General features: G+C 36.4%; 4 protein-coding genes, 2 long non-coding RNA genes and 1 pseudogene across 9 annotated transcripts; 5 read left to right on the forward strand and 2 right to left on the reverse strand.

The window, feature by feature from the left end:
- The first annotated feature begins 5,188 nt into the window (after positions 1-5,188).
- LOC114286714 (putative serine/threonine-protein kinase PIX13) lies at positions 5,189-12,135 on the forward strand. 4 transcript variants are annotated; one of them, XM_082873348.1, is made up of 6 exons: positions 5,189-5,399; positions 5,565-5,920; positions 9,873-10,008; positions 10,155-10,291; positions 10,481-10,604; positions 11,378-12,135. In XM_082873348.1, exons 1-6 carry the CDS (start codon positions 5,330-5,332, stop codon positions 11,878-11,880), a joined length of 1,326 nt encoding a protein of 441 aa, XP_082729474.1. In that variant the 5' UTR covers positions 5,189-5,329; the 3' UTR covers positions 11,881-12,135. The 4 variants fall into 4 exon arrangements, with proteins under 4 accessions (XP_082729474.1, XP_082729475.1, XP_082729476.1 ...); XM_082873349.1 differs by having other exon boundaries at positions 5,568-5,920; XM_082873350.1 differs by having other exon boundaries at positions 5,192-5,399; positions 11,331-12,135.
- Positions 12,136-14,954: 2,819 nt separating this feature from the next.
- LOC145789137 (putative serine/threonine-protein kinase PIX13) lies at positions 14,955-96,102 on the forward strand (annotated as a pseudogene).
- On the forward strand, positions 24,768-35,433 carry LOC145792576 (uncharacterized). Its single transcript, XM_082873352.1, has 8 exons — positions 24,768-25,260; positions 25,475-25,725; positions 25,806-26,012; positions 26,092-26,801; positions 26,899-26,982; positions 28,999-29,053; positions 34,704-35,013; positions 35,163-35,433. The coding sequence occupies exons 4-7, from the start codon at positions 26,442-26,444 to the stop codon at positions 34,826-34,828; spliced, it is 624 nt and encodes a 207-aa protein (XP_082729478.1). The 5' UTR covers positions 24,768-25,260; positions 25,475-25,725; positions 25,806-26,012; positions 26,092-26,441; the 3' UTR covers positions 34,829-35,013; positions 35,163-35,433.
- On the reverse strand, positions 44,674-50,256 carry LOC114286754 (putative serine/threonine-protein kinase PIX13). The gene is made up of 5 exons (XM_082873190.1): positions 50,191-50,256; positions 46,368-46,503; positions 46,082-46,218; positions 45,768-45,892; positions 44,674-45,004 (listed from the first exon to the last, which is right to left on the reverse strand). Exons 1-5 carry the CDS (start codon positions 50,254-50,256, stop codon positions 44,674-44,676), a joined length of 795 nt encoding a protein of 264 aa, XP_082729316.1.
- Positions 50,511-61,179, reverse strand: LOC114286716 (uncharacterized). Its single transcript, XM_082873191.1, has 14 exons — positions 60,970-61,179; positions 60,559-60,675; positions 60,275-60,472; positions 59,922-60,038; positions 57,713-57,936; positions 57,461-57,610; positions 57,035-57,274; positions 56,482-56,614; positions 56,092-56,130; positions 55,833-55,941; positions 54,572-54,690; positions 54,290-54,406; positions 51,079-51,184; positions 50,511-50,860 (listed from the first exon to the last, which is right to left on the reverse strand). Exons 1-14 carry the CDS (start codon positions 61,024-61,026, stop codon positions 50,739-50,741), a joined length of 1,848 nt encoding a protein of 615 aa, XP_082729317.1. The 5' UTR covers positions 61,027-61,179; the 3' UTR covers positions 50,511-50,738.
- A 4,308-nt stretch (positions 96,103-100,410) lies between the features above and the next one.
- Positions 100,411-103,070, forward strand: LOC145792577 (uncharacterized). Its single transcript, XR_014331986.1, has 4 exons — positions 100,411-100,501; positions 100,645-100,698; positions 102,444-102,575; positions 102,728-103,070. It is a non-coding gene; the product is annotated as an uncharacterized LOC145792577 (long non-coding RNA).
- Positions 103,071-104,356: 1,286 nt separating this feature from the next.
- Positions 104,357-106,451, forward strand: LOC114321260 (uncharacterized). The gene is made up of 3 exons (XR_014331985.1): positions 104,357-104,455; positions 105,189-105,345; positions 106,251-106,451. It is a non-coding gene; the product is annotated as an uncharacterized LOC114321260 (long non-coding RNA).
- The last annotated feature ends 17,329 nt before the right edge of the window (positions 106,452-123,780 follow it).

The raw sequence follows: 123,780 nt of genomic DNA on the forward strand, positions 1-123,780 counted from the left end.
GTGAAGAAGGTCAACAAGGGTAACAATCTTACCCCTTTTTACCCCACTATTGCATACTATTTTTGCCTATCTTAGAACTATTTTTAAGCTTAGTGTATAATATAAAAACGTTCTGTTTTTGGGCCCTCTAAATAGTTTGTTTAGAGTGTTTTGTGGTTTGGAGGTGTTTGACCCCTCTTAAGCCTTGAGGGGCTCCATTTTGTGCTATTTTGAGTGAGCTCCGGGACTTTGGTATTTGGGCCTCTTCACCACTGAAATCTTGAGGGATTTCAGTGGTAAGGATGGTGCCTTGAAGTCCCAAGAAGGAGAGGGCCACCCCCTCTCCTTGTTGTTCTTGAAAAAGACCATTTTTTGCCTCTTGAGGGAGCACCTAGCTTAGGCTCTTATCGACCATGCCTTAGCTGATTTTTGTGCTTATTATGTCATAATATACTTCTGTTTTTAGTTGGTTTTGGTACACCATGCATGCTTAGCATACCTACCTTGTAATGCCATGTTTAGGCCTTAACATGCCTTAGGTTGTAAGCCATTGTTCTAGCATGTTTTAGGCCTAGCTTTGTGAAGCTTTTATGCTTATTTTGCCATGTTTGAGGTCTGTCCTTAGTCATTTTGGTCGGCCATGACATGTTTAGTATAGCCCCTTTGCATTTTTGGCTTGTTGGCCTTAAGTATGTGAGGGTATAGCATGCATTACTTGCTTTATTTTAATGGTTTGGCACCATTTATAGCATCATTTCAGTCGCCTTAGCATGCTTGTATGCTTGCCTTGGATGCCTCTTTGATGCCTTATGAGCTTGTGTGGTATGCTCCTTGAAAGTGGATTTGTGCATGCTTTTGAATTCAAGCCATTTAGATGCCATCTAAGTGGTCTTTTGGGCTTTATTTTATGTGTTAAAACTCTGTTTTTGGTCATTTAGGTCTTACCATGTGTGGTCATATCAAGTGTAGTTCAATACTTCATTAGCTTGCCTTGAATGCTTGGGCCATTTGTTGCATGTTTAGCCTATCTTGTTTGCTTGGTTTGGCACCATGTTCTTGCATGATTTTCAGAGCTTAATGCATGCCCCATGTCTATGATTATTCCCTTTTAAGTGTGCTTAAAAGATGCCCTTTGATGCTTAGGTGTTTAGGCCTTAACGTGTGTATGTGTATATGTGTGTTTGGTCCCATCTTCTTAAGCTTTGGCCACTGTTTTGGACCTAACTTAGAGCTGTCCAATTAGTGTTAGTCCATCCCTTGCATGCCATTCAAGTGTTGTTACATTATCCCATGTTTGCATGCTTTGGTTGCATGTGTTGCATGTTTGAAATCACTCGCATTTGGCATGCATTCCCTTGGTCAAGTTACTAGCATGTTGCATGATTAGATTGCATCTTGCATACTTTAGTAGTTTGCATAGTTATGGCATGCTTGTTTGCTTGTTTTCTTAGTTTGTGTACCTAGTGTACATCACTTGCTTGTATATTCATGTTGCATGCTAGCTCACATGATTAGGATTGCATTGCATTGGCATGCATGCTCTACCTCTTGACCAAGTCATGATGGAGGTAGAAGCCCCTTGGTTTGATTGTGTGCATCGCATTTCATTTGACATGAAAATGCATAACTTGGTCTCTTGGCCCATCACGCATTGAAATGCGCGATTGATGGTCCGAGAACCAAGGACCATATCCCTTTGAGTCGTATACATGATAAGGGATAGGATTGGTGCATACATTGCTTGAATTGCATTGCCATGCTATGCCTTGCCCTCTGCTGCTGTCAATTGCAGATTCTGCAGGAACTTTCTGCCGACCGGCAGTGTTTAGTGCTAACCGGCAATCTTTCCTGGGCCGATAGCTTCATCAACAGCTGATGATTACACACCACAGCCGGTGATGATTCTACTCAGCCGGTGGTGTCTCCCAATGTCCAGGGAAGCAATTCTGAGACTTTGGCAGTCTTCCAAGAGGCAGTGCAGGGAAAACAGAGGCAGCTTATGCATGACAGTGCACTTCCGAGCAAGACCCGAGCACGCGCGCATCGAACCCTCTTCTCGAGGCCCCTTTTATTGCTTTTCTTATGCTTAGTTTAATTTGTTAATTAATTAGGTGATTTGTAATAATTAATTAGCTTGCGAGTTAGTTAATTCGTATTATTCTTTCGTTCGTTGTATTATTCTTTTGGTCCCTCCGAGCGAGGGTGAATTTGTAATAAGTGTGGGTGAGTGTGTGCATGTCTTCCAAACCCCACTTCTTTCTCCCTTTTACTTACCTGCTTTGATGGTTAGTAATAGGTCATGTTTAATTTAGCATACCTTATGCTATGCATGCGTGCATCATTCATCAGTATTGCATACACCGGGCTCGGCACATCATGCTAACTGCATTAGTATTTCAAATCTAACTTGAATACATGCTACTTGTGCATTTTCACATGTCATTCATAGAATAGCCGAGCCTACTCTAGTGACATTCCGTATGCGTTGCATTAGACATTTAAACATGGACTTGGATCATGCATTGATTGCTAACCAGTTTATTGTTTTGGCACGGAGTACGATGTAAGTATTTATGCTTTAGCATACCACATGCGTGTGAGTGTTGCCATAACAGCATGATTACCATGAGGCTAGCTGCTTATGTGATATAAACTGCTTGAATGCCTGTGGATGAAGGTCAGATTGCCTGAGTTGGAACGGTTCATTGAAATCTGTATTTTAGCCTACTTGCGAGTAGCAAATTTCAAAACATTTCTTCAAAACAAACGGATATACAATGTTTTGTCCCAAATTAGGCGATTTGGTCTATAACTTGTTTGTTGTACGCATAACATAGTAATTCTAGGCTAATAATTGAAATAAGAACACATAATGTTTTCAAAACAAGATATCACGGTTAGTAGAGGCCGATCTTCGGATCGGGCAGGAGGGGGTGCTCATAGCTGACCTTCCTCAATCGTACCCATGTTCCTGAGTCGAGGCAACTTTGGTGATGACGGACACGTGGCCTTTGGCACCGAGTCAGGGTTTCCTAAATTCCCCAAAATAAAATATTTAGGTGGCGACTCTGTATCTGGCAAAGCAGTCCATGTTTGGCACTTCTTTTCAAAAATCTGTTTCTCAAAACGATTTACCAGATTTGGACTCTTTGGTTCAGATTAAGAACCGTGACACAAATCGAGTCCGAACTGTAGTGAGGCCCATGGGCGCGTGCTACAGTAACCAGCTAGAGAGCACCGACAGAATAGATGGCATCTGGCTGACCTGCAACAGAAAAAGAAGATTCCGGCGGTGGTTCGTCCACCCGGGGGCAATTTGACGATCAAGTCAGTATATCTTTCAAAGATAAATCAAGTGCTAAACTCACAAGCTTGAGTATCAAAAGCATACCTTAGACCCATGGGGGTACCTTTCTTTTATAGCCAACATAAACCTAGTCCCAATAGAAGCCTAACTTTTATGGACTCAGGATTACTGCTAATCTTGGACTCCCAATAAGATTAGGATAAACTCTCTAAGAGTCTTATCTTAATACAAACTGATGTCTTCTCTCATTCTAGGACTCTTGCCCCTTATCCGCTTATCTTGGATTCCGATATCTTCGGAGGTAACCTCGGCCTATCCGAGATGACCTCGGCATAACAACCAGGACATGCACATGGCACCTCGGCTGACATGTCGGCGTTACCTTGGCCACGTGTTGGTACTCAGAAAATATATCTCCACAATTGGCTAGGAGGGTATGATGGGGGCTTTTATTGTGTTGCTTACCTGATAAAGTGTATTGGGAAGCAGAGGGCAGTTTATCTGTTGTGTTTGTTGTTCTATTAGGTGTTAATTATTTAGTACATGTTGGTGTATTGATTATAAGTCCTAGAGGAGTTTGCTGGGGGTGGACTTGGCAGATGTGGTAGCTTGTTCCTATTGTGTGGTTTGTCTAATCAAGGATCTGGTGCAATGTTTGATGCTGGGGTTAGGGCCTGATCTGCTGTATACTGCTGATGTCTGCTACTGTGTGCTACTGGTGTATGTTGTCTTAGTGTGTATGCTGCTGGTGTTTGCTGTATTATGGCGTACGCTGCTAATCTGCAACAGTATGCTTCTTTAGTGCTGCTGTAGGCTGTTTGTGGTCTGATGCTGTGTTGGTCTGTGTAGCTGCTTTGTTATTTTTTTCTGTTTTTTTGGTTCCTCTTGATTGGCTTCTCACCAATCTTTGGGTTAGTGCTCGCATATGATTGTGCTTCCTTAGTGGTGCCAACCTAGTTGGGATTATTAAGGTTAGCGTTGATGTTTTTTGCACTTTCCCTCTTTATTGATGGAAGTTTTAGCATGTTTTGCTTTCTTCATTAATAAAGTTTCATTTTGCTGATCAAAAAAAAAAAAAATGTAGGGAATGTCTATGGTGTGAACTTCTTTAGGGGTGCATACCATATACACCCTATCACAAATTGACGTAATTTTATTACAAAATTTCATAATTTTAATTATAAAATGCGTAATTCATCACAAATTAGCGTAACAAAATATCTAAAAAAATTTGGTTGATATTATAAAAGTTTGTGACTTAGTTACAATATTTTTGTTATGTTAATTTATAGTAAGATTATGCATTTTGTGATTGATATTACGAAATTTTGTGATAAAATTAATTCAATTTGTAACATGGTGCATATGGTATAGATTTTCCCATTTAATAATAGTTATACAAATTTCTTACATTTGAATGAAATAATTGGATGAGAAATAGAGAATGTTTGATTTATAGGTTAAATAAATAATAATAATGAAAAATACAACGCTCCTATTTTATAAATTTCATTTTTCATCAAAAAAAAAATAAAAATAATGAGGTTTAATGATAAAAACATGAATTAATTGTGCATATTTCATAATATCCAGATTGTCCACTAAATACAAAGACCGAAAAATGAATACCACATAACTTATTTGCTTATTTATTTGAACATACTAATAAAAAAAACACAATAATTGGAGTATTGTTATTTAAAATTAAAATTATACCCAATTTAATGATGTGATAATCAATTAGGATATTAGAGGCAACACTCTCTCTCATATCTTTTCTAATCATTAACTAATCATATCACTTATACATTATTAAATTTAAAAAATAAATCTAAAAAGTGAACTGATATATTATTTTCCATAATTTTATGTTTTTATTTTCTCACCTCTTTCTTTGTCTCACAATCCAAACCTAGGCTTAATTTTCTTGAGCTCTTCTGTTTCCTCTCTCCTTCTTATCTCTTGGAGAAAACCATATCATCAGCTTTATCAAAGAAAACTTCTTCTTTCTTTCTAGAGAGAGAGAGAGAGAGAGAGAGAGAGATGGGAAACTGTTGGGGATCTCCAGTAGGTAATCATAGCAGCCCAAGCGCCACCAAACCATCCACCCCAGGTATATGTATATATATAGCTGATCTCTTTGTGTTTCTTTGGTGACTTTTTTTAGATGTTTTTGAATAATTTCCCATAAACCCAAATCACTTTACCAATCATTTCTTTATTATTATCATTTATTTTTCTCAGATGATCAAAACTCATTTATTTTTGTCACTACTAGTAGACGACGACGACAACAACAACAATACTGCTGCGGCGGCGGCGGAGGTGGTGGTCGGAGGAGGAAGTGCGGCGGCTTCGGAGGAGAAAGAGAAAGAGAAAGTGGAAGTGGAAGTGGGTGGGAGTAGAAAAGCAGTAAATGTAACTCCGAATTTGAAAGTGTTTACGTATTCGGAGTTGAAGAGAGCGACCAGGAATTTCAGACCAGACACAGTGTTGGGAGAGGGAGGATTTGGAAGAGTGTTTAAAGGATGGGTGGATGAGAAGACCTACGCACCCTCCAGGATCGGCGTCGGATTGGCCATCGCCGTCAAGAAATCTAATCCCGATATCCCTCAAGGTCTCCAACAATGGCAGGTATATCCGCGTCTCCACTACTCATCATCAAATTTCACATTCCATTTTTTTTTTTTTAAAGTCAATTTTAAGTCAATTTCTATTTTGTTTTTTTTTCCACCATAGTGTTTCCCCATTCCTATAGGCGATCATGATTCAGAGATTGGTGGAGACAAAGAGGACTTTGTTGCTTACAAAAAAGTAGCTTGCAAACTAGTTATTTTGAAAGAATAATTAATTTTTGACTTTCTAATTACTTTATGCTATTTTAATAATCCTTACTTTTGTGTTATTATTATACCTAACAAAATGACTTCTAATTTTATAGAAATCCCAAAGTGTAAGGGATGGAAACTTTTTTTATTAAAACTTTAAAAAGTTTGAACTCAACTCAATGAATAAAAACTTAATAAATTGAACTTAAATTTAGTTGGCTTAGATTTCACTCGAATTCGAACCTGCTCACAAAACTTAACAAGGTAAACAAATTATAAATTCATACTTGTGTATAAGATTAAAATTACAACTAAAATTTTTGATTATATAATTATATATAATATATATATATATAAATAAATATACTACAAAAAAACGTCAATATCGTACTAAAATAATAATATCTACCACATTTACAATATTTAAATATATAAATAACATATTTATCTTTTTTTTTATACATATCTTTATATTACTTAAGTAAATGTTAAACGAATCGAGCTTTATTATGTTTGTGCTTAGGATTGCAAATGAATCGAACTGTTCACAAATATGTTCGGCTCGGCTCGTTAAAGGTTCTACTCGACTCAGCTCATTTACTATATGTGTCGAGCTCGAATTCGAATATTAAGCTCGCTTACCTTTATTTAAATTATATAATAAATATATTGTATATATATATATATATATAATATTTTTATTTAAACTCGAGTTTCATTAATATTAATGAGCCGAGCCGAGCCGAGCCGAGCCGAGTTCAAACTCAATTACTCATCAAGCCAAACTCGAACTCAAAAAACGAAGGAAAATGCTATAGGCCTCAAATTTTCTACCAAATGAATGACCAAATGTGTCACATGAGTGTGGGGTTCACAAAAGTATGGACCTACACCCATATAAAACATTTGATTATTCATTTGGCAAAAAATTTTGTATCCCTAACATTACCCATACATGAACTCAATAAGCAAAAGAGCCGAGCTCGAGTTCGAGCTCAGCAAATCTCGACTTGACTCGACTCATTTCATTTGCGACCTTATTTGTACTTATTTATTAAGTTTTTAACGAGTTCAAACAAAATAAAAATTTAACAAACCGAGTGCAAATGAGCTTTTATTGAGCCCAGTTCGAACCTATTTATGTTCATTTGTAGTCCTACTTGCATCCCCTACTCTATTCCAAAAAAGTGGGATAGGACAAGTTTTACTTTCTTGTTCCATTCTATCTGCCCTACTCTCAATTTTATTTTAATATAATGAATAAAACATTAAAATATTACAATTAATATTTATTTTTACTGATTTTTTTATCATCTTATATATTTTTACTCTCATTATTTATAACATATTATATTATCTTTAATTTTTATTTTTTTATTTTTTAAAATTACAAAATGAACATATTCCCATTGCATGGTTAAAAGTTAAAAAATCAAAAAAAAAAAAAAAATCTAAAATAGGCCATAGTCTCCTTGTCCTTTGATATACGGGAACGGAAAGACAAAGTCGCCCCATTTGCCATCCCATCCCTTGGTCAAGTAGGAGCAGCTGAATTAAAATAGAAAGACAGGAGTAGTTGGTAAATGGACTGGACCTAGTCAAACGTTTCGGTTTTGGTTGAAAATTCATACAGCTTGCTTTTTGCTAATTGCTAAATGCCACTTTGTGCTTTGTAATTTTGTGAAAGAATTTTGATACATAACTTTAAAATAATAGTTTTAATGAGAGTTTTAATGATGTGGAAAAGAGAGAGATAAAGAGAAGAGTATAGACCTCATATCACATAGGTAGTTTTTACATCATTAGAGCTCCATTAAAACTCTCGAATTCGAATTTTCAAACATTATTATTTTGTGAAAATTCGTAATTTGCCTCCATAAAATAAAAAGTTACATATTGCACCTCTAGTTTGTAAAAATTACACTATAATATAGTTTTGTAAAATGAATTAGGACAATTGGCCTAGTGATTATGTAATACCGTTGGTAGTGTGAGATTGCGAGTTTAACTTCTATGGAGAGAAGTTTGATACCGTTTGTGATAATTTATTTCTTTCCCATTATGAGGTTGCATATAATTAGCAGTGGTTATTGAATTTGAGTTGATTTATTGGTTGTCAGGTTTTTTTAACTTTCTAATTATTATGAGCTACTGGTTTGTCTAATGATATAAATATTTTTTATATTTGTCATTACTCTTCTATCTATTGAAAAACAAAAAAAAACAAAAACAAAAAAAGGTAGTTTTGCTTTTAGTTTTCACTATATGTTTTATTAAGTTTTAAAAATAAATTGTGCAAAGTGTAAATTTTATAAATTATAAGAAACAAAGTACAATTTTCACATAACTAAGGATAAAAAAGTATAATTTTTAATTTTACAAGTATCAAAGTGCAACTTTAATAAAACTAGGGGCAAAGTAATCATTAATTCTTATAAAAATCTATAAACGTGACTAAAATAGCACATGAACAAACATTTTGAGTGATGGCAAACCAAAACAAAAAGAAGAATATATAATTAAGACCTATCATTGATTTTTAAACTAAGAATAAATCAAATTAGTTTAGAATTTTAGAACTGAATAAATTTATAAAGTTGATCAGATTATATATAGATATTCAACAAATGGTTTCCTCCAATACCCTTAATTTCATGTCCAATTTAAAGGGATGATGATTGCATCGAACACATAGAACATCTTCATTGCCAAAGCTACTTTCTATATATATATATGTGTGTGTGTGTGTGTGTGTGTGCAAGGTTTTAAAAAGCAGTCACAACCGTTACGTAACGCCATTATGTAACACCGTTACGTAACGGTTTTGGTGGTTACCGCCACCCGTTACGGCCACTTTTGCAGTGTGATTGAGATTCACAGGTGTGTCGGCCATAACGATGCCGTAACAGTCATAACGGCCTGTTACGTACCGTTACGTAATGATTCCAAACCGTTTTTTTTTTATAAAAAAAACACAACAAAAAAAAAGCTGAAAATGGGGGGAAGAGGGATAGAGAGAAGTGGGAAGATAAAGAGAGAAGATGGAGGAGCAAGAGATAGAGAGACAAAAGAAGGAAGATGAAGAACATGTTATTGATTTGTTGAAACTGTAAGACCTATGCTATTCTATTCAGCTGCTATCACTCAACTATTTTATTTGTGTGCGTCTATCTATATATTGTTTGAAAATAATAATAATAATAATAATAATAATAATAATAATAATAATAATAATTGTGGTCATTATCTATTTAGTTTAGTTAAAATATGTATATATATAAATTTAGGCTCTCAGGTATTCTCTTATGTTTGTCATTGTTTATCTTATATATAATAGTTAGTGATTGATTTTTTGTATAATATAAAGTCATTAATTATTAAAATAAATGTAAAAAACTCAGTTTATAGTGATTTAAAAATATGAAATATATTGAATCATACTTAAAAATTTACAAAAATTGATCAATATTTATTTTAAACCCAATAAATATGACCATGGAAAAAAAATATCAATATCGGTAAGGTTTTTTCAAATTGTGCGAAAAATAAAAAAAATTCACGGTTCAGGTTACCTCAACCGTTATGCTACGACATTTACTCCCCACACTTGCAACCACAACCGCGCCACCGCCACTGTTACGGCGACCGCAATCACTTTTCAAAACCTTGTGTGTGTGTGAGAATAATCAAATGTATCCAATATGCATTTTCTCAATCATTATATTAATCTTGATTATTTTAAATTTTTGCGAGTGCAGTCAGAGGTGAAGTTCTTGGGAAAATTTAGTCATCCAAATCTAGTAAAGCTGTTGGGTTACTGTTGGGAAGATGATCAATTGCTCCTAATTTATGAATACATGCAAAAAGGAAGCTTAGAAAGCCACCTTTTCAAGAGTAAGCAACACTTTTACTTCAACCAAAACCCTTCATTTCACATGCATTAATTCATGGAAATGTGTTCATCTAAAAAAACAACAAAATTGTTTTCAAAAAATAACAAAGTGTTGTGTATATATGTTGCAATGTTGTAAATGGTGCAGGGGGTTTAGAACCACTTCCATGGGAGGCAAGGCTTAATATAGCTATAGGAGCAGCTCAAGGCCTCGCTTTCTTGCACACGACAGAGAAGCAAGTCATCTACCGCGATTTTAAGGCTTCCAATATATTGCTTGACGGGGTAATTTAAGTTAAATTAAATTCATTAATTGACCTCTTTGTGCATTACTGTATATATAGATTAATTTGCCATGAATTTGTTTAAAAAGCTCAAGTCGTCTCAACTTCATATTTAAACTTGAGAAAAGCTAAGCCCAACCCTTTTTATATCTCCAATGCTAATTTCCATCAATCTCGTTGATTTTTGTAGGACTTCAATGCAAAGCTTTCAGATTTTGGGTTGGCAAAGTTAGGTCCCATAAATGGCAATTCACATGTGACAACGCGCATCATTGGCACGTATGGCTATGCTGCTCCTGAGTACGTCGCAACTGGTATGACTCCCCCATATCTTTCTCTTATACGAGTAGTAGCCAAAGTCCAAGAATGAATATACATTTTTTTGTGCAAAATCAATTTATACAAAAATATTTTCAAGTGTAAAATATTTTAGGCAGAAAGAAACGAAGTTTTAATCATGTCTTGTTTAAATGATATCAAAAGTTTAATTTAAAAAAGTAAAATTTGTTTGACTTTTCTGTCATTTTTGTTTTACTTGGTCTATTTTTTTAATTAAACTTTTTGATCTAGAAAGACTTAAAAAATGATTGACTATTTTTTTTTTTTTAAAGAAAATTTTCTTTTAGCATTTATCAACCCTCACCTAAGTGGTTTGGAAAAATGATTTACACATAACATTTCTAGAACTCATCCAAAAGATGTTGCATTAATATTTTTTGAATTAGAAGCTACAAGGTTGGTATTTTGGTTTGAAATGAAAGAATCACTAAAAACACATATCATTCTATGCGACAATTTTTGACTCTTTTTTTTTTTTTTTTTTTTTGGGGGTCATTGACAAATACTCAATTTTCAACCCCTTCCTTCATATTGGTTTGGAGTTTGGAGTCTCATAATTCAATAACTTCAAGTATTTTGAAGCAATATCACAATTTAATTTAGGGATGGATGATCCTAAGCCATTTTCATCTTACTAGCTTTTAACACCCAAAGACTGATTATGAGTTTATGACAATTATAAATTTTATTTGTTTGTACAGTGGTGCAAATATGAATTCGACAACAATGATCAATAATGAATTTTCAGGTCATTTGTACGTGAAGAGCGATGTATACGGTTTTGGAGTGGTGTTGCTTGAATTATTGACAGGTTTAAGGGTGCTCGACATGAATCGACCCAAGGGTGAGCACAATTTGATAGAGTGGGCTAGGCCCTTCCTACCCGACAAGAGGAAATTGAACAAAATCATGGACCCAGGGCTTAAAAATCGCTACCCTTTAAAAGCTGCATTCCAAGCAGCTGAACTTATACTTCAATGTCTTGAATCCGATCCAAAAAGCCGACCCTCAATGGAAGAAGTTTTGGAGACTCTCCAACAAGTCAATGCCATCAAGATGAAGCCTAAGGGCTCCAAAGCCGGTGCAAAACATACCGCCACAGCCACCCAGCGCCACCAACAAGATCGTCATCCTCCGGTGAGTTCTCATCGTTACGGTCATGATCGATCTCTGCTTCACCACCAAAGGTACGGTAGAAATGGTGGAGGTCAAGGTGGAGCTCACTCGCCCTTGACTAGACCTCGCGGCTAATTATTTACATGACAAGTTTTATGGACACATATGTGAATGGAAAAAGATGTGCATCAAAAATCACTGGTGATTTTTGTAAAAGAGATTTTATGTGATTGCATCAGTGTTGTATGTGAATTGCAATTATTGTTTCTTATGGGCTCTACACTTCCATAGGAAACCCACAAAAATGTACACTAGCTATTGCATATGTTATAGGTAAATGTTAATTAATACTCCTGAAGTAATGTTTAATATCATGATTGTTGTGAAAAATGTAAAAGAGTTTTGTGTTCTTTGAAATATATTTTTTGATGTATTTTTCACCTACACCTACAAGTACAGCTCGATTTGGGCATCCGTGGTAAACACAAAATACCATACACTGTTTACGCTGCTTGTATTGTCTTTGTCGTAGTTCCAAACACTCTCTCCAACCCAGTATTTGTTGATTTCACGTTAAAAGTTAATTATTTTAACATATTGTGCAGAGAAAATAGGGACGAAAGATTCCATTCTACAAGAGAGTTTCTTTGCCAATATGGTGCATAGCATGTTGTTTGGCTCTAAAAGAAAAGTTTTACTTATTGAGAAGCGGGGTTTCAGCTCGAATTGTTGTTTATGTAATGTTAATTTTCTCATACTCTTAATAAACTATAATTCTATTTGATTTTTCAGATTGAGGCCTCGTTTGGTAATAGGCTATTTTAGTAACTTTTGACTTTTTACGAAAAGATATGCAGAAAAGTAGAGAGGGTGATGTGACAATTTATAGTAACTTTTTGACTTTTTAATTAAAATAGATTATATATAATACTTAAAGATATAAGATGATACACATTAAACTTATGATATGAAATAAATTATACATGCTATAAGCTGTAAATGAGTTGAGTTGAGCTTTTGAGTATTCGAGCTCAAGCCGAGTTCAAGTCGAGCTTAAATAATCGAGTTTGAGTTCGGCTCATCAAATGTTTAATAAACTCGAGTTCGGCTTGAGCTTGAAAAAAAAAAAACTTAAATTAATTTACTTATTAAGATAAAATAAAAAAAAATAGAAAATATGAGCAAAATATAGAATAATACTTATATTAATAATAAATTTCATTAGTCAAATATATAAATTTACACAAACACCAAATACACAAAAAAAATAAAAATAAAATAGATATATTACTAAAAATTTATTTGATATATTATTAAAAGTAAATATTAATTTATTTTCTTTTTGTTCATTAACCTTATCAAGCTTAGCTTGAAACTATTTGAGCTCAGCTTAATTAATAAATGAGTCTAAAAATCAAACTTGAGCTCATTTATTTAATAAATAAATCAAATTTAAACGAGTCGAGTTCGAACCGTTCATGAATAGCGCTATTCGTTTAAAGTTTTAACTATAACTGACCGGTGAATAAATTATATGTAGGATGAGATGCAAGAATCCGGAACAACACGTGATTGTGTGCCTAACTTATGAACTTTTTCAACTTATTTTTATTTTTTTGGTGCCATGTAAATACATGTACGGCCAACCTAAAAAATAATGTCCAATGATGGGGTCTTTATAGATTGCATAAGCATCCAAAGCTCTCTGGACCTTGAAGGTCCAGCTGAAGAAGCCTGCCTTACATGGGCCGACCAATCACAAATTCAGACCACTTTCAAAACTCATAATGGGCCTACTCTGTACCCAAGGTCCTAAGCCTTGCAGTGGGCTAGCTCAAAATGGAACTCAGGAATGGCCCAATATCATAATGTTTATTGAACCTATGCTATGAATTAAACTAGTAAGTCCAGTCATGACAAATCAAAATGTATGTTCACTATCAAATATATTATGTAGTAGCATATATAAATAAAAGAGTACAAATATATTTATTTTATACACTTACATAATTTAATGTGGTCGGCCACGGCCATTTTTGTAGATTAAATTTTTTAAAATCTTTGTTATTTGCTATTGTATTTTGGTAATGTTAGCCTTTTGGTAATTAATTTATTTTTCCCAAAACAAAAAATTTAAAATAAGCTCAGAATTGACCTTTTCTTAATCTAGTTTTTTTTTTTTTTTTTTTTTTTTTTAGAAAGTAAAAAAATAAAGAGAGAGCGAGCTAACTTTAACGCTTACCAAACAAGGGGAGATTTTATTTGCACTTAAAAAATATTAAGTACGCTTAATTTCAGTACACATTATTAAATTATTTAATGTTATAATTTATTCGTAATACACTCTATGTTTTTTCACAAATTACCCTTCAAAGTACATCTAAATAATAAACAAATCAAAAATTCCAAATTACACCACTTTGAAAAACTCATTCATAAACCCATAAACAAATTTCTCATCACAACTATCCATTTTATTCACATACAAAGAACAATTGGTGTGAGTTATTCTTTATGGCATCATATTTACTTTTATGTATACCTATTATATTAATGATAATCCCATGATAATTCTATGGAGATTGAAAAACACTTTTGTTGTTGAACTTCCATGGCATCTCTGAATGATCATCTAACAATTCCCAAGAACTAAAGCTTCCCAAGATAATACTACTTGATGTTTAATTAATTGAACTAGACATTACCTATTTTTTGATTTGACTAATTGAACAAGATGCTATTTATTTATTTTTATTTGATTAATTGAATAAAAAAATTATTGTGTTCTTGACAATTTTCAGATTTTTTTATGTTTTACTGTGGCACATATTATTTGAATATAGTAATAAAAAATAAAAATAAAAATAAAAAAACACACAATAGTTAGAGTATTGTTATTTAAGATTAAAAATTATACTCAGTCCAATGATATGATAATCAATTAGGATGTTAAATGCAATATTATCTCTTATATTTTCTTTAATAATTAACCAATTATATCGCTTACACATTATTGAATCTAAAAAATAAATCTAAAAAATAAACTTGTATAATTATATTTTTTATTTTCACACCTCTTTCTTTCTCACAATCCAAACCTAGCCTTAATTTTCTTGAGCTCCTCTGTTTCCTCTCTCCTTCTCTCTTGGAGAAAACCATATCATCAGCTTTATCAAAGAAAACTTCTTTCTTTCTTTCTAGAGAGAGAGATGGGAAACTGTTGGGGATCTCCAGTAGGTAATCATAGCAGCCCAAGCGCCACCAAACCATCCACCCCAGGTATATGTATATATATATAGCTGATCTCTTTGTGTTTCTTTGGTGACTTTTTTTAGATGTTTTTGAATAATTTCCCATAAACCCAAATCACTTCATCAATCATTTCTTTATTATCATCATTTATTTTTCTCAGATGATCAAAACTCATTTATTTTTGTCACTACTAATAGACGACGACGACAACAACAATACTGCGGCGGCGGCGGCGGAGGTGGTGGTCGGAGGAGAAAGAGAAAGAGAAAGTGGAAGTGAAAGTGGGTGGGAGTAGAAAAGCAGTAAATGTAACTCCGAATTTGAAAGTGTTTACGTATTCGGAGTTGAAGAGAGCGACCAGGAATTTCAGACCAGACACCGTGTTGGGAGAGGGAGGATTTGGAAGAGTGTTTAAAGGATGGGTGGATGAGAAGACCTACGCACCCTCCAGGATCGGCGTCGGATTGGCCATCGTCGTCAAGAAATCTAATCCCGATATCCCTCTAGGTCTCCAGCAGTGGCAAGTATATCCCCGTCTCCACTACTTATCACCAAATTTCACATTCACTTTTTTTGTTTATTTTTTAAAATCAATTTTTAGTCAATTTCTATTTTTATTTTCCCACCATAGTGTTTCCCTATTCCTATAATATAAGCGATCATGATTCAGAGATTGGTGGAGACAAAGAGGACTTTGTTGCTTACAAAAAAGTAGCTTGCAACTAGTTATTTTGAAAGAATAATTAATTTTTTAATAATAACTTTTTACTTTTTAATTATTTTATTTTTTAATAATAATTTTTGACTTTTAATAACCCTTATTTTGTGTTATTATTATACGAACAAAATGACTTTTAATTTTATAGAAATCCAATAGTGTCAGGTATGGAAACTTTTCTTTTGCCTACCCCTACATTGAGGATTGTAAACGAGTTGAGCTGGACCGAATTTTAATATGTTTGAACTCAAGCACAATAAATAAAAATTTAAGAAACTGAACTCGAACCTAATTGACTTAGGTTTAACTCGATCGAGCTCGAGCCTTTTTATGAAACTTAACAAGCCAAACAAATTATAAATTTATACTTGTGTATGAGACTAAAGTTACAACTAAATTTTTTGATTATATAATGATATATACAATATATATATATATATATAAACATATTATAAAAAAAGTCACTATCTTACTAAAATAATAATATCTACCACATTTACAGTATTTAAATATGTAAATAACATATTTATCTTATTTTTTATACATATCTTTATATTATTTAAGTAAATGTTAAACGAACTGAGCTTTATTATATTTGCACTTAGGACTGCAAATGAATCGAACTGTTCACAAATATTCTCGGCCCGGCTCGTTAAAAGCTTAGCTCGATTCGACTCGACTCGTTTAACAAACGAGTCGACCTCGAACTCGAATATTAGGCTCGTTTATCTTTATTTAAATTATATAATAAATATATTATTTATATATTAAATAATATATAAATATATATAAATAATATTTTAAAAAGTCATATCAAGCTGAGTTGAACTTGAATTTTATTAATATTAACGAGCCGAACCGAATTTGAACCCAGTTACTTATTGAGCCAAACTCGAACTCAATAAACAAAGGAAAATGCTATAGGCCCCAAATTTTCTACCAAATGAATGACCAAATGTCTCACATGCCCATGTGAGACATTTGGTCCATGTGAGACATTTGGTCATTCGTTTGGTAGAAGATTTTGTATCTCTAATATTACTCATAAACAAATTCAATAAGCAAAAGAGCCGAGTTCGAGCTCAAGTTTAGCAAACCTCGACTCGTTTACAGTCTTATTTGTACTTGTTTATTAAGTTTTTAACGAGTTCAACCATAATAAAAATTTAACGAACCGAGTTCAAATGAGCCTTTATCGAGCCGAACTCGAACCTATTCATGAACGGCTCGTTTTATTTGTAGCCCTACCTACATCCTCTACTTTGTTCCAATAAAGTTGGACAGGGATAAGTTTTAGGGGTTGTTTGGGGTGTCCTAAATAAGTGCACTTTTTATCTTTTTAGACTAAAAAATTGAGGAAAAAAATATGAATGTTTGGGTTAACTTTTTGACTTTTTATGAAAAAATGTGTATTAAAAAATTGTATAAATTAGTGTGTAGGGAAAAATTAGGATTGAGAGTTGTGCAGCCGTAATTTTTGACTTTTGGTGAATAGTGATAACTTCTTAACTTTTTGAGTAACTTTTTGATTTTTTGGCTTTTTGACAACTTGCCAAACTTGGCCTAAAAAGTTGAGGAAAAAAATATGGTTATTTGGGTTAACTTTTTGACTTTTTACGAAAAAATATGTATTAAAAAATTATATAAATTAGTGTGTAGGGAAAAATTAAGATTGGGAGTTGTGCAGCCGTACTTTCTGACTTTTGGTGAATAATGATAATTTTTTAACTTTTTTGAGTGACTTTTTGACTTTTTAACTTTTTGAACACATGCCAAACTTGGCCTTACTTTCTTGTTCCATTCTATCTACCCTACTCTTTAATATAATGAATAAAACGTTTAAATATTACAATTAATATTTATTTTTACTAATTTATTTATCATCTTATATATTTTTACTCTCATTATTTATAACATATTATATTATCTTTAATTTTTATTTTTATTTTTTATTTTTAAAATTACAAAATTAACATATTCCCATTGTATGGTTAAAAGTCAAATTTTTGACTTTTTAATGTTTTTTAGATCACATCAATTTTTTTATTCTTTTATATATTTTTAAAAAAAATAAAAAAATTAATTTTTAACTTAGGCCTCGTTTGGGAACATGCTATTTTAGTAACTTTTTGGCTTTTTACGAAAAGATGTGCAGAAAAGTAGAGAGGTGATGTGACTAGTTTTAGTTGGCTTTTTGGCTAAAATAGTCAGTCCCCAAACGAGGCCTTAATTTCTAAAATAGCCATTGTCTCCTTCATATACGGGAACTGAAAGACAAAGTCGCCCCATTGCCATCCCATCCCTTGGTCAAGTGGTTTGTTTGGCAAAGATTTTTTTAGTTAATTTTTTGGTTTTTTTAGCTTGTGATTTTTTTGTTTATTTGGTTTTCTTGTTTGAGTTTTTTGACTTTTTTGCATTAGAAATGATGTTCCCAAAGTGAAATGACAAAATTATCCTCCACTTGGAAATGGTGCTTTTTTAACTTTTTGTTTGTATATGTATTAGTTTGATAATTTTGCATCCCAACTCAAGTATTTTGACATTTTATGATTTTATAATTTTTTTTTTATCCATATGTGATTATTTAACCCATAACAAATGTCAAACCAGGGCTAAAATAGAACGTCATGAGTGGTTGGGAAATGGACTAGACCAAGTCATACGTTTCGATTTTGGTGGAAAATACATACACTACAAGAAAAGTGACTTTAAAACACGGAATTTTTTGCGACGGCGTGTATACCATCGCAAAAAGTGGTCTTTTGCGACGGCATTCGAAGCCGTCTCAAATAAATGTCTTCTGCGACGGTAATCACCCCGCTGCTAATAAGCACCCAAGAAAAAGTGCCTTAAACACGGAAGTATTCGTGACGCATTGTGTGTCGTCGCAAAAATAAATTCTTTTGAGACGGGTGAAATTTACCGTCGCAAACAGTGGGCATTTGTGACGGCAATTGACTGTCGCAAAAAAAACTCTTATTAAAACAGCGTCGTTTTAATAATTGGATTTTATCAGTTGTGATCGTTTATCTATACCATCGCAAAACGTACTGAAATATTCAACTCCCTCCATTCGCCCAAATAGGTGCTCGATCAAAACCCTAAAAATTTCATCCACAAATCCCTAACACCATTCTCACTCACAATCACAGAGACTTCGACTTCCCAATCTCAGAGACGATTTCGAGTTCGTGTTCACCAACGATCACAGAGATTTCGAGTTCCCAATCACAGAGATTTCGATTGTTCACCGACGATCTCTCTGTCAACGAGTGACGACGGCTAGCGGTGGTGCAGTGACGGTGTATTACGAACTCTCTCTCTCGCGCGAGCTCAGTCAATATGCTCTCTCTCTCTCTCACACACACACACATACACAGAGACACACACACACACTGATATATATATATATATATATACATATTATTCATGCTTGTTTCAGTGATTTATTTAGTGCTAAGATTATTTGCTACATTGTTCAACATTTATTCAAAATTCATTTTGATTGCCTGACAGGTATCGAACTGTCAATATATGCGAATTAGTTTGAATTTTTCATATTGACCTGCTGAGATTAGGTTGATTTTTATTTCTAATTTTTTAATTTAAGTTTGCTGTTATTTTATTCACTTCGGTATCAAATTTTTATTTTATTCACTTTCTATAGCCTCTAGAGAAGCTTAGTCAACTAGATTATATTGTAGCTAGTGATTTATTCTAAATGTGAATGGAAGAATGGAAGTATTAAGGATATAGGAAGATTATTAGAGAGCATAATTTCTGGAAGATTGTTAGAGAGCATAAATTCTGTTGAATTTATCTAAAGCTAATGAAAGGAAAGTAGTCATAGGATCTTTGAAAATTTATAGTTCAAAGGAAGATTGGTTGCAGTCTTCCTCTAATTATAGAGCTTTTCTAACAAATTTTGATCAGCTCCCAAGCAAGAATATTTGTGCTATCTTATTCTGAAAAGATACCATTTTATTAACTTATTTGGTACATTTGGGGAGCGGCTACAATTTTGTCAAATTCTATGAATTTCACAGCTACTATCTTGTCAACTTCTAAGCATTTACATAATAAATGAAATTGTGTTGAATCACTTGACCCTTATAGCTTAGCTACTTGATAGGGACCTAGCCAACACTCGAGTGTTTAGTGATGTGTCATGTTCACTGCACTTCTTATTTGCTTCATACTAAAGTTGGAGTTGAAAGTCTATGCTGGAGAAAACTGGTGTAAAATATATTTCAAATAAGAAGGGAAATTTGACTGTGACATAGGAAATAGAATATTATGGGTACTTAGTAAATGCCTTTGTTGTTTTTCCAGGCGATTGAGTCTTTCCTCAATTGCGTGAATTTTACAATTGGCAATAAGAGTTGGGCAGGGTTTAAAGCTTTATTACCAAACTATTATTAATTTTTGATTTTGCTTCTACTGAAAGCTATTATTAATTGTTGTCTCATTCATGCCATGGTCTATATATATCTATTGAACTACTTTCATATATAATTCATCTAGAAGGATGATCTAATTTGCTCACGTTAGCTTTACAATTAGTCTATTAACTAAATTAATTTGGTCAATTGTTTATTTTATCATTATTTTGTTGTTTGTTATTACAAGTTGTATGTAGTGTTGGTAAATGAAGATGTGGAGATGTGGGTGTGGTGGGTCAACCTAAGAGATGGTAAGGAACTAGGAAGATTCATAGTTAGAGAGAGAGAGAGAGAGAGAGAGAGAGGGAGTAAATATTGGGGAAGGGGCTATGGGTGTGGGTATGGGTGTGGAGTAGGATTAACTAGTGTGTATGTGTTGTATCATGTATGAGTTGTGGGCTATGTATGTGAGGTGGGGGGCCACAAGTAAGCAAGTTGATGGAGTTTACATGAGTGTAGACTGTATTTTAGAAAGTTCATCCGTCCTTGGGCTTTAGCTACTTCTGCTGTCCACCAACATGGCCTCTCTCTGTCTCTCTCTCTCTCTCTCTCTTTGAGCCCAAAATAACACTTTTGGGCATATTTGTTGTTTAAAACTTTTGTCAGCTAATGAGTAATTTGTTGTAATTATATTTTTGTCTAGGGCATATTTGTTGTAAATATGACTAATTTTGCCATTCTTTCTCTATTTGCCTCCCTCATAATCCTACATCATTATGACCCTCACATTTGTTGTAATTATATTTTTTCCTAGGGCATTTTTGTTTTGCATGTGAGATGTATATCTCCCAGGAAGTTTGCCTGAAGCAAATTAATGGTGGGAAACACATATGCACGTGGAAAATGACTGGCATTTAAATATATTTATATATATTATTGAGAAGATTACAAAAGAAGTGAAGTGTGCATCTGAGGGAAGTACAGATGATGGATAAGAGTTGGATTCATTTGCCAAATAGGATGTCAAGGGAATATATTAATGGAATTGATCAATTCCTTGTGTTTGCCTACACCAATAGGGTTGAAGGTTCGATGATTAGTTGTTCGTGTAGGAAATGTGAGAATCGATACAATCTTAGACGAGAAGGTGTACGGGAGCATCTAATTTTGAATGGTTTTTAAAAAAAGTACAAACATTGGATTAATCATGGGGAATCTTACGTATCTCTGCATGGTAATCGAGAGAATGAAACATTGGCTAATTTAGACATTGGAGATGATATCGTTGGAATGATACAAGGGGCTATGAGAAATCCACATGCCGGTACAAGTGTTGAGGGTAATGAACCACAGGGGCCTAATCCCCATGCATCTAAACCCCAGCTCGGTCCAAATGTAAAGACTACAAAGTATTTCAAACTTCTTCAAGATGCACAAAGTGAATTATATCCGGGTTATCAGAAGTTCACATCTTTGTCATTCATTGTTCGACTTCTACATCTGAAGGTGCTTAATTAGTGGACAGACAAGTCTGTTGACATGTTGCTTGAGTTATTGAATGAGGCGTTCCCCGTTGGGTGTGAAACTCCCAGACTCATATTATATAGCTCAAAAGGTCACAACAGATTTGGGCTTCACGTATGAGACGTGGGATACATGTCCCAACAGTTGCATGTTGTTTTGAAACAAGGACGCCAATCTTGATAAATGTGTCATATGCAACAGTTCAAGATGGAAATCAAATGGTAATGGTGGTTCAAATGGTCTTAACAACGGTGACAAACGAATAGCTGCAAATCAAATGAGGTATTTCCCGTTAAAGCCAAGGTTGTAAACGTTGTTTATGTCATCCAAGACGACTAAGTTAATGAGATGGCATGCAGAGGAACGAACTGATAACGGTGTCTTTAGGCATCCTGCAGACTCCCTTGCATGGAAAGATTTTGACAGTCAGAATATTGACTTTAGTAATGATTGCCGAAGTGTAAGGCTAGGCTTAGCATCTGATGGTTTTAACCCATTCAAGACGATGAACATAGTTCATAGCACTTGGCCTGTTGTACTCATTCCATATAACTTGCCGCTATGGATGTGTATGACGCAACCATTTCTAATTTTATCTGTGCTTATTGACGGCCCGAAAAAACCTGGTGACAAGATTGATGTGTATATGCATCCGTTGATTGAGGAGTTGAAAGAACTATGGAATGACGGTGTCTCCACATTTGATGCATCAACAAATCAAATGTTTCAAATGCATGCAGCTTTACTATGGATGATAAGTGATTTTCCTGCATATGCAAACTTGTCAGGATGGAGCGCTAAAGGCGAATATGCATGTCCTTGTTGTAATAGGGAAACTACATCGTGTTGGTTGAAGCATAGTAGGAAACAATCATACTTGGGTCATCGCAAATTTTTACCTAGTGGCCATAAATTCCACAAGGATAAAGTATCATTTAATGGTAGTCGGGAAGTCAGATTCAAACCAAAATTGTTGTCTGGAACTGAGATGCTGCTACAATTAGAATCTGAGGGTATTTTAACCCAATACAAGAGGGATGACCTTAAGGAGAGGCATAGGAGACAAGTAGAGAGGAGAAAGCTGAACATCGCACCTATAGTTGGAAGAAAAAGAGTATCTTCTATGAACTGCCATATTGGGAGCACAATCTAATAAGACACAACCTTGATGTGATGCATATAGAGAAGAATGTTTGTGACAATGTGTTGTGGACAATATTAGGGGTTGCAGAAAAATCGAAGGATGGTGTTAATGCTCGGCGTGATTTACAAGAAATGAATATTAGAAAACCCCTACATTTGCAGTTAAGAGGGTCGAATAAAGCTTATTTACCACTGGCACAATTCACGATGACCAAGAATGAGAAAGATTTGTTCTTGAAAGTATTGAAGGAAGTTAGAGTTCCCGACGGGTATTCATCCAATATATTGCGTCACGTGCGCTTACATGATAGAAGTATTGGGGGTATTAAGAGCCACGATAGTCATATTCTGATACAACAACTAATTCCATTGGCTATTTGAAGATTGTTACCGAAGAATGTAATTGAACCTTTGGTTGAATTGAGCAATTTCTATAGACAATTGTGTTCCAAAGTGAATCGTGCGACGGATTTGGAATATATTCAAGATCGTATCACCGTAACACTTTGTCATCTAGAGAAAATATTTCTTCATACTTTTTTTGATAAAATGGAACATTTTCCTATACATCTAGCTGACGAAGCATTACTGGGTGGAGCGATTCAGTTTCAATGGATGTATCCAATTGAGAGGTATCTTCTTACTTTGAAGCAATATATGCGTAATAGAGCTCATCCAGCAGGTTCAATTGCTAAAGGATATCTTATGGAAATGCATGAATTTTTGTGCACAATATCTCAATGATGTGGAAACCAAATCTAATCGACCCGTGAGGAACTACAGTGGTGATGATAATCTGGGTCGTGTTGTTGGTGAAAGCACAAGTTTTTATCTTGATAATACTTCTTGGGTACAAACTCATCAGTATGTCTTATTTAATACAAGCGCGGTTCAACCATTCATAAAGTAAGTTATGTCACTCACTCAATATTTTATTAAGTTTCATTGAATTTTGAACCAATTTTTTTTTTTTTTTTTGATAAAATCTCAATCTACACAGCAAACACCTTGAAGAACTTAAGGTCAAAATGCCTCGTGTTGACGATCATCAGCTTCGGCATGAACATTTTGAAACTTTTCACATTTGGTTCAAGGAACATGTATGTATTTAAATCTACAGATTCTATTTACCTAAGTCGAACTACATTTTAAATTTTATAATATATTTTTTTAAATAGGTTCAAACTTTGCGAACGACTAATGATGTCGCATTTTTTGAAGAGATTATTGTATTGGCAAATGGTCCTCATAACCTGGCAAGGAGGTTCAACGGGTATATAATGAATGGGTTTCGGTATCGAGTAAAGGCCATGGATGACCATCGAGCCACACAAAATTGTGGTATAGTTTTGAAGGCAGATACCACAAGTTATGCTAGTCGGAAAGACAAGAATCCTCGTGTGGGGTCTGTGTACTATTATGGACAATTGATAGATATTGTTGAGATTCGATATTCCATTGAGAAAAAGCATGTGTTGTTTAAGTGTAATTAGATTGACAACATTCATGGGAAGTTACAAGATGTCTTCAATTTCACGTTGGTCAACTTCAATCATTTGTTGTACGAAGATGATCGAATTACCAATGAACCTTTCATCTTGGCATCCCAAGAAGAGCAAGTTTGGTATGTTGCAGACCCGTTAGAACCAGAGTAGCAAGTAGTGGTGAAGATGTCTCAAAGAGGTTTATTTGATATGAATTCGACTGATCTAGAAATCGAGCCATCTATGAGCCAACAATTAGAAGAAAACATAATACTCCGTGATGAAAAAGTTGGTTGGGTGAGGGAAGCCGCAGGAGGAGAAACACTTGATGTGGAAATAGACTGATATTTAATAAACATCAATAATTGAATTCAGGCAAAGGTTGTAGTTAATGTTCAGTTTCTTAATTTACTTTGTCTTTGTAATTGTATTAGTTCAATTAATGTCATATTATAGTTGATTCAAAACCATTCTCTACATTTCTAATGTCAATTAATGCCACGACACTTGCAGATTATTATGGCAAGGAAGAGGAAGCCTGATCATCCCCTACGCATGATGTTCGATGTGGTGCGTAAGAGGACATCACCGGCACCACCAACAGAGGAGGCATCACATCGACCACCATCAGAGGGGCCATTAGTGCCACCACTATCTGACCAGCCACCGCAGTGACCACTATTAGTGGCACCACCATTAGAGGAGGCATCACAGCGAGCACCATTAGTGCCACCGCATCGACCACCATCAGTGGCACCACAACAGCTATCATCTACTCAGCCTCCACGCCTACCCTTGGTGCGTCCACCATCAGTGGCACCACCATTAGAGAAGGCATCATAGCGAGCACCATCAGAGGGGCCATTAGTGCCACCGCATCGACCACCATCAGTGGCACCACAACAGTTATCATCTACTCAGCCTCCACGCCTACCATCGATGCGTCCACCATCAATGGCACCACAGCAGCTATCATCCAAACTAGAGTCATCGGCTTATGAGCCATCCACAGGTATATAAATTTGCTTTGATTTGTATGAAAATTATTTAAGTATATATTTATTTGTTCTCATTACATATAACTTGTTTATTCTCATTTGTATATTTCAAACTTCGACTTCTTCACAGCCCTCCTCAGTTATAAGAATTCGATTTGTATTGACATTATTTAAATTTGGATTTGTTTATTATCATTGCATATTGTTTATTCTTATTGTATCTCGCAGGTCATGTTAGTTCTTCATCAACCTCGAGTAGGCATGGTAGAGGATGTGCCAAGGGCATTAGGGAGTGGGGTACTGGTACAAAGTTGGACATACAATTTTATGAAAATTACTGTCCAATAGGGGATAACGTGTCTAAGTTAACTACTCAACTTGGCATTATTGTGCGGAGTGATAACATTGTTCCTCTTACTTTTCTTGACTGGAACACTGTGCCTGATGATATTCTTGATGCTATCTGGAAGGATGTGAAGGTAAAAGTATATTTTTGTCCAAAAATTTAAATTCCAAAATTGTGTTATTATTATTTAAACTTTGAAATTGTGTTTTATAGGACAATTTAAATATATGTCCAGAGAAGTAAAAGCTAATCTGCATGAAAAACTGCAACAGCATATGGAAGGATCACAAGAATAAGATTAAGGCTAAGTATTTCAAGCCTAGAAGTTCTGATCCTAATCTGAAGGATGATGTTCCTTTGCACATTGTGCCAAGCCAGTGGGAAGAACTTGTGGAGTATTGGCGTACTTTTGATGCTGAAGTATACAAATAAGTTATATGTATGATATGTAAACATACAAATCATATTTATATACTTACATTTGTTGAACCTGTTATAGAAAATTGCAACTAGGAATGCTAAAAATCGGCGAGCTCACGGCATAGCTCATACCACAGGGTGTACTACTTTCGCTCAGATACGGCATGAGGTTTATATGTTATTGTTTTATTTTTGTATATAAATAAACATTGTACATTTGCAAATTATTTGGATTCTAATTTTCATATTTCTAAAAAAATGTAGATGACCAATAAAAGGGAGTCTGCTGATAAGATGAATGTTTGGCTTATGACACGTAGAGCAGATGACCCAGAGGTTATCCAGACCTTGGTAGTTTCCAAACACCTTTAATTGTATTTAAAGTTTATTTTTTATTTTTTGTGTGTCAACCATCTTAATTTGGCATATATGTCTTATTCAATACAGGATGAGTTTAATCGTCAACTCTTTATGCTTCCTGAGGATTGTCGGACTTTGGAGGCTAAGAATGCCATTTTCTATGAGTTGATAGGTCATGACAGAAATGGATATTGTCGCACATACGGGAGAACTGTGCCTCGGAAAGCGGTGTATAAAGATGGTGCTGGGCCATCACAGTCAACACCCCAGTCATCGATTATTGTTCAGATCACCCAGCAGGTTCGTGCGGAGCTAAGGGATGAGTTGAGGGAGGAGCTGCGAGCAGAGTTCTCTACACATTTACAACAGACGAGAGCTGAGATAATGGCCTTTGTGTCACAGGAGGTAAGTATGGATCCCAACAGACAGGTTCGATATAAATTAAATTGTTTGATAGTTAAATTTTCACACAACATTATGTATAAAATTCGAATATGATTAACAAATTATGCATTGACTATCATAGGTTCCTGATGCATCGAGTGGCCACCGAGCATTTAGGGAATCTGCAGAAGACGAGAATCCATATACACCACCACCAGAAGATCAGGTATAAAATGTATCTTTGCATTCTTTACATTCTAAGCTAAGAGACTTGTGGGAGAATACAGGACTCAAATCGGGTTCTCGAATTGGGAGTTAGAGCCGAATTTAGCACGAAACTTGGCACACACGACTGCCTAGGCACGAGAGACTTGTGGGAGAAAACGGGGCTCGAATCGGGTTCCCGGTTTGGTCGGGAGTTAGAGTCGGATATCACTCTAGGCAAACTAGTTCCTTAAGAAACTTAAATTCGAGGTGTTGATGCCCCAAAATCACCAAACGACGTCGGTTTAACACGAAACTTGGCAAACATGACCGTCTAGGCACGAGAGACTTGTGGGAGAAGACGGGGCTCGAATCGGATTCCTGGTTTGGGAGTTAGAGTCGGATATTACTCTGGGCAAACTAATTCCTTAAGAAACTTGAATTCGAGGTGTTGACGCCCCAAAATTACCAAACGGTGTCGGTTTAGCACGAAACATGGCACACACGACCGCCTAGGCACGAGAGACTTGTGGGAGAGGACGGGACTCGAATCGGGTTTTCGAATTGGGAGTTAGAGTCGGATTTCACTTTAAGCAAACTAGTTCCTTAAGAAACTTGAATTCGAGGTGTTGACGCCCCAAAATCACCAAACGACGTCGGTTTAGCACGAAACTTGGCACACACTACTGCCTAGGCACCAAAGACTTGTAGGAGAAGAAGGGGCTCGAATCGGGTTCCTGGTTTGGGAGTTAGAGTCGGATATCACTCTAGGCAAACTAGTTCCTTAAGAAACTTGAACTCGAGGTGTTGACGCCCCAAAATCACCAAACGGCGTCGGTTTAGCACGAAACTTGGCACACACGACCACCTAGGCACAAGAGACTTGTGGGAGAAGACGGGACTCGAATCGGGTTCCTGGATTGGGAGTTAGAGCTAGATTTCACTTTAGGCAAACTAGTTCCTCACTACAAGAAATTGCACTTTTGGCGACTACTTTTGGCGACGACGTCAATTTTTCATCGCCAAAAGTATATTTTTGGCGACACAGTGATCAATTTCGTTGGTAAAAGTATACCTTTACCGACGCAATTTGTTGCCGTCGCTAAAAAGGCATAACATTATTTTAGCGCCAAATTTTTTGGTTGGCGCCAAAATTTCAAAACTTTTACCTACGAGGCTTATGTTTTAGCAACACAATGAGCGTTGCTATTAGTGTACTTACTTTTGGCGACGACAAGTTGGCGTGGGCAAAGAGTTAACCATTTAGCGACGATGACACTATTCGTCTGTAAAAGTTTTACTAGTGGAATGATGTGATTTAGTGATTTGTGTTTTTGATTTTAATTTTTGAAAGAGTTTTAAATATTTTAGTTACTGAATTGTAAAATTAAAATATCATTGAATTAGATCACAAAATGAACCCATTGAGTCCAAACACACTCTTAAGTTGATATGACTAATTTGAGATAATTTAAACTTTTTCAAAGAATATGGTTAGATTATCAATTTCAATATGTTTGTTTTTATTTTCAGAAACTAGTTTCAAATTTTTTTTCCCTAAAAAACTAAAAAAAAAATTTGGGTGAAAAAAAAAACTTATTATTTTTGTATATTTTTATCTTTTAGGTCATAAATACTTTTTAAAATTTTAAAAATATAATTTTGATTTTTATTGCTTTCAAATTATTTTTAATTTTTTCAAAAAAAACAAATCTAAATTTTTTTTTTTTTAATTTTTTAGGTCATAAATACTTTTTAAAATTTTAAATATATAATTTTGATTTTTATTGCTCTAAAATTATTTTTAATTTTTTTTTAAAAAAACAAATCTAAAAATTGTTTTGAATATTTTATTTCATTTATTTTTTTGGGGTAGAGCAGGTAAAGATCAGCGATGACATTTCCCTCTTAAAATTCCCTCCTCTTTTTTTTTCCCTCATCAAATCTCCCCAAATCAATCTCCACGATTTCACTATTGCACATCCTTATCTCAGAATTCATAGTTCTCTCTCCCTCACGATTTCACTCTTGATCGTAGGGTTTGTGCCGTTTGCTGCTGCCGTGCGAGATCGGTGCTTCAGTCTCCCATACAGGTTTGTTCCCTTTTGCTTTGTATCTCAATGCCCCTGCTTCTCTCTCTCAATTTCTTAAATGAATCTATGTTTGTCTATTTTCACTTCTTCTATTATTTAGTTTTTGGGGTTCTCTGAAGGATGCTTTTTCCAAACAAATTCCATGCTTGAGTTGGAGAAGATGGGGCCTTTACGGGTTGTCCAGTACAATATCATTTTGAAATGCAAAACTAAAAGGATATGAAATTTTAATGAACACCTAACCTGAATCCACATCAAACGTTTAGGTTAGAACATGGATTTGCCTCTGTATGAGAGGATGTTGTGCCCATTCACCAGGAATTTATTCATCTTCTCAGTGGGCCTCTTACTTCAAATATTAATAAGAACCCACAGTGACTATTTATGTAAGGTAATAAAATAAGAACACTTCTACTGGTGCATATGAATAAGAGAGGCTTTAAAATTTGTTCCATCTTAAACCCAATACAAGTCACCAATTCTAAGCCTGTTAGTGCCCCCACTATGAGTGTTGACATTTCATCCTTGCCCCCAGGGCATAGAGGTGGCTTATTTTTCATACCTTAAGTAACCCACTTCTATGCTGAAGCTTACTGGGATTCTCTTTCATGTAGCCTTGCTCACTGAAGCACCTATTCAGGAGTTGAAATTCTGTCTCACAAAGGAAATGGTCTATTGCATCCAGTATAAGAACACTCTGGAGACAATGTAATGTTAGAAATAGAGGATGCAGTAAGATATTATACCATAAATCTTAAGCGCCAACTTATGATTTTTTACGTGTTTGAATGTGAATATAAAAGCATAAATACAATATAGTAATTGAAAGCACATGCTTTAGTAGTTAAAATTTGCAACTAACTTAATTTAAAATTTGAGAACACATGCTTTAGTAATTGTATATAAAAAGGCTATTTGGTTTCCACTTATTTGCAACTATTTTGTTTAAATTTTGAAAACACATGCGTTAGTAGTTGTACCTAAAATGGTAGGGTGTTTGGTTCCACTTATTTTGTTTTTAGCTTATTTTCCTTTTTAGCTCAAAAAAAGTTTAAATAGCTTAGTTTTTTAAGTTGGGTTTTAGATGGTTTTTTAAGCTAAGAGAGTGTTTGGGGTGTACTACAAAAGTGCACCTTTTTTTTTGATCTTTTTATCTTGGCCGAATTATACTAACGGTCCCTATAGTTTGAGGTTTGTGTCACTTTGGTTCCCGACTTTTCAATTGGTTCATTAATAGAAAATTTAGAGGCAGTGGTTGGATGTAATTTGTGCTAGGGCTTTTTAGGAGAGCTGAAAATCCCTTTTAGATAAACATAGAACTTTCATCAAAGAGGGGGTATTGATTGGTGTAGTAGTAAATGCTTGAGTTCCCGTGTACGAAAATATGGGTTGGAATTGAAAAATGTAGTCCCTTCCCACAAATATTACAGAGGTTAGGCCTGTAGCCACCCTTAGTCCTTCCCTATGCCCTTAATTTGTAGGAGCCCATTAGGTAATGTCCTTTAAGAAAGATATTGGAATGAATTGGAATGGTACATTGCCATGCCAACTGCCTTTTACCATTTAACAGACATTAAAAATATATATATTTTCTTGTTTTTTTGTTGATAAATGTAAAAAACACTTAACTTAATACATAATATATGCAGATATAATAGAACCTTAAAGGATTTGTTGGTTGCAACCTTGATACAAAATTAAAAAAGCCTATAGGTAGATGCACCTTTATTGACGATGATGTGTCACTCTACACTTATATTAACTACTTTGTCTTCATGTTTAAAGAATAAAAAAATAAAAAATAAAAAGTAAAAAATAAAAGGTTGTGTCCTATTGATATTAACTACTATCTTATGATCAGACATGGACAGGAGTTGGATGTTAATTTCTGATAGATTCAGTCAGCCATATGTAGATGGGGTGAACTCATTTATTGAATTTGCAAAGGTTCATTTGGGTGAGGCTAGGGAGATTAAGTGCCCATGCATCAGTTGTTGTAACTTTTATAAGCAGGAGTATGATAGTGTGAAGGCTCATTTGCTCATAAGTGGGATGATAGTATCATACACCACTTGGTTAGAACACGGTGAACTTTCAGAACATAATAGCCTTGATGAAAGCAATGGTGAGAATGATGAGGATGAAGATGAATATGATGAACTGATAGAGGACTATCAGAGGGGGAATTTTATGGAGGGTGATACTCTAGAAAGAGAGGATGTACGACATTTTGATAAATTGTTAGATGCTTCCCAATGTTGCTTGTACCCAGGTTGCAAAAACTCGGATACTTTGTTATCATTCGTTATTCAGATGCTACATGTGAAGGTAGAAAATAGGTGGAGCAATAAGTCTTTTGACAAGGTTTTGGAGATACAAAGGCGATTCCTACCAGAAGGCCACGTGGTGCCAGGGTCAATTTACGAGTGCAAGAAGTTGCTATGTGACTTGGGCTTGGGGTACGAGCTCATTGATGCATGTAAGCATGATTGTGTACTATTCTAGAAGGAGAATGCTCACTTGGAAAAATGTCCCACATGTCAAGCATCTAGGTACAAAGTAAATGATAGCAAGGGTAAGAAGATCCCTCACAAGATATTGCGTTACTTCCCATTGACACCTAGGTTGAGAAGATTGTACATGCCTAGGAAGACGGCAAAAGACATGAGATGGCACAGTGATAAGTGTGTGGATGATGGTGTAGGGAGGCATCCGGCTGATTGTAAAGAGTGGAAGGAATTTGATTTGCATTATCCAAAGTTTGCCCAGGAGACTCGCAATGTTAGGTTGGGCCTAGCCACCGATGGGTTCAACCCTTTTGGGAACATGAGCACTTCCTATAACATGTGGCCTGTCATACTCATGCCTTATAACCTCCCACCTTGGAGATGTATGAAGGCCCCATTTTTCATGATGTCCTTACTTATTCCTGGACGTAATCAACCAGGGACTGATATTGATGTCTACCTAAGGCCATTGATTGATGAGTTGAAGGAGTTATGGGAGAATGGCGTGATGACTTACGATGCCTCCACTGAACAGACCTTCCGGATGCATGCAGCTGTAATGTGGACCATAAATGACTTCCCTACATATGGTGACTTATCTGGATGGAGAACTAAAGGTTATTTGTCTTGCCCTCCTTGTAATGATAATCCATTGTCACGCGGGTTGATCAGTAAGATTGGGTGGGTGGGTCATCGAGCTTACTTGCCTGATAACCACCTTTGGAGGAAAGACAAGAAGTTTGATGGTTTAACTGAGCTTAGAAAGAAATCCTTGGATTTACCGGTGGAAAAAGTAATGGCTCAATTGGATCAATTGCGGGAACTCAAGTTTGGAAAGGATCCTACCAACAAGAAAAGACCACGAGAGTTTGAAGAATTGAATTGGACAAAGAAAAGCATAATGTGGGAGCTACCGTATTGGAAAAAATTAAACCTCCAATCTTGATGTCATGCACATTGAGAAAAATATTTGTGAAAACTTTTACGGGACGATGTTGGCCATAGATGGGAAAAACAAGGACACGTACAAAGCACGTGATGATTTGCAAGAAATGGGCATAAGGCAAGAATTGCATCTACAGAGGAAAGATAACGGATCCGTTGTAAAGCCTCGGGCAGCCTACACATTGGATTCTCGACAAATAGATGGTTTTTGTGAATTCTTGAAGTCGATTAGTTATCCAGAAGGCTATGCAGCAAACATCTCAAGATGTGTGACTTCTAAAAATGGAAGATTATCGGGCATGAAAAGCCATGATTGCCATGTCCTGCTTCAACGACTTCTACCAATTGGCATGCGTGGTTTTGTGAACAAGGAGATCTGTACAACACTATTTGAGTTGGGCAACTTCTTCCAAGAACTGTGCTCAAAAACATTAAGGCAGACTGATTTGGAAAAAATGGAAGAACGAATTGTGCTCATACTTTGCAAGTTGGAGAAAATTTTTCCTCCAGCTTTCTTTGATGTGATGGTCCATTTGGCTGTTCACTTGCCCCGTGAGGCCATGTTCGCTGGACCGGTGCAATATTGATGGATGTATCCGATCGAAAGGTAATCATTATGAACATATGGCTGTTTATTAATTTGTTATAACTAAACTATTATGCAAAAATCCACCCATAAAAGACAAATGTTTAAGAAGTAATTTTCTTGCATCAAGAAGCATAATTTTCATTGTCAATTTTTGTTGAAGGTTTCTCGGGACTTTGAAAGGGTATGTCGGTAATAGAGCACGTCCAGAAGGTTCTATCGCTGAGGCTTACATTGTCAAAGAGTGTCTTACTTTTTGTTCAATGTACTTAAAAGGGATTGATAAACCTGAACGAAATGACGATGGTGGTGAACGTGGTTCCGGGATGGAGGTCTTCACCCAAAATGCTCGTCTATTCTCACCTATCACAAGGGCTCTTGACCCTTCGCAAAATCAACGAGAAATGACTCACTGGTTTGTGTTGTACAATAGCTTTGAGGTGGAGCCATATATTGAGTATGTATTTAAGTTTAATAGCGTTATGCATAATCGTTCCATTTTGTTTCGAACTCTCATAGTTAATTACGTATATCACATTTCCTTGGGTAGGGAGCAGAAGAATATTTTACATAATCTACAAGGACGTGACATAACTCGGGTACAACGAGAAGAATTTCCAAAATTGTTCAAAAATCGTGTAAGATATACTAAAGAAAATAACTGAATACAATTGTTGAAACTTTCAATTCACATTAACTTAGTACACTTGTTATATGGTGTTTTATGTAGATGAATGATTTGCGAACGAAAGGGTCACCTGAAGCAACTGACGAATTGTGGTCATTAGCAAATGGTCCTGGATCGATAATTGACATTTATTCTGGGTGCATCTACAATGGAATTCGATTCCATACTAGAAACCGTGAAAATCGTCGTACTTACCAAAATAGTGGGTTGGTCGTAGAAGGGGACCATAATGGGAACCGAATTAATTTTTACGGCTACTTGTGCAAAATATGGGAATTGAAATACTTGCATGAGGGTACAATGGTTTTGTTCCAATGTGAATGGTATGACACCGGTCACAAGAATAGAATATACTCTGATGAACATGTCACAAGTATTGATGTTACAAGACTTTGGTATAAAGATGACCAATTTGTTCTACCTAGTCAAGTAAGACAAGTATTCTACGTCAATGATACCAACAAAGGCAAAAATTGGAGAGTCGTTGAACGTGTTAAGCATCGGGGAGTATGGGATATACCAGAGCGGGATGATGTCTCTAATGATGCTTTTCAACAGGATGAAACCACTGATGGTGTTGGGGTAGTGATCCAAGATAATGATGTTCAATACAGCAGGGATGATATGGATCCTGAGATCATTTTCAATGATCAACTAATGGCAGAGAATTTAGTTCACAATGATGACGAGGACGACACAATCATAGAGTATAATGATGATGAAGATGATGAACTGCATAGACAACCTGATGTTGATGCAGATCCTGATATAGATTATGATATGTAGTGTTTAATTTTTAATTATATGGACAAGTGTTATAATTTAATAATAAATTGCTTGGTTTACATTGCATGGCATTGTTTTTCAAATTTCATAGCATTGTTTCTCTATTTCATTTCATTTAATTATATGCCATATGTACAGTTACAAAGATGTCCAGAAACGGTAAATCATTTCTGAAGCCTGGTGGCTTAGTCCAGAAGATGACGAAATATGAGAAGGATAGGGAAAAAAAATCCAGAAAAATAAAATCAGATTTGATGCTCTAGGGATAAAGTCCCTCAAGAATTCAATGTTTGGTTCTATTGAAAAGGACAATAGTGAAAGTTGTAGGTTGGGAAAGAGAAAGGTGGGTGAAACTGATAATGACGAGGACTATCAACCACTTGATGATGATGAAGGACTGAGTTCTTCAAGTGATAATGGCGAGCCTTTTGATTCTCAAGTGATTGAGGTAATAAATGTGTGTTTAAAAAGTAATTTCTCTATTTTTTTCACTTGTTATATTACTTGTGGTATGTTTAGTTATTTCAAATTTATTTTTTATTAAGCAACCTTAAATTATTGAAAATGTACTAACAATTCTTTTTTATATTATGTCAGGATATTCATATGGGTCCCGGTAGGAAAACAAATAGGTGTGCAGCTCGCCTAATAGCTTCACAAACACCTAGGGAAAAAAGAAGTACTGTTGATGAAGATACACTTACTCTTCCGAGACGACCTGTAACTGCACAAGTTAATCATTCAGAGAGCACACCTGAGGTCTCGACCCAACCTATCCATCTTCCCGCCTTACATACTAGGCCCGATCAGCTCTCTACCTCCGCCACTCAACCTAACCACCTTTCAAGTCCATGTACTGTGACTAACAGTGGAGGTGAGAAATAAATGACCACTTAAATGAAATGATAATTTCTTATCTCAATGTTTATTTAGTGCATTCATGTTTTATGTCGACTAAATTGAATAAAATTTTGGTCATAATAGCATCAATTCTAGTTTTGGGCAAGAAACGTGTACGAGGACTGACCCGAGGAAAGAATGTGAAGAAGATTAGAAAGGAACGTGGTGATCGAATACCCGTTACACTTAACCATTTGACCAAAGCAACAGACGGGGATTACGCCACACCGCTAGCAGCTGCTCTTGGTCAACAAATTCGAGTTCATGCCCCAGTTCGAAATGATGGATGGCTAGAAATTGCCTTTGGGTTAAGAGAGTCCATTGTTACAAGAGTTGGGGTAATTTGAAATATATGTGTTATATATTTAACATGTTATTTATGTTAATCGCAATGATATATAAAATATATTGAATTTTATTATTTCCAATTGCAGCAAACTTTTGACTTTGGGGACTACAATAATGATGTGGATGTGAGATGTATTATTGATCATAAGTGCCAAACTTTGTACAGTGAATGGAAAAGTAGATTACACACACACTACAAATCCCTTAAAGAAGACAATGTATCTGACCTCAAAAGTCAGATACTATATCCTTGTACAAAGGATGATTGGGAATGGATGATTGACAATTTGTGGGAAACTGATGATTGGAAGGTATTTATAAAAATATTTACTAAAGTAACATCCTCCTATATATTAATACCTATTTTTTTTTTAATTTGTAGGTAAAGTCAGAGAATGTGATGAAAGCGAGAGGTTGTGTGAAGTATAATCATACGAGCGGCTCGAGATCATTTGCATCGCGAGCATCTATCATTGTAAGTGTAGATTTACAAATTTGAACATACTAAATTATAAATACAGAATTTTTTGATTGACTAGAAAATCTAATGAAATGAAAGGTACAAGGAAGCAAACCGACTATTACGAAACTATTCGAGGACACCCACAAACGTCACCGACATGGGGGAGTGTGGATAAATAACACAGCGGAGGAACATCATGTAACCATAACTATTTCAATTTCAATAATAAATGTTTGCATTTTGATATTATGTTTTAAGCTTATTTATGTTTCATTCATAGGTCACTATGGTTTCAAAGATCGCTGAGCAATCTCAACCTAGTGTCACACATCCATTGTCTGAGGACCAGATTTCCAGAGAAGTACTTGGGAAGAGGTCGGTCTACTTGAAGGGATACGGGATCCGCAAGGACAGTACTTCATCTTCTACACATTTTGAGGCTCCTAACTTCGAGGTGATTGTTCTTCAACAGCAGTTAGTTGACCAGCGACAACAATTAGCTGACCAAGGAAAGCAGTTAGTTGACCAGGCTCAAAACATGAGTACAATGCAAACTATCATTCAAATGTTGGTAGCAAAAAATGGGATAGATCTAGCAAACATTCCGGGGTTAGTTCCAAGCAACAATGTCGGGGAGGATGCATCGGATGTAAGGGAGGATGAAACTTCTCTCGGTTGAAATAGAGGTAAATTTGACACCTCATTAAATTGATTTACTTTATTTAACCAATCCTAACATGTGTCAACAATATAAAATTAGATAAACTTTGTATTACAATCCTAGCATTACAACCTTTGTATGCAATAGCTTGATAAAACAATAGCTTCACAATAATTTTCTGATTAATTTTAACTATATTTGTATATTATTGTTGAAGTTAATGCATTAATAAAATACTCATGTTTTTATCCTTTGTTCACAGGTTGGTGATGGATGTTCGTGGCTCAGTAGTGATATATATCATTTTGCACGTTGGCATTCATTTAATTTTTCTTTGTTTCGTTTTATAGGTTTTTCTGTTGAATGTTTATATACTTTTTGGAATTATTATGTTTGGGATTGTTGGATATAGTTAGACGCATTTTAGGATTCTTATGTTTAGTACAGTTGGATATTTGAATAAAATTTGGGATATTGAAATGCATTTGATATTAATTTGGTTACATTACTAATTGTTATGATGTGTTCAGTTTAACATGATGTGTATGAATCATGCAAGTGTTTATTTGAAATCCAATGCTCTACAATATGTCCAAATGCAAGATTAAACTCCAATTCATGATGAACTCATGGACTATAACTTGAATATGGCCTTGCATGCAAAGAATTCTCATGAAAACACTTCCAAATGCTATGTTATGAACATGCATGCATGAATCTCTACCCAAATCAACATTATAAACCAATTTCTAGCTCCAGTCACCAATCTATCATGGACCAAGTATGAAGTGACTTAAATTCATAACTAAAAAGATGAATTCCCTTGCCTTAAGCCTTGAATGCAAGATGTACAAGTTCAAATATGTATGGCTCCTTTAATCCTCCTAAATTCCAAGCAATTCTTTGAAGACCACACGATTTCTCCTATTCCTCTCTCTCTAGTCGGTTAGGACAACAAAAACGAGCTGAGGAAATGTGTTTGAATGGGGTGTGCTAAGGCTTCAACATGTTTAGACAAGGTGGCCCACTATCTTGGCAAAATTGTAATTAAGACCAACTATGTAATTTTAGCTCATTTGATCTAATTTAATCATACCCAAACACATCTCAATTAAACATGCCATAAAATCATATAAATTCCGACGATCATAAAACATTAATCAATTTCTAGTTCGGCCGCCGATAAGGCCTTCAATCCTCAATTTAAAACATGAAACGCAAACAGATAATTTAACACTGAACAGATAAAAACACAAAAATGATGCAATACATATGCAAATTAAATTCCAGATTTCTTCTAAATCACTATTAGGCATACTTAATCATGACCTAACGTTTATTAGGGGTCGGGGTTATTACAATGCTACACTTGATACATGTATTCAAATAGGAATTGAAATACAATGTAGTTTGAATGATGCGCCGAGCCCGGTGCATGCAATACGAATGAATGATGCACGCATGCGAGTCATAAGGTATGCTAAATAAAATATGCCCTAGACTAACCATCGAAAATAGTTAAGTAAAAGGGAAAAAGAAATGCGGGTTGGAAGACATGCATACACACACGCACACTTATTACAACATTTGCCCTCTCGACGGAGGGTCTGAATAATAAGCTAACTAGCTACGCTAATTAAACTAATTATTACAAACCAAAGCTAATTAACTATTCCTAGTTAATTAATTATTACAAAACAAATCGATTAATTAAGCACATTAACTAATTAAGTACAAAACCGACGAATTAGCTAATTAAGTAAAGCAGCTAAAGCAGTTAAAAGAGGTCCTCGGGGGGGAGGGGTGCATGCATGCTCGATCGCCTCGCTCGGAAATCCATTGCTATGCCCAGAATTGCCTCTGTTTGTATTTGATTTGATCTCTGAAAAGTGTACTAACTATTGCTTTTGCTTCAACATGGGGACCTCTTGGTGGGTTGCCGACTAGAAAAGGGGGCTGTAGACCAGAAAAATTGGTTGTAGACTAGAAAAAGTGGTCGGTTGACCACCCTTACTAGTCGGCCGGCCAGAAAATTTGCCAAACTCCAGTTTTGCTGCAACAGAGAACAACAAGGGGCATAGTAGTGTATTTGCAAGATATGTGTGCATAACCACCCTCCTTATCATTTCTCAAGCTGAAGGGAGCGCGGTACTCGACTCTTGAGCCACCAACCGAGCATCGCAATGCACGATGGCCGAGAAACCAAGTTTGCACAAGTCAATGTCAATGAATGCACAAATAACACATAAGGGCCTCCACCTCTATCATGCTTGATCAAGAGGGTCAGCGACTAAGAAATGCTACACGTTTATCACTTTGAGTATGAAACGTGCGACATTCCTTGTGTTTGGATTAACGTCCAATCCAAACACATGCGACACAAACAAAATGATTAACCTTCAAAGTTAAAGTGAGATGCGCAAGACACTATCATGTAAGCAATGCATGCATGGCATGTTTAAAAGCTAAGGCATCAAAGCTAATGAAACATATTACACATGAGGCATGCACTATCAATCTCAAATGGTCAAACCAACCCCGGACAATGGTTGAATATGCCAAAACAATGGCTGAAATATGTCAAGATCAAGGCATACAACACAAGGAGAGCATGCTCATTTGATGGCTCATTAACAATGCACAAAGACACAACTCTCAAAAGCTCTCAAGGAATGAAAGAAGTGAGAACATGACACACGTACATGCTGTGAAATAACATGTTAAACGATGTCCAAACATGCAACCATCACAAATATAGCATAGTAGGGTGCTCAAAACTCAAGACTAACTACAGTACTTGCACCATAGCCGTATCAAGCAAGCCCCAAAGGGCCAAGATGACTCAAAATAGTCCCAAGGCAGATCAAAACAATGCCAAAACATACATGGAGTAGTGCTAACACATGTTAGAATGGGAGGCATAAAGCATGACGCATGCAAGGCCAATGAGTGGGATTACACTACACATACCAAAACCAAACATGAGATGACTTCACCAACAAAAATTAGAGTTGCAACATGGTAAAATAACACCAAAAACATGCTAAGATGGTAACCCAAAAGCTTAGGCAAGCATGCATACATATTGGCTCATAAGTGAAGCATAAGGCACAACTCTCCAAACACAACAAATAGATGATAAATGCGAGAATATGGTGGAGGTATATGGTCTGAAATAACACGCCAAATGATGCCATGCCATGAAAGAAGCTCAAATATGACATGCTAGAGGTCTCAAAGCTTAAGGCTAGCAAAGCCAAATGCACTATAGCTATGCAAAGCCAAGCATGCATGACCAAGACCACTCAAATCAGACCTAAATCATGTTAAATCAAAGCCAAAAATGTACTGGAGTAAAGCATACACATGCTAGATCAATAGTCCAAAAGACCAAACAAGCTAGGCTAGTGAACAAATTTGCACTACAAGTGCATAAACCATGCAAGAGGTGACTTTGTCGACCAAAATTAGAGCTAAGGCATGCCAAAATATGAGTAAAAGCCTGCTGGAGTGGAGCCAAAAACATGCTAAAATGGTGGTCCAAAGCATAGAGCATGTTAGGCTAATTAAGAGGATTGCACTACAAGTACATGAAGCATGTAAGAAGCAACCAAACTAACCCCAAACAGAGTTATATCATGTTAGAATAAGGCCTAAAACATGTTAAGATAGAGCCTTATGAAGGTAGAAAAGCATGCCAAAGTGTTAAGCTAACAACACATGCAAACAAAACACAAGAGGGGGGGGACCACCCCCATCCATTTTGGGTCTCAAAACCCATGTTCCATCCTTGAAATTTCTCTGGAATTCAGTGGTTAAAAGGCCAAAACAAGGTGGTTCCAATAGCTTTAAAAGATAGTAAGAAGTTAAGCAAATAAGGCACAAGAGAGTGAGAGACACCCCTAACTCAAACAAGGCCTCAAACAACCTTTTAAAACACTTTAAACTAGAGGCTTTTGCAGTTGAAGGTTAAGCCAAAAGAAGCATGCAAAGGTGGCTAAGTATGCAATCAAAATAAAGCTTTAAAAGGGAGAATAGGACTCACCCTTGAAGAACAACAAGAACAGCCACTTCTGAGGCAAAACCAAGCCAAAATCACTCAAATGCAACCTCCAAGAACCTCAGCTCAAGAGTGAAGGTGTTTCACTAGGTGTTTAGTGCAAAAGTGTGAACAAAACTCACTTTAAGGCACAAAATAGCATAAATATAGAGAGAAAGAGAGGGAGAAATCAAGAGAGAGAGAGAGATATGTTTTTCCCTAATCCAAATTTATGAACCTTGAACAAGACGGAGGAAGTGCCCTTATATAGAATTCATGCCTCAAGCTTGTTAGACAAGCTAGAGGCTTGGTGCAATGCCTTCTGTGCCCAACAGCTGGCACAACTGGCAAGGAAAATATCTGCAAAAAGTGCAGAAAGGCCGCCGACCAGTTAAAGTGGTCGACCGACCACTCTCACTAGTCGACCGACCACAAAAAGTGGTCTATAGGGAATAAGACTGGTCAGCAAGGGAGGAAGAGGGTCTACAAAGAGAGTAGAAGGTGGTGACAGGCTGCCGGCCACCTCCGACCACCAAAAGTGGCTGGTAGGGAAGAAAAGTGGTCTACAGGGGGGAAGACTGGTCTACACCCCTGTTCCACCCTCCAGGAAAAGGGTAACAAGGTTTGGTTCAAAAACAAACCAAAAAGAAGAAAGACAAGAGTCCGCAAGGTAAGGCACTCAGCTAGAAGCCCCGAAAACTAGTCTACGGGCCACTACAAGTGGCCTACAAGAGAGAAAGGTAGCTTATGGCTACAAAAAGTGCCCTACAGGCCTTCGTCTCCCTCTAGGAAAAGGCAGCAAGGCATGGTCCAAAAACCAGGCCAAGAGGAGAAAGTTAAGAGGTCCCGAGACAAGGCGCTCAGCCGAAGGCTCCGGAAACTCAAAACGAGCACAAACATGCACAATCACCGAGTGCACAGACGATGACGTCTGAGTCTTAAGGTCGGTCAAAAATGGGGTGTCTACAGGGTGTCTTTGTTGTGGAAGGATATTCTGCTTTTAGCTTCATCTAATCCCTCTTTGAGGGATTTCTTCATTTCTAATTTTAAGATTGTCATTGGGGATGGTGTTAGGTCCAAATTCTGGGTGGATGTTTGGTGCAATAATCAGAGTTTATCTATTGTTTTCCTAGACTTTATTCTTTATCAGTTCATAAAGATGGCTCTGTGTATGATTTTTTCCAAAGGAAAACTGGAGGTGATGACTGGAACCTTTTGTTTGGAAGACAACTCTTTGCTTGGGAAGAGGTGAAGCTTTCTAATTTGTATGAATATCTTCAAGTTGCACCCAGTTTAAGAAATCATTATGAGGATAAGTGCACTTGGTTGGCCCATCCATCTGGAGTATTTTCTATAGCTTCTTTGTGGAATTGGTTGGATATGAGTAAAGGGTCTAAACTCAAGTTTGTCATGGATATTTGGAATAATAGTGCGCCCCCAAAGGTTCAGTTTTTGTCATGGTTAGCATGGAGAAGTAGGATGAAGTCTGCTATATTTATGCAAAGGATTGGGGTGTTAAAACCAAATGCCAACATGCTCCATATATTTTGTAAGTCAGAGGTGGAGACACAGAATCATCTTCTGATGCATTGTAGTTGTATTTGGAAAGTATGGTTTGGGATTGTGGGCTGGTGGGGTTTGTCTTGGGCTAGTCCTGGTTCAGTGCAGTCTTTGATGAGTTAGTGGGCTGGTTTTAAGGTCAGAAAGAATGTGAGTATGATTTGGAGAATAGTTCCTCTGGCAATGTTATGGTCAGTGCGGAAATTACGTAATGACTGTTTGTTTAATAATGCTAAACCTGATTTTGTGAGTTTGGAAGAATTGGTTAAAATCAGAGTGGCACTCTAGATGAAGTCTAGTCTGAAGGATTTGCAATATTTAGTGCATGATATTGTTTTAAATGTACGGCAGATTTGTTATTCAGGGTAATGGGGCTGTTGTTGGTGTATTGGCTGCTTAATTCTGTGAAGTTTGTGTTGGTTGTCTGCACAATTCTGGGGTGTATCAGTTGGCCAATTCTGTTTGGCATTGTATGTGCTGTTAATTTGAATCCTAATCTTAAATCTATGCTCTTGGTTGCAGCATCACCAAATAAATCCTATGCGAAAATTTGAATTTTAGAGCCATAGTTTATTTCAATAGATGCTTTATATTTATAAGGTGGATGGCTGGCTGAGAATTGGGTTGAGAAGTTGAATTGGGTAGAAGGTATTCGGTCTTTTCAGGTACAGTAGTTGTACTAATCTAGAGACAGATATTGTTTATAAGGTTAGTGTGCTGCCGGTATGTGCTGTTATGAAGCTGCTCCTGGTGGTATAGAGGTTGGTTGCAGTGATGTTGCTGCTGGTTTATGTAGAGCTGGGATTGCTACTGGTTTATATGGGTAGTGCATTATGGGTGCTGCTTTATTGTGATGATATGTTTGGGTTGTTGCTGGTTGTTTGTATTGGGTTGTGATTGTATATTAGGTGTGGCTATATTATATTTGGGTGTGGTTGGGTTTTTTTGTTTTTTGTTTTATGGTTGGTTCCTCACCATCCTTTGATGTTATGCTAGCATATGATTGAGTGATCTTTTTGGTGCCAACCTAGTTGGGATTGATTTGGTTCACTATTATGCTTGTTGCACTCATCCCTCTTTTTTCCCTTTATTGATGTAATAATCTTCTTCTTCATCAATAAAGTTCTCTTTTCTTTTGCTAATAAAAAACAAAATGTATAAAAAAATAAGATAAATATGTTATTTATATATTTAAATACTATAAATATGGTAGATATTATTATTTCTTTTTTTTATAGTATGTTTATATATATATATATATATTGTATATATAATTATATAATAAAAAATTTTAGTTATAACTTTAATCTCATATACAAGTATAGTTTATAATTTGTTTATCTCATAAAATTTCGCGAATAAGCTCGCTAAATTTTGTTTAGCCTGTTACCAAACGAGGCCTCAATTTGAACAATCAAATAGAATTATAGTTTATTAAGAGTATGAGAAAATTAACATTACATAAACAACAATTCGAGTTGAAACCCAGCTTCTCAAAAAGTAAAACTTTTCTTTTAGAGCCAAACAACATGCTATGCACCATACTGGCAAAGAAACTCTCTTGTAGAATGGGATCTTTTGTCCCTATTTTCTCTGCACAATATCAACAAATACTCAGTTAGAGAGAGTGTTTGGAACTACAACAAAGAAAATACGAGCAGCGTATACGGTGTATGGTATTTTATGTTTACCATGGATGCCCTAATCAAGTTGTAGCTGTAGGTGCAGGTGAAAAATACATCAAAAAATATATTTTAAAGAACATGAAACCCTTTTACATTTTTCACAAATATTAAACATTACTTCAGGAGTATTAATTAACATTTACCTATAACATATGCAATAGCTAGTGTACATTTTTTTGGGGGTTCCTATGGAAGTGTAGAGCCCATAAGAAACAATAATCGCAATTCACATACAACACTGATACGATCACCTAAAATCTCGTTTACAAAAATCACCAGTGATTTTTGATGCACATCTTTTTCCATTCACATATGTGTCCATAAAACTTGCCATGTAAATAATCAGTCGCGAGGTCTAGGCAAGGGCGAGCGAGCTCCACCTTGACCTCCACCATTTCCACTGTACCTTTGGTGGTGAAGCAGAGATCGATCATGACCATAACGATGAGAATTCATTGGAGGATGATGATCTTCATCTTGATGGCATTGACTTGTTGGAGAGTCTCCAAAACTTCTTCCATTGAGGGCCGGTTTTTTGGATCAGATTCAAGACATTGAAGTATAAGTTCAACTGCTTGGAATGAATCTTTTGAAGGGTAGTGATTTTCAAGCCCTGGGTCCATGATTTTGTTCAATTTCCTCTTGTCGGGTAGGAAGGGTCTAGCCCACTCTATCAAATTGTGCTCACCCTTGGGTCGATTCATGTCGAGCACCCTTAAACCTGTCAATAATTCAAGCAACACCACTCCAAAACTGTACATCTCTTCACGTACAAATGACTTGAAAATTCATTATTGATCATTGTTGTCGAATTGATATTTGAACCATTATACAAACAAATAAAATTTATAATTGTCATAAATTCATGACGAGTCTTTGAGTGTTAAAAGCTAGTAAGATGAAAATGGCTTAGGATCATCCATCCCTAAATTAAATTGTGACATTGCTTCAAAATACTTGCAGTTATTGAATTATGAGACTCCAAACTCCAAACTAATATGAAGGAAGGGGTTCAAAATTGAGTATTTGTCAATGACCCCAAAAAAAAAAAAAATGTCAAAAATTGTCGCATAGAATGATATGTGGTTTTTAGTGATTCTTTCATTTCAAACCAAAATACCAACATTATGGCTTCTAATTCAAAAAATATTAGTGCAACATCTTTTGGATGAGTTCTACAAATGTTATGTGTAAATCATTTTTCCAAACCACTTAGATGAGGCTTGACAAATGCTATAAGAAACAATTTCTTAAAAAAAAAAAAAAGTAGTCAATTATTTTTTAAGTCTTTCTAGATCAAAAAATTTAATTAAAAAAATAGACCAAGTAAAACAAAAATGACAGAAAAACCAAACAAATTTTACTTTTTTAAATTAAACTTCTTATATCAATTAAACAAGACATGATTAAGGCTCCATTTCTTTCAGCCTAAAATATTTTACACTTGAAAATATTTTCATATAAATTGATTTTGCACAAAAAAATGTATATTCATTCTTGGACTTTGGCTACTATTCGTATAAGAGAAGGATAGGGGGAGGTCATACCAATTGCGACATACTCAGGAGCAGCATAGCCATACGTGCCAATGATGCGCGTTGTCACTTGTGAATTGCCATATATGGGACCTAACTTTGCCAACCCAAAATCTGAAACCTTTGCATTGAAGTCCTACAAAAATCAACGAGATTGATGGAAATTAGCACTGGAGATATAAAAAGGGTTGGGCTTAGCTTTTCTCATGTTTAAATATGAAGTTGAGACGACTTGAGCCTTTTAAACAAATTAATGGCAAATCAATCTATCTATACGGTAATGCACAAAGAGGTCAATTAATAAGTTTAATTTAACTTCATTTACCCCGTCAAGCAATATATTGGAAGCCTTAAAATTGCGGTATATGACTTGCTTCTCTGTCGTGTGCAAGAATGCGAGGCCTTGAGTTGCTCCAATAGCTATATTAAGCCTTGTCTTCCATGAAAGTGGTTCTAAACCCCCTGCACCATTCACAACATTGCAACATATATACACAACACTTTGTTATTTTTTAAAAACAATTTTGTTTTTTTTAGATCAACACATTTTAATGAATTAATGCATGTGAAATGAAGGGTTTTGGTTTGGTTGAAGTAAAAGTGTTGCTTACTCTTGAAAAGGTGGCTTTCTAAGCTTCCTTTTTGCATGTATTCATAAATTAGGAGCAATTGATCATCTTCCCAACAATAACCCAACAGCTTTACTAGATTTGGATGACTAAATTTTCCCAAGCACTTCACCTTTGACTACACTCGCAAAAATTTAAAATAATCAAAATTAATTTAGTGATTGAGAAATTGCATATGGGATAGATTTGATTATTCTCATATATATAGAAAATAACTTTGGCAACGAAGGTGTTCTATGTGTCGATGCAATCATCATCCCTTTAAATTGGACCTAAAATTAAGGATAATTGAGGAAACCATTTGTTGGATATCTATATATAATCTGATCAACTTTATAAATTTATTCAGTTCTAAAATTCTAAACTAATTTGATTTATTCTTAGTTTAAAAACAAATGATAGGTCTTAGTTATATACTCTTCCTTTTGTTTTGGTTTGCCATCACTCAAAATGTTTTTTCATGTACTATTTTAGTCATGTTTATAGATTTTTATAAGAATTAATGATTACTTTGCCCCTAGTTCTATTAAAGTTGCACTTTGATACTTTGTAAAATTAAAAATTATACTTTTTTATCCTTAGTTTTGTGAAAATTGTACTTTGTTTCTTATAATTTTTAAAATTTACACTTTGCACAATATATAGTGAAAACTAAGAGCAAAACTACTTTTTTTTTCTTTCAATAAACAGAACAGTAATGACAAATATAAAAAATATTTATATTATCAGATAAACCAGTAGCCCATAATAACTAGAAAGGAAAAAAACACTTGACAACTAATAAACCAACTCATGTTCAACAACCACTACTAATTACATGCAACCCTATAAAAAAGGAAAAATAAACTACTATAAAAAGTATCAAACTTCTTTCCATAGAATTTAAACTCGCAATCTCACACCACCAATGGTGTTACATAATCACTAGGCCAAATGTCCTACTTTATTTTACAAAACTATATTATAGTGTAATTTTTACAAACTAGAGGTGCAATATGTAACTTTTTATTTTATGGAGGCAAAGTAGGAATTTTCACAAAATTACAAGTACAGAGTGGCATTTAGCAATTAGCAAAAAACAAGTTGTATCACTACAAAAAAATTGCTTTTTTACGACGGCAAAATGCCGTCGCAAATACACAAAACGCCGTCTCAAAAGATTTTTTGCGACGGCAACTGGCTTTTTGCGATGGCAAGTGGGGGGTTGCAACAAAAGGGGTTGCAAAAGGCTTTTAGCGACGGTATAACGCCGTCGCCTTTTTTTTTGCGACGGAAAAATGCTGTCGGTATTAACGCGTGAAAATCTGAGTTTTTTTGAGACGACACTGTGTTGCCGTCGCTAAAAGGGTTATTTGCGACGACAAAAATACCGTCGCTAAAGGGTTATTTGAGTCAGCACCTAATGCCGTCGCTAAAGTACTATTGGCGACGGCAAATAACACGGTCGCTAAAGGTCTTCCTTTTCAACCAATTCCCCTATCTTTTGCAACAGCATTTCTACCATCGCAAAAAACCCTGATTCTATTTTTCTTTTTGAGACGGTGTGTATGGTGCCGTCTCAAAAAAAAAAAAAAAACTATAATAAAATTATTAAAAATATGAAAATGACTTGTATTAAATGAAAAATAACTAAAAAAAAAAACCGATAATTACATAATAATATAAAAAGTCCAGTATATAAATAAAAATTCATCCATAATTAAAATATTCTTCCATTCATAGCAACACCTCAGCAAAATTATCCCACTACATAATGTTGCATAATACATACATAATGTTGTTCACAAATCTAAATAACGTAAATCAAAAACAAAAGTTTTCGTCATGATTCTTCCGTGGGTTACAAAAACAAAAGTTAGTCATAATCTTTACACGCCTGCATTCCATAAGAAGCAAACTGCTACTTAGGAAATATCTGAAAATAACAAAATAAAAATAATTAATGACAATATAATTGTGTTAATAGTTTAATTACAGAAAAACATAAAAAAATTAACTACTATATAATTACAAAGATAGTTTAGTAAATAATTTTGGCTAGACAGAAATCCGACCATAACTCTCAAACTGGAAACCTGATTGGAGTCCCGTCTTCTCCCACAAGTCTCTCGTGCCTAGGCGGTCGTGTGTGCCAAGTTTCGTGCTAAACCGACGTCGTTTGGTGATTTTGGGCCGTCAACACCTCGAATTCAAGTTTCTTAAGGAACTACTTTGCCTAATCCGAAATCTGGCTCTAACTCCCAAACCGGGAACCCGATTGGAGTCCCGTCTTCTCTAACAATTCTATCGTGTCTAGGCGGTCGTGTGTGCCAAGTTTCGTGCTAAACCGATGCCGTTTGGTGATTTTGAGGCGTCAACACCTCGAATTCAAGTTTCTTAAGGAACTAGTTTGCCTAGAGTGATATCCGACTCTAACTCCTAAACTGGGAACTCGATTCGAGCCCCGTCTTCTCCCACAAGTCTCTTGTGCCTAGACGGTCGTGTGTGCCAAATTTCGTGCTAAACTGACGTCGTTTGGTGATTTTGGGCCGTCGACACCTTGAATTCAAGTTTCTTAAGGAACAAGTTTGCCTAAAGTGAAATCCGGCTCTAACTCCCAATCCGGGAACCTAATTCGAGTCCCGTCTTCTCCCACAAGTCTCTCATGCCTAGGCGGTCGTATGTGCCAAGTTTCATGCTAAACCGACGCTGTTTGGTGATTTTGAGGCATCAACACCTCGAATTCAAGTTTCTTAAGGAACTAGTTTGCCTAGAGTGATATCCGACTCTAACTCCCAAACCGGTAACCCGGTTCAAGCCCCGTCTTCTCCCACAAGTCTCTCGTGCCAAGGCGGTCGTGTGTGTCAAGTTTCGTGCTAAACCGACATCGTTTGGTGATTTTGGGGTGTTAACACCTTGAATTCAAGTTTCTTAAGGCACTACAAGAAATTGCATTTTTCGCAACACAACAAAATATGTTGCTAAAAGGAAAAATTTGTTGGCAAAGAGTTTTGCCGACACACAAAGCTACGTTGGCAACCCGTAGGCAAAAGTGAGTTGGCAAAAGTTTTTGCCGACGAAATTATCATTGCATTGGTAAAAGTAATACCTTTAGCGACGAACATAGTCGTCACTAAAGCCTCCATCCATCGTCGGCAATTTACCTTGCGTTGGTAAAAGTCATTCAAATATGATGATTGTGTGGCACTTTTCGCGACACAAATTTGCATGGGCAAAAAATATACTTTTAGCAACAACTATGCGTCGGCAAAAGTAAACATTTGGTGACACATTTACGTGGGTAAATGTTGCCATTTGCCGACGATTTGTTTGTCGCTAAAGCTTTACTTTTGGCAACGACAAATTGGCATTGGCAAAAAATACACTTCTACTAACACAATATGAGTGGGGAAAAGTAACTTTTAGCGGCACATTTACGTCGGTAAATGTTGCCATTTGCCAACGATTTGGTTGTCGATAAAGCTTTAGTTTTGGCAACGACAAATTGGCATTGGCAAAAAATACACTTTTAGTAACACAATATGAGTGGGCAAAAATAAATCTTTGGCTACACATTTACCGACAAGTTATTTGTCGAGAAAGCTTTACTTTTTAACGAAAAATTTGTAGCGGCAAAAATAATTGAAACTCATTTATAATTTTTTAAAAGATTTATAGTTTTACAAGAGGCATCCCTCAAGCACCACTATAACAAACTAATAACATTGATATGAAATCACACAAAATACCCCCTCCATACCCTTCCATCCAAAACACCAGCAGTTGCCCGAACTTACACCTAATGACAACCCCCATTAATGAAAACCTGATCTATTACAGATTGGACAAAAAGTCCTGCACCCTTCCAAACATCAACAACACCAGCAAACATCCAACAACACCGCAGCACCTCATCGTAACAAATACCATCACAGCAGCATCACCACAGCATCTCAGCAACAGCAACAACATCACAGCAGCACCAGAAGAGTAGCAGATTAGTATAGCAGATCAGCAAACTGATTCAACACAGATCATCACCAGTTCAGAAAACCATTTCAACTCAGCAACCCAAACAAAATCATATAACCAAATCAGAATTGACGCAGCAGTTTACCTCATTTACCAGAACAGTCAGAAAACAAATCAAACAAAACCAGCAACAAAACTATACAAAATGCTCAGAAATCAGTTTACCATGTTTGTCATCCATCAATTGTTCAAACAGCCCTCAAAACTATACAATTCTTAGTAACTTTTAAGCCATCAGGTTAACAGAAGTTAAGTAAAAATTCAAACTAATTCACTGGCTGTCATGTTTACACTAGGAGAGTGAGTTATATAAAAACACTCAATTCAAGTACACCACAATGTTTACCAAGCTAACCTTATACCAATGCACTGGAAACAATAAAAGTAACTAAGCATTGAGATTGTCCATATACCACAATGTTCACTGATGGCTCTCTTCACTGCTTTAGAATGTGACTGGTGCACTGAAATATGAAACAAAGTTGAATCATTTCACTCAGAACCATTAGTGGCAAATTTATTACACTCAAATCATTAAATTAGTCATGAGAAAGTCAACAAAATGCTTCTATAATGAAGGTACCAGTAAACAAGATCAGAAACATTGACCTCCTTCCCCCACCATCTGCTAGTGGGGAAAGAAAAGAAAAAAATATATACATCCATCCCTACAATAAAATACCCGAGTAATGCACAATTAAAATCTTGAGATTGTTAACAACTCTCTCCTTGTATTCCTTGCCGCTTATTCTAGCTTCTGTAGGAAGTAGGTCTTGCTTCAATGGAGTCTGCAATCAATCGGAAGATGGTCACACGAGGGTGAGGAAGATAAGAGGAAATTTATGCACCCAACAGACTGATCTATAAAACCAAATAGACAATAAACCAGCTAGCAAGTTTGATGGCATTAGTATTACAACAAATGCTAATAAATGCATTCAGGTCATAAAATATGCTTAGTATCTCACACATAGAACAATACGGTACGTGCATTATGTTGCAATATGTGATTTGTTATGTCCACGTTCTCATGAGATTTGGTTGTTTCTCTAGGCTTTAGTCTTGAATAAATTCTACACTAGCAAGTATCAAAAGTTAAAACAAGGAAAGAGAATCAATATAGAACTCCACAATTGTAACAACCCTCATACTGTTTACCGATTAATGACTGACTGATTACCGATAAACATTGATTATCGTTAAACTGAACTGACTATGACTGATAATTGGACCGGTTAAAGTACTGAACTGACTGACTGAAAACTGGAACTGAATTGACTGAGTGTGTATATTAAATTGTATTCTATCTGTTTGATTGATTATTTGCTCTGTTTGTGTTTTATGTTTAAACTGCTAATTGAAGGCCTTATCGGCGGCCGAATCCGGAATTGATTGAAGTTTTATGATCATCATAAATTGTGTGATTTTATGGTGTAATTATCTGAAAACTGATTAGGTATGATTAAATTAGATTAAACATTGATCAATTGCAAACTTTGACTTATTTACCAAACTTGCCACTAAGTGGGCCACTATCTCACACATTGAGCCTTACACTTGATCATAACATAATTCCCTCAACTCTTTTCTTGAGCCTTGCCGACCTAGAGAGTGGAGAGGGAGAGAAATTGGTTTTTCACCTTGAATTGCTTGGAAACTTGAAGAATTTCTTGGTAATTGAAGTGTAGATTGCTAAATTGAACCTCTAGACTTGCATTCAAGGAACCTAGGTAAGGATTTCATCTTCTCATTCTTGTGTTTGAGCTAAGTCTTGCATGGTCCATGATAAATTGTAGAGCTAAGCCATGTTTTGGTTCATACATGTTGACATAGAGCATAATTCATGCATGCATGTTTGAATTGTTGGATTTTGAGTTGAGTTCATGGCAAATTGTTGCATGCATGTCCATGTTTTGAGTGTAGGCCATGATTTCATCATGTTTTGGAAATAATTGGCTCTTTAGAGCATCAAATTGAAGCTTTAAATTGGTTTGAATTCATGCTTGTTTGCATGTTCATCTTGTTCTTGAAATTGATTTGAAATTGAGTTTGAACTAAACACCCTTGGGCTTTGATTCCTCAAATTGAGCTTTGAACCATGTTATTCTATGTGTTTATAAAGGTTTTCCAGAAAAATGGGCCCAAGAGGATTGGTTTTGATGCATTTGAACTTGGTTTTGAGCTTGGAGGTGCAATCTGGAATTTCCAGATTCTGCACTTCCGCTCGAGCGGGGGAAGTGACGCTCGAGCGTGGAATCCGAGCATCCAGTATCTCTGCACTGTTTTACAGTCCACTCGAGCGTAGGATTGGGCGCTCGAGCGGAATCATGTGTCTCAAGCTCGAGCAGGCGTCGAGCGTCCGTCGAGCGGAGATTCCACCCATCCAGCACTTTTGACTGTTTTTGCAGAACGCTCGAGCGGGTACCTTTGTCTGCATGTCCGCTCGAGCGGAGTGACCTACGCTCGAGCGTGACCCCTGTTTTCTGAAAAATTCGAAAATGCTTTTAAAAGTACATCTTTGCATCCTCATCCCATTCTAGGCATTCTTAGGCCTAGTTTAAGGCATATTGTTGAGGAGATAGATGTAGAACACACCGAGGCATTAGGGATTAAATTATGATATTTCCCAACTGTGTAGCTTAGTGTGTGTTCAACCTGTGAACTGTGTAGGGTTGGCAACTGGGGAGACACGCTCTAGCACATTGTAGCCCGAACACTATGAGTAACAATTGTGTAAAGATATGTTCAACTGAGAATGTTTTCTGACTGTTTAACGAAACTGCTTTCTGAAGTACTTATTGTTAATTGTTGAATGTATGTCCTATATTCTGAAATATATTGTGGCATCCTTAGCAACTGTTGTATACTGTTACTGCTACTGTTACAGAGATCTCTGTCGGTTCCCTCGCGGAACCACTACTGTTTACTGACTGATGGCCATCATTACTGTTCGGTCTTTAAGACCTACTGTTTACTGCTATGCTAATGGATGTACCACATATGACTGAATAACTGTTCTGATTGAAAGACTGAAGTATTGTTTAATGAACTATTTTCATTACTGTAAGGACATTTCATTCTTAACCTCTTTACGCATTATGTTATTCACTGGGCTTTAGCTCACTGTTTATATATATATGTAGGTGCTCAGCCACCAGATCGGAGCTAGGAGCGCGGGTTAGACTCCAGTTTTGTCAAGCCAGCCTATGTGCCTCACTGCGAGGTTCCGAGCCTATCATGTTAAGGCTTAGGGGTGTTTTAGAATTTCCCCTTCTGTACCGTCTTACTGTTCTGTATAGACTGTCAGCTGCTAACTGTACTGTTACCAAGGGATTAGGTCCCTGTACTGTGTGACTGTAAATTTTGTATAGACTGCACTGTTTGTATGTGTGAATGCACGAAAAATCTTTTTGGCATACAGACTGTCACAGCTCAATGGACATTATTTATTTACTGTATTGGCTTCCGTCAGGCCCTGTACTCTGTTTTACTATATTACTGTTCTGCAGGCCTTCGGTAATCTCATATTACTGGCCGGTTACGGTGCTAAACCCATAGGGCCGGGTTTGGGTCGTGACAACAATGAAATACGGATCCCTGGGTTTATAAAAGAAGCACTTCAGAAAGATTGAGAGAGACTTGGGCTTATAAATTGTAAATTCCATTTTGATATTTAGAGTGTATGACAACTTGGGTAACACACAAGAGATGAATTTTATCTTAAGCCAGTTCAATAGTTCACAGACAAAAATCTTCGTATCTATTTATGAAACAAGAAGTTGTGGTAGAGGAAAACATAAAAAATTTCACTTTTTAAGACCAAATAAATCTCAAGCAAGCTAATCAAAACACAATGTGCAGCCTAAAATGGAAATAAAAGAACATAAACATACCATGGACAGGGGAGATTGTGTGAATTTCTCATAGTCAAACTCTTGAAATTGCTTTTCGGTGAATGTCGCATTTTCTCCACAAACTTCACATTGTGATGACCTCCCTCTGATCTTGACCTAAGCAAAATCATGGTACAAGGCTAATTGAAAAAAAGGGGGAATTGACTGGGCATGTCCACTAAGTTCAACAAATATAGAGGATGTTTATGCTGGAAGAAAAATAAAAAATAAATATAGAGTAGAGAATTTATCAATAGAAAACTGAAAGTTTTTAAAACATACGATACGAATCTGTGCAGTCAATGCATCAAAAAGAAGCATCCTTCTTGAGAGTGGTTCACCAACATCACTTGCAATCTTTATAGCTTCAAGGGCTTGGTGGCAGCCAATAATACCAGGAACTGTAAAATTATATAAAAGTAGAGCAAATAAATAAAAGAAATACATCACTTGCAAGCCAGGTGAATTTGCAAGGAAATAAGGGCTGGACTGGAGACTCCAAATTTGTACACAATAGCTTGCACATTAAAGCATCTTTCTTAGTGTCATCCTATGCCTTCCCATAGCAAGTTCAAGGTCCACCACATAAAGACAAAGTACCGTGTTAGGCAACTAAAGCTACTAGCTGAGAAAAAAGAACACAAATCATGACACGACCACAATATGCAATGTTGTCAGCAAATCCTGCAAGGCACTGAGAATCTGCAGATCATCTTCTCAGTTATTCACTGTGCTCTGAGGTTTTCTGAGATCTTGTCCCAATCTCTAAAGGAACCCCGCAATCCTTTGCTATGCCTTCACCTTTCAGTGAACTGTCATAAATTTTGGCTCATCCAGGTTGTGGTAGTCAACATTGGTAATGTATTAAAGTGATTACATCCATGATTATGGAATGAAACCAAAAAAAATATAAAAAAAAATTATGACTTCATTTTTCAAAACTTAAAGCAATTGAGATTATGGCTTTGAAAGTAGAGTCGAATTAGAGTTCTTTTTTTTGATGAATAATAAATTTAATTGAGAAAGCATCAAGATGATGCAACTAAAACAAAATAACCAATAGAAGGAAACAAAACTCGCCTAACGAATTACATCATCCAAAAAATCGAGTCGAATTAGAGTTCTTGACCATCACTCTTACTTACATTCCCTTTTGTGATACCCATTTATAATATATCAAAAAATTCACAATGAGATAAATTAGAAATATGGCCAGGAATACAACAACAAAAAACTTTAAACTTCACCTTTCAAAACTTATGCAATTGGGACAAAGCCTTCAAATGTAGAGTTGGGTGTTATTGACCATCAGGTCCATCACTCGTACATTCCCCTTTTGTGAATACCCATTCTTCTTGCTAATATATCAAAATTCTAGTAACGAGATAAACTAGAAATATGCAAGGGACTCGAGAAATGCAAACAAGGACAGACAGCTAAAGGACAACTCCCAGGCAAACTCAGATTTTTCTCTCTTTAAATTCAAGATTGTAGGCAATATTTCTAATTGAATGGACTAAGACACAACATATTAATGGCTTACCGATTCCCAGAACACCACTATCAGAGCATCTTTGACATGCTGTCATAGGAGGTGGAGTTGGAAATAGGCACCGATAACATGGACCTCCATTGTAATTGTAAACTGTAAGCTACACAAATGATTTGAGGATGCAGTTGCAGTAAGAATTTGAACAATATAAAAAAGAGTTAATTACATTCTGTAGTCCCAAATCCATATAAAGAGTTTTCCACATGTTCATATAGGAATTAGTGAGAAAATTGCTAATACTGTTTTTTACCTGCCCTTCCAATCCTATAGTGGCACCTGATACAAGAGGCTGCATGCATAAACATTGAGGTTAATAATCAGAAGATTAACATATGAAGACTAAACTATTTCATTGGATAATACATACAAGCTTGATCAAATCTGTCCTCAAATCTACGATTCTAATAAATAAATGAACATATATGACAATGGAGCTAAAAGAGAATTCAGTGAATAACTAGGAGTAGAAGAACTGAAGGTCTGCCACCTTAATCATTTTAAGCAGATTCAGATACAAGTCAACATTTATAAGTCGAGGAAAAAACAAGAAGAAATTCCACAAAGCTAACTTTGAAAAGGACGAGCAGCATACTTACAAAAGCACTGTGTCTTAAATTAAGCAACAACGGAATGAACTCACCTGCTTTGGCCACAATGATGTCAATGAATTCTGCAGCTCCATCCGTTTGGCAGACAAGTCCTTCAACCCCTCCTTTAACTTCACTTGGTGGTGTTTCTTTTCCTCTAGTGTAGTCACTAGTCTATCGAGAAATCTGAAAATTAGATGCACACTACAGTCAATACTTGATATTGTCACAACTCATTAGGAATAATAAGCATGACATCATGAAACCAAAATACTAGTAATGTGCACAACTGGAGGGAGAGGGATAATCAAGCAAACTGCAGTTACTGGGCAAAAACCATCAAGATCAGGACAGAAAACTTTTGAATCGGTCATAACAATAGACAGTTGATTCCTAACAACAACCAAAAATGCAAAGACTTATTGGGATCGCACAAAATATGCATCAATCAAATACCAAAAGAAAAGTCATGTAAATATAATATAATTGTCATTTGTGAATTCTCAATACAGATTGGTGTCGTAAACAATAAGTGGGGGAGAAGAAATTTGACGGTGAAGGAAATGGACAAGGTATAAAGCTTGTTGAAAAACAAGAATGCTGCACCTTTTTGAGTTGAGAATCATGATCTGATCCCTGGTTTTTCTATTTGTCAGTGAGGAGATGGCCAAAGAAACATCAAGCAACATCTTCTGAATTGTATCAGAAGAGTACTGCTGCAACACTAAAGGAGCAACTGCCTGGACTTGATGTTGCAAGGACAGAGTTTCGTTATTTGTCAACTTCGTCAACCACTGATTCAAGAATGCTTTAATCTGGCACGAAATATCAATTGATGTCAAAATGCTTTGATATCATAACCAAAAGTCAAACAAAAATATTAAGTTCACAAAGGATTGTGTTTTTACATTGTCGTGCCCTTTTACACGTGAATACAACCGAATGTATTAACCAACAATGAATGTTTGGAAGGAAAAAAAAAACACATTTCCATCAGTACCTAATTAATCAAAATGACAAATAAGCACATACCTCAAATAGGTCATCAAGAATCTTATTCCTATACTCCATCTCCAAAAGTTGGCTCCTCTGTTGGGCAATTTCTTGGGTTTCAGTTCAATGCCCCCACACAATTGACAACCCATACACAATGATGGTCCATTTTTAGCACACACCTCCCACCTGAAAATAATATACAGAAAAAAAAAGAGTAATATATCTGATTTATTTTCTCTGAAACAATTGGAAAAGAAAACAGTCTCAAGAAGAATTGGGTATACGAACTCACAAACAGAACAATGATGGCACTGAGGTGGTTTCGGCTGGTTGCACTTTCGACAATAACGGATCCTTGGATTCACTAGGTTTGCTGACATACCACCAAATTCTGCCTCAGTCAATGGATCGGTCTCACCTCTCTCCTCATCCGACACAGGCCTCCAATTAGGTGGCACACTACCCGGATCGGTAAAGACAACAGCGAAGTTACTCCACAATAGCATTACTAACTGCACAATTATTATGATTACATGCCTCTTTAGCTACCGTTTGCATATAAATATATCAGCTGCCACTTTTTGGTTATTGGAAATAAAAGTCAAAACTGCATAACCCTGTTCTTGTCCGAGTCTCAATCAATTCAAGAAAAATACAGAAATCAGTATATCCCAAACTCCTAATGACATTATAGAGCTAAAATATTACTAAAATTGTCAAAGACCTTCGATCAAGTAATTAATACATAATGAAAGACAGTGATATTTTCATATGACTGATGATGAGTGAAAATTGAGAGATAAGTTCCTTCAATCAATCCAATTGTAATTAATAATTTCTAAACATAAAAGAATAATAAAACAAACCCATTTCCCTATCCCCATTCCCTGTCACAAAAATCTCTATAGCCCTCTTTGTTTTGTGCTTCTTAATTCTTTCTTTTCTCCACTTTCCGATGAACACAACAGGCTAACAAAATCTCTTTTGTCTCCCATTATTCCTTTGCTTCCTTTATTCTCTCTGTTAATTTGTTGCACAGATCAAAACCATTCATAAACAAACAAATATCTTTTTTTTTTATCGAGATAAACAAAAAAAATAAACAGACAAATAATGACAGAATATGAATTATATAACCAAATTCAACAGAAAATATGATTTAATTTGGGTATTTTCTGAATTTGGCTCGACTATTTTTATTTTTAATTTTTTTTCCCCTGAATCTACATGAGGTTGAGCCATCTAGTTTTAATCTGGGTCTTTACTGAAGACAAATGATGCACAGCTCTGTTTTGTTCTTTTTGGTAATCCAAAACTCAGAGAAATGCCAATTGCCTCTGAATGCATAGTGCCTCTTATATCACTGATTCAATCTAATATGGGTACGGCAGTGGAATCTGGTGTTTGTGCTTTTCAGAAATTACAGCAGTGGAACAGCAAGTGGAGCTTGTAGCAGCTAATGATGTTGTCAATCTTCTTGTCGGTTTGGTTTCTGGATCAAATAATCGGAATCTGATCGCAAGAACAAACTGATTAAAGTGGAATTGAATCAGTTTCTGCAAATCAATTTCTACAATCTGATCCCATTTAATCTGTTCTACAATCTGTTCTTGATCATTCAAAAAATACAACAGAGAGAGGGAGGAGGACAGGAATACCTTGTGATGAAGAGGAGCGTCGGTTACAATAATAAATGATCAGATTGCGAGTGGTGATGAAGAGGAGCGTCACAAGAACAAACTGACGAGAACAGAGAAGGGAGAGGGATAAAGATAGAAGGCATGAAAGACGTGCGCAAGCGGGAAGGTGAGAAGAGAGAGATAAAGATAGAATAGAGGGGAGACGTGGGGAAGGAGGAGGCTAACTCTTTGGGCGGGAAGATATATATTTAGGATTGATATAAAATTAAGGGGGTTATCTGAGCCATCCATGTGAATATACAAATGAATCATGACCCTTGAAATGTCCTAGTAGGACAATTGTGTCTAACATATTTTCAAAATCCGTTCTTCTTTATTATATAGATAGTAGTTATTTATGTGCAATAGTAGATTCTTCCAAGCGATTTTGGGTAAAGATGAAGAAGCATTATTCTTTGGGAAGAGACTCAAATTAATTAAATGTGGAAATCTATATAATTTTCAAGTGTGCCTTATGAGAGCATAGTAGTTATTTATGTGTAACAGTAGATTCTTCCAAGCGATTTTGGGTAGCAACACTTTCAAGTAAATAACTTGTCCCAAATTCATGGTTTATTTACTTTGTAATTCATTTTCACCATATCAGAGAGTGTGGTTGAAGAATGATGTGACAAATATCAGTTACAGGAGTGACAATGCCTCCGATCAATTCCAGAAATAATGGTACTCCTAGTTTATGTGTAGTTTATAAAATGATAAATAAAAATAATATCTTTAGTATCCATATTTTGAACATGTGAAATTAAAATAAAACATATGAAATTATTTGAATGATTGTAATTGCATAAGCATGTCACCTGCTTTGAGTATATGAGAATTTTGTCAAACTCCCTCTTCTCAGCAAACGCAGTAACAACTTTTGGAGTCACTCTTGCTTTAATGTAAATTTTCAGTGCAAGGTCATTATCCACTATCTGCAATAGAAACAGGATTCATTACATCAGAAATTCCAATAGAACAGATCTGATAAATAATATAGAACAAGCGACTTTGGGAAATTATTTTCATTTTAGGTAAATTTTTGTAAGTATAGTTTAAACAATGAGTAAATTTGAAACAGACAGATTAAAAACAAAGGATTACAGAAAAGTTTTGTATAAGAACTATAGCACAATAAACATCATGAAAAGTTCAATCTTCCAAATCAAACCTTCACAAGATCTCCAAGCTCCTCGCTACATTCAAGTTTGTCCTCTGCCAACCAATTCTCCAAAAGATTTTTTTTGTTCTGATTTACAACAAGACGAGATAGTTCCAATGACTCAAAAGCATTGAGCTTTCCCCTAGTTAAAAGAGTTCCAAAGTACTGCAGCAAATGAGGTGTTTGCCCAGCTTGCACTGGAACACTCTACAAAGCATAAAGAGTAAATGAGGGCCTTGACATTTACACATTCTGAAGACAAATGGTTAGGGCTGATATCATGTTAATAAAACCTGAAATTTAGCAACAGTGTCAGAAGTGCGGAGAATTCCCTGCGGTGACTCTGCAGCAAGTTCTGCAGCCTCCTTATACTTTGTCTTAGCAAACAATTCTTGGAACCGCTCAACAACCTGAGAAAGGAAAAAAAATAAAATCAAAAACAAAAAATCAAATTCAACCACCATTATGGAAGTGAATAGGCACCTGTCAGCAGACATCAACCAAAGCATCAGTCACTTAAATTTTTGCCACCCTCTCTATTTGACTTAAATAATGTCCCAACATATACTTTTTTTCATAAGGGAAGCTTAATACAAAAAAATAGACATTGACAGGTGTCCGGAGCTTCTGAGAATGTATTTTTTGCAGTGTTACATGGACTCTTCTACAGTCTAGTCTAAAAATAAGAGTATACTAGTTGTTACCTTCCCTTCAATATGCATGTCCGACAGGTGCAACTTCACCCACATTCCGAAAACCATTCACTTCCTTAGTTGTATACACAGCACACCACACCACATGTTGCAGAAGTTTCACATATCACAACTGCTGACTCAGCTAGTTCTTCATTAGATGGATTGGCAGTATGCACGCCTCACAACAACATTGCAGCAACAGTAGCAGCAGCAGCAGCCACAGCAAGCAGCAGCCACCACGGCAGCAGCAGCAGCAGCAGCCAGCAGAATTAAAGATGAAGCCATTTTTTCTTTCTTTTGGGAACAAAAAAGAATTTGAAAACAAGTTACTGCAAATGAATATAAAAAATGCAAGATAAAATAAGACACATTGACACCTTATACTTTTTTCCTGATGATTAAAATATTGTCAGCCTAGCCATCTAAAACAAATTCAATCTTAGCTTCCCATGACCTATTATTACTTAGCAATTCATACTACACCTAAACCCTAATTGATCCACTTCCTGAACGCGTATTTCTAAGTAACCCGTATTTCTCTATAAAACATTCCAAAAAAACCTTTACATAACATTGCGTAAAAACTACTTTAAAGTATTGTTGAAATTATATTTAATTGAACTATCTTTGGACTTTGATTTCTCAAATTGATCTTCAAAACATGTTATTCTATGAGTTTAAAAGGGTTTTCCAGAAAATTAGCCCAAAAGGATCGAATTTGGTACATTTAAACTTGATTTTGAACTTGGGGTTCAAGTCTGGAAATTCCAGATTTTGAACTCACGCTCGAGCGGGGGATGAGCCGCTCGAGCGGAAAATTCGTGCATCCAGTACTTTCATGTGTTTTACAGTCTGCTCGAGCGGGGGAAATGGATGCTCGAGCGGGTATCTGAGTCAGAGGCTCGAGCGGGTATCGAGCGCCTATCGAGCGTATTTTTCATGCATCCAGTACTTTTGGCATGTTTCACATTACGCTCGAGCGTGGTATATTACGCTCGAGCGGAGTATTTTGTTTACTTGTACGCTCGAGCGAGTAAACCTACGCTCGAGCGAGACCCCGGTTCTCTGAAAAATTTTGAAAAGAGTTCTAAAGGCATTCTTGCATCCTCATTCCATCCTAGGCATTCCTAGGCCATGTTTAAGACTCCTTAATGGAAATTAAAGGGTAGAAACACACCAAGGGCAAACGAAACAAGTTGTGTGGAATTCGAAAGGATGTTCAAGTGTGTGTGTTGTTTGTGTGTTCATGTAGGTCACACATCTCGAAACAAGTGGAGTGCCGCCTTACAATCTAGTTAGAGTTATCAATCATCTGTGAGTAGTAACTTTGTAAAGTTATGTTCAATGCTATGTATTTTCGGAATACTATGATACAAAATGATTGGTTCTTTGAAATGCTATGATATGTTGGAAACGAATGAATGATTGTCCAAGATTCTGAAAATTAACCGTGGCATCGTTAGCATTACATGATATGCATCCCTTTATGGGTCATCAGGTCCCTTTATGGTTCATCAGAACGTCTTTGTGCACATGAGTCATCAGAAAGCCTTCAAGGCAGTCCCTTTATGGATCATCAGGTCCCTTTATGGGTCATCAAGTCCTTTTATGGGTCATCAGAACGTCTCTGTGCACATGAGTCATCAGAAAGCCTTCAAGGAGTCCCTTTATAGGTCATCAGGTCCCTTTATGGGTCATTAGATTTGTGAACGCTATTGGATGTACCACGTACGATTATGTTACAAACCTAAATATGGAAATGATTATGAACAAGTATATGAATCTGTTTTGATAAGAACCTGATTTTTAACTCTGTGATGGACATCATTCGTTAAACCCTTTACTCTGTTATTATTCACTGAGCTTTAGCTCATTGTTTATATTATGTATGTAGGTGAGCAAGTTGGTGACCAGGCCTAGAGTTGACGGCCTATGCCATGGTTTTTGTCAGCCAACCCTCGCGCCTCCCGAAGAGGTTCCACTCGAAGTCAAGTCCTATGGCTGTTTTGTGTTCATGCCAGTCTTGTAAATGTTTTGTAAAGTCAGATCTTGGGATGTACACTTTGTAAATATTGGTATGTTTTGACTAACATGTTATGTATAAAAATAAGTTTTTGAAATGTTCTGTTCCATGTACGTCATCACAACTCATTGGACCCTGTTTATATTATATATTGCTTCCGCAGCCCCTTATTATTTGTTAAAGTATTCGGAGGCCTTTGGTAATCCATGGATTACTGGCTAGTTACGATGCTAGACCTACAGGGGCAGGTTTGGTTCGTGACAGCGTGGTATCAGAGCATAAGTTATACCGCACACACCATTCCATATGAGCTTAGGATGTCCTAGTAAGAAGTAGGGGCATTCCATCTGCATGTTATGTGTATTGTGTGAAAGCATAAATTCAAGTATAAATATGTGAATTTGAATACATAAAGTCTTGTTTACGTATAGCAAATGGACAATACAAGGAATGATGATACAGCAGGGTCCTCTGATGCCCGCATGAATAGAATGAAACAAATGCTTGCAACCTTAACCGAAGTGGTAATGCAATAACAAAGACAACAACCCTTGCCCCCTCCACCTCCTCCAACACAAGCTGAAGTAGATAACAGTGACATCATCAACTTGACACAAAAGTTCGTGAAAATGAAACCGCTGACATTCTATGGTGGGATTGAACCGTTGAAGGTAGAAACGTGGTTGCTTGAAATGGAGAAGTTGTATGAGGTGTTTCCTTGTTCAGAAGTCCAAAAAGTCCTTCTAGCCACCTATACCCTGAAGGATGAAGCCTGAAGGTGGTGGTTACTGATTCGAAATGGTCACGGAAATATGACATGGACTCAGTTCAATGCAATCTTCTATGACAACTATTTTCCTCAGTGCTTTCGAAACCGGAAGGTTTCAAAATTTCAGGAACTCAAACAAGGCAGAATGTCTGTAGCCGAATATGAGCCCAAGTTCACTGAGCTAGCCAAGTTTGCTCCCCATATGGTGGACACAGACGACAAAAAGGCCTGCAAGTTTAAAGATGGATTGGATCTAGACATACTGGATAGGGTGGGAGTCCTGAACCTACCCACATACGTGAGTATTTTGGATAGAGCATTAATGGCAGAATCCATTTTAGCAGCAAGGAAACAAACTCTTGTTCCACGGACTGATTGGACAGGGAAAAGATCGGGGAACAACTTCAAGAAGGGTCGTTCATTCTACGGGAATAAGAAATATAACACAGGATCGTACAACAACTCAAGCCAGAGTAGTGGTACCATGCCAACTTGCCCAGAATGTGGTAAGAAACACAATGGGACTTGTTATCGAGCTTTGGGCGCCTGTTACAGATGTGGAAAAACTGGTCATGTGATGAATGATTGTCCTGTCAGGTTTGAAAACGCCAACCATCCAGCGGCAAGTTCAGCTGGCTCCGCCTCTGCGGCCAAACCTAATGCAAAAGCAAATACCGGGAAAGAACCTCTGAGACAAGGTCGAGTGTTCGCCCTAGTGCCTGGTGACGTACCAAACACTTATACTGTGGTGTCAGGTACACTCTCTGTATGTTCTCAAAATGCATGTGTGTTGATAGATTCTGGTTCTACACATTCCTTTGTATCGCATGCTTTCTCTCGGAAATTGACTAGACCACTAGAACTTATGACATATGTGATATCTGTGACTACACCGTCTGGGGATTCTATGATGTGTGCTCATGTTTATCCAACGTGTGATGTTATGATTGGTGATATGATGTTATATGTGGACTTATTACCCTTGGGCATTCATCACTTTGATTGTATTTTGGGGATGGATTGGTTGACTAAATACTGTGCTACCATTGACTGTGCAAATAAAACTATTGTGTTTAAACCACTGAGTATGTCTGAATTTACTTTTAGTGGGAATGGGGTAGTTCCTCCCCCATACTTAGTCTCGGCTATGAAAGCTGTAAAACTGCTTAGGAAGGGATGTAGGGGTTATCTGTGTTGCATATTGACCACACCATCTGACAGTCCTACTGTAGAAACAATCCCTGTAGTGTGTGAATTTTCCGATGTGTTTCCGACTGATTTACCTGGGGACTTAGTTGATAGAGAAATTGAATTCACAGTTGAGACGTTTCCGAGGATACAACCTATTTCTAAGACTCCTTATAGAAAGTCTACTTCTGAATTAAAATAATTGAAAACCCAACTTCAGGAACTGTTAGACAAGAACTTTATCCATCCGAGTACTTCACCTTGGGGTGCTCCAGGTTTATTTGTTAAAAAGAATGATGGGTCTTTGAGATTTTGTATAGACTACCGGGAATTGAACAAAGTGACTATCAAGAACAAATACCCACTGCCCCGAATAGATGACTTGTTTGATCAACTTCAGGGTGCCCAAGTATTTTCTAAAATTGATCTCAGGTCTGGGTATCATCAATTAAAGGTTAGAGCCGAGGACATAGAGAAAACTGCATTCCGAACTAGATATGGACATTATGAATTCTTAGTAATGCCGTTTGGGATGACCAATGCGCCTGCTGCTTTCATGGATCTTATGAATAGGGTGTTTAAATCATATTTGGATGATTTTATTGTTGTATTTATTGATGATATTTTGATTTATTCTAAAGACAGGGAAGAACATGAGAATCATTTGAGAACCGCCCTGCAGATTTTGAGAGAAAAGAAATTGTATGCTAAATTGTCCAAGTGTGAATTTTGGCTTGATAGTGTGGCATTTTGGGTCATGTAATTGATAAGGATGGTGTTTCTGTGGACCCTCAGAAAATTGAAGCTATTGTGGATTGGCCTAGACCGACAAATGTGACCGAAGTCCGAAGTTTTCTAGGACTTGCAGGTTACTATCGGAGGTTTGTGAAGGACTTTTCCAAGCTTGCTTTGCCATTGACTCAATTAACTCAGAAGAATGTGTCATTTGACTGGAATGATCAACAGGAGACAACTTTCCAAGAGTTGAAAACTAGGTTAGTGACTGCACCAATTTTAACTTTGCCCAATGGTACTGATGGGTTTCAAGTGTACAGTGATGCTTCCTATAAAGGCTTGGGATGTGTCCTAATGCAAAATGGAAAGGTGATTGCCTATGCTTCTAGACAACTCCGACCTCATGAAAAGAATTACCCAACACATGATCTTGAATTGGCAGCCGTGGTGTTTGCTCTGAAAATATGGCGTCACTACTTGTATGGGGTAACTTGTGAGGTTTATACAGACCATAAAAGTTTGAAATATTTCTTCACCTAAAAGGAGTTGAATATGAGATAGAGACGTTGGTTGGAACTGATCAAGGATTATGATTTGCAAATCTTGTATCATCCAGGAAAGGCTAATATCGTAGCAGATGCCTTGAGCCGGAAATCTAGTGCGAATTTATCATGTTTGCTATCCAACCGAAAAGAATTGTTGACTGATCTTGAACAAGATGGGCTGTTAACTACTATTGCCGCTCAACCTACAATTCTTGATGAAATCAAACAGAAACAGTGCGAAGATGAATACCTGAAAAAGATCATGGAGGAGTTTGATTTGAAACCGAGGCTAGGATTTGTGTTTGAAAATGATGTGCTGAAATTTCAAAACCATCTTTGTGTGCCTGATTGTTATGATTTGAGGAAACGTGTTATGATCGAAGCTCACAATAGTAAAATTGCCATGCATCCGGGGAACATGAAAATGTATCACAACTTGAAACAGAATTTTTGGTGGCCTGGTATGAAAAAGAGTATTGCAGACGTTGTAACTAGATGTCTACAGTGCCAATAGGTAAAAGCTGAACATCAACGACCCGCTGATTTGTTACAGCCACTCCCAATACCAGAATGGAAATGGGTGCACATCACCATGGACTTCATTGTGGGATTGCCTCGTTCTTCTCGAGGTATGGACTCTATCTGGGTTATAATTGATCATTTAACTAAGTCTGCCCATTTTCTGCCTGTCAAAACCATTTATAACGCTGATAAATTGGCCAATATCTATATGACTGAAGTTGTGAGATTGCATGGAGTGCCAATATCTATAGTGTCTGATAGGGACTCAAAGTTTGTATCAAGATTTTGGCAGAGTTTGTAACAGGCTTTAGGGACCGAATTGAGATTAAGCAGTGCCTACCACCCACAGACGGATGGCCAAACTGAACGAACGAACCAAACTTTAAAAGATATGCTCAGAATGTGTGTGTTAGACTTTTAAAGGAATTGGGAGACTTACTTGCCATTGGCCGAATTTGTGTATAACAACAGCTACCATTCAAGTATTGAAATGGCGCCTTATGAGGCCTTGTATGGAAGGAAGTGTCGTTTTCCAATATGTTGGGCGGAAGTAGGTGACAGACTTTTGTTGGGGCCAGAACTTGTGCAAGAAACAACCGAGAAAGTGAAACTGATATAGCAACGTCTGAAAACTGCGCAGAGTCGGCAGAAAAGCTATGCTGATGTCCGCATGAGAGATAGGGAATACGAAGTTGGGGACCACGTGTTCATCAAGGTGACCCCGATGAAGGGTCAAACTCGATTCAGTATGAAAGGAAAACTGGCGCCAAGGTATGTTGGACCTTACGAGGTTCTCGAAAAGAACAATCCGGTGTCGTACAGGATAGCCTTACCTCCAGTAATGGAACATATGCATAACGTCTTTCATGTATTGATGCTTCGGGAATATTTGAGAGATCCACTTCACGTCATCGAACCGACACACGTGCTGTTGAAGGATGATTACACCTACGAGGAAAGACCCATTTAAGTTGTGAACCGCAGGATCAAGAAATTGATAAACAAAGAAATACCGCTGGTAAAAGTTGATTGGCAAAACCACGGAGGAACCTATGCAACTTGGGAAATGGAGGAAGATAAGATGAAAAGATACCCAGAATTATTCCCATTGAACCCAGTGTCCTTCCAGAATGAAGGTAATGCGAGTTTGGGGACCAAACTCTTTTAAGGGGGGAAGACTGTAATAACCCCGACCCTTAATGAACGTTAAGTCATGATTAAGTATGCCTAATAGTGATTTAGAAGAAATCTGGAATTTAATTTGCATATGTATTGCATCATTTTTGTGTTTTTATCTGTTCAGTGTTAAATTATCTGTTTGCGTTTCATGTTTTAAATTGAGGATTGAAGGCCTTATCGGCGGCCGAACCAGAAATTGATTAATGTTTTATGATCGTCGGAATTTATATGATTTTATGGCATGTTTAATTAAGATGTGTTTGGGTATGATTAAATTCAAATGAGCTAAAATTACATAGTTGGTCTTAATTACAATTTTGCCAAGATAGTAGGCCACCTTGTCTAAACATGTTGAAGCCTTAGCACACCCCATTCAAACACATTTCCTCAGCTCATTTTTGTTGTCCTAACCGACTAGAGAGAGAGGAATAGGAGAAATCTTGTGGTCTTCAAAGAATTGCTTGGAATTTAGGAGGATGGAAGGAGTCTTACATATTTGAACTTGTACATCTTGCATTCAAGGCTTAAGGTAAGGGAATTCATCTTTTTAGTTATGAATTTAAGTCACTTCATACTTGGTCCATGATAGATTGGTGACTGAAGCTAGAAATTGGTTTATAATGTTGATTTGGGTAAAGATTCATGCATGCATGTTCATAACATAGCATTTGGAAGTGTTTTCATGAGAATTCTTTGCATGCAAGGCCATATTCAAGTTATAGTCCATGAGTTCATCATGAATTGGAGTTTAATCTTGCATTTGGACATATTGCAGAGCATTGGATTTCAAATAAACACTTGCATGTTTCCTACACATCATGTTTTTTAAAGTATTGTTGAAATTATATTTAATTGAACTACCTTTGGACTTTGATTTCTCAAATTGATCTTCAAAACATGTTATTCTATGAATTTAAAAGGGTTTTCCAGAAAATTAGCCCAAAAGAATCGAATTTGGTACATTTAAACTTGATTTTGAACTTGGGGTTCAAGTCTGGAAATTCCAGATTTTGAACTCACGCTCAAGCGGGGGATAAGCCGCTCGAGTGGAAAATTCGTGCATCCAGTACTTTCATGTGTTTTACAGTCCGCTCGAGCGGGTATCTGAGTCAGAGGCTCGAGCGGGTATCGAGCGCCTACCAAGCGTATTTTTCATGCATCCAGTACTTTTGGCATGTTTCACATTACGCTCGAGCGTGGTATATTGCGCTCGAGCGGAGTATTTTGTTTACTTGTACGCTCGAGTGGGTAAACCTACGCTTGAGCGAGACCCCTGTTCTCTGAAAAATTTTTAAAAGAGTTCTAAAGGCATTCTTGCATCCTCATTCCATCATAGGCATTCCTAGGCCATGTTTAAGACTCCTTAATGGAAATTAAAGGGTAGAAACACACCAAGGGCAAACGAAACAAATTGTGTGGAATTCGAAAGGATGTTCAAGTGTGTGTGTTGTTTGTGTGTTCATGTAGGTCACACACCTCAAAACAAGTGGAGTGCCGCCTTACCATCTAGTTAGAGCTATCAATCATCTGTGAATAGTAACTTTGTAAAGTTATGTTCAATGCTATGTATTTTCGGAATACTATGATACAAAATGATTGGTTCTTCTAAATGCTATGATATGTTGGAAACGAATGAATGATTGTCCAAGATTCTGAAAGTTAACCATGGCATCCTTAGCATTACATGATATGCGTCCCTTTATGGGTCATCAGGTCCCTTTATGGGTCATCAGAACGTCTCTGTGCACATAAGTCATCAGAAAGCCTTCAAGGCAGTCCCTTTATGGGTCATCAGGTCCCTTTATGGGTCATTAGATTTGTGAACACTATTGGATGTACCGTGTATGATTATGTTACAAACCTGAATATGGAAATGATTATGAACAAGTATATGAATCTGTTTTGATAAGAACCTGATTTTTAACTCTGTGGTGGACATCATTCGTTAAACCCCTTTACTCTGTTATTATTCACCGGGTTTTAGCTCACTGTTTATATTATGTATGTAGGTGAGCAAGCTCGTGACCAGGCCTAGAGTTGACGGCCTATGCCATGGTTTTTGTCAGCCAACCCTCGCGCCTCCCGAAGAGGTTCTACTCGAAGTCAAGTCCTATGGCTATTTTGTGTTCATGCTAGTCTTGTAAATGTTTTGTAAAGTCAGATCTTGGGATGTACACTTTGTAAATATTGGTATGTTTTGACTAGCATGTTATGTATATAAATAAGTTTTTGAAATGTTCTGTTCCATGTACGTCATCACAGCTCATTGGACCCTGTTTATATTATATATTGCTTCCGCAGCCCCTTATTATTTGTTAAAGTATTCAGAGGCCTTTGGTAATCCATGGATTACTGGCCGGTTATGATGCTAGACCTACAGGGGCGGGTTTGGGTCGTAACAAGCATTCATATGCCATCTTAGATAGCCGAGTTTATTTTTTTTGCATTTTTGCATGCGTTGCATTAGGCATCTTAACATAGCTAGGATCATGCATTGATTTCTAACTAACTTCTGTTTTGGCTCGGAGTACACTGTGAGTGTTTACGCTTTAGCATCCTTGCATGTGTGTAAATGACTGCCATGATAGCATGCTTGCCATGAGGCTATTTGCTTAACTGCTATAATTGCATGAATGCTTGTGGATGAAGTCTTCATTACTTGAATTGGAACAATTCATCAAAATATGCGTTTTAAGCCCACTTGAGAGTGGCAAAATCATGTTTTTCTAAGCCCACTTGAGGGTGGCAAATCCGCTTTTTAGCCTACTTGCGAGTAGCACTTCCAAACCATCTTTCAAAAAACAAACATGAGATGTTTTGTTCCAATTTTTGCGATTGAGTCTATAGTTGTGTGCTGTGCGCGTCACATAGTAAGTTAGCCAATAAATCGGAATAAAAACACATGTGTTTTCAAAAACAACATATCATGTTAGTAGAGGCCGATCCTTTAATCGGGCGAGTGGGGGTGCTCATTTCAGGACCTTCCCCTCTCGTACCCAAGTTCCTGAGCCGAGGCAACTTTGGTGATGACAGACACGTGGCCTTTGGCACGAGTCAGGGTTTCTTAAATTTCTCAAAATAAAATATTTAGGTGGCAACTCTAAAATCTGGCAAAGCAGTCCATGTTTGGCACTTCTTGTTTAAAATCGATTTTCCAAAACGATTTGTCAGATTTGGACTCTTTGGTGATTTATCAGTCTTACATTGCACTTTGTGAGATTAGATTCAGAACCGTGACAGGAGTCCGAAATGTAGTAGCTAGAACCCAATTCGCGCCTTCGCGCGCGGAGCGAGTTCGGGGCGGTCTACACGCCCCCCTGACTCCACTGCCAAGGGACTCCATCTACCACCAAACTGACCATATTTGCTACACAGCACTTGTTTCCATAATGCTTTATCCTCAAAGCCATACTTCCACCACCATTTGATTAACAAACACTCATTGAATTCATTGAGCTTCCTCACACCAAGCCCACCTTGACTTTTATTTTTGCACACCTCCTCCCACTTTACAAGGTGCACTTTTCTCTTCACCTCATCACCACCCCACACAAAAGTGGATTGAATTCTATCTAACAGTTTGGCAACACCCACTGGCATCTTAAATATAGACATGAAATAAACCGACAAACCTGATAAAAAAGACTTAATCAGGGTAAGTCTACCTGCAAATGATAAGCATTTCTTTTTCCATAGAGGAAGTCTCTTCTTAAATTTATCAACCAATGGCTGCCACATTTTCTTTCTCCTTGGATTTGCACCTAAAGGCAAACCTAAATAATTCAAAGGCAACTTCTGAGTTAAACAATTCAACTTTTTAGCAAAGGCCTTCACCAAATCATCCTCAACACCAATTCCACAAACTTTACTTTTATGAAAATTAATCTTCAACCCAGACATTATTTCAAAACATCTCAAAATTCTCTTTATTGTAATGATTTCCTCCCAATTTGTTTCACAGAAAATAATTGTGTCATCCACGAACTGAAGATGAGACAACTTCAAATCACTATGACCCACAACAGCTCCTTTTATCAGCCCAATCTCTTTTGCTCTTTCTATTAAAATGTTGAGACCCTCTGCCACCAAGTTAAAAAGGAAAGGTGATAGGGGATCACCTTGCCTCAAACCTTTATGAGGAGAGAACTCTGAAGTTAGGGACCCATTGACTAACATAGAAATTCTTGCTGTTGAAATACATGATTTTATCCGACCCACCCACTTGACACCAAACCCAACATTAGACATCATGGAGCACAAGAACCCCCAATTGACTGAATCATACGCCTTTTCGAAATCCAATTTAAGGACGATACCTTTCTTCTTAGTCTTCTTCTACCAGTCTACAACCTCATTAGCAATTAAAATCCCATCGAATATACATCGACCACTCAAAAAACCTAATTGCACTTCACTAATAGTGTCTGGTAGAACCTGTCGCATTCTTTTTTATAATACTTTGGCAAGAATTTTATATACTGAGCTTACCAAATTTATAGGCCTGAAATCAGACAACCCAATGGGGCAATCCTTCTTTGGAATAAGTGAAATAAATGAGCTATTAACACCTTTAGCTAGCTTCCCATTTAAGTGAAATTCCTTCATCACTTGAATAACCTCAGCTTTCATAATATCCCAACACTTTTGGAAACAAGCTAGGTTGAATCCAACAAGCCCAGGGGCCTTATTCCCATCACACTCCTTCACAGCAGCCCAGATCTCTTCCTCTGTAAAGTCTGCCTCCAACATACTTGCAGCTTGGGGGCTTATTTTAGCAGTCACGCCTCCTAATTTAGGTTTGTCCACCCACTCCTCTGAAAACAGATTTTGAAAAAAAGTTCACTATTTCCTGTTTAACAAAATCTGGTCTATCAACCAAGGTCCCATTCATGGACACAGAATCAAGCATATTTTTCCTTTGTCTTTTACTAGCCATAATATGAAAAAACCTTGTGTTCTTATCGCCATTTTTCAGCCCATAACAACCTAGATTTTTGATGCCACATACTCTCTGTTTTCCTTTTCAAATCCCAAACTAAACACTGAACCTCTCTTCTGCACCTTTTTTCAAACTCTTGCAAGCCTCTAACTTCTGCCTTTAAACCCCACTCATGTAATTCACCCTCAGCTTTTTTTCAAATTTTCCTCCATATTTCCAAACGTTTCCCTATTCCACCTTCTTAGTTGACTGTGCAAATACTCTAGCTTTTTCATAATCCTGAAACTAGCCCACCCACTTACTTGATGGCTATCCCAGGCGTTTTTAACTTCAACCACAAAATTTGGATAAGTGCTCCATGCCTTGATACACCTAAATGGTCTAGGGCCCCAGTCCCTGTCATCATTCATAATAATAACTGGACAATGATCCAAAATGCTTCTATTCAATCCCCACTGTTTAAAAGGGAATTTCTCAAACCAACCAGTATCCAAAAGAAATCTATCTAACTTGCTCCACCGCTCTCCCTCCACATCATTACACCATGTAAATAACCTTCCTAACATTGGTAAATCGTGTAACTCCATGCTATCAATGAAAGCATTAAAGTCTTTCATCTCCCTGTCCCTTCTAATGCACCCTTTCCTTTCACTCATGAACCTTATCTCATTAAAGTCACCACCAATACACCAGGGTGCTGTGAAAGCTCCTCTCAATTTTGACAATGATTCCCAAAGCATTCTTCGACCAAAGACATCATTTGGTGCATAAACATTAACAATTACACACTCAAAAGAATTATTGATAATACTTGCCATTAAGATAAATCCTCTATTACTGCAGCATTCTTTAAGCTCAAATACCTCATGATTCCACAAACACAGAAGACCACCTGCACTTCCTTCTGCACCCACCTACAAAAAACCCACATCCTCTACTGGCCACAAAGACTTTATGAACCTATCATCAACATAGATTCTCTTTGTTTCTTGAAGTAGTAGCACCTCAATTTTTTTTATCTCTAACTAGTTTCTTAATGCTTCTCCTCTTCTCTGGTTTTCTCAGACCCCTTACATTCCATGTTGTGATCTTCATCAAGAAATATTTGACCTTTACCTGACCACCTGAGACTACCCAGTGGCTTAGGCAGCCACCTCGGCCTCCTCCGCTCTTTCTCTGTCCTTCATTTCAAGCATAATAATTATGTTTACAACCTCCTGCTCTTTGTCTTGGCATTCCATACCAACTACATTCCCAACTTGTAGTGTAACATAAGCCTCATCTCGAATCTTCCTCCTCCTCCTCGAATTATTACTTTGTGAAATTGACGCTAACATTGCCACCGCAGCTACTCTAAAAATTGCACCATTTCGAAAACTATTACTGGGCAAAACTCCTTTGTGAATCATATGGCTTCTACTTTGCTTTACTCTTCTTCGCATTTCAGAACCTTTTTTCTTACTCTTATTATCAGACACACCTCTTCTTGAAGCTATTACAGTACCTTGTCCCTTACTTCGAACCTGGGCTGATTTTAGCCCCAGTAATGGGCCATTTTGAGATTAGACGGCACACTCACTTAAATCCGAATCCACCCCAATGGGCCCAGCCACGACTGTCCCAGCCTGGATTCCTTTTAGTACTACATGAAGATTGATAGTAGGCCCAATACAGTTTGATTCACCAAAACTTCTCATAAGTCTAGTTGAGCGACCATAGCCCACCACATTTTGAATTTCATCTGGCGCCTTCTTCTTGGGCTCTCCAACAGCTCCAGACCTTCCATATTTCCTCCTTCATTACCTTTTATATTTCCTAGATCGCACTCTGTTTCATTTACCACCGAAACTACCAACTCCTCATTAACTCCATCTATTTCCATTTGCCCACTGTCCACCTTGTTCTCTTCATCTGTTGCCACCACATCATATTTTGCCACATCCGCATCATCCTTTGCCACCTCCTCATTACTTGCATTCCTACCATCCTCATCTTCCTTGCTTCTACCAGCACTTAGTAATTGTTGTTCACCGCCAACACTCTGTGAATTAGAGGCAAGAGACTCTTCACGTACCTCACGTCTACAAAGATTAGACATATCAAATAATGGATAATCCTCACAAACTCGAACTGGATACTTTAATCTACTGCAATCCAGCAAGACCACTGCATTAATGAACTCCACTCTAGATGTCACAATCCTAACCCTTCCATACTCAAAGGAGCAAGAATTGGTAATGGCATCGTCTAATTGCACCACATCCCCCCATAAGCTTCCAATATCTCTAAATGTATTAGAACTCCATAAATTTAGAGGTACTCCCATACAAGTAATCCAGACTCATCGTTCAGATGCAATGACCTTCTCTTTTCCCCACTCTGTTATGGAGTCAGTCCACTGAGTAATCCACTCATCCATATGTAACCTGTCCTCCTTCATTTGTTACTTGGAATGAAAGGTTAAGACAACTAACTTGCCACCCCATCTTCTAACTCTAACCCCTTTTATCCTTTCCTCTACCTCAGCTTTAAACTCGTCAAAGGACAGATATGCTTTAAGGCTCACCAACAAGCTTTCATACAACCATCCATTTCCAACCTCTCTTGCTTTAATTACAAATCAGTACCATTTTGCACAGCTTCTGCATAGGATCTCCTTCCTTGAATCTGCACTCCTGTTTGAAGGAATACCTTCTGATTCCCTCTCACCATCCGGTCCTTCCCTTTACTGGGTTCTTCCCCTTTACTAGGTTCTTCCCCCACCTTGCGCTCCTTTTTTTGATAATCTGCTAGCTTTACCTTCAAAGTCTTATTATCACAACACAACCCATCCGCCTTCTGAATTGCCACATCTGCTGCTACCCGACAGTCATACCTCACAAAGCCAAATCTTGTTCCTGTACCTTGTCTTCTCTTTGCCAGAATGAAGACGTCTTTGACAACTCCAAACTTACCAAACATGGAAAACAATCTCTTTGGATCCATGGAATTTGGTAAATCATCCACAAATATTGTAAACATTCCTTTAGTCCATGATTGTTGACCTCGCACACCTATCCTTTTTCTTCGTAGCACTGGAGTCCACCCTTCTCTTGTCATATTTTAGTCTCCCAACCTACCACTTCGTTGAACTTGTTTATTAGAAAGAGTTTTGAATAGGGTGTTTCGGCCATATTCCCTTTATGAACAAAATTTCATAAACACGGGATATCATTTTGATGTTTCATACACTTTTTTATACATTTATTTATATTATTTAAGTAAATGTTAAACAAACCAAGCTTTACAATATTTGCACTTAGGGCTGCAAATGAATCGAACTGTTCACAAATATGCTCAGCTCGACTCGTTAACGGCTCGGTTCGGCTCGACTCAATTCGTTTTATAAACGCGTCGAATTCGAGCTCGAATATTAGACTTATTTATCTTTATTTAAATTATATAATATATATATTAAATAATATATAAATATATATATATATATAAAGTATAAATACATTCTTTATATATTAAATAATTTTTTTATTTAAATAATATTTAAAAAAATATTAACGAGCCGAGTCGAGTTCGAGCCCAATTACTTATCATGCCAAGCTCGAATTCAATAAATGAGCTCAATAAGCAAATCACCTAAGCTCGAACTCGAGCTCAGCAAACCTCAGCTCATTTGCAACTTTATTTGCACTTGTTTATTAAGTTTTAAACGAGTTCACACGTAATAAAAATTTAACAAACCAAGTTCAAATGAGCCTTTATCAAACCGAGCTCGAACCTGTTCATGAATAACTCTGTTCATTTGCAACCCTATCTGCATCTCGTACTCTGTTCCAATAAAGTGGGACGAGGACAAGGTTTACTTTTTTGTTCCATTCTATCTACCCTACTCTCAATTTTATTTTAATATAATGAATAAAACATTAAAATATTACAGTTAATATTTATTTTTACTAATTTTTTTATCATCTTATATATTTTTACTGTCATCATTTATAACATATTACATTATCTTTAATTTTTATTTTCTCATTTCTAAAATTACAAAATTAACATATTCCCATTGTATGGTTAAAAGTCAATTTTTTACTTTTAAATTTTTTTAGATCACATCATCTTTTTATTTTTTTATATATTTTTAAAAAAATTAAAAATTTAATTTTTAACTTAGGCCTCGTTTGGCAAGAGGCTATTTTAGCCAATTAGCCAAAAAGTTACTAAATTAGCCAAAAAGCCAACAACCCATATCAAAAAGTCAAAGATACTCTTTTCTCTCTACTTTTTGCACATCTTTTCGTAATTAGCCAAAAAGTCATCCCAAACATACAAGTTTTTTTTACCTACCTTTTTAGCCAAATAGCCAAAAAGTTATTAAATTAGTCTGTTCCCAAACGAGGCCTTAATTTCTAAAATAGGCCATTGTCTTCTTGATATGATATGGGACAGAGACGTGTACAGAACGGAAAGATAAAAGATGTGTTTGATTTGTGTTTTGAGATAAATTTTCAAAAAAAAAAATTTGAAGAGAGAATTTATAAAAAAAAAAATTAGTTTAGATATGTGTCACAGAAAAACTAATTAAGAATGAAAAATGAAAGAGAAAAAGTTGTTGTTAAATTTGTAAGAGAGAAAAAGTTATTTTGAAATTTTTTTAAAAAATTAAAACCAAAAAACATTTTAAAATTTATATCTTGAGATATAAACAAAAACAAGTTCAAAGTCGCCCCATTGCCATTCCATCCCTTGGTCACGTAGGGACAGCTGAATTAAAATAGAAAGTCATGGGGAGTTGGCAAATTGACTAGACCAAGTCAAACGTTTCGATTTTGGAGGAAAATTCATACAACTTGCTTTTTGCTAATTGCGAAGGAAAAAGGTTGGACCCTTTTTTCGGAACCTTCATCACGGTAAATGTATTGCGATTAACTAATTTTTTATTTTTTATTGAGGGTTGTGAAAAAAAAAAAAAAAAAAAAAAAAAAAAAAAAAAAGTCTATATCATTTTTGAATTGCTACATGTCACTTTGCGCTTGTAATTTTGTGAAAATTCATACTTTACCTCTATAAAATAAAATGTTACATATTACACCTCTGGTTTGTAAAAATTACACTGTAATATAGCTTTGTAAAATAAATTAGTACATTTGGCCTACTGATTATGTAACACTGTTAGTGGTGTGAGATTGCGAGATTAACTTCTATAGAAAGAAGTTTGATACCTTTTGTAGTAGTTTATTTCTCCTCCATTATAGGGTTACATGTAATTAATAGTACTTGTTAAACTTGAGTTGGTTTATTAATTGTCAGGTTTTTTTGACTTTCTAGTTATTATGGACTACTGGTCTATCTGAAAATATGGGGTGTTTGGGGAAGTTGATAAAAAGTTGACTTTTTGACTTTTTGACTTTTTTAGTGGCTTTTTTGGCAAAAAAAATTGGGTTGTTTTGGGTAAAAAAAATTAACTTTTTTAGCTAAAAAAGTTGAAAAGTCAAAAAGTTGACTTTTTTAGCAACTTCCTAAAAGACCCCTATATACATTTTATATTTGTCATTACTCTTCTAATTATTGAAAAAAAAAAAAGAAAAAAAAAAGAGTAGTTTTGCTCTTAGTTTTCACTATATATTTTATGAGAGCTGCTAGGTAGCTCGAATTATCTCTGCCCCGAATGGCCCAAAGTGCCAAAACGACGTCGTTTTGGCACTTCTTTTTCTTTTTTTCTTTTTTTCTTTTTTTTCTTCCCTCTCTCTTTTTCCTTCCTCTTCTCCCTCTGTTCTTTCTTGTTCTTTCTGAAACCAAATCAAAATCAAGTTTCTTAACATTCCAAGCATATCATCACAAACCCAAGAAAAAAAAATAAAACAAAATAAAAATCTGAAACTTTTTTAATGGCTTTGTATGGTACATTCATTAAAGCAAAGGAAAGTGGAGGAACAAGGGAGAGAGCAGAGAGAAAGATGAAGGTTGGAAATGGTGTGGGTCCAAACATGGCCCATATATTTGAAAACATTACTTTTTTTCATGCTTGTAGTTTCAATTTCAACACTTTAAATATCCAAAATTTCATAAATCCATATCTAAAGAATTTCATAAACCCAAATCTGTACACATTCTTTGAAGAATTCCTGCCAAGTATACTGCAAGAAAAGAAGAAGAACCTCAACTATTGCCCACCCCAATCATGAACCAAATCTAGAGAAGGTGAGTAGGGTGAGGGCTAACATCGGAGAGAAAGAGTCGATCATTGGTGGTGGTGGTTAGATCGTTGGTGGTGGCAGTGTGGTAATCGTTATTTGAGAGAGAGAGAGAAAGAGAGAGAGAGAGAAAAAAGATGAGAGCTAGATCTAAGAGAATCAAAATCAAAACAAGCTTTCCCTTCTCTTTTTTTGCTTCTCCTTTCCTCCTCCTCTTTTTCTCTTGCCTCTTTGTGTCTCTCTCTTTCTCTGAAATCAGTTTGAAGGAAGAAGGAAAAAGAAAGGGAAAAAAAAAAAAGACGACGTCATTTTTCAATTCGGGGCAATCGAGTCACGGTATTCTCGAACTACCAAGCTTTATTCATATTTTATTAAGTTTTAAAAATAAATTGTACAAGGTGTAAATTTTGTAAATTATCATAAACAAAGTACAATTTTCACAAAACTGGTAAAAAAAAGTATAATTTTAATTTTACAAGTATCAAAGTGCAACTTTAATAGAACTAGGGGCAAAGTAATCATTAATTCTTATAAAAATCTATAAACATGACTAAAATAGTACATGAACAAACATTTTGAGTGATGGCAAACCAAAACAAAAAGAGAGTATATAATTAGGACTTATCATTGATTTTTAAACTAGGAATAAATCAAATTAGTCATCCAAATCTAGTAACGCTGTTGGGTTACTGTTGGGAAGATGATCAATTCCTCCTAATTTATGAACACGTGCAAAAAGGTGTTGGAAAAAATGATTTTTGGGGACTTTAATTTAATATTAAAGTGTGGTGACTTTAATTAAATATTAAAGTGGGTCCTAACCATTTATTATGTTGGGTCCAAGTGAGCCAAAAACCATTGGGTTTTGAATAAGAAATTGCCAAGAAATTGCTTCATGATGTTAGATTCATGAATAGGATTTTAAAGAGTATTTAAATCTTTTTTCTTGGCTAAAAGGTGTGAATCCTTTGGGCATCCATCCTTTTCTTTTTGTGGAAAGGGGCTATGGATGCTTGGTGTTATAATGACTAGCCTTAAAGGCTGGAGGCTTTTCCTCTCTCCCCTATACATGTATAAATTGAGACCCTCCTGTCAAGTTTCAATATAGAAATTTTTGCTTCCATTTTACAAGTCAGTTTGCCAGATAGTTCCTATTGGGAGAGAGTGCTGCCATTGTTTTGTTCGCTAAGCTAGACAGATAGTGCTTCTGCCGTAGTTGGTTTTGACCGTCGTATCCTGGGAGACAAATGCCGGGTTTCCTCAAGCACTCGACCCGTGAGGCGGCGAAATCTGTTTTAAGGAAACTACTTCCGTGCAGGCTTCGGTTTCGTCTCTTTACCCTTTTATTGTTTTGTGTATTTCTATTGAAATTTAATTGTAATTATCAGCATATGTTCTTGGTATATAATTTGATTTCTTCATAAATCTATTTATTTAATTTCACAATTTTGAACAACAAGCTTAAAACAGATTTTATATATTTTTTCTATGAAATTGATCGAATAGACTTATATACACTATTAGGTTAGCTTTGCATAATGTTACTAGGAATTGTTGCGGAATTGCTCACTATTTCAAGAATTGTAAATTATGCAATGGTACTCTCTAATTGTTTAGTTTAATTAGAATGCTTTATTATAATTTGCATACTTAATTGTATTAGTATGATCTTGTTTTATGCGTATGGTTCATCATTTCCCTACCATGATTTGCATGAATTTTAAGGTTATAAAATATAATTTATGGATGTTGCAATTTTTGACATGCTAATTCTATTATAGTCTCAATTTGTTACATGCTTATTATTTTCTAGGCTAGATTACATAATTTAATGTATTTGGAGTTATAGAGTTTTATGAATTGTGTACATGATTAATCTAAATTATCTAATTGTGTGCATTAATATGAATTATTTAATTGGGTGCATTAATCTAAATTATCTAATTGGGTGCATTAATCTAAATTATTTATTTGGGTGCATTAATCTGAATTATTTAATTAGGTGCATTAATCTGAATTATTTAATTAGGTGCATTAATCTGAATTATTTAATTAGGTGCATTAACTTTGAATTTGACTTATCTATTTGGAGTTATTAGTTTAAATGTTTATTATGAATTAATTTCATTCATGACTCATGAGTATTGAACTTTATTTTAAAGTTATAATTTAATTTTGAAGTTACAAATTGTATTTTGTTTTGGTACCTTATATTAGTTGGTTACTTATAAAATTAATAGTTGGCTAGATGGTTTCAATTATTTATTATAATTAAATTTTTTAGATTATTTGTTTGTATTTTATTGTGGTTTGCTGCTAACTTTCTTTGTAGGGATACCAATGCGAAAAACAAATATAGAACCAAATGAATAGTATTTGGGATGTAAAAACAAAAATGTTTGGACTACTAACTTTTGTGTTGAATAGGAATGCCTAAGCGTGAAAAGGCTTTTGGACTAAATAGAATCCTTATGGATTGGCTATTTTATTTAAATGTTTGAAGCATGTTTTTTGCTTGAGATGTAGTTGGTTTGTTTATCAATTTGTGGTAGCAAGTTTTATTTGCTTGTTTTGTTAGAAGCATTTTATATGCGTGTAATTGTTATAGCAATTTTTTAAATTGTTTGTAAGTTTAGAACTTGGTTTGGTTTTCTGTGATAGAAACCAAAGTTTTAGCTTTGGCTAAAGAGTAGTTCTTATTTGTTCAGAAATGACAACTAAGATGGATTTGGTTTCAAACCTTTGGAGTTTGAGAAAGTCTTTGGGTTTAATCATTTTATTCCCAAAGTGTTGGAAAACCAAATTTGGAGAAAGTCTTTGGTTATAATCTGATTATGTCCAAAGTGTTTTGGTTTTGAGAAAGGAAACCAAATTTTAGCTTTAGCTAAAATATTTTTGATTTTATTCAGAAATAATGGGCTTAGTACCGGGAGTACCAGTTAACTTTTATGAGTGGTGTAATTCTGGTAGCAAATTTTATTTGCTTAGGAATCGGTTTGTTATAACCTGGTTTATCTTCTGGAAATCTTAATTTTTAAATTGTTTCCTATGGACTAGGAGTCAACATGCTCTTGAATGTTTTGTCAAAAGGTTAACTGGGTTTTAAGAGGGACCGATGTGACCCCTCCAGTCTTCCTGGGAATATTCCTGACCATGTTCGATTCTAGGTTAAATGGTGAGACTAGTTTCGAATTAAATTTCCATCTAAGGGATTTTCTAAGGGTTAAGTTTATTTTCTGGAATCACAGAAGTGAAATTCTGTTGTGATGTTTCAGAAATGGCTTCAAAAGGTGACAAACAGAAATGTTGTTCCACCTGACAACCTTAGCCTCGCGAGATTCTTAAAGAAAGATCTTGAGAGATCAAGTATGATTAAAGGAAATTATAAGATTGCATTAAAAATTTCTCTGATTTGATCAGAGGCAATTAGTTTGGTATCCTTGTGATTGCTATGTGACTTTGCTTGAAAGCAAAGATGAGACAACCTGTTATAGTGGGTGAATATTTTTTAGATTTTTAAATTTCAAATATATTCTTAAATTGGTGGTTCCTAGTGAGTACAAGATCACTTATCACAGAGATAGAAAACTGGTGGTTCCTAGGAGGTATTAGACCACTGGCTACACAGTTATGAGATTGTGGTTCCTAGTAGTGAACAGATTACTGATCACATGTCAAGACATCATGATTCCTAGTAGTGGAGAGGCTACTGGTCATATGTCAAGACATGATGATTCCTAGTAATGAAAGAGTCTATTGACCCTATGTCAGGACGTTGTGATTCCTAGTAGTAAAGTGACTACTGATCACAGGTTAAGACATTGTGATTCCTACTAGTAGAAAGTCTACTGACCACATGCTGAGAAATTAGTGATTCCTAGTGATAAGACTACTGGCCATGTTATGAAGTTCCGAATAGTAGACTATTGAACACTGGATTTGTGTTTCCTAATAGTAAGATTATTGGCTTCAGAGTGATAGGTTGTACCAAATATATTTAGGTGCCTAATTCGGTTGATGACATTCTGGGAATGTATTTACTGTGATATGATTTTGAGAGTTTCATAATCATTGTGACACAAGGATTTGTTTAAAACTTTGTATAAATTCTACAAAGAAGACCTGATTATCCGACTCCGTAATGAGGAGGATAATAAAAAGAAAGGAGGGAGTACCTCCTCAGTGAAGGCCAATGTCATTGAGCATGGCAAATTTTCTGGGATAAGGAAGAAGCCCCCCCCTGAACAAGGGCTCTTAGCTGGGGCCAAGGGGTGGTGTTGCAAAGAAGCTGGCATACAAGCCGCGGGAACCTGGTTCTCGGTTCTTTGGGAAGTGCTACAACTGTGGTAGCGAGGCTTTTAGTTTTACTAGGGCTACACGCCACATCTGCTCCGAGAAGGAGCTATTTACAACTTTCAAACCGGTTACAAACGGTGAGAAGTTGTTTATGAGAAACTCTACTACCTCATTTGTTGAGGGAAAGGTGGTCCTGAAGTTAACCTCAGGAAAAGAGCTAACTTGAACGAAGTCCTGTATGTTTTGGACATTTGTTAGAATCTTGTCACAAGGTCTCTTCTCAGTAAACATGTTTTTCGCATGGTTTTTAAGTCCGACAAGGTCGTTCTGACGAAACACAAGTGTGAAACTTGTGTTGAAGCGAAGTGGACAAGATCCCGTGTGAGTTATGAAAATGCGTTAAGCCTTCTTATAAATTCTTACAAATGTGGGGGTGTCTTGTAATAGTGGCGATTTCTACACCCTAACAAGTTAGGATAGGCCCGAAATCTGTGGATTGTATATTCATTGGTTATGCACATAATAGTAGTGCATATCGGTTTCTTGTTCATAAGTCTGAAATTCCAGACATACACAGGAATACCATCATGGAGTCAAGGAATGCATGTTTCTTTGAAGACATTTTTCCTTGCCGAACCCATGCAGGGGTTCCAAGGTCTTTGGAGCAATTTGATGAGCTTGCTAGTGATGATGATCATGTTTATGATCCAGGTGATGATCAAATTAAGGTTTTAGATGAGCCCAGACGGAGTAAAAAGGCTAGGACATCCAATTCTTTTGGTCCAGACTTCTTGACTTATATGGTTGAGAACGAACCTCAAACTTTCCACGAAGCTGTGACTTCTCCTGAGCGTCCTTTATGGAAAGAAGTGATCAAAAGTGAGATTGACTCCATCTTACAGAATCACACCTGGGAGTTGGTAGAGTTACCTCCAGGTTGTAAGCCTTTAGGCTGCAAATGGATTTTTAAAAGAAAGATGAAGGCTGATGGGTCTTTTGACAAGTATAAGGCGAGGCTCATTATCAAAGGGTACAGGCAACGAGAAGACCTGGATTACTTTGATACGTACTCACCTGTAACTAGGATAACATCCATTCGCATAGTGATTGTGATAGCAGCTTTGCGCAATCTAGAAATACACCAGATGGATGTAAAGACAGCTTTCTTAAATGGGGATTTGAATGAAGAAATCTACATGGAGCAACCTGAAGGGTTTTCAGCTCCAGGACAAAGCAAGAAAGTCTGTAAACTTATCAAATCTTTGTATGGTTTGAAGCAAGCGCCTAAACAATTGCATGAGAAGTTTGACAATGTAATGTTGTCAAATGGGTTTCGAATCAACGAATGTGACAAGTGTATTTATGTCAATGACACTGACAGAGGTTATGTCATTTTGTGTCTATATGTTGATGATATGCTCATTATAGGTAGTAACGATGAAATGATCAAAACTACCAAGAAGTTGTTAAACTCTAAATTTGACATGAAGGATATGGGCATTGCAGATGTTATTCTGGGAATTAAGATTACCAGAATCTCTGGCGGAATTGTACTTTCTCAGTCTCATTATGTTGATAAGATACTTGAGAAGTTTAGTGGATCAGATACGAGTGTGTCATCGACACCTGTAGACTTAAGTCTACACTTTACCAAGAATTATTAAGAGAGTGTCTCTCAGTTAGAATATTCTCGGGTAATTGGAAGTTTAATGTATCTGATGAGTTGTACTAGGCTAGATATAGCTTACTCGGTTAGCAGGCTTAGTAGATACACAAGTAATCCCGATGCTTCTCATTGGAAGGGCATTGTGCGGGTGTTAAGGTATTTACGCTACACTCGGGATTATGGGCTGCATTATACTCGATATCCAACGGTGCTTGAAGGATATAGTGACGCGAATTGGATATCAAATATAAAGGACTCAAAGTCCACTAGTGGATATGTGTTCACTCTTGGTAGGGGCAGCCGTGTCTTGGAAATCTTTCAAGCAAACGTGTATATCTAGATCAACGATGGAATCAGAGTTTATTGCTTTGGATAAAGCAACGGAAGAAGTAGAATGGCTTCGCCATTTCATTGAAAATATTCCACATTGGTCTAAACTTGTGCCAGTTATTTGTATTCATTGTGATTGTCCATCTGCAATTGGTAGGGCACAGAGTAATATGTATAATGGAAAGTCTAGACATATCCGTCGTAGACATAATTCCATACGACAACTACTCTCGAATGGAGTTTTCTCTTTAGACTATGTAAAGTCTAAGGACAACTTTGCGGATCCGCTAACCAAAGGGTTAAGTCGAGTGTTAGTCAAAATGTCGTCAAAAGGAATGGGGTTGAGGCCTTTGGAAGTTACCGGAATGGAAACCCAACCTAGTTGACTGGAGATCCCAAGATCTAGGTTCAATGGGAAAACCTAATTGCGTGTAACAGTGGTATGTCACTGAGGAGGTTAAACCTCCAGCCATTCCTTCTATTAGTGATACCTGCAAGTGTAGAGGATAAGCTGAGCTTTTAATGACTCTTATGTGTTAAGCTGTTGAGCTAAGTGTTGCAGGATACTTTAGTAGAGTCACCTATGTGAGTGTGAAGTGGGGCCGCTTCTAGAAGAATTGGCAGGCCAAGATTCTTTGAAACCACTCGCTGAACCAGACTAGTGTCCAGGGCCACACAGGGCACACCAGTGAGAACATAATGGTGGTAGGAGTAATTCCCGTGTGAGATCTATTGTCTCAGTTTACATAAACGGTAGAGCAGTTCAAGATGTCTTATTCACTGATCTGCCAGTAAACTCGATAGGTTTTCACTGGGAGAGGTTCAAAGCCAAAAGCTACCTTCTCTGATGTCGGGGTTAGTCCGTTGTACTCTCTCTCAGAGTCTTTATTGTTAAACGATGTCCGTTTGTTGAGTCTTTCGGTCAATTTTTATTCATGTGGGGGATTGTTGGAAAAAATAATTTTTGGGGACTTTAATTTAATATTAAAGTGTGGTGACTTTAACTAAATATTAAAGTGGGTCCTAACCATTTATTGTGTTGGGTCCAAGTGAGCCAAAAACCATTGGGTTTTGAATAAAAAATTGCCAAGAAATTGCTTCATGATGTTAGATTCATGAATAGGATTTTAAAGAGTATTTAAATCTTTTTTCTTGGCTAAAGGGTGTGAATCCTTTGGGCATCCATACTTTTCTTTTTGTGGAAAGGGGCTATGGATGCTTGGTGTTATAATGACTAGCCTTAAAGGCTGGAGGCTTTTCCTCTCTCCCCTATACATGTATAAATTGAGACCCTCCTGTCAAGTTTCAATATAGAAATTTTTGCTTCCATTTTACAAGTCAGTTTGCCAGATAGTTCCTATTAGGAGAGAGTGCTGCCATTGTTTTGTTCGCTAAGCTAGACAGATAGTGCTTCTGCCGTAGTTGGTTTTGACCGTCGTATCCTGGGAGACAAATGCCGGGTTTCCTCAAGCACTCGACCCGTGAGGCGGCGAAATCTGTTTTAAGGAAACTGCTTCCGTGTAGACTTCGGTTTCGTCTCTTTACCCTTTTATTGTTTTGTGTATTTCTGTTGAAATTTAATTGTAATTATCAGCATATGTTCTTGGTATATAATTTGATTTCTTCATAAATCTATTTATTTAATTTCACAATTTTGAACAACAAAAGAAAGCTTAGAAAGCCATCTTTTCAAGAGTAAGCAACACTTTTACTTCAACCCAAACCAAAACCCTTCATTTCACATGCATTAATTCATTGAAATGTGTTGATCTAAAAAAGCAACAAAATTGTTTTCAAAAAATAACAAAGTGTTGTGTATATATGTTCCAATGTTGTGAATGGTGTAGAGGATTCAGTATTGAACAATCTTCACTGTATTAAAAAAATAAATTCTATTTATGTACTTAACAACAAACGGAATACAGAAGAAATAAAGGAAATGAAAGAGATTGTTTGATTACAAAAATCAAACCAGTAAAAATAAATAAAACAGATTTTTATTTTGTTATAAAAACAAAATCAAAATCTGATATACATAAATAATAAAATAGAAAATAAATTAACAACTTACTTTATTAATTTCTCGAACAAAGTTTTGATCAAGTCCAGTATTTAACACTATGTCCTTAAGATAGATTCGTCATCTCCACGGTACTTTCAGATTGTGGACGTTTATCTCCCAAGATAAAATGATTAATAGTGAATAGTAGCAGCACTACACAATATTCACACAATGAACACACTAAGTTTTTACACTCTTTCTCACAAGGAAAATAATACAGCAAAATGCAGAGAGAGAAGGCAAAATTTGGGACGAAAATTGAAGTGAAAAAATCAAGTGAGAGACTGGCTATTTATAGATGTAGAAATGGCTGTACAGCTTGAATTAAACAGGTGCAAAACCTGTTTGAACAAGTATTATATATGTTCGGTTTGAATGAACAGGTATTGTGGTTGTTGGGTTTAAATTCAAACATATATGAATATGTTTGGTTTAAATTCAATCTGTTCGGGTGGGAAAAAAATCGGAGCTAATTTTGAAATTAATTTTCAAAATTCAAATTCCAAAAAATTAGAATTTAGTTTTAGAAAAATAAAATTCAAATGTTTTTTGCCCAAAAAGATAGGTATTGGACCGGACAAGCCCAACCCGCCCGACCGACCGGACGGCGACGCACGCGTGTGTGTTTATTTTGAGTCCAATAGGTCTAGCCCACTTTGCCCATAACCACCCCTCTACAAAACTTGTGTGCCCCTTAGAGCCTACCCCAAGTTCCAAACTCAAGCCTTATAAACCCACTCAAAGAGCATGTTTGTTTTGAAGGATAACACCATTTGATTGGACTATTAGTTCGGATGGACTAATAGTCCGTTGTTTGGTATGAATCTTTTAGTCCGGACTAATAATCCCCCCGGACTATTAATCTCATATTTGTGGGACTATGCGATCCCATAGGGGGGATAGAAACCATAGAATAACTCATCCCATGAGATTAGCTACTAAAATTACATTTTTGCCCTCTGACATTTAATTATGTATTATATTTAGTACAATTCAATAAAATTTAAATGTCTCAATTTAAAAATAAAATAATTTTATTTAATTTTTATTTTTGTTTTATTTATTTAATTTTTTAAAATAATTTTTATAGATATTTTATTAATGTTTTATTTTAAAATTTTGTTTATATTTTATTTAATTTCATTATTTAAATTTTAATAGATGTTTTATTTTATTTCATTATTTTTTATTATTATTATTTAAAATAAATTTATTTAAAATTTTAATTAAAAAATAAAATATATTTTTATTTATATTTAATTTATTTAATTGTGCAAAAAATATAATAAAATAAATTTTTATTTAATCTAGCTAAAAATAATTAAAATATTAAAGCTATGTTTAATATTGCTATTACTTAGTAAATAATTGAAAATGATAAAATAGTCATTTGAGCATTTATCATTTTCCATAATATCACAAACAAACATTGGATTCACTAAAAAATAGTCCAATCCAGACATCTAATCCCATGACTAAACAAACATAGGATACAAATCCAGTCCAACCAAATAGTCCGGGGACAATGTATCCCAGGACTAATAGTCCGACGGATTACAATTCCCCCTTATTCAGTCCGTCCAAACAAACGCACCAGTATATCCACCAAATCAATGTAGGACAAGCCTTAAACCAAACCTTTAGGAAATTTCACCAAAAACACCATTTCCATTGAGCTCTATTGGGCTTCAATTTTCCATTCACCCGATAATGGTTTTGAGCAACCAAATATACTACGTGAATCCCAAAACGGCATAGAACGCGTTACCACTTAAACCCGCCAACTTTGGCACATGGGTCCCACCTAAAAATTAGACCAAAGTTGAGGAAAAATTCTGTTTTTCCAAAACTTCCAAAACCCATTTCCAACATTTAGAACCACTTCCATGGGACACTTAATATAGCTATAGGAGCAACTCAAGGCCTCGCGTTCTTGCACACGACAGAGAAGCAAGTCATCTACCGCAATTTTAAGGCTTCTAATATATTGCTTGATGGGGTAATTTAAGTTAAATTAAATTTGTTAATTGACCTCTTTGTGCATTACTATATATATAGATTAATTTGCCATTAATTTGTTTAAGAGGCACAAGTTGTCTCAACTTAATATTTAAACTTGAGAAAAGTTAAGCCCAACCCTTTTTATAACTCCAGTGCTAATTTCCATCAATCTCATTGATTTTTGTAGGACTTCAATGCAAAGCTTTCAGATTTTGGGTTGGCAAAGTTAGGTCCCATAAATGGCAATTCACATGTGGCAATGCGCATCATTGGCGCGTATGGCTATGTCGCTCCTGAGTACGCCGCAACTGGTACGACTACCCCCAATCTTTCTCTTATACGAGTCGTAGCCAAAGTCCAAGAATGAATATACATTTTTTTGTGCAAAATCAATTTATACGAAAATATTTTAGGTTGAAAGAAACAGAGCTTTGATCATGTCTTGTTTAAATGATATAATGTAGACACCCCATTTTTGACCGACCTTAAGACTCAGACGTCATCGTTTGAGCGCTCGGTGATAGTGCATGTTGCGCTCGTTTCGAGGTTTCGAAGTTTTGGCTGAGAGCCTTGCCTCCGAGCCTCTAAACTCTTTGTGCTTTGGCTCGGTTTGTGGATCGAATCTTGTTTTCTCTTCCCAGAGGGAGGGAGAGGCCTTGTAGACCATCTCTTTGTGGTCGTAGACCACTTTTCCCGTTTGGAGACTAGTTTCCGGTTTTTGGAGCCTTCGGCCACGCGCCTTGTCACGGGACAGCTTAACGTTTTCCGTTTGGCGTGGTTTTTGAACCATGCCTTGTTGCCTCTGCCTAGAGGAACACTGTGGTCTGGGAGACCACTTTTAGGGTCGCGTACCACTTTTGATGCCCGTAGACTAGTTTTCGAGGCTTTCGATCGTGTGTTTTACCTCCTGATCTCTCGTCTTTCATCCGCTTTGGTTTGTTTTTGGTACAAACCTTATTTTTCCGTGTTTGAAATGTGGTACAAGGATGGGAGACCAGTTTTTTTCCTTGGAGACCACTTTTCCTCTTGTCAGCCAGTTTTCTGGTCGGATGGCTTTCTTGGTCTTTGGACCACCTTTTCTGGTCGGCCACCACACCACTTGCTTGTTTTTAGTGTGTAGACTCCTCCTACCCCTGGCCGACCAGTTTTTGTTGTGGGAGACCACTTAAAGTGGTCGGCCGACCACTTTAAATAGCTAGCCGACCACTTCAAGTGGTCGACTGCTTTTTGTCACCTTTTTGGAGATATTTCTGGCCAGCTGGCACAGTTGGAGGGCATTTGAACCATCCTCCATACACGTGTATGGAGAGATGGCCTTGAAGCTTAGCTTCCTTGAGAAGCTTTAGCTTTTGTTCTCTATAAGAGGGAGGCTCATCCTCCCTCCTTCAGTTCAGAAAATTGGCTTGAGAGTTATACATATAGCTTTGTCTTTATATTGCTCTTCTTCTTCATTTTGGTGCCTTAAAGTGTCATTTTGTCTTACTTTAACACACAAACACACACTCAAACACCATCTTTTGGTTGCTGAGGTGCTTAGGAGTTGGTTTTGGTGTTCTTGGGTTGGTTTGAGCTTGAAAAACCTACTGGAGTTGCAGCCTTGAAGAGGGTCATCAAGGGTGAGTTTCTAACCCTTAAAACCCCCATTTTTGCTTAAGCTTTTAGCCCAACTTGAATGTTGTTTTAAGCTTAACTCTTAACTAGAAAAAGTTTTGTTTTTGCATGCTTAAAAAGTTTGTTTAAAGTCACTTTTTCGTTAGGGGTGATCTACCCCCTCTTAGGCCTTGTTAGGCCTTGTTTTGAGCCATCCCTCTAGGCTCTTGTTGTAGCCTTTGCATGACCTTTCTACCACCGAAATCCAGAGGATTTTCAGTGGTGGAAAGGTGGTTTTGAGGTCCCTAATAGAAGAGGGTCATCCCCTCTCCTTGTGTTTTGTATACTTGCTTCATATGCCTCATGTTTGAGCATGTTTGTTAAGTTTATGTTGGCCATATCTTAGCTTGTATTTGGGCTTATTTTGCTTAGGCATACCACTTATTTTGCTTGGTTCGGTCACTCCATGCATGGTTTATACACTTGTAGTGTAAATCACACACACTAGTCTTGTATGCTTCATGAAGTAGCATGTCATTCTAACTTGTTTTGTATCCATTTCAGCATGTTCTTGGGCTTATTCACCATGTCATACCTCTATTAGGGTTTGGTTTGGTTGGCCTTTGCATGCCCCATGCACTTGTAGTGTATTTCAATGAATTAGCCTAACATGCATCATGCTTTAACATGTCATTCTAGCATGCTTTTGGCTTAATTTCAAAAAGACTTTGTCCATGTTTTAACATGCTTTAGCTCTAATTTTGGTTGTTTTGGCCATACATGACTTGCTTTGTATAGTCATAGTTCAATCTAGCTTGTTAGCTTTGTGCACCAAGTCCACTAGCATGCTTTACTTGGACTATTTGAATGATTTGGTATCATTTATTATGTGATTTTAGTCCATGTTTCATGCTCATGCACTTGCATTTATCACTCATTCAATGCGTTGGAGGGTTGGTCCTTTATGCCTTAAGAATAGGTCATTGCGTATGCCTTCATGCCTAAGCTTGCGAGCTATCATTTCAATGTGTTTTGGGGGTTATTATGCCATGATATAACTCTGATTTTTGTTGCTTAAGTCATTCCATGCTTGGTCTTAATAGGTGTAGTGTAAACCACCTTGTTTCCCTTGCATTCACCATGCCTTATGCCCTTCATGCTAGCTTGTTTTGGCTTCCTTCCATGCATGTTTTAGACTCATTTTAACATGTTCTAGGACTGTTTTGGGTTGCCTTGATCACATGTTTCATGTTTTGCATAGTTGTAGTACAAGTGCCTATGCTAGCTTCAAGCTTCGGGCACCATAGCATGCTTCATTTGTGTTGTGTACGTGATTTGGCATCACTTAACATGACATTTCAGAGCTTATCACATTGTCATGTTCCCACTTCGTTCACTCTTTAAGTGTTTCTTAAGGGTTGTGCATTGTTGCCTTGCTTATGGCTTAGCTTGTATGCTTGCATGCCTTGGTCTTTGAGCCCCTACCTCAGCATGTTTAGGTCTTTGTTTTAACCTATTTCAACTCTGTCCATGTTTGGTTCATGCATTTGTACCATGTATTGCATGCTTCCTTTGTAGTCCTCTTTATTAGCTCTCATGCTTTAGGACCTTTGAATGCCATGTTTTCTTTGTTTGAATGATTTGGCATCATTTCTTACTTAATTTCAGTGCATTTAGTGTTGTTACACTTCCGCATTTATCACTCCTTGAGCCTTCTTGAGGGTTGTGCTCTTAGGCCTAGTTGATATGGCCAATGCATTGTGCATGCATGCTTTGTATTTTGTGCCTTTTATTTTGGTGTTATGGCCACTGATTTGGGCATGACTGAGGTCTACCCCTTTTTGGTTTAAGTCCATTTAGCATGTTTATTTACATGTTGTTCGCATGCTTATTGTTCATTGCATTAAGTATGCCATCTCACATTGCATTGAATATGCCATATGGTTATTTGCATTGTATATGCCAAGTTGTTTCTTTGCATTGAGTATGTATGTTCCTAACATTGCTAAGTTGCCCTTGTAGCATTGCATTGTGCATGCATGTATTAGCATTGTTCGCATGTCATTAGTTTTGTTAAGTTGATCATGTCACATTGCATTGAGTATGCCATGATGTTATTTGCGTTGTGTATGCCACGTTGCATTGTTGTTTGGATTAAGTGTTAATCTGAGCACGAGAAACGAGGGACGTTTATTCTAGGTCGTCGACGCTCTTGATCAAGCATGATAGAGTTTTAGGTTTTATGTGTTTACTTGTGCATTCATTTCATATTGAATTGTGCAACTTCGACTCTAGGCCATCATGCATTGAAATGCGTGATTGGTGGCCCGAGGGTCGAGAACTGCACTCCCTTGAGCTCATGAAATGATAGGGAGGGTGGTTGTGCACACATATCTTGCAAATACATTGCCATGCCCTTTCTTGCTCTCTATTACAGCAAATTACAATCTGGCAGCAACAACTGGTCGGCCAGCCAGAAAAACTAGCTAGCCGACCACTTTTTCTGGTTTTCAGCACAAAAAGTGGTCGACAGGTGGTTGCAAATACCAACAACTGGTCGGCCAACCTCCCACAGGCCTCCAAGGTGAGTTGGAAGCCTTCTGGAGCTTGGTGCAAGGTTTTGAGGACAACTGCAAACAGAGGCAAATTAGGGCATTGCGACGGATTTTCAAACGAGGCGACCGAGCATGCATCTAGTCTTCTTCCTCTGAGAACCTCCTGTTTTACTGCTTTATTTAGCTTCTTTACTTAGCTAGATTAGGCACTCGTTTTATACTGTAATAGTTAATGCGTTTAGCTATTTCAATTTGTTTTGTAATAATTAGTTAACTAGGATTAGTTAATTAGTTTGTTTTGTAATAATTAGTTTAATTAGCTTAGATTGGCTAGTTAGCTTCTTATTCGGTCCCTCCGTCAAGAGGGCCAACTGTTGTAATAAGTGTGCGTGTGTGTGACGTATGTCTTCCAACCCCCATTTCTTTCTCTCTTTTATTTAACCGCTTACGATGGTTAGTTTTAGGGCATATTTCATCTAGCATACCTTATGCTTGCATGCGTGCATCCATTCATCTGTATTGCATGCACCAGGCTCGGCGCATCATACTAACTGCATTGTATTTCAATTCCAAGTTGAATACGTGTACCAAGTTGCATTCATATGCCATTCTAGATAGCCAACCCTATCTTAGCTGCATTTTTGCATGTGTTGTATTAGCCATCTTAACATAAACTAGGATCATGCATGATTTCTAACTAGTTCTCTATTTTGGCTCGGAGTACACTGTGAGTGTTTACGCTTTAGCATACTACATGTGTGTTAATATTGCCATGAAAGCATGTTTGCCATGAGGCTAACTGCTCATTTGATTAACTGCCTGAATGCCTGTGGGCGAAGGTTAGATTGCTTGAATTGGAATAATTCATTGAAATCTGTATTTTTTTAGCCTACTTGTGAGTAGCAAGCTTCAAATCATTTTCACAAAACGAACATGCGATGTTCTGTTCCAAATTAGGCGATCTAGTCTATACTTGTATGTTGTGCGCATAATGTAGTAAGATTAGCTAATTAACCAGAATAAGAGCACATGTGTTTTCAAAAACAAAATATCATGCTTAGTACAGGGCGATCTTTGATCGGGCGAGCGGGGGTGCTCATTGCATGACCTTCCCCTCTTATACCCAAGTTCCCGAGCTGAGGCAACTTTGGTGATGACGAACACGTGGCCTTAGGAACGAGTCAGGGTTTCCTAAATTCTCCCAAAATAAAATATTTAGGTGGCGACTCTGTATCTGGAAAAACAGTCCATGTTTGGCACTTCTTTATTAAAAATCAGTTTTCCAAAACGATTTGCCGAATTTGGACTCTTTGGTGATTTATCGATCTTACATCGCACATTGTGAGATTAGATTCAGAACCGTGACATGAGTTCGAACTTGTAGTAGCTAGAGAGCAAACGAGATTTCGCGCCCTCGCAAGCACGCAGAGCTCGAGAGCCCTCGGGCGTGTCTACATATAAAAAGTTTACTTTAAAAAAGTTTTTAAAAAAAAAAATTGTCATTTTTGTTTTACTTGGTCTATTTTTTTAATTAATTTTTTTTATCTAGAAAAACTTAAAAAGTAATTGACAATTTTTTTTTTTTTAAAAAAGAAATTGTTGATTTTAGCATTTGTCAAACCTCACCTAAGTGGTTTGGAAAAATGATTTACACATAACATTTGTAGAGCTCATCCAAAAGATGTTGCATTAATATTTCTTGAATGGAAGCTATAATGTTGGTATTTTGGTTTGAAATGAAAGAATCACTAAAAACCACATATCATTCTATGCAACAATTTTTGACATTTTTTTTTAGGTCATTAACAAATACTCAATTTTCAACCCCTTCCTTCATATTGGTTTGGAGTTTGGAGTCTCATAATTCAATAACTGCAAGTATTTCGAAGCAATATCACAATTTAATTTAGGGATGGATGATCCTAAGCCATTTTCATCTTACTAGCTTTTAACACTCAAAGACTCATCATGAGCATATGACAATTATAAATGTTATTTGTTTGTATAGTGGTGCAATATGAATTCGACAACAATGATCGATAATGAATTTTTAAGTCATTTGTACATGAAGAGCGATGTGTACGATTTTGGAGTGGTGTTGCTTGAATTATTGACAAGTTTAAGGGTGCTCGACATGAATCGACCCAACGGTGAGCACAATTTGATAAAGTGGGCTAGACCCTTCCTACCTGACAAGAGGAAATTGAACAAAATCATGGACCCAAGGCTTGAAAATCACTACCCTTCAATAGCTGCATTCCATGCAGCTGAACTTATACTTCAATGTCTTGAATCCGATCCAAAAAATCGGCCCTCAATGGAAGAAGTTTTGGAGACTCTCCAACAAGTAAATGCCATCAAGATCAAGCCTAAGGGCTCCAAAGCAGGTGCAAAACATGCCGCCACAACCATCCAGCGCCACCAACAAGATCGTCATCCTCCAATGAATTCTCATCGTTATGGTCATGATCAATCTCTGCTTCACCACCAAAGATACGGTGGAAATGGTGGAGGTCGAGGTGGAGCTCGCTCACCCTTGTCTAGACCTCGCTTTTGATTATTTACATGACCAATTTTATGGACAAATATGTGAATGGAAAAAGATGTGCATCAAAAATCACTGGTGATTTTTGTAAAAGAGATTTTAGGTGATCGTATTAGTGTTGTATGTGAATTGCAATTATTGTTTCTTATGGGCTCTACACTTCCATAGGAACCCCCAAACAAAAATGTAAAAGAGTTAAGTATTTTAAAACAAATAAAAAGAGTTTTGTGTTCTTCAAAATATATTTTTCCATGTATTTTTCATAGGCCCATAAAACTTTTGTTGTCAAAAAGGCTCCGCACCTGCACCTGCACCTATACCTACACCTACAGCTTGTCAGCTACAGCTTGATTAGGGCATCCGTGGTATACACAAAATACCAGGCACCGTATACGCTGCTCGTATTCTCTTTGTCGTAGTTCCAAACACTCTCTCCAACCCAATATTTGTTGATTTTCACTTAAAAAACTAATTATTTTAATATATTGTGCAGAGAAAATAGGGAAGAAAGATCCCATTCTACATAAGAGTTTCTTTGCCAGTGTGGTGCATGTCATGTTGTTTGACTCTAAAAGAAAAGTTACTTATTGAGAAGTTGGGTTTCAGCTCGAATTGTTGTTTATGTAATGTTAATTTTCTCATACTCTTAATAAACTATAGTTCTATTTGATTGTTCTTATTGAATATAAGGGATTGAAGAGCGTATATAATACTTAAATGATATAGGATGAGACATATTTAACTTATGATATGAAATAAATTATATATTCTATGGGCTGTAAATGAGCTGAGTTGAGCTTTTGAGTGTTCAAGCTTGTTTATTAAGAATTAATTGAGCCTAAGCTCGAGCTCGAGCCAAGTTCAAATCGAGCATAAATAATCAAGTTCGAGTTCAACTTGTCAAATATTTGATAAACTCGAGTTCGGCTCAAGCTTGAAAAAAAATAAACTTAAATTAATTTACTTATTAAGATTTTAAAAAATAGAAAATATAAGCAAAATATACAAAAATACTTAAATTAATAATAAATTTCATCAATCAAATATACAAATTTACACAAACACTAAATACATAGAAAATTAAATAAATTACTAAAAAATTATTTGATATATTATTAAAAGTAAATATTAATTTATTTTCTTTATGTTCATTAATCTTATCGAGCCCAGCTTGAAACTACTCGCGCTCAGCTCAATTAATAAACGAGTTTAAAAATCAAGTTGAAGCTCATTTATTTAATAAACGAGTCGAGTTCGAGTTGTTCATGAACAGCTCCGTTCGTTTGGGAGTCCTAATTATAGCTAACCAATGAATGAATTATATATCGGATTTAATGCAAGAGTCCGGAACAACACGTGATTGTGTACCTAACCAATGAACTTTTTAAAAAAATTTCAAATTATTTTTATTTCTTTGGTGGAAGGTTGACCCAGAGAATAAAGGAATCCCTTGGGCTAAATGAGTCCGGATCGTCGGCCGCATTTTCCTACAGCCCTTCTTGCCGCCCTCGCCGAAACGGCATCGTTTTGTTTAGTGTTTTTTTTTTTTTTTTTGCATTCATCTTCGTCGCTGTTTAGCCCTAACAGAGACGAGAGCCGTAGCTGGACAGAGAGAAAGAGAGGCGGAGAGACGATCGGTGAAGACAGAGAGATGAGTGGACGGCGACGGAGGCAAGGCAAGGCAAGGAGAGGCGAGTAGACAGCAACAGAGGCAAGGCAAGGTGAGGTGAGGGAACGGAGAAAAGGGTTTTCTGTGAAGGCGCTGATTCTTTAAATGAGTCTAATAAGTACCCAAGATTTGTTTGTAGTACAGAGTTAGTGATTGAATTTAGTGATTCTTTAAATGAGACTAATAAGTACCCACCATTGACTACCCACTGTTAGTGATCTATGGAGTTACAGAGTTATACTTAGAATTTCATAAAAGTCGTTCTGTATTTTTAATTTTTTTTTACCCAGTGTCTTTTAATTTTTATTTGTAATACGATATTTTATATTTACAAATTGTCTTACATGTGAATGATATGAAAAATATGAAAGATTCATTTCCTTCCTACTTACAAGGATTTTCTATTGAAAAGCTTTTTCCTCCTCTTCTGGTTCCTTCCTACTTACAAGGATTTTCTATTGAAAAGCTTTTTCCTCCTCTTTTGGGTTCGTCCTCAATGCTTGAAATTCTAGAAATTGGAGCTAAGAGTTGATCTAAGAAGACTTTGTGACATTTGTCTTGAGCTTCGTCTCTCGCCTCTGCTATTACCAACATAGACAGAGAGAGAGAGGATTGATGGTGGAATGTAGGCAGATGATGTGGGTATGGAGAGTTAGAGTCCCTCCCTTTGAAGTTTGGATTTTGATTTGGTGTTTGTTGAGAGTGAGAGAGAGAAAGTTGAGGGAAGGGGATGGTGGAGCTGAGGGGTAGTGGGTGGGTATAGGTAAACGAAAAGGGGCTGGAAGAAAAAATATATATATATATATATATGTGTGTGTGTGTGTGTGTGTGAAAACAACGTCGTTTTTAAAGAGCAGCAGGGAGGGCCGCAGGGTAGTGCGGCCGACGATCCGGACTCTGGGCTAAATGGTCAACTATGACTAATCCTAAGTTCCAAGAAGGGATGGGTTTCAAAGATTTCAAAGATTTTAATCAAGCTCTGCTAGGAAAAGCAAGGATGGTAACTCATTTCCAATCCACTTTCTTTCTAGGCAAAAATGATCAAGGGTCTCTACTACTCTCACTCATCTTCCACGCAAGCTGTAAAAGATCCAAATGCCTTGTGGGCATTGACTAGTCTTCTCAAAGACAGAGATCGTTTTCAACAAGGATTGCGTTGGCAAATCCAATCAGGTCAAAATGTTAAGTTTTGGGAGGACCGTTGGATCCCTTCAATCCATGGATTCAAGATCACCTCTCCTAGACCAGTTGATTGCTTTGTCGAATATGTGGCAGATGCTATTGATCATTCTCTCAAGTCTTGGAAGTTAGGCTCATTAGTGGACAACATTTCGGTGGATGAGGTGGAAGCTATCCAAGCCATCCCCATTGCAATGGTAGAAAGAAATGATTCTCTGGTATGGCATCCCCACAAATCAAGTGTAACCACTACAGGAAAAAGAGGTTTAGGCGGCGTTTTTTTAACGACGCATTTTTAAACGTCACTTTTTTGTAACATTTAACGACGTTTTATAAAACGTCGCATATTTATTTAACAAAACGACACCGTTTAATAATAGGAGGCGTTTAAAACGCCTCCAAATGTGTTGTGCCTCACGCACTTGGTCTCCTCTTTTCAAAGCCTAATTTTGAATCTCAGACAGACTCACCTAAGATCCAAATTTTCGATCTCTCTCTCTCTCTAAATCTCAGAGCGATTTCGAAGCTCCACCACTGTCTCTCTTTCTTTCTCTAAATCTCTCTCTCAACCCTCTCTAAACCCTTATCAGAGCAATTCAGAGATTCATCTCAGTGATTTCATCACAAAGATTCAGAGCGATTTCATCTCAGTGATTTCATCACAAAGATTCAGAGCGATTTCATCTCAGTGATTTCATCGCAGAGATTCAGATCGGTCTCCACCATCTGCACCGTCGTCTCCATCATCATCTACACCATCGTCTCCTAAGGTCAGCTCCACCGTCTCTTTCTCTCTCTCTCTCTCTCTGAAGCCCTTCCTTCCCATCACTCTCTCTGTTTCAGTGATTGATGAGTTATATATGCTCTAGTTCGCCCCCAATCCAAGATTGATCCATATGAGGTTAGGGCCCGTGCTAAACAGGTTGTGCAAGATCAGCGCCGTCTGAGGGTTGGTCTTCCAATCTTAGTTTCATCGATTCTTCTCTCTCCCTCTCTCTCTCTCTGTCTCCCTCTCTCTCGATCTCTATCTCTCTCGCACAATCTCGTTATCTGCGTACACATTATCTGTACTTTTTTTCAGATAATTTTTTTTTCTCCTAAAAATCTCTTTATACAAGTATATATATGAATTTATATATGTATTGATTGAATAATCATCCTTATTTTATTTTCAAGCTCTCGAATGATCCAATCGTTGATCGGTAGTGATGGAAAAAATCAACTCCTGTGAGAAAAGAAACCCTTTCTCATTGGAGGTAAGTTCTAATATATTTGTTTACATGTTTGTTCTGGTTTTGATCTTGTGATTTGAATTGAACAACTCTGTGTTAGCTTTTTGTTCATTGTTTGGGAATTGATATCAATTTTTTAGCATTTGTAGTTTGAATGCCATGTTTTGTTCATTGAAAATACAGTTAAGGTAATAAAACGACATTTAATTTTTATTATGTTGGACTGATTATGTTTTTCCGTTAACAGAGGACAAGCATTTTGCACCACTGCTGCTGTCCTAGGAGGAAAGAGCAGGGCATCTCAGATATCTGAGTTCTATCCAATCAGAGAGTAATATGAAAATAAGGGTTTTTAAGATCTATATTAATATTATACCATGTACTACCTTAAGAAATTTTCTATTTATCCTTTTTATATAATATATTATTACAATATCAGATATCAATCAGTAATCTCACTGATTTTTCTTACAGGATGGACAAGATTCTAAAGATCCAAAGCAAAGCACTGCTGATATGACAGTTTTTGTAAGTCGCGTGATATATGGTCCTCCCTATTAGAATTTTTGTAACTCTGTGGCTTTCATCTAGCCATGGTGAGGTGATACTTTTCTGGTGATATGAAGTATACTTCAGGCATTTGGATTTGTTCTGCTCTTATTGTGACAACTCCTTTGTTCAAATGCATAATACATACATAATACATAACATATATTGTTTGTTCAAATGCATAATGCATACATAGATATATATACTCCTTTGTCACAGTGTTGTTCAATTCATGGCTGTTATTGTGGTTGATACTGCTATTTATTGTTTGGCTCGATGAATTTTACTTTGGTTTTTCTTCCCATTTGGTCGTCATGGACAAATAAAACTTTTCTATGCTACTATTATTTTCTGGAAGTAGTCTATTAACTGCACAAATTCATAATTAAGAATTTAGTTTGCCAATGTTACCCCAAAAGTTGTGTGAGTTAATGCCTACTAGCTTTATTTGAACTACCTAATAGTTAATAGGATTTAAAGTATGAGGTCCAATGTTTGGTCTAGGAAGAGCTATAAATTGAGTTATATTTTGCGTTGTGCTTATCAAGAGGGAAAAGAAAAAACATGTTATCAGATTGTTCTCAAACCAGTATTGCATAGTTTCTTATTGGAACTTTAATGTGCAAGTTTTGGTGTTTCTTGATCTGCAAAAGATGGTTGAGCTATAATTTTTGCTTAATCATTGCCATTTCAGGTGGAAATAGTGCTACTGGAGCAATTGCGGAAAGTGTAGCTGCTGGTGCTACCTTACTTTTTGCTACACCAGCATTTGGGTTTGCATGGTGGCGCCGAAGGAAACCACATGAACATTTCTTTGATGTACCTGGTTTGTGCTCTTAACTGAAAAATAGGTTAAATTGTCCATTTGGATGTGGAATGTGTTCGATTTATACATTTTTCATCAGCCGATGAGGATCCAGAAGTCCACTTGGGACAGTTCAAAAGTTTTTCGTTACGAGAATTGTAAGTTGCAACAGATAGTTTTAGCATCTCTCTCTCGATCTCTGTCTCTCGCACAATCGCGTTCTTTGCTTACACATTAGTTGTACTTTTTTTTGGATAATTTTTTTTCTCCTAAAAATTTCTCTATACAAGTATATATATGAATTTATATATGTATCTCTATGTATTGATTGAATAATCATCATTATTTTGTTTTCAGGCTCTCGAATGATCCAATCGTTGATTGGCAGTGACGGAAAAAAAATCAACTCCTGTGAGAAAAGAAACGCTAACTTTCTCATTGGAGGTAAGTTTTAATATATCGTTGTAACATCTCCATGGATTTGGTCCCAAGATACAATGTCTTTTCAGATAGAGTTAAAGTAGCATTTGTTATTAGTGATCCTGTTGATTGGGGCAGATAGAGTTAAACTAACATCTCCATGGATGCTAAGTAATGATTATTCCATTCCATTCTACCTTCATTTCAGTGAACCAAACACCGTCTTAGAGTGTATGGACTCATCAAATGGATGGTCTGAAACATGTTTTCTTATTTCCTACTAAACCAAATGGTTCCTTTTTTATTTTTATTTTTTATAGATACTTACTAAATAATTCTTTTAAGATCCAACCATTGTTACTAAATGGAGTTGTTATGATGGATAAATATTCTATTCTTAAGCTACTATTGAAACTAATAGTTTCAATTGATCAAATGCTTTTGTAGTTTGTGATATTAGTTGAAAAGTCCCTATTAACAACTGAGATTTGGATTGCAGGCCCATTGGCTATGCTGCTCTTTGCATCAGTAACCTTTGTTTCTGCCTTCTCTCTGTGCCACTGTTACAGATCACCCGGTCCAGGGCCCAAGAGAAATCCCTCCTACCTAGAAGCTGTTCGGACGATTTTAGGTGAGAGTTCTAAGTTAGTTAAAATAAACGATCATCACAACATATCCCTTTTTAAGGAAAGCAATTCTCTTGATATTCCATTTTTCAGCAACAACTCAGATCTTTATTTTATGAAAAGTTGGTGATTAGTGTATTATTTTACTCATTGATAGGCAATTCTTCAGAAATTAATTGATTGCGAAGGTTGAAACAGCTGAAGGGATTCATTGATGGTGTTACTAGCCCGACCGGGCATTGGCTCCTGCCTCAAATTTGTCAAATTTGTTTGGGAGACTTCAAGTGCAGAGATGGTCTAACCAATGGCTTCTGGTGCTGACCTAAATACCATCCTAAATGAGGGAGATTCTCTTAACTGTTAACATTTGTAATGTTTTTCATTTCATTCTTTTTGTCCATTTATTGAAGTTTCACACAAGCTCCAGCAGTTGGGTTGGATTCCTGAGCTTATTTTGTCCAGGTTAGGATTCTCTAGAAATACTTGCACAGTACAGATGACCCCATAAGGATAGATTGACTTGTGTAATTTTAATCTGGATTTTTAAGATCCCTTAACATTGCTTTTTTTAATTTGAAGTTATAGTGCATAATGTGATGAATTGATAGCAATCTTTTGTATTTTTTTTTCTTTTTCTTTTTGAGATTAACTTTTTTTCCTTATAATTTGGTCCCCCAATAGTTGAATGTTTGTTGCAAGATAAGAATTTGAATTGCATTTTGTGAGAAAAAAAGTCATGAATGCTTGTTCTTTAGTGTCACTTGTACTTGGTATACTTGTTTAGCCATAGGGTTCTTAGTATTAGCATAATGCTTCTTTCTTGTTATTAATTTCCTCAACTATTTTCCAGGTCATGTATGTGTTCCAATTGATCCAAATCATTTGTGAAGAATTCAATCCTACAACCGTACCAACCCTTTTTGAGGTAATTCACTGTGTATAGTACATTACTTACACCATTGTCCTTTTACACCTTTCTAATGCAATCCTTGTATAATAACTTTTATTTATGTATTTTAAAAAATCTTAGTAAATTTATATATAAACGATCTTAGTAACTTTCCGAGGTAATTCACTTTACATTGTCCCTGTAAAGCAATTTTTCCTAACGTCTTTATTTCTTTTCTTTTTTTTTAATAAGATAATTAGTCCCTTCTTACTTACTAATTATCTGATGGATTCTTAATTATTTCATGCCAGTGCAGCTTGAGGCTATTCCCATGTCTGTCCATTCTCTTTTGTCCTCATTTCTTGTTGTATCATTAAATGATGCACTTTAAGTTCACTATCTGCATAATCTAGGTGCTGTATGCTGAAAAGAGTTGTTTTGGCCTACTGATTGTTATTTTGTTTTAAAAGTGCTTTCATTACTTCTAATTCGAACTTTATTGTTAATCCGACATAATCTCGTATTCACTACCACAAACTCATAGTGTAGCTTAGATTTTCTTCTCCATCTAGTTTATGTTATACATCTGTGCTAAGAGCTGCTCAGATCTGAGGTCATCTTGTCATTTTGCAGCCTCATAACTAATCCCATTATTGGATGATTTCCAAAATTTGCCTAGTTTATTATTTCAAATATTTTTTTGTTGGAGCACATAATGTTATTGTAGACCTTTTCACTTGTCTCCATGTGAAAAGGTGATGATGGAGGATGAATATCACTGGATACTGGCTTGGTCTCAAATCAATTCTTTTATTCTCCGAGAAATCTCTGATGCTTGAAAATACTAGTGACTTAAATTCGAACAAAGAATTTCCAGCTAGATGTCCTTACAACTAATTCTTTTCTACCATGTTCAACTAGGTCTTGTGTATTGTATGGATTACTTGGAGAAAAATGTTGACTGGTTGGAGTCCAAACTAAAGCCTCTTCTCAAAGGTTAGTATTCAGGGCCTACATTGGCATTGACTTGTAACTCTTTGTTTTTGGAAGTGATTATCAACCATCCTGGATTCTTGGTTCTTGTCATGCTTTCATATTTATCAGGTCCAGAATAAATATTGAATCGTTTTATTATCATTTGCATCTTAGTAACTTACTATACATTAGACATGACAGTTAATGCAATAAGAGAACTGTGAGAATGTCGTTCCTGTTACTAGTTTTAAAACACAAATCATTTTTGAAAAAATTGACTTTAAAGCTACATGTTAAACAAATTATTTTTTAAAAAATCAATTTTTTTTTTTAAAAAATAAACTTTACATACAGAAAATGAGACAAGCAACATAGATACTAGCAGCCATTGTAGCACATATCCACTGGCTGAGTACCATTATACCAAGTATATTTTTTCCTCCAACATGAAACACTTGCAAAGAAGAGATATTAAAGCTTGAAGATGGTATCTAACCAGTGAGACAGAAATTTCTGATAGATAGTATCTTCAAACTAACAAGATTACCCATACCACTGGAATTTCAATATACAAATCCCATGAATCCTTTACTAGTATTCTTGCATTGTAATTAATGAAATTCAAGTGGTAGGAACATGTCAATATCAAATAAAAGCTTCTTTCGAAATGGTCTTGTTTAACATGCCCAGTTACTCTAACCTAATACCTTGGCCCCATTTTTTTTGGAATTCAAATGGGCTTCATTTTATGCAGCTGACGGTTGCGCATTTAGTAGATGCACACCTGTGCAGTGATCCAGGAAAGTATGTGAGTGCATTGATTCTCTCTCTATCAACAATGTTACATCTGGAACTTTCCCACATCAATGTTTTGTCTAAAATTGATCTCATCGAGAGCTATGGAAAACTAGGTACAAATGAGCTTCTATTAAATCATATCTGAAATAGATACGACTCAATTCGCTATCCTTTTCTGTTTAATATACAACGGTTGAAGTGAGGTCACTTGATCAGTGGAATGCAGAACATTAACTATGACATATTTATGAATAATACGCAATGATTTTCCCTTTTATTTTATCAATTTTTTACTAGTTATAAGGTAGTGTTTTTTTGTTTGTTTGTTTGTTTTTTCCAGTTTTGTTTTGGCAAGTTTGCAGTTTTGTTTTGTTTTTGTTTGTGTTTTTTTGATTTAACATTTGATTCAATATATCTGTTATTCATTATAGTGTGTTTTGTTTTTTCAACGCGGTTGAACTTCGGAATAGTTCTTCAGTTTTTTTTATTCTTGTTTCAGTTACTTCAATGTGCACTTTCTTTCTCAGTCATTATTGTGTTTCATTGGTGCACTCTAAAACAGTACATACCAATTTTGTCACTGAAATGTTCACTTTTGGGACCATGAAACAGTACGTATCTATTGTAACATGACTTTTTGTGATGATATGTAACTTTATGTGTGAATGATTGGTTGATTGACATAATTAAGGGAAATCATTGAGTTAGTTTTTATCTATTTTTTGAGGTTAATTAGGGACACCAGAGTTCATGGCTTCAGAAGTATATGCTGAGGAATACAATGAATTGGTTGATGGCTTATTTCTAGTTAATGACTAGATATAAGTTATTTTTCTGCCTTTTTTTGCTGTTTCAAAGCCTTAGAAATGACTGATTTGTTTAAATTGTTTTTCCAAGTACAAAACATTTTTCAACAGATGGTGAGTTGTAATGTAGATCTTATGTTTTATAGTTGTAACACTTCTACTGTTATTGATTTATGCACTTTACCTGATTTGGCTTTCATGTTCTGATGCAGGTATCTAGACCAGTGAAGACTACAGATTCTATGCTATATCAGTTGAGTTCAGTGAATTTAGTAACAAGGACAAGACATTAAATTAAATCATAACTCATGGAGTTTGTCTTGATGTTTTTCTTATTATTTTTTGGCAAATGTTAAAACATGATTTGTGGATATGTTATTTTTTAGTTAATGGTGATTGGATATTAAATTGAATGGGAAAGTGAATTACTGATATATTTGCTAATTGACAGCTTTTCATATAATCGGCTTATCTTTTGACAAATGTTCATTTGAATGAAAATAGGAGTTATTGTTTCATATTAGTGTTACTTTGCAATTTTATTACAAGTATTTTTTTAGTTTAACCACATAAAATTAGCATAATTTCAAAAAAAAAAAAACAATTGAAAAAATAAGAATGTAATGGCATTATTCAAAACCCCACTATATAGGTTTTTTAAAATTAAAAAAGCTATGACGACGTTTTTGAAACGTCACTAAAAGTTGTCAGATGTTGCATTGCAGTATGAATCACATTTAGCGGCGTTTTTAAAAAACGCCTCCTATAAAAATTTAGCGACGTTTCTAAAGCGTCACTAAAAATTGTCATGACGTCACTTTGCCATATATACCACATTTAGCGGCGCCTATAACAAATTAACAACGTTTTTAAAACGCCACAATGCTATAGCGACGGCCGCGTCCTCGGCGTTTGGTGCTAAGCGTTACGAAAAGAATTAGTGGCGTTTTTGACACTTATCGCGGCGTTTTTTAAACGCCGCTAAAAGCTGAATTTCCAGCAGTGAACAACTCAGATTTTTAATTATTCTTTAAATTTTATACTAATATTATTTAATCACAATTGGAAAAAAAAAAATATATATATATATATATATATGATTTATGATGTGTGGGCCAAGGTTAAATAAAAGAAATTTGAGGTGGAAATAATAAATAAATAAATATAGATATACATATATATATATATGCAATGCCTTGTCACCACCCTAGCACATAGGGTGGTGAATATGCATATGTAGCTTAGTAAAATCGTCATCAAGTGAGACACGGGGAAATGGGCAGCAATGCCACCAGTGGGACAGGTGGCCAAGCTTGAAATTGCCAATAGGCAAAAGCTAACGAAGCCTCACCAACTATAAATAGGTTGCTGGCTTGAGAAACGAAAAACATAAACTACGGTGCGGTAGATTGGTATAGCAGAAAATTAATAGTAAGGAAATAAAAGTTAAAGAGCAATATTAAGGTGAGTTATATTATACCTTAAATTATCATAAAATGTTTTTATATATTTTGAGTTATTATAATTTATTTTACGTAATTGTATTTTAATTATGTTATTTATTTTAGGAACCTTATTTTATATAATAAGGGAAATCCATGGATATAACTGTTTATTAAAATGTATTTTGAGTAATTATTTTATAAGTACCACCACGGAGGTCCCATGCTTTGGGGGACTCAAATAACCATTGGCCCTTGTTTGGCCATTTTGTGATCCTCTGTTTGTCATGGATCCATTGACTCCTGTTTTAATTGTCATTCCAGTTACCCATGTTCTGTTCTGTGCTGTACCGTGGTTATGATTGTTTGCTTATATGATTTTCGCATTCTACTTCTGTCAATTTAAAATTAGTTATGTATTTCAGTTACTAAACTAATCTATGTTTAACCCCATAATTATGTATGGTGAATTTTATACCCTTATGCTCTTAGTATAATATTTCTCACTCTGTCATGTGCTTATAGTTGTTTACCACTTTCAGGTGACATATTAGGGCCAACGCATGTGGTAGGCACAAAGCACTTCGTAGACATAGTTCAGTTCTGACAATTTAATTAAATAGAAGCTCCAATCATTATTTTGATACCCTCACTAAATATTTTTCCACTCACGTTTATTAATTTGTTCACGAATTGACCGTAGGTAACTTCAGTTACTGATGCTTAACTCTTAGGTACGGAGGGTGTGTCATGACATCAAGTCTCTACTCGGTCAAATATGGGTATTTGGTGGCGAGATCTCTTAATGGTAGTACCGCCTCGAATTTGGCCTCTACATCTACTGCTTTGAGGAACGACATGAGGAAAACTTTGTGGGCTCTCTTTGTCCCACAAAAAATACGGCACTTTTGGTAGAGAATATGTCATAATCTACTAGCAACAAAGGTGGGCTTGTTCAAACGGAAGTATAGCACCTCAGCTGAATGTCCTATTTGCCACTTCGAGATTGAAACAGTGAAACACCTCCTTTTTTATTGTCCTTGGACGCAAGCGGTCTAGTTTGGAAGTGCTCTTAACCTCAGAATTGAAAAGGGTTCTATTCCAAATGTGGCTTAGTGGACTAGTGACAAGCTGAGTATGGATATGACTAAGGTGGAAGCCTAGTAGTTCTTAAGTACAGTGGCATCTTTGGGTTGGTTCATATGGTAATCGAGAAATAAAGTTGTGTTCAACCATCTACCAATTGATCCTTACACCACTCTACAAAGATTCTCTCAGTTCTAGTTTGAATTGGGAAACCTTCCTAGGCTTGTCTCTGTGATTGATCAATAGTTTTTGGCTCTTACCTCAAATAGGTTCCTGCCTTCTTAGGACATGTAAAAATCAACTGTGATGCAACCTACTGTCATGGGTCCTTATTGGCGTCTATTGTCGCTATGTTTAGAGACTCATCTAGTAAGCTTATTCATGGCAATGTTAGGACGATGACAGCTTTTTTGGCTTCTCAAGTTGAGGCTTTCGCAGTCTATATGACTTGTCCATGGTCCATGCATGCAATCTTGGGCCTGTGATGATTGAGAGTGATAATCATAATAACATTCAGCTAAGCGCTTCTGAGCAGGTCCCTCATAGCGGTTATTTTCTATATTTGCTGGCTTGCTCATCAGCATCAGATTTCTTTTGTTTGGATTGGGCGTATGAACAACCAAGGGGCACATTGGGTGGCTAAGGCTCAAGCTATTAACTCTCTCGTTGCTTCCTAGGTTGCTCGCCCTCCCTTCTCTTAAAGTTTTTTTTTTTTTATCATCTGACGTTATTTCTAGTAGATCTTAATCTATTGGTTTGTTCTGATAAAAAAAAAAAAAAGGTACATACTATGTAGGGAATGTCTATGGTGTGGAGTCCTTTAGGTGCATACGATATACACTCTATCACAAATTGATGTAATTTAATTACAAAATGTCATAATTTTAATAATAAAATGTGTAATTCATCACAAATTAGCATAACAAAATGTCTAAAAAAAATTTGTTGATACTACAAAAGTTTGTGACTTAGTTTTGACATTTTTTGTTATGCTAATTTGTGGTAAGATTATGCATTTTGTGATTGATATTAAGAAATTTTGTGATAAAAGTAATCCAATTGTAACAGGGTGCATATCATATAGATTTTCCCATTTAATAATAGTTATACAAACTTCTTACATTCGAATGAAATAATTGGATGAGAAACAGAAAATGTTTGATTTAGAGGTTAAATAAAAAAAAATAATGAAAAAGACAACGCTTCTATTTTATAAATTTCATTTTTCATTAAAAATAATGAGGTTTAATGATAAAAACATGAATTAATTGTGTATATTTCATAATATCAAGATTGTCCACTAAATACAAAGAAAGAAATATGAATACCACATACCTTATATGCTTATTTATTTGAACATACTAATAAAAAAAAACACAATAATTAGAGTATTGTTATTTAAAATTAAAAATTATGTCTAGTTTAATGATGTGAGAATCAATTAAGATATTAAAGGCATTATTTTCTCTCTTATCTTCTTTAATCATTAACCAATCATATCATTCACATATCAATGAGTATAGAAAATAAGTTTAAAATATGAACTTATATATCATTTTCCATCATTATATTTTTTTTAGTTTCTCACCTCTTTCTTTTTCTCACAATCCAAACCAAGCCTTAATTTTCTTGCCCTCCTCTGTTTCCTCTCTCCTTCTCTCTTGGAGAAAACCATATCATTAGCTTAATCAAAGAAAACTTCTTTCTTTCTTTCTAAAGAGAGAGAGATGGGAAACTGTTGGGGATCTCCAGTAGGTAATCATAGCAGCCCAAGCGCCACCAAACCATCCACCCCAGGTATTTATTTATATATCTATATAATAAGGAAGAAAAGTTTTTGAATTTATCTCAAAATGTATCAGAGATACATTTTATTTCAATAGCTAAGATGATTTGTTTTTAACCATTAAGGGTTGAGATGGTTTGTGATATTTTCAACATCCCGCCCAAAACAATCCTTTCTCTCCTGCACCCAAACATTATTTGCACACTCTCTCTCTCTCTCTCTCTCCAACTTCTTAGGTCTCTCTCTCTTTCTCTCTCCTCTCAGAGATCTCTCTCTTCCTCTCCCTCCTCTCCACTGTCGCTTCGCTTTCATCGTTGCGTCGCCTCTGATCTCCACCGAAAGCCACTATTCTCCCTCCCAGATCTTAGATCGTCCTCCACCGTCGAGAGTTTGATGAGTTGGCCACCGTGTCTTCCCAAAGCAAACGCAGAGAGATGGTGAAACTGTAAGTCTCCAATTTTAATTTGCTGTAAACTATTTTAATTTGTTGTGGTTGTGATTTCTAAAATGGGTTTGATAGGTTTGATGGGTTTTGATTTCTGAAATTTGAAATGGATTTGATGGGTTTAATCCTCAAAAATCCATAGAAATTCATATACTAGAGTATACTCTCTCTGTAGATTTGATGGGTTTTGATTTCCGGCTTTGCCACTTTCCGCTCATCCCCGTGAGTATAGTTTCTCCGTCTCTCTAGCATGAATATAGATATTCTCCATGAAATGGTATGCTCTTTTTCCACAATTGTTCATCGAGAAGAAATGTTCTGCAACTGATGATGAATATACATGATATACTTGGAAGTCTAGAATGAGTTGGATGACAAAAGGACAATTCAAGTTATACAACTTCCAAATACATAACAGAAGGGCCCATTTGCACAACATGAGTACTGCTAATTTATATACAGACTATTTCCTACCACACTTTTTATGTCAGCTTTAACACGCGGGGGTAAGGTTGCATACACCCACCCTTCCCCAGATGGGTACACCCTTTTTACTTTTTACGTCCTTAAATGAGGGATAAGTGTTAAAACTGTCAGGTTATTAAATTCTCAGCTAGCTTGGTTATTAGCAAAACCTTGAGTTGATACATACTCACAAAACAGTCATTCGTCGACCTAACTCTCGGAGGGAAAAGGAATACCATTTGTTGAAAATTGAACCAAGTCTTAAATGGCATATGATAAAGAGAATTAAGATTAAACACCAAGCAGAATTTAAGCCAATATCTTTTTTGTTTTAATTTTTTTTTTAATTGACAAGTGGAATTCAAATACCGTAACAATCCATCAAATAGTAATGAACCAACATTTATATGGCCTGACACACAAAGCTACCTATGTTATTTGACTCATTCCAATGATTTAAAATCTAAATTGAAAGAATGATTTGCTTAGTTTCAACCATAAGGGATAGGATATGTGGAGATCTAAGTTCATTTTCCCCATGTAACGTCTTAAAGTACTTGGCCAACATAAATAAATAAATCATGCCAAGAAGATCTAAGTTAGTTACGGGACAAGAAGAATCTGTCCACTTAGAAATACAAGAGCAATGGAAAGAATGATTGCAGATAGTTGTGAGAATTCCACTCATGTCTTGCTCCAATCTCTCTACAACAAAAGAGAAAAATAAGTGAAATCCAAACTGTAAAGCTACAGATCAGCTTCCTATTCCACAACTTCAAGTGGCTTGAAAAAACCTTAAATAAATCAATGTAGTTAAAAGGGAAACAGATTAGCAGGATTTTAAATAACCTTGATGAGGTTTGGATTGGGCCAAACAACTGCACTATAGAATTCTTAAATATCAATTCCTATACCAGCAAAGATGCCTGAGGTCTGAATAGAAAATACTAACTACTCTAAGTACATCACTAACCATGAAACAGAGTGCAAACCAATAGACCCCATTGCCTCTTAACCTGGAGACAGATCCAAAAGTGAAACGAGAAAATACCAGACAAAATAAAACACTCAGCAGATTACAGTTAATTCTTATTTTATTATTTCTTATCTATATGATAAGGGAGAAAGGTAGATAAATTTGAACTCAAAATTTAAATTAGGTTTAAATTGGGTTATCTTAAAAAAATGATCATGAAAGTGAATTTTGAGAAAGAGAAGAAATAATGGGAGTGGTGTGATTTGTTCAAAAGATGAGAAGAAGAGTTTTTTTATTAATAGAATTTTGACTTCAAATTCTTATAATAAATTATATTTTTCAATTTTTACTTTAATTTTATTGGGGTGTATTTATGTTTGGGTACTTTTACAAAATTCATTTCAAATCAATAAATTCGATAAATTACATTTTAAATCAATACTTTTAAACCTCCAAACCAACCTTGGGGACTTGCCTCGTTAGAATCTATTGTCAGATAAATCAGTAGTTTTAAGGTGTTAAAATCTGAAGGTGTTAGAATCTATTGACAGATAAACTTTTTGAGCGCTTTCAAGTTGTTATAAGCTTTAAAGTCTCTAAAAATTGGTTCATCAAAACGAAGACCATGCGGGCAGAATGTGATTGGTTGGATGGAAAAAGCAAGCAAGAAAAGAGATAGAGAGTGAAGTCTAAAATAAAATAAAATAAAAAGAAAAAAAAAAAGAAAAGAAAGAGCTTTGGGTGACCCACCACCAACCAGGAAGAGGTCAAAAAATTCTACGACTTTTGAGAAATTAAAATATTTTATTTATTATTATTTTTATTTTTAAAATCTTAATTTATTTAGCTTTTATTGTTTGTTGGACAAACTATTAAATTGAAATTCTTAAACAACATAATAATTATTTATTTGGTAGTATTATATATATATATATCAATGGGTATAAACAACAGAATAATTATTTATTTGCCGACAGTGGGAGTATTTCAGTGTTTCTCTATGAGCTGTATGATGTATCACTGGAGTTTTGGATTATTTCGTTGTTATTTTATTTGAGTTTTATAAAACTTATGATACAAGTAAAATTGTTACAATTTTTTTAAAAGAATAGTATTTCTTTATATTTTTTCAATATTTTGTCAAAAAAATTACAGACTTCATAAATTTTAATATGATACGTCTGAATTACAACTGTATTTTGATCACAACATTATTTACACCGTGCCTTCAGGCACGGGCATATCTATATAATAAGGAAGAGTGGTTTTTGAATTTTGATGGGACTGTTGTCCCTATGTCAAAATGTGATATCAATTCAACAACTAAGAAATGATTATATTTCGATGGTGGATTTACAATGGTGATTCAATCCTACGGTGTTCAAGGGAAGAGTTTCTTTGTTTTGATTCAAGAGCAGATCTCATTCAAGAGCAGATCTCTTCTTCCCTTCCATTCATCTCTGCGATAACCCTGTCCCTCATTATGCTAATTGGTCCTTAATATAAACGTGATTATATGTTTTATATGATTTTGTGTACCATTTATGTGAAAATATGTGGTTTTGAATTTCTATCTGTTCACCGTAGGAATATCTGTTTGATTATCTGCTTTGGAAATTAAATTAAAAGTCTTATCGGCCACAGAACCCAAAATTGATTACGCCATCGTGATTGGCATAATTTTTAGAGCTTACGGTGAAATTTAATTGAAAATTGATTCGAATCAGATTAAATTGATTAAATTGATGAATTAGTGCCTTATTATTTATTATTACTATATTGGACTTAGTGGGATTAGTTGTATTGAGACACTACACCCTCAAATTCCCTCTTTTAGTCTATTTTGGCTGATCATAAACTCAAAGGAAAGAAGAGAGGGTCGGCTTAGAGAGAGAGAGTGTAGGAGATTGAGGTTTTGGTCTTGAGGCTTGGAGATTTTGGAAGATTACTCAAGAATTTGCTATAAATTGGAAGAATTAAGCCTCTAGGTAAGTGAATCCATGAGTTTAATGTGTAATTTTGTGTATTCAAAGTGGATTAATGATCAAGAGTAAGGATTGAAGTGGAATTGAGTTGTTTATGTTGAATTGAAGGTCAATGTATGCATGTATGTACATAATTGCTATGAAATTGCATAATCTAGCATGTATTATGTTGAATATGGAACTATGAGTGTTAAATCATACATACAAGCATGTTTTTATTGAGTTTCATGAGAATGAACACCATTTGCATCATCTAGGTTGAGAACAAGGGTAATACATCACATGCATGTACAAATTATAAAGATAGGAGCTATGAATGCATGAATTCACATGTTGGAAATGAGTTTGGTGTCAATTGGGACATGCGTGTGTTTGATTTATGAAATTGAGCTCCATATTTATTTAAATGGGTGTTTGTATCATGATAGCATAAATATATTTGAAGTTTGAGCCATAAAATGTAAGTTGGATTGGTTTGAATGCTGGATTTGAGTTCAAGAACTTAGTTGGAAAAACCCAGAAAATTGATGTCCGCTCGAGCGGGGAAACCGCCGCTCGAGCGTGAATTTCGTGCTCCCAACATTTTTGCAGACATGGATGTCCGCTCAAGCAGGGAATCTTACGCTCGAGCGGCAAGCCATGTAGAGAGGCCTTCCGCTCGAGCGCCAGAATGCACGCTCGAGCGTAATTTTGACATAACCAGTACTTTTGCGGACCTTATGGGTCCACTCAAGCGGGGAAGTCCACGCTCCCGCTCGAGCGGGGACCCTGTTTTCTGAAATTTTGAAAATGCATTCTGTGTTCCGTTTTCTGTTCTCCTTCACTTGCAAGCACTCTTAGGCATACATTGAGCATTGTAATTGAATTAAAGAGATAAGAATGAAGCCTAAAGAGGAATGTGTGAATTAAAGAAAGGATTGAATTATTTGTAACCCATATGTGTTATGTGATAGGTAGGGTCAAGCTCCAGGGCAAATCCGCAAGCCGATCACTGTGAGTAATATCCGAAATATGTTGTTGTCCAATTGCTTACTTTTATGTAAATTTTGTAAAGTTCATTAATTTGAATGGTGGACATAGTTTGATATAAAAGTTTGAAAGGCCTAAAAGGCCAGTTTGATATGAAAGTTTGAAAGGCCTAAGAAGCCAATTTGATATGAAAGTTTGAAAGGCCTAAAAGGCCAATTTGATATGAAAGTTTGAAAAGGCCAAAGGCCAGTTTGACATGAATGAATTGGGCCCAAGGCCGTCTGATGTATAATGTTCCAATTCATTTTCTTTATTTGATATTATTCACTGGGCTTTCGCTCACACTCATTCATGTGTTTGTAGGTGAGCCAAGAGAGGTCCAGACCCAGCCCCAGTGAAGTCTGTACGGAACGGCCAGGTTTTGGAGAGTCAGCCCATGTATCTCACGCACGAGACTTGCCTTCGCCTTTTTGTTATTTGTTCCATATTGTCTCGTCCGGCAAAGTCTTTGTATATGTCTGTATATAGTTTTCATGGGCGACTTAGTTTTGGATGATCCTGTCTATACAGAACTTTATGGTACTGTATTTTTGTTGTGAGTTATTAATGTACATATGTATGATTTATTTTAATGTGCCATGTAAGCACAACTCTATGGACAAAGTTTTAAATGTGGCTTCCGTTTGGCCCCTTTTTCTCTGTTGAGTTATGTTTGGTTTGATTTGAGGCCGTAGGGATGGGTTCGGGTCGTGACAATCTCTCTTTCTCTCTCACTTTCTCTCTTATTCAAGAGCAGATCGGCGACTTCGCAGATGGAGAGTTTGTTTGGTGCTAGCCTTGCTAGATCGGCGTCATCGCGGCAACAAATCGGTAAGGTTCACTATATTTGTTCATCTCCAAATTTTTTTGGCACTTCACATACCATCCCTTTGTTTTCTTTGTGTGTATATATATTGAAGCCACAGAGATCATCAATTGAAGAGTTTCTTTATTTTCATCCCTTTGTGTAACAACCCTCGTCACTGTTTACCGATTAACCACTGATTACTGCTAAACTGAGACTGATTATGATTGGTAACTGAATTGATTGAAGTACTGAACTGACTGACTGAAATCTAGAACTGAATTGATTAAGTATATCTGTTTAATGGTATGTCTATCTGTTGACTGTTTGATTATCTGTTCATGCCTTTGTGTTTATGTTGCGAATTGAAGGCCTTATCGGCAGCCGAATCTAAAATTGATTGATGATTTTTGTTCATTAGAATTTATATGATTTTATGGTGTATTTATCTAAAATGTGATTTGGTATGATTAGATTAGGCTAAATGGTGTTAAATTGCATAGTTTGACTTAATTACATTAGTGCCACTTAGTGGCCACTACCTTATACATTTTGAGACTTGTATACATTGAATCAAAACATTTCCTCAGCCTTATTTGAGAGCTCTAGCCGACCAAGAGAGAGTGAAAGTGAGAGTAGTGAATTCAACATAGAGATTTGGCTTGAATCTTGAGGAATTGAAAGCTTAAGTGCATAATTGAGCCTCTAGACTTGTAATTGAGGAACCTAGGTATGAATTTCCTTCTCTTAATTGTGTATTTAAGTTCTTTCTAGCATGGATCATGGTAGATTAAAGAGTTAAGGCATGAATTGGTTCAAAAGTGTTGAATTGAAGCTTAATTATTGCATGTATACTCTTGCATTTTAGAGCTTGTTCTTCATAAATTTGCCACATGCATGTCCATGTTTTGATCATAAACCATGTTTTCACCTTGTCGTTGGCTCATTAGAGCATGAAATTGAAGCTTTGAAATGGTTTAAATTCATGCATTTTATGTTTGAATTATGTTCATGAAAATTGGTTTCAAATTTAGTTGAATTGATCTTCCTTTTGGGCCTTGATTTTACAAATTGAGCTTTGAATCATGTTATTCTATGTATTTACAAATATTTTCCAGGGAAAAGGGCCCAAAGGAATTGGTTTTAATGCATTTGAACTTGGTTTGAGCTTTTGGAAGTTCAAATCTGGAAATTCCAGATTTTGAACTCATACTCGAGCGGGGTGACTGGCGCTCGAGCGTGAAATTCGTGCTCCCAGTACTTTGCACTGTTTTGATGTCCGCTCGAGCGGAATAATTAACTCTCGAGCGGGACATTGTGTCTCATGCTCGAGCGGGTGTCGAGCGCCCAATCGAGCTTGATTTTTACCTATCCAGCACTTTTGACTGTTTTGCAGAACACTCGAGCGGGTAAGTCTACGCTCGAGCGGAAACCTTTGTCTGCATGTCCGCTCGAGCGGAGTAACTTACGCTCGAGCGTGACCCCTGTTTTCTAAAAATTCTGAAAATGTTTTATGAATGCATCTTTGCATCCTCATCCCATCCTAGGCATTCTTAGGCCTAGTTTAAGACATCTTAATGAGTATATAGATGTAGAACACACCGAGGCAAATTACAGATTAAGTTATTATCTTTCCCAACTGTGTAGCTTAGTGTATGTTCAATCTGTAACTGTGTAGGGTTGGCGACTGGGGACGCGCTCTAGCTTTACGGTAGCTCAAAACTCTGTGAGTAACAACTGTGTAAAGATATGTTCAAAATGATTATCTTCTGAACAATTGAACTGTACTACTTTCTGAAGTGATACTGTTAATTGAATGAATGTATGTCCTATATTCTTAACTGTATTGTGGCATCCTTAGCAACTACTGTTTACTGTTACTGTTACAGAGATCTCTGTTGGTTCCCTTGTTGGAACCACTACTGTTTACTGATTGATGGCCATCATTTACTGTTCGGTCTTTTAAGACCTATTGTTTACTGTACTGTTATGCTAATGGATGTACCACATATGACTGAATGACTGATATACTGAATTAACGAAATGTTTTCATTACTGTAAGGACATTCATTCTTAACCTCTTTATGCATTACGTTATTCACTGGGCTTTAGCTCACTGCTCATATATATATGTAGGTGTACAGGTACCCGACCGTGGTTAGAAGCATCGGGGTAAGCTCCAGTTTTGTCAAGCCAACCACTGTGCCTCACTACGAGGTTCTGAGCCTGTCAAGTTATGGCTTAGGGGTGTTTTAATTTCCCCGTCTGTCTCTGTATCTGTTTTGTATAACTGTATAGACTGTTACTGTACTGTTTAATAGGGATTAGGTTCCTGAACTAAATGATTGTATATATGTACATACTGTTCTGTACTGTTCATGTATATGTGTATGAAAAATCTTTTTGCATACAGACTCACAGCTCATTGGACATTGTTTACTTACTGTATTGGCTTCCGCCAGCCCCTGTACTCTGTATTACTGTTCTACTGTTAAGCAGGCCTTCGGTAATCTCAGATTACTGGCCGGTTATGGTACTAAACCCACAGGGGCGGGTTTGGGTCGTGACAGAGTGGTATCAGAGCGATACTTACCACGAGTTATACCGCACACACGTGTCCCAATGAGCTATAGGATGTCCTAGAAAAGCGATTAGGGCATTACATGAGCAGGATAAGTGTGTGGCTATGACATGACTGAATATATGCTAATGTGTTAAGCTGTTTAAACAAATGACTGCCTATGTTGATAACTGTTATAACTGCCTATAGTGAAATGGATAATGCAAGAACTGCAAATGAATCTGAATCCTCATCCTCTGAGGCAAGAATGGCAAGACTGGAAAGAATGATGGAACTAATAACTGAAAGACTAGATCAACAACAGAATCAACAACCCCCACCTCCTCCTCCGGTACAGCCGGAGCAGAATGTGAATGTTAATGATGGGGACATAATTGCTCTCACTCATAAGTTCAGCAAAATGAAACCGCCATCCTTCCAGGGAGGCCTTGAACCGTTAAAAGCTGAAGCATGGGTTCACGAGACAGAAAAATTGTTTGAGGTTTTTCCGTGCTCCGAAGCACATAAAGTGCTATTGGCCACCTTTAATCTGCAAGAAGAAGCTAGAAGGTGGTGGATGCTTATCCATGATGACAATACCATTATGACTTGGGCTCAATTCAAAGGAGCCTTCTTTGAAAAGTACTTCCCTCAGTGTGTTAGGGACAGAAAAGTAACTGAATTTGAACAGCTGAGACAGGGCACAATGTTCGTTGCTGAATATGAAACGAAGTTCACCGAGCTTGCTAGATATGCACCACATATGGTTGACACTAACTACAAGAAGGTCAGAAAGTTTGAAGGCGGCCTTAACGTTGCAATACTCGACAGAATAAATGTTCTGAAATTACCGAATTATGTAAATGTTCTTAACCGAGCCTTGATAGCTGAATCAAACATCGAAGCACTGAAAACTGAAACACCAGCGTCTGAATGGTGTGGTAAAAGGCAGGGTTTTAAATTCAAGAAAGGCAAGCATAACCCATTGAACAAGAAAAAAAATACGGGGTCAACAACTAGCCCCAACCAAGGGAGTGGTTTCATACCACCCTGTTCTGAGTGTGGCAAGAAGCACAAAGAGATCTGTTACAAAATATCTGGATCCTGTTACAGGTGTGGCAAGGTGGGCCACATGGTTAAAGACTGCCCCTCTGCTCCACAAGCCAATAGCAAAGCTGCACCAAGCGTGGCAGCATCAACTGTTGCACCAAAACCGAACCCCAAAGCTACCGGGAAAGAGCCCATGAGGCAGGGCCGAGTGTTCGCCCTAGTACCGAGAGACGTGCAGAATACCGAGACCGTTGCGTCAGGTATTTTCTCTATTTGTACTCAAAATGCTTATGTACTGATTGATTCGGGGTCTACGCATTCATATGTGTCGCATGCTTTTTCGCGAAAACTGAATAGACCATTAGAACCCATGAATTATCTGTTAGCTGTATCATCATCCATTGGGGGATCTATGACCTGTGCATATATGTACCCTGCTTGTGAAATTATTGTTGGAGATGCACATTTGTTTATTGACTTACTGCCCCTGAACATTGATCATTTTGATGTAATATTGGGAATGGACTGGTTAACGAAATACCATGCTACCATAGACTACGTAACGAAACAAGTAGTTTTCTGCCCACCGGGTTTACCCGAATTTGTGTTTAATGGGGTTGGAGTAGTACCTCCTCCGTATTTGATTTCATCTGTGAAAGCTGTTAAATTGATTAGAAAGGGGTGTAAGGGATATCTGTGTTCTGTATTGACTATATCTACTGATGATAATGCTAACGTGAACAGTATTCCTATAGTCAGAGAATTCCCAAATGTTTTTCCAGATAATCTGCGAGGGGATTTGACTGATAGGGAGATTGAATTTACCGTTGATGTGATTCCGGGAACGCAGCCAGTATCTAAAGCTCCTTACCGAATGGCTCCAACTGAACTGAAAGAATTGAAAGTGCAACTGCAAGAACTGCTGGATAAGAAGTTCATCAGGCCTAGCACTTCGCCATAGAGCGCTCCTGTTTTATTTGTGAAGAAGAAAGACGGCTCACTGAGACTGTGTATTGACTACCGTGAACTGAACAAGGTAACTGTGAAAAATAAATGCCCATTGCCACGTATTGATGACTTATTTGATCAGTTACAGGGTGCTCAAGTGTTCTCTAAGATCGACCTTAGATCAAGATACCACCAGTTGAAAGTTAAACCAGAAGACATTGACAAAACTGCTTTTCGAACAAGGTATGGACATTACGAATTTTTAGTTATGCCTTTCGGAGTTACCAATGCACCTGCTGCATTTATGGACCTCATGAACAGAATCTTTAAACCATACCTTGATGACTTTATTATAGTATTCATTGATGACATACTGATTTACTCCAAAAGTGTAGAAGAACATGAACATCATCTGAGACTTGCCCTATAGACCCTAAGAGAACAGAAACTTTATGCTAAACTGTCTAAATGCGAATTTTGGCTTGATCATGTTATGTTTTTGGCCATGTTGTTAGCAAAGATGGAATTTCTGTTGATCCGCAGAAAATTGAAGCTGTAATAAACTGGCCTAGACCAACAAATGTGACAGAAGTCCGAAACTTTTTGGGACTAGCCGAGTATTACAGAAGATTTGTCAAAGATTTCTCCAAAATTGCCTTACCGTTGACTCAGTTAACTCAGAAGGGGATATCATTTGACTGGACTGACAAAAGGGAATCAGCATTCCAAGAGTTGAAAACTCGACTTGTAACTGCACTGATTCTTACCCTACCTTCAGGTACGGATGGTTTTACTGTATTTAGTGATGCTTCTCATAAGGGTTTGGGATGTGTTTTAATGCAGAATGGGAGAGTTATTGCTTATGCTTCCCGACAACTGAGACCGCACGAAAAGAACTACCCGACCCATGATCTGGAACTTGTTGCAGTAGTATTTGCACTAAAAATCTAGCGTCACTATCTGTATGGGGCGACATGTGAAGTATATACCGACCACAAGAGTTTGAAATATTTCTTCACACAGAAAGAACTGAACATGAGACAGCGGAGATGGCTAGAACTAATTAAAGACTATGACCTACAGATTTTGTACCATTCAGGAAAAGCCAACACCGTTGCCGATGCACTGAGTCGAAAATCGATTGGAAATTTAGCCTGTTTGCATACCGGGCAGAAGGAATTGCTTTGTGACCTTGAAAAATCTGAAATTGAAATCGTTTTGCGAGAACAAGGTGGAACCTTAGCTGCTATTTCTGCTCAACCAGCATTGATTGAAGAGATTAAAGAGAAACAGCAACTGGATGACTTCTTGAAGAAGATCATCGAAGAAAGGGAAACTAAACCAAGACCGGGTTTCAAATTTGAAAGTAATGTACTGAATTTCCAAGAAAGACTGTGTGTACCAAATGATACTGAACTGAAAAAAAGAGTTCTGCAAGAAGGCCACAATTCAAAATTTTCCATCCAGCCGAGGAATACGAAAATGTACCAAGACCTGAAACTGAATTTCTGGTGGCCGGGAATGAAGAAAGAAATTGCTGATTTTGTATCGAAATGTCTTCATTGCCAACAAGTTAAAGCCAAACATCAACGACCCGCAGGCTTATTACAGCCCTTACCCATACCGGAGTGGAAATGGGAACATATCACCATGGATTTTATTGTGGAATTGCCTCGCTCCAGTAAAGGTATGGACTCAATTTGGGTTATCGTTAATAGACTGACTAAATCTGCTCACTTCTTACCTGTTAAGACAATTTATAATGCGGACAAATTGGCTATACTCTATATTGATGAAATTGTTAGACTGCATGGAGTGCCTGTGTCCATTGTTTCTGACAGGGATTCGAAGTTTACATCGAGATTTTGGCAAAGCTTACAGACTGCATTGGGTACTGAATTGAGACTGAGTAGTGCTTATCATCCTCAGACCGATGGCAAGTCGGAAAGGACCATCCAGACTCTAGAGGATTTACTAAGAATGTGTGTTCTTGATTTTCAAGGAAACTGGGAAAGCCATTTGCCATTGGCTGAATTCGCCTACAACAACAGTTATCATTCAAGTATTGGTATGGCGCCTTTCGAGGCATTGTATGGCAGAAAATGTAGATCTCCAATTTGCTGGGCAGAAGTTGGAGATGGGCCTTTGCTTAGGCCCGAGATTGTATACGAAACGACTGAGAAAGTGAAACTGATACAACAGAGACTGAAAACCGCACAGAGCAGACAGAAAAGTTATGCTGATGTCAGAAGACGGGATAGAGAATATAAAGTGGGTGATCACGTGTTTGTGAAAGTGACACCGATGAAAGGCCAGACTCATTTTGGAGTCAAAGGCAAGTTAGCGCCGAGATACGTCGGACCATATGAGATTATTGAGAAAATCAATCCGGTGGCGTATCAAGTTGCGCTTCCTCCTGAAATGGAGCATATGCACAACGTCTTCCACATTTCTATGTTGAGGGACTACCTTTGGGATCCTTTCCACATGGTGGAGCCTACTCGTGTAGTGCTGAGCGATAACTACACTTATGAGGAACAGCCTATTCAGATTGTAAACAGACGGATCAAGAAGTTGAGAAACAAAGAGATCCCGTTAGTGAAAGTTGACTGACAAAACCATGGTGGCGTGTATGCCACTTGAGAGAGGGAAGATGACATGGCTAAAAGATATCCTGAACTGTTTCCACTGAATCCTGTTTTCTTCCAAAACGAAGGTAACTCGAGTTTGGAGGACTAAACTCTTTTTAAGGAGGGGAGACTGTAACAACCCTCGTCACTGTTTACCGATTAACCACTGATTACTGCTAAACTGAGACTGATTATGATTGGTAACTGAATTGATTGAAGTACTGAACTGACTGACTGAAATCTAGAACTGAATTGATTAAGTATATCTGTTTAATGGTATGTCTATCTGTTGACTGTTTGATTATCTGTTCATGCCTTTGTGTTTATGTTGCGAATTGAAGGCCTTATCGGCGGCCGAATCTGAAATTGATTGATGATTTGTGTTCATTGGAATTTATATGATTTTATGGTGTATTTATCTAAAATGTGATTTGGTATGATTAAATTAGGCTAAATGGTGTTAAATTGCATAGTTTGACTTAATTACATTAGTGTCACTTAGTGGCCACTACCTTATACATTTTGAGACTTGTATACATTGAACCAAAACATTTCC

The sequence above is a fragment of the Camellia sinensis genome, chromosome 6 (assembly GCF_055761805.1).
Source record: "Camellia sinensis isolate YWXY chromosome 6, ASM5576180v1, whole genome shotgun sequence".
Lineage (NCBI taxonomy): Eukaryota > Viridiplantae > Streptophyta > Magnoliopsida > Ericales > Theaceae > Camellia > Camellia sinensis.

Coding starts and splice junctions, on each gene's coding strand:
- LOC114286714 (XM_082873348.1), top strand. CDS start 5,330: ATGGGAAACTGTTGGGGATCTCCAGTAGGTAATCATAGCAGCCCAAGC. Junction 5,400..5,564: donor CACCAAACCATCCACCCCAG/GTATATGTATAT, acceptor TGTCACTACTAG/TAGACGACGACGACAACAAC. Junction 10,605..11,377: donor TCCTGAGTACGTCGCAACTG/GTATGACTCCCC, acceptor ATGAATTTTCAG/GTCATTTGTACGTGAAGAGC.
- LOC145792576 (XM_082873352.1), top strand. CDS start 26,442: ATGTCTTATTCAATACAGGATGAGTTTAATCGTCAACTCTTTATGCTT. Junction 26,802..26,898: donor GTATGGATCCCAACAGACAG/GTTCGATATAAA, acceptor TGACTATCATAG/GTTCCTGATGCATCGAGTGG. Junction 26,983..28,998: donor CACCACCACCAGAAGATCAG/GTATAAAATGTA, acceptor TCTTGATCGTAG/GGTTTGTGCCGTTTGCTGCT.
- LOC114286754 (XM_082873190.1), bottom strand. CDS start 50,256: ATGTTTGCTGGTGTTGTTGATGTTTGGAAGGGTGCAGGACTTTTTGTC. Junction 46,219..46,367: donor AGAAAGCCACCTTTTCAAGA/GTAAGCAACACT, acceptor TGAATGGTGCAG/GGGGTTTAGAACCACTTTCA. Junction 45,893..46,081: donor CCAATATATTGCTTGACGGG/GTAAATGAAGTT, acceptor TGATTTTTGTAG/GACTTCAATGCAAAGGTTTC.
- LOC114286716 (XM_082873191.1), bottom strand. CDS start 61,026: ATGGTTTTCGGAATGTGGGTGAAGTTGCACCTGTCGGACATGCATATT. Junction 57,937..59,921: donor TTCTCATATACTCAAAGCAG/GTGACATGCTTA, acceptor ATAATTGTGCAG/TTAGTAATGCTATTGTGGAG. Junction 51,185..54,289: donor CACAATCTCCCCTGTCCATG/GTATGTTTATGT, acceptor GATTGATTGCAG/ACTCCATTGAAGCAAGACCT.